Raw genomic sequence first — 139,977 nt, forward strand, 5'->3', positions numbered from 1 at the left:
GACATGACTAGCTGCAGGCATAGGCGTAGGCATGGAGATGGGCATCTGGGAGGTGACAGAGTTGTTGCCGGAGATGGAGTGCGAAGCGCTTGTGGATCGTGGAGGCTTTGATACCATGAAAGAATGCCAGAATGCACTAATCCTCTTGGGATCAGGTTCTATTTATATGACAAGATTGTTACAAGGATTACAAGGATCCGTGATCCGATCTCTCAAACGCACGACGCTCTCATGCCCGATGCTAGCGCTCACGAAGGACGTGGTCACCAAAGCTACGTGTGCCAACTAACCGCACTACACAATGTTACAAACACAACATGATTACATCTTTAACATAGATAAGGAAGCAGAACGCAAGTTGCACTGGCTTTGATACTGAGCTGTTAATGAGCTAGTGCTGCTCCTGAGCTTTGTAGACCAAGGAGGCCATCCTCATGGCCACTAGGGTAGCCAAAGCTTGATCCGGACAAGACTTTCATGGGAATAGGTGTGTTCCCAAGGCCAAGGCTCGTCAACTCAGGCGTCCAGTTGCCCTAATGATGCAGCTATCAACCCTGAAACAAGTACACCAAGCTCATCACACTACAATCGGTTCTAAGCTAAGTAAGTATTATCTCTGATTGTATGTTGAGAATTGATGTAGATATTGGTTCGGGCCACTCAATTTTACCCATAAATAATGGAGAAGGTTTGCCTAGCCTGGACTTGAATTCCGGATGGAACTGAACTCCCACAAAATATGGGTGTGAAGGCAGCTCCACTATCTGCATCCATGCGGATATATGCAATGAGATTTCTTGTTTGGCCTGCGGTTCTCTGAACAACAAATTATCATAAGCTCAATATGCTTTTTTTTGAAAGATCCAGTTATACCGGCTTGTATTAATAAGTAGAAGATAGAGTTCAACATACATGCGCGAGCTACGCCATCCCAAGTGGCAGACCACCACCTGGGATGTTAAGGTTCTATGCTAATTACTCATTGAATTCATCCCAATCCTGAGGAAGTGGAAGGTCCTCCCCCCTACTAATGCCCAATTGGAGTACTCATCCTTGATCTTGGCGAACAGTGCCTGTATAGTGCTATGGTTTTGTTGGAAAACAATAGCATTTCTTTCCTTCCAAATATGCCAGGTAGTCAGCATTGCTAGTGAGTGCGCTGCTTTCGTTCCGATACTTCTGATTGCAAAGAACCACTCTTCCATGTCGTTGTAGTCATTCCAACCCTCCGGCTGAAGGTTAAGGCAACTGCTCCATGTTGCTACCATCGTCCAGACTTCTCTCGCAAACGAGCATTCCGTGAATAGATGGACGGCAATCTCCAAATTCCTTTCACACAGAGCACAAAAATAGTTGTTTTCCCATCCCCTCAACTGCAGCCTGGCTGCTGTCTAGACTCGATCTTGTAGGAGCAACCATAAGAAAAATTTGATGCGGGGTGTCGCCCATGCCTTCCAGATTAGTTTTGGAAAATTGGAGAAAGTCTGACTGCAGAACTGAATTTCATAGGCCGACTTGGCACTGTACTCGCCTGAGCTCTCAAGAGTCCAAACAATAGTGTCCTCTTGCTCACATGATTGGTCCAGATGCAAGGTGTGTATAAGTTTCCACAGCTCGACAAAGTCTCTCAATATCTCTGCATTCAGATTGTGTGCAATGTCCTGAATGAGCTTACCATCAAAAACAGCCTCACGCACTGTCCTTTTCTTCCGCTTTACATGCGTGTACAGGCTCGGGAAAAGGGAGGCCGGTGACCGCCCCCTGATCCAGCATGAGGCCCAGAAAGGCGCTCTCCTGCCATTGCCTATGGTTACTTTGGTTGCCGCCGAGAAAAGGGCGATGTCCTTCTCATCCATAGGTAGCTGCATCGCAACCCACGGTCTATCTGTACTGCTCCACGTTAGCCATATCCAGCACAGTCTTAATGCTCTACTGAACCTTTCCATATCTATGATTCCGAGGCCTCCATGGCGGATAGGTCTTGCAACCAACGGCCAAGCCACCTTGCATTTCCCACCTGTGATTTCTCCATCTCCAGCCCACATGAATCGTCTTCTTAGCTTGTCGAGATCTTGCAGTAGTTGTTTTGGTTCCTTGAGAGAGGTTAGCATATAAATTGGAATCGCACTTAGGACTGAGCGCACAAGCTCTCTTCTCCCTACCGGATTCAGTAAGCGTCCTTGCCAGCCAGCTAGCTTCTTTCTTGCCTTGTCTAAAATTCCTTAGAGATGAACAATCTTTAGCCTTCCCAAGGTCAATGGTAGTCCCAGGTAAGTGATTAGAAAATGCACCTTCAGGCCTGCAAATGGTTCTAAAACTTGATCCAGATTTATACCGGCACATCTTATGGGAGCTACTGAGCATTTTGTCCAGTTTAATCTCAGCCCAGTCGTCGCCCCAAAATGAGTGAGGATATTTAGTAAGGATGCGACTTCTTCTCTGTTTGGGTTCAGGAAGATGACTGTGTCATCCGCATATAGAGAAAGTCTAATTTTAGCACATCTTCCACGCAGGGGGAGAGGACACCATCATTTGTCGCTAGCTCCAGGACCTTTTGAAGCGCATCAATTGCTAGGATGAACAGGTATGGGGATAGGGGGTCACCCTGCCTCAGACCCCTAGCATGTTTAATTTCTTCCCCTTCAGTGCCATTAACCAGGATGGACGAGTGTGAAGAGCACAACAGCAAGGATATCCAATCCCTCCATCTCAGGCTGAAACCACGGTGTTCCATCATCTCTATCAAATAATCCCAAGAGACCGTGTCGAAGGCTTTTGAGATGTCTAGCTTGAAAAGCAACGCTGGCGTCTTAGTTCGGTGATATGCTCGCGCCAGGTTCCTCACGTACATGTAGTTGTCATGTATGCAGCGTCCTTTGATGAAAGCACTCTGTGAAGCTGAGATCAAATGGTCCATGTGCCTTGATAGCCTGATGGCCGGAGTCTTTGTTATCAGCTTTCCAAAGGAGTGCACTAGGCTAATGGGTCTAAAGTCCTTCGCATACTCAGGTGTTTTAGTTTTAGGGATGAGGACAATATTGGCTCCATTGAGATGTTCCAGAGGTCCTGCCCATAGATTGTAAAAGGAGCTCATTGCTGCCATTATGTCATCCTTGATCGTCTACCAGCATTTTTTGTAAAAAAATCCAGTGAAACCATCGGGTCCCGGAGCCTTTTCTGCAGGGAGCATCTTGATGGTATGTTCCACTTCTTCCTCAGTGAAAGGCATGTCTAAATCATTGTCCTCAATCCTGCATAGCTGTAGGTTGTTCCAATCTATGCTTTGCGTGCGCTCAACCCTAGTACCCAAAAGGTCATTGTAGAAACGGTACAATATCTCTTCCTTTTCCTCATGGCTCCAGACGATTACATTTTCCTAGTTTTTGAGGTAAGCAATGAGGTTTCGCTTTCGCCTTCCGTTAGCACGTTGATGGAAGAATTTTGTGCACGCATCTCCCTCTCTTATTTGGGTCAGCCGCGAACACTGTCGTCGTCTTGACCTTTCAATCGCCGCCCACCCCAGCACTTGGTGTTTTAGGTCCTTCAAAAGATTCAGTTCTGTCTCTGGGAGTTGTCTAGTTTCCTGAGCGGTTTCCAGGCGAAGAATTGCTTCGTTTGCCAAGTTGAGTTGCAATCGTGCGTTGCTGAAAAGAGATTTGCTCCAAGCTTTCAGATCAAAAGTGGTTAGCCTCAGGCGATTGTGTAGTCTCATCATTGGGTTGATGCCAGCAACAGGTTTGGCCCAGGCTTGCGAGACCACTTCATTAAAATCTTGGATCCTTATCCAAAAATGTTCAAATCTGAAAGTAGCTTTCCTCGGTTGTTGTTTTTGGCTACATAAGAATAGCGGACAGTGATCGGAGAGGGAACTCGGGAGAGCTTGTAGGCCAATCTCCGGGAAAAGGTTGGACCAGTCATGGTTGCAAAATACTCAGTCTAGGTGAACCAGCGTTGGTGAGGCTCTCCCATTACTCCAGGTGTATCGTCGATTCAACAATCTAAGCTCAAACAACTCGCTTGCGTCTAGCGCCCTCCTAAACTTTCTCATGTGAGTACGATTTATATTACCATTATTCTTGTCACTAGCATCACAGATCAAATTGAAATCCCCAAGGCAGATCCATGGAGTACTTTGCGTAGGTTGATAGCTGATCAGTTCTGATAGGAAGCCATTCTTTACGTTGCGTTCAGTCGGACCATATACAGTTGTCAATATAAAAGAGGTGTTGGTTAATTTCATAGTCAATCTCAAAGTCAGGCTATGAGGTTTCTTGACCGGCGGGGTTGCCACAATGAAGTCATCATTCCAAGCAACAATAATACCCCCCTTGTTTCATCAGCCTCGATGTATTCCAAACCCCATCCATGCTGTCCCAGGAATTCAGCTTGCAAAAAAAAGTTTATGTTGCTTAATTTACTCTCCTGGAGGTAGACAATGTGTGGCCTTGCTTGCTGGATTAGTAGCTTGACTGCCTCTCTTCTTGCAGCACTGTTGAGCCCCCTCACATTCCAATTTAGAAATTTTAGTTCATTGTTATTCATTGACATATGAAGAGCAAAATATGTTCTGGTTCAGTCAACCCCCAAAGACCACCCCAGGCAAAATGCACACAGTAGCCAGCAAACAAAAACTTTCTTGCTATAGACTTAACATAGAAGCTTACACCACCACTCATCAGATCATTATGGAGCGCTCCTCCTACAGTACCACCTAGGAGCTTGAACCCCAGCCCACCATCAGTTCTAACACGAAATAGCATTTCTTGAAAGGAAACTAACTCTACCAGCTTAAGGCCGGTTGCTGCTGGCACTAACACAAAGCTACACAACATTGGAAACAACAGGAACTCTCATCTTCTTCTTCTCCTTGTTGTACTGGCTCCTCATGGGACCTCCATCTCTGCAGCACCTGCCTCAGCCGCCAGTGCCGCAAGGACTTTGGCCAGCTTCTTGTTGCCCAGCCTAGCAGCAGCTCTGATGGTGTCAACAGCCTAGTCTGGTAGGTCCTGCCCATACAGATCAATGTACTCCATGGCCGCTGAATCAGGAGGTGCTATAGGTGTGTCTATGAACTAGAGCTCCCTCATGAGCTTCCGCTGCGCCCTCTGCGAGACCGGTACCGGTGAAGGTCGGGCAGCCTGCCTAAGACTGGTGCGGGTGGCCACTATCAACTGCTTGCGGCTCCTGGTCGCCCTCGACAGCTTGCGGGGTGTCTGGCCTCGAAAGGAGCAGTGCAGTAGTGAAAGCTCTAGTTTGGTTTTGGTTAATTGATGAAACCCTAAGTGCTAACCTAGTTTATCAAGATGATTATGAGATAGGTAGCACTACTCCAAGTGATGATGCAATGGCGAAGATCATGACAATGGTGATGGCATAGTGATGGTCAAATGCAACTTGGAAAAGAAGAAAGAGAAAAACAAAAGGCTCAAGGCAAAGGTATAAAATGTAGGAGCCATTTTGTTTTAGTGATCAAGACACTTAGTGAGTGTGATCACATTTAGGATAGATAGCCGTACTATTAAGAGGAGTGAAACTCGTATCGAAATGCGGTTATCAAAATGCCACTAGATGCTCTAACTCATTGCATATGCATTTAGGATCTAGTGGAGTGCTAACACCCTTGAAAATATTTGTGAAGGCGGGATTCGGCGCTTTCGGGAAAATGAAATGTCTATTTTCTATTGCGCCGGATGCAAAATTCTTGGTGGTTGGCACACTTAAGCAAGGGTGAAGAAGTTAGAGTTGAAATGGAGTTGGTCAAAATGATGCTGGCGTCGGTCTACTGACCGGACGCTGGGTCACTCAGCGACCGGACGCTGAAAGGCTGCGTCCGGTCGAGCTGGCAGAGAGGTCGCCAGTTTCGGTGTTGCACCGGACGCTGGACATGAGATGCACCGGACGCTGGTTTCTGCGTCCGGTCAAACTGACGTGTCTGCACAGTGGCTAAGGGTTGAGCACCGGACACTGGCTGCGTCCGGTCAAGGTGGACCAGACACGTCCGGTCGAAAAAACATGCCTCGGGGAGCTTACTGGAAACGACCGGACGCTGGGGCTTCAGCGTCCGGTCAGTTTTGACCGGAGCGTCCGGTCAGCTTCGTAGCCGTTGAAATCTGACGAACAGCGTTTGAAGCTGGTGACGCGTGGCGTCCATCGGGCGACCGGACGCTGAGGGCCAGCGTTCGGTCGTTATGACCGGAGCATCCGGTCAGAGCGTGTTTTGCCCAGTGAAGGGGTACAACGGCTCTATTTGATGGGGGCTCTATTTATAGCCCCATGACCGGCTCAAGGGATAACTCTTGCACATTTTCATTGACATAACAACCTTGTGAGCTTAGCCAAAGCCCTCCCACTCATCTCCATCATTGATCCATCATCATTGTGAGATTGGGAGAGAATCCAAGTGCATTGCTTGAGTGATTGCATCTAGAGGCACTTGGTATTCGTGTTGCGCTGCGGATTTCGCTTGTTTCTCTTGGTGGTTGCCACCACCTAGACGGTTGGAGCAGCGGTGGAGGATCGGCACGAGTTGGTGATTGTTCGTGGCCGTCTCCGGTGATTGTGAGGGGAGTTGTACCTTACCCGGCGGAGCGCCGAAAGGTAACTCTAGTAAATTGCTCGTGTCATTGAGTTACCTCACTTGTGGGTCGGTTCTTGCGGTGTCAAATCGTGTGGACGAGGTTTGTGAAACACCTCTTAGCCGCCGAACCACCAAGTGTTGGTCGACACAACGGGGACGTAGCGTGTTGGCAAGCACGTGAACCTCGGGAGAAAATCGATTGTCTCTTGTCTTTGGCATTCTCCCGGTGATTGGCTATATATTCATCTTGTGATTGGTTCATCCCCTACACGTCGGTATAATCACTCTACTCACTCATTTACATTCTTGCAAACTAGTTGATACAAGCTCTTTAGTGTAATTAGAATTGAGAGCTTGCTTTATTATTTACATTCATCTAGTTGAGCTCTTTAGAGTAGCAAGGTTGAGAGCTCTTAGTGAGTAATTACATAGCTAGTTTGTGTGCCTAAGTATTCATTACAACTAGAATTGTTGGATAGGTGGCTTGCAACCTGTAGAGCTAGAGCAAGTTTGCATTACGCTATTTGTCATACTAATCAAATTGCTCTAGTTGATTTGTAGATTTTTAAATAGGCTATTCACCCCCCCTCTAGCCATATTAGGACCTTTCAAGTAGTGTCCTTGAAGATCGCCTTGCAAAAAGTCGCACAGCCGATGGACGCCGCAGCGCCCGATGCCCCAGCCATAGCCTGCCCACCATCCTCCACCGTGGCCTCATCAGTGCCCAGTCCTCCTGCAATAGCAATCTCTGCTGCCCCACCAGCAGCCTCGAGTATCATACCTGACCAAGGGGTGCCGTCGATGTCCATCCTGGTCACCCTATCAGAGATCTCCTCCACCTAGGACTTCGCCACCAACTGAGTCACCGGCGACACCTAGACACCCGAGCCAAAGACAATGTCATCTCCCCCCTGGCCTAGTGTTGATAGTGGTCCACCAGGGGCAAAGGGGCCTGAGGTAGGCACGTACACTGGGGACTCAGCTCCGCGATCGTCACCATCGGGGTAGTAGCAAATGGCCGGGTGGTTGTACACCGGCGCCGCCAAAGACTCCTGCACCATGGGGTCAAAATCCCACTCACGGCCACCATAGGCCGTCATTACCGGCTCAGTAATCAGTGGGTCGAAGAAGTGCTGCTCCACTATAGCCGTGCCCCTGGTAGCCGCCCTTCTTGGAGGGGAGCGTGAGCGACGTCGCTCCCACTCGTACGCCATGTGCTCTAGGGTGTCGCGTTCCTGCCCGGACCACGACGGAGAGCGGGCCATCGTGCGCCCGCGCTCCACATACTCCACCGACTCCAGCTCCCCCATCAGCGCCTGACGATATGTCGGTGGCGAGCACGTGCGAACACGCACGGACCTCTCCGAGGAGCAGCCCAGGAACAGCTGGCGGACCCTGGAGGACTTCTGCAGCTCCTCCCTAGGGCAGGGGCCCCTGTTGTAGTCGTCATGGTCGTTCCTATGCACGTAGGTGGAGGGAGGCGGCCGGCATCCACCAGGTTGGGCACGCCTGCCCTTGGCCGCCCTCACGTCCAGGACGTCGTGCGTCCACTCGAAGGGGATGAACCGCGTCCCCGAGCTGCCATGCTCCGAGGACGTACCAGAGCCCGAGTCTGTGGAGGACGGGCTCCAGTCCTGATAGCCCGCCAGATGTACTAGTATCAGGCTGTCACCCTCCCGCCCAATTGGCGGTGTGGCCGGGATGCGGGTTGGCACCGGCCCAAGCCCATTGATCTGCATTGCCTGGCCGGCCCTGGCAGCGAAGAAGGTGTAGGAGATGGACCTCGGTAGCTCGTCAGTCCTCCATCTAGACCCAAGAGGTCAGGAGGTCCGGCGTCTCCCTGGCCTCTGGGCTGGTGTCAATGTTGTCGAAGATGCAGGGGTCGCCGAGAATGAGCTTGACCCCCTCCTCGTTCCCAGCTTCCCTGGGCACGTTCTCCATGACGACCTTCATGTGGTACCACCATGTCATCTCCATCGGTCCACCAGCTGCGCGCCAGGGCGTGATCGGGAAGGCAGAACCCCCGATCTCCACGAAGCCCTGCATCATGGCGCGTTCACGCTCCGTCGGCGCACCGAACACCATGATGAACTGACCTGGTCGAAGGCGGGACACCCGGATGTTGTGCCGCGGGATGCGCAGCTGTGCCCAGAGGGCATAGCCCACCTCTAGAGCATTGGAGCGATAGCCCTCCTGTGGCGCCGAGATGATGACGGCGTGCGTGCGTAGCCTGTTGGCCTCACGCAGCACACCCTCCGTCGCGACGATGTTGACGTGGTTGCAGGCAAGGCGCTAGAGGGCCTGTCCAGGGACGAACACCATGGTTGTCGGCACGGGCTGTGGTGGCGACGATGGGTGGGTGAGCGGCGGAAACTTGACGCGGCTGTGGATGTTGTTCGGAGGAAACACTAGCCTGGACCGGAGGTTGGTCGAGACTGCTTGACGACGGGAGGGGCAGGATCTAGCGAAGTGACCCACTCCACGGCACTCCAAACAGCGGACCGGTTCCTGGCACTAAGCGAGGCGATGGTCTATGGCGAGGCAGCGGTAGCAACGGCCATTGGCTCTCCTCTTAAAGCCCTCCCACGCCGCGTCCCTTCCCTTCTTTTGTGTGTTGGAGGTGGCCTGAAATGGCATGGAGTCATGGCGACCTCAACGCCTCGTCTTCGCTGCATGCCAAGACGGTGAAACCTGTCCGCTCTGGAGCTCGCCCAGGCGTTCATTAACACGGGAGCACTCCCCAGTCTTCCAGAGCTTGGCAGGGTTGGAGTTAAGGTTCGCCCAAAGGAGATCGGGCAGTGGCTTGGATCCACACGCCGCCAGTGAAGGGAGCCCCTCCGCCGAGAGGTTCGTCAGATCCAGACGTCGCCAAATCTTCTTGCGTGGGTGCGGCAGTGGGGTGTGCTGGCGCTCAGGCACGACCAGGACGGACTTGAGCTTGGCCATGGACACCTTTCCGGTGGCCGCAGCCCCGCCAGGTCCTGAATCGGGCGCCGGGTGAGGTGATGCTGCTGCCCTTGCAGATGAAAGCGAGGTGACGGAGCGGCCCGACGCAGTGCAGTCTTTAGCAGGGGAAACAGCAGTGGCCCGTTCGGCCCGTGCTTCCCCCGCACGTCCCAGAACGGGCGGCCGAGAAGCACCAGGAGGCTTCGGATGCTCCACAGGGGCGGATCTCACCGGATCAGGTGGCATCGTCTTCAATGCTGAGATCATCGTCGGCTTTGGATGCTCCACGGGGACAGAACCCGTCGGATCCATGGCAGGTGGCGCCGTCTTCGAGGCTGAGCTCATCGTTGTCAGGTGGGCAGCCATCGCGTTAGCAGCCTCCGCATCAGCTACGTCCATGCCCGGCGCGGCACCATCAATGTCTTCCTCATCCCAATCCACAAGCTCCACTTCAAAAGGATCCTCCAGATCTAACGCCGATGGTGAATTACTGGAGGCAGGGGAGGTTGGTGGTGCCAGATCCGTGGGTGGGACCTCTGGATCCAGAGGCACAGGCTCAGAGGTGGGCTTTTTGGTGGGCGCCGGCGATGCTGGGTGGGGGGGCTCTCGGTCGCTAAAGGCCATCGTCTAGATTCTGAACATAACGTGCATTAGTGCATTACCTCCATTCTCTGTCCAGTTTCATCCATACCGACAAAACTTACACCGGCGCACTCAAGTTTGTCAACCATCTCAGGGTTCACCTGGAAATTTGGCAGGTTCCATATTTGGGACAGTAGTAAGTGTAATTTTCAAGTGATTTTTCATGTGTAATGCCATGTATATTGGTCAATGATTCTCACCATATATCTATGTCTTTGGCGTTCATCCACGTACTTTGCATTGCCGTATCTGTTGTGAGAACACAGAAACCAAGTCCCAATTACTACAGTGTAGACAGAACCTAATTAACACAAAGCATCTACCTGATACATACAGCCTAGCAGCTTTACAGTCCATTGTTCTGAAGAAAGTCCTCTTTGTTCCCACACGCATAAGTGTCTCCGAACTCTTCCATACTCATTCAGGCAGTAACATCATGAAATGGATGTAAAAAAAATGCAAGCCCATAGAAATTCTGCAACAACTGTTACCTCGGGCATTAGGATTAGACAAGGATGCCTCGTGCCAGCATCTAACTCTCCGCTGTTTGCATCCTTCAGGCCAAGATTAGATCGTGCAAACTCTATGACGGCAACCTGCATGCCCAAGCATATGCCTAGGTATGGGACATTGTTTTCTCTGGCATATTTAGCAGCAAGAATTTTGCCTTCAACATGACCAAAGCCTCCTGGAACTAGGACTCCATCTGCACACTGAAAGATTTTTTGCATCTCAGTTATTGCGTATCATATTGGACGAACAATGATATCTGATACTTATCTTTTAATAGTATACAAGTATGTCACCTTGAGTAGGCTCCATGCCTTATCATGGAGGTCTGGTGACTATCAGAAGAATTGGCAGAATGATTAATAAACTATGACAGCAACTGCAGTGATGTTGAACGCAAGAGTATGATGGAACTTTTGAAACCTTATCTGCAGTCTCTTGTTCTACGTCTGAAGCAGGGAACCAATTGACAACAAGCCTTCTCTGGCAAGCAACCGACGCATGGCGGATGGCCTGGACGCATAAATATCTTGATGAATGTACACTTATTTTAACTTTGGTGGAGAAAGGAGATGGGAGAGAACTATAATCAGTAAACGTCAAGGATCCTATCCTCAAAAATAATAGAATAAAATAAAGTCAAGGATCATCATTCACCTCGAAGACGGAGTGGTATGCATTGGCATGATAAGGATGTTCTACAACTACTGCGATTGTGACCTGCAAAAAAATTGTGCTCCATTGAAATGCAAAAGGAAGAGAGAAACATGAGATATAGCTTGTTATATATTTAATGTGATAAACTAAAGAATACGACAGTACTATAGGAAATGGAAGATACAGTGTATGGGAATATACCGCTGGATCATGGAGATGCTCACATATAGTCCTTTTCATCCATTCATCCAACTTAGGTTCTATAGCTAAGCTGCATATTACAAATGGGGTAACAGAAAGGAAACAAAATAAGATAAGTGACACATTCGATTTACGAGTTGTGTTTTAATCCAGAAAATTCAAAGGGCTAACCATGCAAGTCCTAGCATTTTTAAAATAGCTTTATGACCCTTCTGATCCAGACATCAGAAGTGGAGATTATATTTGCAACAACTGGTGTTTAAAGACCAGTGTTTTCCCAATTTTGGTAAAAACATATGGAATACATAACGCACTTTAAGAAGCGAAGGGAGATGCCAAATATTTGGAACATCATGTAGAGTAATAATGCATTCAACCTGTAAATGTTGTTTAAGGATTCAATTCAAAGCACATATATATAAAATATGAATGCTGAATAAGAGCTTCATAACAGATAAAATAGTGCTTGATATGACCTCCTCCATAGTCTCATACCGGAACATTGCAAAACTGTGAAAGCTTCTCTTTGACATTTTTGTCCAGAGGCTACAAAACATATAATAAAAGCAGCGTATTGATACCATTATTAGAATAAGATGATCATATGTCGGGTGTGACTGCAACTAGAGAACAAAAAGCTGTGTACTGTTGTGCTACGACAGGCCAGTAGATCTGGTGTCAATCCAAGGTCTTGAAGGCACCTAACACTGTATTGGGTAGGCTTAGTTTTCTGTATTTTTCAGATAGACCAAAACAAAATTTAGCGAATCACATAATTGATATTTTATAAAATGAATCACATAAAAAATTGTAAACCAAACAATAGATGTCTTTGATATTTTACCTGTTCTCCTACCACGTTTATAACAGGAACAAGACTGACATGTACCAGACAAAAGTTTTTTGGACCTAAAGTACATAAGTAGACAATTAGCCCAAGCAATTAGATGAAAAATACCAGGCAGCCAATTTATTGGGTAAAATAGATACAGGAATATCACCAGCTCGGCATGAGAACTGGCTCAAAGCTTCAGTAAATGGTCTCAACTCAATATCGCCTGAACGGTTAAGGATAAAAAGATTTTACAAGATTTTAGGTGAGCATATCATCCGAAAATTGGTCTGTATAATTCCCAAACCTATTGTCCCTCCCAGCTCAATGATACAAACATCCGGTGGCCCTTCTCTCCCGTCAACAGGAATCATTGCGACACGCTTGATCCATTCTTGTATTGCATCCGTAATGTGAGGTACAATCTTAGAATGTTGAGAAAAATACAGCATTTTAAATAGACGAGAGCACATAAACTATGATAGGCAAAACATTTTAAATAGATGCGATCAGCACAAAAACTATGTAGCAAACATAGGCTCTATGCCATGTTGCTCAATGGTTTTGGTGATTAAAATAACAATACAATCAACCAGGACCAACATTTCTGCTAAAATATGATTCGTAGATTATTTTGGATCCTAGGATGTGAGGGGAAAAATTGATGCGAAGTCCAGAAAAGAATTAACCAAGTCAAAATCAGCAAAACCAGAAAAATATAGAGCACAAGATGGTCCACATCTCTGGAATATTTTTTGGCGGGTAAACACATCTCTGGAATATGAAGGTATCAGACTATTGAATGGTTCGGTGATGACAAACGGTAAAGTTACTGTGCAAGTGTGAAGACCGGATGGTCCGATGAAGGTGACGAGAGGCCCCGGACAGTCGCTGGACGAACGATAGAAGCTAGGTGTTTTGGACTGGAGTAAAGCACAACTGAACAGTTCGATGGTGAAGATATGAAGGCACAGGACAATTGAAGATGCACCCTGAGCGTAAAATTTGTCAGCTGATTTGCGACAGCTAGTTTTCAGTGTAGGAACTGTATATACCTGTATAACCAGTCATTTTGGGGCGTGTTGGGAGTCCACTGAAGCCCAAAAAACTATTGCATGTGTAGAACACACTATCCACCATATGATAGCTTAAAGATTACCTCTAGGCCTTAACTCTATGCTTAGTGCTAGATCTAGAGCTTCTTTGAGTCTTAGTTTGAGAGAGTGAGATAAATGCTATTGCAATCTTGGTGTGCTGGATCCTTGGAGCCTTGATGGCTCACCGGTAATGTTAACGACCCTCTGAGCTTGGTGCGGCGCGGCAGTGACACCGTGAGTGGAGAAAAAGAAGCTCCGTAGTGGATGGTGCCAAGGTGACCGGAAAAGTCGGGCAGCAAGTGATGAGCCAAGATGGTTTATGACATTTGTTTTGGTTGGCGGGAGCCTTGGTGGCGATCCCACCACCAAAATCGGGGGAGGCTTGGTAACAGGAAGCATATCCTTTGTGGAGCTCCAATATGGACTAGGAGTTACATTTTGGCAACCGATACCATGGGATACATCGCCGCGCCTTGGAAGTTTGCACACTTCAGCTTTACTTACCGCGTTTATGATTCCACTTGTGTGCCTTTATCTTTTCTAGAGTAGCTTAGACTAGTGTAGCATCAAGTTAGAGCGCTAAGTTAGAAAAGTTTGTATTGATCCAATTTACCCCTCCCATCTTAAATCATATACCTACGGCATGGAGTTCATTTCAAATGATGATAGGCACTTTGGGACTACACTGACAAACCTGAACTGTTTTCCCTAGATAATCTCCTCTTCTCTCCTTATCTATCACAGACTGCAAAGAATCAAGAGGCACCACGTCAGAGGAAACAGACAACAAATCTGTCCACATCGACAAATAATTGCATAGGAATATGATAAGGTCAGTGCCAGCTAGATACAAATTGCATAGAATATGATATCGTCAGTGCCTTATAGATCTTGCCAGATGTTATGTTGTTGTCTCCCGTCAATTCGACATCCAGGAATCTCTCGTAGTCTCCAAGATCCATGTGGACCTAATCATATCATATCATCATGATTTTAATCAGCCTGGAATAAAAACAAAATGTCGTTTTCATCCAAGTTTTAATTTGTGGATTAGGTAGCATCAATCAAGTAAGCACTCATAAAATTAAAATAATATTCTCCTTCCATTTGAAATTGCAAGTCGTTTAACTTTGTCTTAGGTCAAACTTCTCTATCTTTCACCAAATTTATAGAAAAATACATAAACATCTACCACATCAAATAAGATTCATTAAGTACTACACCATGAAATTTATTTTGATAGTGAGTTTACTTGATATTGTAGATGTTAATATATTTTTTTTCTATAAATTTGGTCAAAGTTAGACAATTGTGACTTAAAATAAAACAACTTGCATATTGAAACGGGGGAGTATTACCGTCACACTATATAGTTACTTTTATCCGATCCGACTGATGCGATGACACAGGTAAGGATGGGAACTAGAATAGAAGATTGGTGTTGCTCTTACCTCGCTGCCATCGTTCAAAAGAAAAACCTCCCCACGCTCAGCAGGAGATATCGTTCCAGCATCAGTATTCAAATATGGATCTGAATGAATCAATGTGGTTGCGGCATGTGAGTATGCAAGTAATATAAAGAGAGCCATGCATGTGAACAAATCACATATTTCACCAAAGTACAAGTACAGAGGAAAGTTAAAATGGGGATTCTAGAATAAGTATACCTATATGGTACAGACAATTTTTAGTTACTAGCTACATCAAACTGGTTTTCAACAAAAATAGAGAAATGTTTCCATATATAGGGGAAAATATATAGTACAGAAGATGAACTATATATCCTTACTAAAAAATTATTAGGAATATTTCAAAACCCAACTCCCGGCTCCTTCCCTGGAGACGGACATAGAGCGGCAACTTCTCCCCAACTCCCGGCGATATGCCTCTGGGCCAAAGCCCACTACCCCTCCCCTCCATCGAACGTGCCCCGCCGCGCCGCATCAACCGGGCGTAGCCACCGCCGCCCGATCCCCTCGATCGTGGCCCCCGAGGTTCCCCGCGCCCGCCCCTATAAACAGTATGCCCAAAGCACCGCGACGCCACCTTAGAACCCTAAAGGGGCCGCTCGGAGCCGTAGCCTTAGCCCTAGCCCTAGCCCGCCGCCGGCCGGAGCTCGACGCGCCGCCGCCGCTGATCTCCGCCTTCACCGCGTCGCCGGCCACATCCACGCCGTCTAGAGATGAATCCAGGAAAATCATCGACTGAGAAGAAGATGAAGACGGGAAAATCCACGGCTCTGAAGAAGAGCGTCGAAAGGTGCTTGGCCCCTGACTGCGTGAACGGAGTCTCTCCATGCCCCTCCCCGAGAGGGAGAGACGGCTTCAGCTGCTGCAACTGCTGGAACTGGAATCGCGGTCGTCGCAATGCTTGCGTGAATGGAGGATGTGATCTTCCTATCAAAAGGCCCAGGTCACCCAACGAGGTATGTCTGTGGAACGACGAATTTTTAGAGATCTGTTTGTAGTTGAATTGGAAACACCTATGCCTGTTTGTTTCTATGCAATCGAGTCCATAGCTCATGCATGCATATTTCTATGCAATTTTTTTCAAGTGCCAATGAGTGTTTGGTCTGGTTCCACGAGGGATAGATGCATTGGCTCTTTTATATGATCCATTATATTTCAGGTGTGCAATCATGAATTCTGCCCTGATGGCCGATGCAATAAGTATCTGTGCCACAACTGCAAGAACAATGTCTCTCCGTGCCTAAATCCTGTTGGTGGCATTGACGACTTGTTGGCGTGGTGCTGCAACTGCTGGAGCCATGAGATCCGTAGATGCTTGAATGGGTGTCAGGACTGGAGTGATGAGGAGGACGTGTCAGACCACCAGGTATCTTCTTGCACGGCTGCATGTAATTTGTACTACACAACCCACTTCATTTGACATGTATTATTTTTTACATGTATTATTTTTGACAGATTCCATACTTACACGATGACACAGCCCTTAATTGAAAATCAGTCTTACTGAATATGGGCTGTCAATAGACAAAAGAAGGTCGATGCCATGAAAAACAGCCTCGAGCACCAAGGAAAGATGAGAGACGACATGTCTAAGATTATCGGGGATCTCAGAAGGAAGGTCGAAGCTAAACTTGGCAAGATTTAAAAACCATGCCAATATATTGTAGTTTTATCGTACGCCCGCATGAGAGCGTTAGCGTTCTCTTTTCCTAGTCTAAATTTCTGATTCTGAACACATGTATTTCCGCTTGCTTAACAGAAATGGTTGATCTCGTGTCAAAAGAAAATGTCTGTCTGATTCCATGTTCAAATCGGCGACTGTTAGTGCGAAAAGTTGGAGCTACGAGTTTACATTATTTATCCAACAGGCCGTCAAGCTTAGTTGCGACATGATTAGCTTTCAGACCATGCCGATGAGCTTGATTGACTTCATCAGCCAGCTTTATGGATTCATGTCTATGACCTTATGGAGAGTCCATATGTGACTTCCAGAATGAAACATAGCCTATGATGTATATTATACTATACATGCTTGCAGAAATAAACATAGGGTAATACACAGAAACTAACGCAGCAGCGCACAAGCAAATCATCGCATTGAACCTCCTTCCAGTGTTTTCCCACGAAAAATGCTAGATACAGCAAAAAAGTGGACTGTAACATGGGGCGACTTTGTTCATCCGGATTCTGTATCTGATAAAACCATCGACTGAAACTATATTGAAGACAGTGTTTCTCTTAAACTACTCTCGTCCACGGTGGCGTGGGACTGGGCTGGACGATCACTTCACTTCTTTTGTTTGCCCCACAGGTTCAGTTGCTGGAGTCCAAGCAAAAGGTCCCTGGAATCAAGAAACACCTTGTTGCTTGAGGCCGCCATGGTGTGGGAGATCTCCCTGGCAGCTTCAATCTGTCTCAGAGCCAGGAAAGCGGGGTTGTTCGCAATGGCTTGACCAATCAGCTCAGCACTCTTAGCCTCACCCTGTTCAAACACAAGTCACAAACAGACAGCGATTCAGAATCATCAGTGTAAAAAGGGAATAATGCAATGGTACATACACAACTGCATACAGAGACATAAAGAACACTGTTTTCAGCGTGAGAAACTGAAACTACAGGCATATTTCAGCGTGAGAAACTGAAATTACAGGCATATATTTAACATCTCGAAGGAAGTAGATTAAAGTCATTGCATTTTTTTCTTTCTTGTAATTACTTGTTTCAAGCCAGACAAAGGACACGCTTATACAAGAAGGGTAGCTACTGACCTGTGCCCTGATGATTGCACTGCGCTTGTCCTGCTCGGCCTTCTCAACAATGAACTTGGCACGCTCAGCTTCTTGTGCAGCAACCTGTTTGGCTTCAATGGCATGAGTAAACTCTTTTCCAAAGCTGAGGCTTGTGATGGACACATCATCCAGAGCGATATTGAAGTTGTTGGCCCTCTCAGTCAGAATCTTCCTAATCTCCCTGCTCACAGCCTGCATTGGAATTGAATGCATGAATTGTTAACATATCCTAATCTACTGCAATCCTAGCAAGACAGTTGTTATCTAGGGAACATGTCTCAACACATGAAGCAGTACCTCTCTCTGTGTGATCAGCTGACTGGCATTGTATTGAGCAACCACAGCTTTGAGTGTTTCATGAATGATTGAAGGCAGAACTCTCTCATTGAAGTTCTCCCCCAGGTTCCTGTAGATTTTAGGTAGCTGATCTGGCATGGGTCGAGTAAGAACACGAAGACCAATTCTCACCTGACCAAGTTACCAACTCAAAATCAAATACATACATAAAAGAACAGTGTTGATGTGCTTTTCAGCAGAAGTGAATAACAAGAAAATTGCAAGTACGTACACATGAAGAAATGGTTATATGCTTTTCACAATCAATTAGGCATAGAACAGTTTAGAAAACAGAAAGGTGGGTTGTTTACCTGATATACAACCCCAAAAGAACCGGTTCCAACCACATGTTCAGCGATGTATGTGACAGACTGTTTCACAGCACATATCATCATTTGTCGGATAGTTTTTTTTTACCTCCAAACGATCATATATATCAAGAATCAAAGTAAAATTACCCTCACCTGTTTAGGCAGGCCGTTGCGCCCACGAATTGTAGTTGCTATTACATGACCAGCTTCATTACTAGAACTATCAGTCGCATCTGAACTTGACCCCATCTCCTGAAAAAAAAAATTAAAAAAAAATAAAAAGAAGAAGAAGAAGAGAAGAAAGAAAGATCAGTCGCATCTGAACTTCACATCTTCTGCCTCATCACTTTCCAAACCCTGTAGTAGCAAGAGACAGTCAGGCAGTGCTGTCAGCACAAATCAAATATCAGCAGAGATGTTGCAATCCTAAAGAAACAAGATCAGTAAGATCAGTTTAAATAAGTCGACATGCAGTCGCACATATCCACGATCAGTAAGATGTTGCAATCCTAAAGAAACAAAGTGTGACCTCAATCACAGTACCAGCTCATGGCCATGATCAACCATGTTGCAATCCAAAACATGACTCAACTACTAGGCAAAGATTTAGAATAATTCATTCTGTGAGCGTTTAGCATTCCCTTCATCAGCTATCATCTGCTGGTTCAGACTAGCAGCCATGTTGTTGGCAGCCATGGCCTCAAGCCCTTGAAAGTGGCACTAGTACCTGTTGGTTCAGATGACCTGAAAAATAAACAAACATTAGCAGATGTCACTTAATTCTCTGTTTTATCCATGTGCAAGCTATAATGCAGTATCCCAAAAAAGAGATAGAAAATGGTGTAGAAATGTTGTGCTTAGCTTTTAATGTTGTACAAGTGTTACCAGACAAAACAAGACTAAAACCGGCCTCACTTTATAGTTTTATAATCGCTATCACCACCGATCATTTAAGCAAAGGCAACTAGCTCTGAAATGCCAAAGTAACTACTCCTATGTCCTTGACACTAAATGATAAAATATCAGCCCCTTCTGCAAGGGAAAACTTCTCTTAAAATTTGCAATGATTAAAAAGAAGCCGACTGCTCCTTCCATTGAAGCAGATATGGTGGATGTGAGTTCTGTCAGGACACAAATAATAGACATCATGTACCAGAAAGGAAAATCTAACCGAGACAATTGCTGCACTAAACCATTTGCCTATCCAAAGAAATGCATGTTGCAGATCTGAACAGGTATTCATCCTTACAAATAAAAATCATCAATGCATATACTCACACTAGCTTTGCCGCTATACCATCAGGTTAGTTAAGTTAAATATAAGCGAAGCCTTCTTAAACAGGTAGTGCTCCAAAGCTTTTGAAGCTAATATAGAGAAAAACTTGCCTAGAAGAACAGAAATGCAAGCACTAATGCGTTGAATGACATGTCAATCCTGCCCAATGTTACAAATGCTCCAACCAAGCCACCAGAAATTCTGCAAACTATGAAAGTCAAAGTTGAACCGGCTGACAGAACTATAGTTGTATTAGTAGCTCTTCATACTTCTTTTCACAAAACTCAAAATTACACATGATGGCTGTGTCAAACTAAAAACCTAAGTCCAAGAACATTTAATTCAAGCTCATATCTGCAAATGAGATTTGTCAATAAATAATTCACTAACTAAAGAGAGCATACTTGACAGTTTCTAACCTAGTATACGAAAACCATCAATCCTGTAAGACAATACCCCTTTTGCCAATTGGAAACAAGCACTGTATGCTAGGATGAACACACAATTGCAAGTGATTTGTATGAACTATTACGATATTCTCTGAACTAAGAATCAAAAGACATGAACTTGCAGCAGCGAGAAACCAACCTGGGTAACGCCTATGCCGGGTAAAGTGCGCGAGAAGCGCGCAATGAGGTCAGCCGCGAGGGGCGCGCAGCCGCAGTTCACCGCCAAGAGCGTGGCCACGTGGGCGGCAGCGCCCGCGTCCGCTTCCTCGGCGGTGCGCACGATGGCCAGCAGCGCCAGCGCGAGGCGCGTGACGCCGAACCTGCCCATCGCAGATAGCACCGCGGCGGTGTCGAACCTGCCCCTGGTCGTGTGCAGCACACCAGCACTAGCGTCGGTGTCGGCGCCGGCGCCTCCTCCTCATGGCACACTTGGATCTAGGTTTCATGGCCCCCATCCTCTCCTGCCTCCTCTTGCTCCACCATGGACGAACGCCGAGGGCAGCACCCGAGCGGAGTACGGCAAGGAGGAGGGCGACGCCCGAGCGGATGACGGCGAGGAGGAACGAGGGGTAGGGGTGGCCCGTTGCCCTGCGCCCGGCCTCCTCCCATCGGCGGCGGCGGCGGTGGAACCCTAGAAGAAGTAAACGACATATTCATTTAACTAACTATACTAATTGTATTATCCATCCTAACTATATTACTCAAAACATTATTTTTGCATTTATAGAGTTACCGTTTTACCCTTTATCAAAAAAAACTACGAGAATGGAATTACCGCCCAGTCCTAATCCCCACATTTGCAGAGGCAATGGAAGGCGATTTTTGCGCATATGGCCCACCGATCATAGACACAGCAATCGCCTCCCGTTGCCTCCGTCCCATTGCCTCCCGTTGCCTCCTACCTTTGTTGCCGTCGGATTGGCCGCTCTCGGTCGATGTCAGCCATCGAATTTTTCCCCAATTATTGTAAAAAATTTCTTACCATATATAGCATATCTCAAAAAGTCAAAACAGCTTATATTTTGGAACGGGGGAGTAGGACATAAACCAAACAAATTCACCGTGGAATATATTTTCGGTCACGAGCTTATATAAAACATAGATGGTCAACAAAATGGAAGATGCAGCGTGAATATCTAGAACTCGTTTGCTAGACTGGTAGGGATTCTGGCGACGAACACGAAAATCCTCTACTAAACAATTCAGGAATCCAGACCAAAAAAGGAAGGAAAAAAGTTTCTAACATTCTACAAACTAATTCCATAAACCAGAAAAAACAATTTAGCAAAAGAATGAAAATTAGTTTCTCTCTTCCGTACGTACCATCTCATTTGATGGAATAAAATGATTCACTTCCGCTTGACATTTTCTTGCGTTCTCTTCTTTCTGCGATATTCCTCTTGTATTCCTCGTCATCTTCTCGTCTTCATCTTTGCAGGAAAACAAAAGTAAGAACAGGAAAACATAAACGAGTTCCAATTGGCAAACAGATCCTTTCAGACTTGCAACATTATTACAACGTCTGCATGACTACTATATCCAGTCTAAGTACATTCTTAGCGGCCAGGGGCAGAACAGAGAACAAATTGAAAGCTGAAATGTGCATGATCAAAACAATGAAGCTATGTACCTACCTGGGGACTTCAGAACAAGTGTGCATGAAAGGAATACGGCTCCTTGGTGTAGTCCATATAGCCCTTCAACCCATCTCCCGGTGCTTCCATGGCATACGCCTTCATGCGCTGGACATGCTGGACCTTCCCCCATTCAGGGGTGTCATACTGCAACGATATCAGCTTGAACAGGCTGGACCTGCAATATACATTCAATTTGCTTAGCTCTGCCTCTTGCAAGTAGGTTGGCAGCGTCTCAGCGGAGTCAGCGCACAAATCCATCCACATGGCTGTTCCAAGCGCCGGCAGATTCTCCAGTAGCTTCAGCGTTGGGCAACTGCAGATGGTGATCTTGTGCAGCCTTGGGCAGCTGCTGACGCTCTCTAGCCTTGGGTTGTCCCATAACTTGAGCTCAGTGAGGGAAGGGAAGCTCTCTACGGTGACCAGGTTCAGCACATTTCTTAGGTCCAAGAGCGTCAGCTGAGTTGCATGGCGTGAGAGTCCAGGAGGAAGACGATGCAGTTTGCAGCCGTCGATAGTAAGCCCCTCCAGAGCGGGCATTGCCGGTATCTGCTGCTCCCAGTCCCACTCTGTCCATCCTGACATGCCCTCGAAACCCAGTGCAGTCAGCTTGGGGAATGCAAAGCCAGCACCATGAGAGATAAGACTAGCAGGCGATTGCCTACTCATGATCAAGTCTGTCGCTGTTCCCAATGTTGCATTGTCCTGGCCATCACTCGAGGGAGCGAGAAGGAAACCATGCCCAATACACTGGATGGCTGGAGCTTGATCGATCCAGAGGTAGTCCAAGAAGGGGAGCTGGCCGAGTCCGTTTGGCAGTTGCTCACAACACGCGTAGCCCACCAGGACCAACCGCCTTAAGCCGCGGAATAAGGCTGTCATCATCCTGGCCCACTGTGGTAAGCCCGACCCATAGTAACCTTTGATGACAAGTTCTTCTATGCAGGTAGGAGGACATAGGTTACCCAACACTTGCTCAGCTTGGTCTTGCTCCTCCTTGCTGATGTTGCTTCTGAGCTCTCCATTGTCTCCGAGCTGACTTGTGAATTTCATGTTCAGCTCTTTTAGGTGCTCTTTGTTGCAGAGCTTTGCTCTAGCAGCCACTGAACCTGAAGGTGCCTTCTCCAGACCTATAACATCTAGGACTCTGAGCTTCGTCAGAGACCCTAACTCTTCCAAGCTGCACCAACCTTCCGCGCCATCCTCCGAGTGGGTTGGAAAGCCCCCCATTATGACCAGATCTCTCAGCTTTCCAAAACCACGAGGAACTGAGGTTATCTTGGTTTCTCTAATGTTGAGTAGCCTTAGCTTCCGTAGCTTCAAGATGCTATTAGGAAGCTGTGAGATATTGCTACACTTCACAAGCTCAATGCCTTGCAAAAACTGAAGATCTCCTATGACTTCAGGGATCGTGGATATGCTTGTAGCGCAAAGGCTCAAGCACCTCAGATGTTTGAGGTGGCATATGGAGTCCGGCAGCTCATCAAGATTTACATTATCTAGATACAGTACTCTTAGGCATGACGAAAGGTTGCTCCATAACTCCTTTGAATTAACCACAGTGCTTCCGAATAACATCAGTGTTCTAAGGGATACCTGTTTCCGCAGAATGTCGGGCTCTACCACCTTGTTTGATATAGATAGGCGACGGATCTTTGGAGCAGCAGCAAGAGCGATATTGGCATCCTGGCCCTCACCAACAAGGACCCCTTCATGTTTTGTTATGTACTGGGCAAAGGAGCGGATGACATCATGCATGGTGCATGCTGAATGACCATAGGACCCTTTCTTCAGTTCTAAGAAGTTCCTTGAGACCAACTCTCTGTAGTGCTTGAGCCCCACATCTTCAAAAAGCTCTGACAACGCTGTCGTTTTGTTGTTCACGTAGCCTTCTGAGATCCAGAGATTGACTATATCTTCACGCCTGATCGGTTCATTGTTAGGGAAAAGTGAGCAGTATACAAAGCATTGTTTCAAGTCTGAAGGCAGCTCTTCGTAGCTCAAGTAGACAGCCTTGTTGATATCATCATCGATTCCTGATATCGACCATGCGAAGTGGTCACAGACACGCGCCCAAGCATCTCTTGTTTTGCTGATATGGAACAAGTGTCCTCCAAGCACCTTAATTGCCAGCGGCAATCCCTCACATTTTTCCACAATCTTCATCCCAATATCCTTTAATAATCCATCGACCTCAACTTCATCAATCTCATCGGAGACTACCTGTCATAAAAATGAGTCACGTTAGAGGCTGCATGGGAGGAGAGTGCCCAGGAATATAAAGAGTTTTTAGTTTGTCCCAAAATAAACTATTTTAAGTTTAACCAAACTTTTCAAAGAATAATACCTTTTACAATACCAAATGAGTATAAGTATATCTATAAAGAAATTTTATATTGGACATCAAAAAATATTATATTGGCCGGTTCACACCACAAACACCGAAATTTGCTAGTTACCATTATAAAATTACAGTCAATTGTATGGTATGATAAAAATATTTTATTATCTTTTTAAACCCTGTGGAGAGAAAAATGGTAGTAAATGATATTTTTTGCCCTACGAGAAAAACAAATCCCGTGTTCCAAACGGTGCCTTATATTAACCTCGAGTCACTACAAAATACATTTGTGCAACTGAATTTATTTTTTATAGAAAAATAAATAGGTAAAACTTACTGACCTGCTTTTTTAGTAGGACCCAAGCATCGTCGCCTTCTAGCTTGCCAACTCTATGGACATAGCGCGCCTTCATCTTGCGAGCGACTTCATCGTTTCTAGTTGTCACCAACACTCGACTCCCCGGAGCAGCAGCATCGGCAAGCGGTGCGCTGAGAAGGCCACTCCACACGTCCTCGCTCCACACATTATCCATCACCACCAGCAGCTTCTTTTGCCACACCGCCTGCTTCAGAGCACATTCGAGCAGGGCCCTGCTGTCTCCTGCGGCGCCACCGCCACAAAGTGCAGCAATGACGCTCCGTAGGACACTAAGCTGGTCGACTTCCTTATTGATGCTCAGCCATATCCTCTCGTCGAAGCTCTGCTCCACCTTGTCGTCATTGAACACCATCCTGGCAAGGGTGGTCTTGCCGATGCCGCCAGCACCTGTGATAGCGGCAGAGACAATGACATTGCCGCCGCTGGTTCGGTGAGCATCAGCATCTACCTCATCCTGCAGAAGCAGGGTGACAAGGTCCTGCGCGTCTCTCTAGATCTTGTCACCCACGACACCAGACCGGACGATGCTGTCCGACGAGCCCAACAAAGAGTCTGCAGCAGCTCTGTTGGTGGAGTGAAGAATGGAGGAGTGGAGCTCCCGGACGATGAACCTGAAGCGGGAGCTCCTCTCCGCGATGTCGCGCAGCCGTTTGTTGAGTGCCTTGATCTTCCTCCCGATCTCGTGTGCGGCGACGGGGTTGCAGGAAGCAGAAGATGTTGAAGCACCTTGAAGATGCGGTTCTGCTTGGAGCTGCCATGGGATCGTCCTCTCCACCACCAGGACCCTCCATGATCTGGCAGAGGTCGAGGATGTCATCGATGTCGTACATGGCATCCTTGAGCTCCCTGACCCACCTCTCCACAGCATTGCTTCGGATGCGCGCCATCTCAGCGTCCTCCATTATGGCACTCAGGTCGCCGATCGTCGTCTCGAGCTTGGTGATCTCGCCAGGGATGCCGAGGAGCATCTCCACCTCCTCCTTCGCTATGCCCATCAGGATGCCAGGCCAGCTTGGACGCGAATGCGGCCAGCACCACCGCCATAGCCAGGAGGAAGTGGTAGCTTGTTACTTAGCTAGCAGCAGCGAAACAAGAGGAGGAGCGGGTTTCAGATTCGGAATGTGTGCGCTCCAGCTCCAGCTCCAGCTCCACTCTCTGCTGACTTGGGAGGGAGACGACGTTCTATATACAAGCAAGGGTGGACCGCTGGATGCAAGGTTACAATACGCACACATACACGAGACGGTGAGAGTGATGTTCAACGCATAGGGGCACGCAACAGCCATGTTCACCCCGGAAGAGCGGAAGAGCACGTGGACTGCCAGTGCTCTCCTCTCCAGCGATGTCAACAGAAAATTTCCCGTAAGGGGACACCACCCCATCCCCGTCCCCGAGGATTCTATACGGGTCCCCGTCCCCGACGAAGGCATGGTATGCTCAACTGAAGGAGGAAGACGGCGGCCAAAGAAAAACGAAATAAATAAATAAATAAATAAATAACTAGAATCGGAGGTGGTAGCGGGACTACAGGAGTATCACCTTCTCTGTATAGGGAATCAGCTCGCCGGAAGCTCATTTGCTCGGTGGCGTTGAGGATTCCCGAGCACCCACCGTCCGCCGACCAATCCTGCATCTGCATCCAACTGGCGGACGTCGGTGGTTGGATGGGAGACAGTAGGGACGGGCGGCGGCCGCACTTGAGCAGTTGGGATCTGGCAGAGGTGGCGCTTGGGCGGGGGACTGGGGAGTGACGGAGGGATGACCAGTGGAGATTGAGACGGAATGGACGGATGGATGGAGTTCTACCTCAAATTGACGGTTGGATACATCGACGTGCTAAACGAGTTCGGGCTATGCTTCCCCGTCCCGGCACTGTCAAACGCGATTGGGGTGGTTTTGCCCCGTTTAGTTTTGCAGCTAGCATTGCTAGCGTACCAACGTTCGGACACATGCTCCATGCTGGCTCGCGTCGTCCGAGCGATAAGAGAAAAAGGTGCGGCGTCTCTAATTTGTAAGGACTCGGCGGCAGCGTCATATCGATACCGGTGCCGCAAGAAGAACACACCGACACAATGCAGCAGCAGACGTGCTTTTAAAACATCAAGATACAATAGTTACAATATGTATCTAAAGGTAAATGAAATACTTGAAACATGTTTCTCAAAAAACACACCTGAAAACACTTGAAAATCATTGCAACCATACGCAACATCTAGATAAAATACATACAACGTAGGTATAAAACATATGCAGCATCTAGATAAACACACTTACAACATACATCCAGAAAACACAGATAAAACATTGGTAATAGACATTTACAACATATATATACTAACGTTGCAACATATGTAATATTCTGATCTACTTTTACGACGTCCATCTGAAACACGTCTGTGCCGCCCGCAAGGCCACCACAGCTATTCGTGCCGCTCTCGCCACCGCTGTCGCAGCCATCCGTGCCGCCCACGAGGACACCGCCACAGGCATCCGTGCGGCCCGCCACCATCTGCACGTCGAACATGAGGAGGAGAAGAGGCCACCAAGCGGCGCTGCCTCCACACCAGCGAAGGAGAAGCGGATGAGGGAGGGGCCGGACCTCGGCCCGTAGCCTCGCCGACGGAGGAACAGAGGAGGGATGGGCTAGATCTCAGCCACCCTGGCCATTCCGTCGTGGAGGAGAAAGTGGAGGTGGACGTTGGCCTTCGTTCGACATAGGAGGAAGAGGAGGTGGACGCCGGTATATGCAGGAGAAGAGGAGGGCGGGGCTAGCGAAGAGAACGAGCGGCGCGCCAGAGCGGAGTCGCGGAGAAGATGCGATGCGTCGCGAGAGGAGTGGGCTACGGGGAGAAGATGTTGCTCGTCAATTAGGACTGGGTTAGGATCCCACATTATTGGCGGGATATTGTGGAAGATGAAATAGCAAAAGACTACTTACGCCGAGGCCCATTCATATAGACTGGTTTGGCATGTACCTTGAGCTTGCTCTGAAATGGATAGATCTAGATGAATATAAGCGTGGCAACCGAGGTCTGGTAATCTTTCCGTCGACTGGATTGCTATGGATAGGTGGGTTGGTTCTGTTGAGTTGCTCAACCCATGAACACCCTGCCACTGATCCTCGACGCCAGCTTACGTGGCGTCCGGGCCACTGCTGCTAGCCTACCAAGGTGTGCGGTGTGCCCTCCTCGTGCTTGCCCACGCGTCCGCGGTCCGGCCGTGTTGCTGTCGCCACTCGCCAGTCGCTGCACACAATTTACTATAGACTATAGAGCAACTAACCTATTAGGTAGCTAGACAGCAGTGGTAAAGCAAGGCCTTGTTTAGATGCAAAAAATTTTGCAAAATGACTACCGTAGCGTTTTCGTTGTTATTTGGCAAATAGTGTCCAATTATAGTCTAATTAGGCTTAAAAGATTCGTCTCGTGGATTTCGTCTAAACTGTGTAATTAGTTTTATTTTTTATTTATATTTAATGCTTCATACATGCGTCCAAAGATTCAATGTGACGGGAAATATGACAAATTTTGCAAAATTTTTTGCAAACTAAACTGGACCCAACTAAGGTAGGCCTTTCTGTTGTTGGCACGTCTCTGTACACGCAGATGGCACAGACGACTGACTATACTATTAGTCTATACTCTATAGCCAGTTTACCCGCGACAGTCCGGCCTTCGGGCTCGGCGGGTGTAGAGTGTAGGTAAACCCCATCGCACTCCATCGACCGCCCCTTTCGTCATTCAACCAAGTGCGTGCGTGCGGGAGTAGTACAAAAATCTCATATAACTAAAAAAAATAAAACGTAGATATTTTTTTATGTGATATTTGTTTCGATTCGTGCCTATGATACCCGTCTGCTTCAAAGGAAACAAATCGATCACCTGAGACCACATGTATAGAAAGAAACAATAATAATGCATCAAAATTATGCTGCTCTGGAAGGGAGGTATGTTGATGCTCTTCAAAGGATCCCCGCATGCTTTGAAAAAAACAAATCGATCACCTGAGGCTACATACATGGAAGGAAATAATAATCATGCATCGAAATCATGCTGCTCTGAAAGGGAGGTATGTTGATGTTCTTCAAAGGATCCCCGACTGCTTTGAAGGAAACAAATCGATCACCCGATGCCACATGCATGAAAGAAAACAATAATCATGCATCGACCCATTCAATATTTGTTTTAGTTCGTTCGTCTGCCCACCCCGACCCCTGCGATACCGCGGCTAATAAAAAGAAAGAAAATCTGTAACAGAACCGACCAATTATACGAGATTAAGTAAGGAAATCTTCCGCCGAAGCAGATAATTTGGCAAACTTAAGCCCGTATAACCCGGTAGTCCGTGAAACCACGAAGGATTTCAAACCAATCGACATACAAACCAAGATCATACAAGTTTAGCAATTACCGTCACATGTTACATAAAGTTCGCAATGACAATTGGATACATCAGAGTTTAGAACATAAAGTTATAACAACCCAAGTTCAAACTGAAATAGCGGAAGCAAATAGTTTTAAAGCCACAAACACACTTTTGGTTCAGATACAGTGCTAGTAGGTAGTCATCTCCAACAAAAACATCAGATGAGAGATATGGAGCGACCATTGCCCTTGGTCCTAGTTGTCACCCATCGTTGGATACAGACAGTTAATGCAATAGCCGTAGTACATTTGACCATCTGTAACAACAATGGGAACAACGCCCTGAGTACGAGAAGGTACTCAGCTAGACTTATCCGTCTTAAACCAAAATAAAGCGACACCAAGGATTATGCAAGGCTTTCTTTAGTGGGCTAGCTGACTTGTTTGTGAAAAGCATAAGCTATCATGAAGAAACCATTTTAAATACTTTGCATCATCTTTATTATGACATATCCATCTAGATAAGCACCTATACTATAGCAATCACTTGATTAACCAATAACATCCTGTTACCAATTTAGATTTAGCATATCCCATAACATCCAGATAACCATCAGTGTTCCATCATAATTACTATGATGCTGTAGCTCGAGTCAAGTGCTCACTATCCAGGAGCGATGGTGTTTCGAATCGATTCCTAACCAGCTGGTGATTTATTCCTCACACAAACCACACTCACCAATCAAGTGAGCTACAGATCACCAATGACACTTTCCAAGTAGCCGCGGGATAACAGTCATGGACCGCACTACCTAGGGACCGCTCGATAGCCAGGACGCACCTTGGGCTCACTCTTCATGTCCCCGTCATACCCCCTTCAGCACCAGTCTGCCAATCCGAGTTTATCCCGACTCGAATAGTATCACTAGCTTCGCGGTCGAAATGTACTTTATTCGGCTAGCTAAATGTGAGGCATGCGTTCAACATGACAAGAGGGACGAACAACGATCGGGCCTTAGTCGACACAGACGGAAAACTAATAGCACCCCAGAACCCTGTCTGGTTGCCTCCAACTTTTTCGTCTGGTCTCCAATTATCCATCACACATGGTTAATTCTAGGATATCATTCTTTCCATAACTAAATTCTTTAAGTAACCACCTATAAATGTAGATGACCGGAAATCACCGATCACTACCGGTCTAAGCAAGGCTAAGCAGTTATTCAATCCCGACCTAACAGGGTAAAAAGATAATAAGGTAGGCAAGGATAGTAATAAATGCATCAACGGTTTCAATCAACTCCTACAACTTAATGCAACAATATATAAACTCATATATAGAAAGAATTGCTTTTATAAAATAGGAGACTTAGAATGCTCCGGGGCTTGCCTCATTCGAACGAACTAGGTTGATGATCCACGCACTCGGGCAAGTCCTCTCCTTGCTCCTCATCCTCTGGCACCTCCTGTGCCTGGATTTCTTATGGATCTGTCTCGATTTGCTCTTCCTAAACTGCTACTAGCAACTCCTCCTGTGATCCTATATGATGCAGATGTATAAGTGCTCATACATAGATGCATCAGAGAAATGACATATAATGATCATGATGCATGGAATGTAGATGAACATGTTTAACTTTATTAGACATAATAGAAGTAAAGCTCTTCTACAAGGTAGCCAACATCATCCAAGAACATGTACTACTATACTACTACAACCACTGTACTAACATGCCAAGTCACCACAGCAAGCTAAGATGCTTCAAAGCAAACATTATTAACTAAACATGCATTAAAGAAGATTATTTTATTTTATTTTAAACTAGGGCTACAACAGCAACATATATTTTTGATGCTCATAAAAATCTGAAAACATTACACTAGTATAGTACTACTCTAAGTAGACTACCATAAAATTTTCATGGCATTTGGATAAGCAAAATAGCCTACACAAAAATGACAAGCTATGGCATAAATATGAGCATGAAAATACTTTGTATTATAAAAAGTATCAAACAACAGATTTAATATTTTTCCTATGTTCTACACAGTAAACAATCACTGCACAAAAATTATCATACATATGTTTTATACAATTTTTGCTCTCTATTAAAATAACAAAAATCATCAATTAAAGGCACTTGAACTACACATCAATATTTTTCTACAGAACATGCATGACATATATTTTTACTACAAAGTACATCACTTAAGGAGATTAACAAAACTGGAACCATATTTTTCTGATAATTATTCTATTTACTAGACATTTTCTAAGATAACAACAAATACAAGAATTAAATAAAACCCTATACAAAAGTATCACAAAAACCACATGCAATATTTTTAACAGATAGATCTAGTCATAAGAAACCTAGCAAAATTTGTTTCATCAAATTTGGAGCAATATTTTTTAATTTATAAATTTCCAAAGCATTTAAACAAAATTTGTAAATCATTTCTTTTATTCCTTCTGAAAATCCTGGTTCAAAATTGCTAGATCCACCCGGATCTACACATAGACACACACACTGAGCGATAGACAGGTGGGACCCAGCGAGTCAATTGACCCCACCGGTCATTCAACCCGAGCAGGGCTCGCGATTGACCAGCGAGATCTCGCTATCGGCGAGGTTGCCGGCGACGAGGTCACCACCATCGTGACCACCATGCTAAGGCGAACACGGCAGTGCAACGGGCATGGCCAGAGGTGCATGGAGGCGACCTCGCCGGTGTGCATGGCATCACGACGGCTCGGCTCTCCGGCCATGGGGTGGTGAGGGGAGCGGCGTGGGAGCTCCACCGAGCTCGGGCGGTGCTCGTGCGTGAGAAAAGAGAGCGAGAAGGAGGATGGAGGGGCGAGGTCCATGGAGCGGAGCACTCCGGCGAGGAGGAGCTCACTTCGGCGAGCGCCGGGCGGTGAAGGCTTACCACGGCAAACCGACGCGAGCACGGGGTGCGCGAGGTGGAGGCGGAGCTGCTGGCGAGATGGAGCGGTCGACGGCGAGCTGGGGTGGCCGGGCGAGCCAACTCCGGTGAGGCAGCGCGGCGATGGCGGAGGCGAGCGCGTGCTCTACTGTTGGCACGTGAGAGGAAAATGGGAGAGAGCGCGAGAAAGGAGAGGGAGGCTCAGACAGGGGGACTTGAAGGCAGGGCGGACCGGTCGAAACGGGGTAGGCCGGTGGTGCCGTGCGGCGAGCTCGCCGGCGCATGGCCGCCACGCGGCTCGCGCGTTCTAGCGCGATCGGAGTGCAGGCGCGTCACGCGCGACGCACGTGAGCGGGGAGCACGCGACGTGGGCCTAGGCCGGCGAAGCGGCTGCTGAGCCAGGGCGAAGCGCATGGCGCTGTGGGCCAAAACTGCAAGTAGGCCAGAAGGGAGGCGGCGGCCCAGTAAGAAGCAAATCGAATTTTTTTCAATTTATTTTCTTCTCCAAATTCATTCAAATGAAATTTTGAACATTTTCAAAGTAATTTCAAAAGTTGGACCCAAAATAAAAGTTGCTCAGAAAAATGTACTCTACAACTTTGCCAAAAAGAGTAAGGCCAAAATCCAATTAGATTTTGAACTATAGATTTAAAGTTAATTTAAATAAAAAACCCTATTTTAGAAGATTATTTTTAAAAGCAAAATTTGAGAAAACTTTGAATATACACCTCCAAAATGTATGTGAAACATTTCTAAGTCATTTGTACTCCCAAACAATCATGTTAAACATCATTACAAGCACAAACATGACATAGGTTCATTTAAACAGTAATGCAACATACATGTTTCATTAGTATGTTTCAATTCTATATTTCATGTCATGCTTATGACTGCATGATGGTGAGTATGCTCATGATTTGCAAAATGTTAATGCATGCTTAACACCAAGGTGTTACAGCCCTCCCCCTTATAAGAATCTCATCCCGAGATTTTGAGTTATGAATCATTTGTTATAAAAATCCTTATAAGCGTTTTGCAGATATTCTCCTGTTTCCCACATCGCATCACCATCATCGTGATGACTCCACTGTATCTTATATGTTCTCACCACTTTATTCCGAGTGACTCGGTCCTTAGTGTCCAAAACTCAAACCAGTTCCTTACAGTATTCTAAGTCTGATTTGAGCCGAATGCTCTGAGGTTCTATTCTCTCTTCCAGAACACGCAAGCACTTCTTCAACTATGATACATGGAAGACTGGAAAGATCGAACCCATCGCTTCTGGTAACTGTAACTTATAAGCCACTGGACCCTTCTTTTCTAGTATTTTATATGGTCTGACAAATCTAGGAGCAAGCTTTCCTTTTACTCCAAACCGTTGTACTTTCTTCATTGGAGTAACCTTCAGATAAACGTAGTCACCTACCTCAAACTCAAGCGGTCTCCTTCTGTTATTGGCATAACTCTTCTGGTGTGACTGTGCCGCTTTCATGTTTTGTTAGATAATACGGACCTTTTTCTCAGCCTCGTCAACAAAATCAATTCCGTAAAACCTTCTCTCTCTAGGCTCAACCCAATTCAACGTTGTCCTACATTTTCTGCCATACAATGCTTCAAATGGAGCCATCTTGATACTCTCTTGGTAACTATTATTGTAAGCGAACTCTACCAAAGGTATCCATGATTCCCATGAACCCCTAGACGATAACACACAAGCTCTAAGCATATCTTCAAGAACAGCATTAACTCGCTCTATCTGTCCATCTATCTGTGGGTGGTAAGCTGTACTATGAATCAAGCTAGTACCCAAACCTTTATGAAGATGCTCCCAAAAATGAGCGGTAAACTGTGACCCACGGTCAGACACGATAGTCTTTGGTATACCATGTAATCGGACAATCTCTATAATGTACTTCTTAGCATACTGAGGGGGTCGAAAAGCGTTCTTGACTGGTAAAAGTGAGCTAATTTGGTAAGGCAATATACAATCACCCAAATTGAATCATTCCCCCTTGGTGTGGTGGAAAGACCGATGATAAAATCCATACTTATATCATCCTATTTCTAATTTGGTACTGACAAAGGTTGCAATATTCCTGCGGGTCTCATGTGAAGAGCTTTCACTCTACAACACATGTCGCAACGAGCAACATACGCTACAATCTCCTTCTTCATCTTTGTCCACCAATAACGAGGTCTCAATTCTTGGTACATTTTGCTACTTCCAGGATGGATAGACAACTTAGAGTGATGAGCTTCATCCATCAATTTGTTCCTGAGCTCTCGATCTTTAGGTACAACCAGACGGTCCTTAAACCATAATATTCTTTGTTCATCCACTCTAAAGTGCTTGGTCGGTTCTTTCTCCATTTTCTCCTTGATATAGAATATTCCCTTATCTGTTTTCTGACCCTCAATGATCTTGCTCTCCAAGGTACAACTAACCTGGATATTATGCAACACAGCAGGATGCAACAAATTGAACCCATCTTCAAACAACAGTTGCACAGCAAGAGAATGTGACTTCCTACTTAAGGTATCTGCTACTACATTTGCCTTTCCCAGATGATAGTGCACATTCAGATTATAATCCTTTATCAGCTCTAACCATCTTCTCTATCACATATTCAACTCTGACTGAGTAAATATGTACTTAAGACTCTTATGATCTGTAAAGATATTGTACACATTCCCAAGCAAATAGTGTCTCCAAATCTTTAGAGCATGCACAACAGCCGCAAGCTCTAAATCATGCGTAGGATAGTTAACCTCATGCTTCCTCAACTGACATGAGGCATAAGCAATGACCCTTCCATCTTGCATCAGAACACATCCTAAACCACTCTTTGATGCATCGCAAAACACATCAAATGGCTTTTCTATATCCGGTTGTGCCAGAACAGGAGCAGTGGTTAGCAAATTCTGCAAGGTGCAGAAAGCTGCCTCACACTCCTTTGTCCAAACGAACTTATGATCCTTCTATAGCAAACTTGTCATTGGCTTGGCAATCTTTGAGAAGTTCAGTATAAAATGACGATAGTAACCGGCTAATCTAAGAAAACTCTGAACCTCATGAACTATGCTTGGTGCCTTCCAATCTATAACCTCTTGTATCTTACTAGAATCCACTGAGATTCCATTCTCAGATAACACATGACCGAGAAAAGGAACTATCTTCAGCCAGAACTCATATTTACTAAACTTAGCATACAGCTGGTGATCTCTGAGTCTAGTCAAGACAATTCTTAGATGCTCTACATGATCCTGTTCGTTCTCTGAGTATACTAGAATGTCATCAATGAACACGATCATGAACTTATCCAACTCTGGCATAAAGACCGAATTCATTAGATACATAAAGTATGCAGGAGCATTTGTCAAATCAAAGGACATGACAAGATACTCGTATAAACCATATCTGGTGGAGAACATGGTCTTGGGTATATCTTGTGGTCTAATCTTGATCTGATGGTACCCTTATCTCAAATCTATCTTGAAGAACACCTTGGCTTTTGACAATTGATCAAACAAGATATCAATCCGAGGTAGAGGATACTTGTCTTTAATTGTCACCGCATTCAGTGGTCGGTAGTCCATGCACATCCATAAGGAGTTATCCTTCTTCTTTACGAATAGTGTGGGACATCCCCATTTTGATGAACTTGGACGAATTAAACCCTTAGTCAACAGATCTTGGAGTTATTTCTTCAACTCGGCTAATTCATTTGGAGGCATCCGATAAGGCCTTCTTGAGATCGGTGGTGTTCCAGGGATTAACTCAATGGTAAACTCAACATCTCTGTTCGATGGAAGACCAGGTAACTCATCTGGAAACATGTTCGGAAACTCAAACACTACTAGAATCTTGGCTAGAAGAGTAGTTTGGACTACACAAGTTGTACTGGCCAGATCTATTCTCTGAGGTAAGGTTACTTGAAATGTACCTTCTCCAACAGGTTCCTTGAGAGAAATGCTTCTTCCTCCAACATCAATTACTACTCCCATCTTATTCATCCAGTTCATTCCTATAATCACATCCAGAACTAGCCCTGACATTACTATCAAGTTAAGCTTATACTACCTGTCTACTATACTTAAGGTTACCCCCTAGATTATCTGATTAGTTAATAGATCGGCCCCAGCTGAACTTATCCGATAAGCACATTCCAATTCAACTATCTTTTGCTCATATTTTCTTGCAAATGCTTGACTTATGAATGAATGAGATGATCTAGAATCAAACAAAATGACTGCAGGATGATTGTTGATAGAAAACATACCAGCTGTCATAGGCTCTCATTCCAGGATGTCATCAATGGTAGTGTGGTGCACACGAGCTTGGTACTGATTCTGCTACTTCTTGGGATATGGGCAAAACTTCACAAAGTGCCCAAGTTGATTTTAGTATAAAGACAGTCCTCTTACTTGAGTAGTAGCTCTAGATGAACTACCTTGTCCGGTCTTGGCTTGTGGCACCGTCATCTTGAATGGCTTTTGATTCCTCTAAGGTTGTTGGGCATTCTGATTCCTCTGCTGGGGTGGCCTAAACCTTGCACCAGGGGCAGGTGGATGATACGCAGAACGATTTGCCATCGGGGCCCTTGGCTAGGATGGACCTGACTCAAAAGCCCTCTTGCGAGTCTTGGATGTAGCATATACATTGTTGTTCTTTTCTTGTTTTAAGCAGTCACTAACAAAGTCATTGAAACCAGTTCTCATGTTGGTACCCACATGCTTCATCATCTTGGGATTCAGACCTCTCTTGAAACTAGCGATCTTTTTGGCATCGGTATTCACCATGTCAGAGGCATAGTGACTTAGATTGTTGAATGCATGTAGATACTATGTCATAGTCTTGGTGCCTTGATTTAGTGCTAGAAATTCTCCAAACTTCATTTCTATCAAACCAGGTAGAATGTAAACTCCATGAAAAGCCTCAGTGAATTCCCTCCAAGTAATGTGGGCATTGGGAGGAAAAGTGGTGCGGTGGTGCTTCCACCACATTCCTACAAGGCCTTGTAGCTAATGAGCTACATACTCTGTCTTCAACACTTCTATCATCCTTAGAACATGAAACTTATCTTCCATGGTGTTTATCCACTCTTCTGCATCCAATGGCTCTGCCGCTTCTTTGAAAATTGGTGGTCTGGTGTCCATAAAGTCCTTGAAACTACTATACTAATTCGCTTCATGTCCACCTAGGTTTAACCCATGGCGGGTGTTGTCAGCAATGTGGCGCAATGCGGCTTCCATGTTCTGCTGCATGCCCTCCATGTTGCATTGACTTCCAAGGAACTATGCGAAGAACTGTTCCGCGGTGTACGGTGGAGGAGGAGGAGGTGGTGGTGGATCACGGTTCTCATTCCCAGCGGCACTACCACCTACCTCAGTAGCGTCATACACGGTATGGCGAGTGTTCGGCATTTGCATATTTCAGCAATAGTAATTATTAGGCGATGTTGTAGAAATTGTAGGTGAATAAAAAATTATGTCATACTGAATTCACTAGAGAGAATAAATTCATACAATAAAACAGGGGCACAATAAGTTATTCCAATTAATACAACATCACTAATTAGATTACTTAAGCAAACACATCACGTCCATTACAACCAAATTGCCAGCATACATACACTGGACTTTTGACGTTCAGATATCGCCACAAACACATCCAAGTTTTCCAACATTACATCAAGGTCTTAGTCTTTCACAAAAGGTCATCGCAAACAAACCCCTAGTAGCTAGCGCAACAACTACTAGCCTACTCATCATGGTCGCTGTCTAAGTCGGAGATGTCAACATTGTCACTATCCACATCATCGTTGTCATCATCAACTGGTGCCTTAGGCTCTTCGGGATCCTCGTCCTCATCTAGATCCATCTCTGTTGCTCTAGGAGGAACGTAAGGGTGGAGCTAGTTATTCAGCTGATGAACCTCCTCATGTAGGTTGTCGTTGTACTCTTCTGCATTGGCCAGCTGCTGCTCTAGCTCAACCTGTTGAGCTCTCAGAACATCTTCTGTAGACTAGGCTTCATTCCTCTAGTGGAGCACATGGATCAACATGCGCTCAGCATTCCTGTTGGTGGTGGTTAGACGCTCAACCTGCTCTCTCAGTGCACGTATGTCTCCCTCATAGACTCTAGTCCTTTGGGTCGCCTGATCCCTCTGACGAGTCAACTGAGCCATCTCTGCATTGAGCCTCTCAATCTCAGCATTGTGATCACTCTGACGCTGACGTCGGTCATCGCGGGCCTAACCAAGAGCACCAGACACACGTCTCAGGCTACCTTCTACTCCATCAAAAGCCTTCATCACTGCGAACATGGCGCTCATAGCAGGGTTATCACTGTTCCGTCCTTCTGCTGCACCAATCTCCAGAGATCTTCCTCTTGCTTGTTGCCACGAGTCAATGGAGGGGTTGCCCCTCAGAAAGACTCCAACTATAGTGGCTGCCAACTCCTGAGGAAAACAATCCATGATATCCCTTAGTATCCCAAAGGCTGCCCTATCAGCTGCTTCTTCAGTGGTCCTGCTAGTTGACTCATAACGCCATTCAGTCCACTCAGAATCGTCACCTCAAGGACGAACAACGGCCTCCATAGTAACCAAGAGACCTTCCCCCAACTGCTTATTTGTCTAGAAATAGCGGGGCTCCATTCCATCAGGATAGCCTACATAGCTGAGCACTCTCCACAAGAGTGTGGCATCCCAAACTCTCCAAGGAACGTGTGGTGCTGATGGGTATGTGGAGCAAGCTGATGGCAGGGAGCTCTAACTCTGGTGGACTTGTGAGCGGTCTGCTTTGTGCGTGCCATCTGGTTAAGTTGTCATTTTTATCAAAATGAGATAATCAACTTATAAGGGGAGGAATAATGCCATGAATGATATGTAACAACATGATGCATGCATGTTCCGTATGTTCTCACAAACTTAGGAAAAATAACAATTGCTAGCGGCATAGACGGTGGCATACAATGGTCTCTCATATACGTAGCTAATACGCACTACACGATAGCGCTGTTATGTACCTGTAAAAGATCCACTTCAGCCCAAACCCTGACAGTATGAAAAATATACACGAAAGCAGTAAAGTAATCTACTCGCTCTACACGCATCCCCAGATACGCGTACAACGGTAGCAACTACCCAAACCATCGTCCTATCGGTGGCATCGTCACCACAGGACGGAATTCCCCATACATTGGATACCTTCATACAAACACGCGTATGTCATGTAAATAATTTGGCATCATATAACCACTTCCCTAGATCAACAGCGTATCCAATCATGCTATCACAACTCTCACTTACCGAGGCATAGAGGCAATGGACCCATACATTACCACTCAAGTGAATGGCATTCATACAATAGCACGCCGTCTGAGCAACGAAATAGAAATATGATGCAAAGACCCCCTAAGTTAGTACTTAAATAAGCCACCTAGAGTCCTTAACTAGGCATACAGGATATGACCACTAGCACACTATTAAGTTTTAAAACTCAGTTTTAAACAAAATTTTGGGTTTAAATACTCATGGGAATAGTAACCTGCTAAACCTTGCTCTAATAACAGCTATAACAGAACCGACCAATTATACGAGATTAAGTAAGGAAATCTTCCGCCGAAGCAGATAATTTGGTAAACTTAAGTTCGTATAACCCGGTAGTCCGTGAAACCATGAAGGATTTCAAACCAATCGACATACAAACCAAGATCGTATAAGTTTAGCAATTACCGTCACATGTTACATAAAGTTCGCAATGACAATTGGATACATCAGAGTTTAGAACATAAAGTTATAACAACCCAAGTTCAAACTGAAATAGCGGAAGTAAATAGTTTTAAAGCCACAAACACACTTTTGGTTTAGATACAGTGCTAATAGGTAGTCATCTCCAACAAAAACATCAGATGAGAGATATGGAGTGACCATTGCCCTTGGTCCTAGTTGTCACCCATCGCCGGGTACAGACAGTTAATGCAATAGCCGTAGTACATTTGACCATCTGTAACAACAATGGGAACAACGCCCTGAGTACGAGAAGGTACTCAGCTAGACTTATCCATCTTAAACCAAAATAAAGCGACACCAAGGATTATGCAAGGCTTTCTTTAGTGAGCTAGCTGACTCGTTTGTGAAAAGCATAAGCTATCATGAAGAAACTATTTTAAGTACTTTGCATCATCTTTATTATGATATATCCATCTAGATAAGCACCTATACTATAGCAATCACTTGATTAACCAATAACATCCAGTTACCAATTTAGATTTAGCATATCCCATAACATCCAGATAACCATCAGTGTTCCATCATAATTACTATGATGTTGTAGCTTGAGTCAAGTGCTCACTATCCAAGAGCGATGGTGTTTCGAATCGATTCCTAACCAGCTGGTGATTTATTCCTCACACAAACCACACTCACCGATCAAGTGAGCTACAGATCACCAATGACACTTTCCAAGTAGCCGTGGGATAACAGTCATGGACCGCACTACCCAGGGACCGCCCGATAGCCAGGATGCACCTTGGGCTCACTCTTAGTGTCCCCGTCATACCCCCTTCAACACTAGTCTGCCAAAATAAGTTTATCCCGGCTCGAATAGTGTCTCTAGCTTTGCGGTCGAAAGGTACTTTATTCGGCCAGCTAAATGTGAGGCATGCGTTCAACATGACAAGAGGGATGAGCAACAATCGGTCCTTAATCGACACAGACGGAAAACTAACAGCACCCCAGAACCCTGTCTGGTTGCCTCCAACTTTTCCGTCTGGTCTCCAATTATCCATCACACATGGTTAATTACAGGATATCATTCTTTCCGTAGCTAAATTCTTCTAGTAACCACCTATAAATGTAGGTGACCGGAAATCACCGATCGCTATCGATCTAAGCAAGGCTAAGCAGTTATTCGATCCTGACCTAACAGGGTAAAAAGGTAATAAGGTAGGCAAGGATAGTAATAAATGCATCAATGGTTTCAATCAACTCCTACAACTTAATGCAACAATATATAAACTCATATATAGAAAGAATTGCTTTTATAAAGTAGGAGACTTAGAATGCTCCGGAGCTTGCCTCGTTCGAACAAACTAGGTTGATGATCCACACACTCGGGCAAGTCCTCTCCTTGCTCCTCTTTCTCTGGCACCTCCTGTGCCTGGATTTCTTATGGATCTATCTCGGTTTGCTCTTCTTGAACTGCTACTAGCAACTCCTCCTACGATCCTATATGATGCAGATGTATAAGTGCTCATGCATAGGTGCATCAGAGAGATGACATGTAATGATCAAGATGCATGGAATATAGATGAACATGTTTAACTTTATTGGACATAGTAGAAGTAAAGCTCTTCTACAAGGTAGCCAACATTATCCAAGAACATATACTACTATACTACTACAACCACTGTACTAACATTGCAAGTCACCACAGCAAGCTAAGATGCTTCAAAGATACACCAAAGCAAACATTATTAACTAAACATGCATTAAAGAAGATTATTTTATTTCATTTTAAACTAGGGCTACAACAGCAACATATATTTTTAGTGCTCATAAAAATCTGAAAAAATTACACTAGCATAGTACTACTCTAAGTAGACTACCATAAAATTTTCATGGCATTTGGATAAGCAAAATAGCCTACACAAAAATGACAAGCTATGGCATAAATATGAGCATGAAAATACTTTGTATTATGAAAAGTATCAAACAGCAGATTTAATATTTTTCCTATGTTCTACATAGTAAACAATCACTGCACAAAAATTATCATACATATGTTTTATACAATTTTTTCTCTCTATTAAAATAAAAAAAATCATCAATTAAAGGCACTCTAACTACACATCAATATTTTTCTACAGAACATGCATGATATATATTTTTCCTACAAAGTACATCACTAAAGGAGATTAACAAAACTAGAACCATATTTTTCTGATAATTATTCTATTTACTAGACATTTTCTAAGATAATAGCAAATACAAGAATTAAATAAAACCCTATACAAAAGTATCACAAAAACCACATGCAATATTTTTAACAGATAGATCTAGTCACAAGAAACCTAGCAAAATTTGTTTCATCAAATTTGGAGCAATATTTTTCAATTTATAAATTTCTAAAGCATTTAAACAAAATTTGTAAATCATTTCTTTTATTCCTTCTGAAAATCATGGTTCAAAACTGCTAGATCCACCCGGATCTGCACATAGACACACACACACCGAGCGACAGACAGGTGGGACCCAGCGGGTCAATTGACCCCACCGGTTAGTCAACCCGAGCAGGGCTCGCGGTTGACCGGTGAGATCTCGCTGTCGACGAGGTTGCCGGCGACGAGGTCACCACCATCGTGACCACCGTGCCAAGGCGGAGACGACAGTGTAATGGGCATGGCCAGAGGTGCACGGAGGCAACCTCACCGGTGTGCATGGCAGCACGGCGGCTCGGCTCTCCGCATGGGAGCGCGTCTCCGGCCATGGGGTGGCGAGGGGAGCGGCATGGGAGCTCCACCGAGCTCGGGCGGTGCTCGTGCACGAGAAAAGAGAGCGAGAAGGAGGACAGAGTGGCGAGGTCCACGGAGCGAAGCACTTCGGTGAGCGATTCCCAAGCGGTGAAGGCTTACCACGGCAAATCGACGCGAGCACGGGGTGCACGAGGTGGAGGCAGAGCTGCTAGCAAGATGGAGTGGTCAACAACGAGCTAGGGTGGCTAGGCGAGCCAACTCTGGTGAGGCAGCGCGGCGGAGGCGAGCGCGTGCTCTGCTGCTGGCGCGTGAGAGGAAAATGGGAGAGAGCGCGAGAAAGGGAGGGAGGCTCGGACAGGGGGACTTGAAGGCAGGGCAGACCGGTCGAAACAGGGCAGGCCGGTGGTGCTGCGCGACGAGCTCACCGACGCATGGCCGCCACATGGCTCGTGCGTTCTGGCGCGGTCGGAGCGCAGGCGCGTCACGCGCGACGCACGTGAGCAGGGAGCGTGCGGCGTGGGCCTAGGCCGACGAAGCGGCTGCTGCGCTAGGGCGAAGCGCGTGGCGCTGCGGGCCAAAACTGCAAGCGGGCCAGAAGGGAGACGGCGGCCCAGTAAGAGGCAAATTGAATTTTTTTTCAATTTATTTTCTTCTCCAAATTCATTCAAATGAAATTTTGAACCTTTTCAAAGTAATTTCAAAAGTTGGACCCAAAATAAAAGTTGCTCAGAAAAATATACTCTACAACTTTGCCAAAAAGAGTAAGGCCAAAATCCAATTAGATTTTGAACTATAGATTTAAAGTTAATTTAAATCAAAAACCCTATTTTAGAAGATTATTTTTAAAAGCAAAATTTGAGAAAACTTTGAATATACACCTTGCTCCAAAATGCATGTGAAACATTTCTAAGTCATTTGTACTCCCAAACAATCATGTTAAACATCATTACAAGCACAAACATGACATAGGTTCATTTAAACAGTAATGCAACATACATGTTTCATTAGTATGTTTCAATTCTATATTTCATGTCATGGTTATGAATGCATGATGGTGATTATGCTCATGATTTGCAAAATGTTAATGCATGCTTAACACCGAGGTGTTACAAAATCCTCCCTCGTCTCTCTCGTGACCCGACGCCCGACGACGCTCCCTCCCCCCGATGGCCGACGGCGCTCGTCCCTCCTGGCCGTGGCAACGCTCCTCCCTCACCGACGGTGGTGGCACTCCTTCCTCGCCGGTGGAGGAGGTGGGGGTGCATGGATCTAGGCCCCGCCGCTGCTCACCCTGCCTGGCGAGGTGAGCTAGCCCCAGAGCCCGCCTTAGCATGGCGTCCTGCCTCCCCGCCACCATGAGCCTCCTCGGCACGACAGGGAGGCGTGGGATCTGCAGCCAGCGAGGAGCGAGGAAGAGAGAGAGAGGGCAAGGGGAGATCGGGAGGAAGAGGGATGGAGGGGAAGAGAAGTGACGAGAGGGGAGAGAGAAAGAGAGGAGAGGAGATATATTTTACTGATGTACAGTGATTTGGGTCGTCCGTTGGAGAAGATAAATTTTAGGTGCGGATCCTTTTTATTGTGCAGCACCCAAATCAGAGAAATAGGTGTTGTGTTTAGATTGTATTGTTGAAGACAGTCTTACTGCCCATTCAGACGGTCCAACACCCTCGCAGCTTTCCTGTCCCACTAGTTAATTAATTTTGACCCTCGCAACTTTCCCGTCCCACCAGTTGTATTTAATTCTCGACAATTAATTTAATTAATTTTTGTGCTCGTAACTTTTTCTTGTGCGCTTCTTTCCCTGGCTAAAGAAAATAAGAAACATTCACAAAATCACAAATAAAAAATAGTGCATTTACCTTGAATTGAACCCAAGACCCATGGTCCAAGACATCATTCTCCTACCATTAAAGCACATTAGTCTTTGCAATAAATATGAAATATTTTTGCTACTAAATCATATCAAACTAGAAAAATATATCACACACCATCTCATAAAATAATCATGGAATATTAAACTTATACTATGCGCACATCCAAAAATATATCGTAGTGGTTGTCTTTGACCTCGCTTTTGCTTGCTGATGACCTGGCCTTCTGAAAGGTCCTAGTATGGCTAGAGGGGGGTGAATAGCCTATTTAAAAATCTATAAATCAACTAGAGCAATTTGATTAGTATGACAAATAGCGTAATGCAAACTTGCTCTAGCTCTACAAGGGTTGCAAGCCACCTATCCAATAATTCTAGTTACAATGATTACTTAGGCACACAAACTTGCTACTCTCAAGAGCTCACCTAGATGAATGTAAACAATAAAGCAAGCTCTCAATTCTAATTACTCTAAAGAGCTTGTATCAACTAGTTTGCAAGAATGTAATCAAGTAAGTAGGGTGATTATACCGCCGTGTAGGGGATGAACCAATCATAAGATGAAGATCAAACCAATCACCGGGAGAATGCAAATGATAAGAGACAATTGATTTTCTCTCGAGGTTCATGTGCTTGCCAACACGCTACGTCCCCGTTGTGTCGACCAACACTTGGTGGTTCGACGGCTAAGAGGTGTTTCACAAACCTTGTCCACACGACAGGACACAGCAAGAACCGACCCACAAGTGAGGTAACTCAATGACACAAGCAATTTACAAGAGTTACCTTTTGGCACTCCACCGAGGAAGGTACAACTCCCCTCACAATCACCAAAGGCGACCATGAACAATCACCAACTCGTGCCGATCCTTCACCGCTGCTCCAACCATCTAGGTGGTGGCAACCACCAAGAGAAATAAGCGAAATTCGCAGCGCAACATGAATACCAAGTGCCACTAGATGCAATCACTCAAGCAATACACTTGGATTCTCTCCGAATCTCACAATAATGATCGATCAATGATGGAGATGAGTGGGAGGGCATTGGCTAAGCTCACAAGGTTGCTATGTCAATGAAAATGTGCAAGGCCTATCCCTTGAGCTGGCCATGGGGCTATAAATAGAGCCCTAATCAAATAGAGCCGTTATACCTCTTCACTGGGCAAAACACGCTCTGACCGGATGCTCCGGTCATACTGACCGCACTCTGAACTCAGTGTCCGGTCGCCCGATGGACACCACGCATCACTTGCTTCAAACGCTGTTCGTCAGATTCCAACGGCTATGAAACTGACCGAACGCACAGGCAAAACTGACCGGACGCTGAAGCCCCAGCGTCCGGTTGTTTCCAATAAGCTCCCCGAGGCGTATTTCTTCGACCGGACGCGTCCAGTCTACCTTGACTAGACCCAGACCAGTATCCGGTGCAATACCCTAGGTACTGTGCCGACCGACCAGTTCGACCGGATGCACGCTGCCAGCGTCCGGTGCTTTTAGACCCAGCATCCGGTCAGTTGTCCAACGCCAGCGTCTTCGTGACCAACACGTTTTCACTTCTAACTTCTTCACCCTTGCTCCAATGTGCCAACCACCAAGTGTATCATCTTGTGCACATGTGTTAGCATATTTTCACAAATGTTTTCAAGAGTGTTAGCACTCCACTAGATCCTAAATACATATGCAATGAGTTAGAGCATCTAGTGGCACTTTGATAACCGCATTTTGATACGAGTTTCACCCCTCTTAATAGTACGGCTATCTATCCAAAATGTGATCACACTCACTAAGTGTCTTGATCACTAAAACAAAATGGCTCCTACATTTTATACCTTTGCCTTGAGCCTTTTGTTTTTCTCTTTCTTCTTTTCCAAGTTTAAGCATTTGTCCATCACCATGCCATCACAATTGTCATGATCTTTGCCATTGCTTCATCACTTGGAGTAGTGCTACCTATCTCATAATCATCTTGATAAACTAGGTTAGCACTTAGGGTTTCATCAATTATCCAAAACCAAACTAGAGCTTTCAATCTCCCCCTTTTTGGTAATTGATGACAACCCTTATACAAAGATATGAATTAAAGTTCATTTGAGTCCATATTGCTTGCCCAAGCATATTTACCATGTGTAAAGGATATGGACAAGTTTCATGAACTCCAAATGGTAGTAATTGCTCCCCTACATATGTGCTAAGAGTTTGGATTGAAGCTTGCACATATGCTTAAATAGGAAATATATGAGTCAATTTCTACCAAATGATGCTAAGGTATAAGAGATGGACCTTTGAAATGTGATACCAATCGGAGTGCACCAATATACCATCCTTAGCATCATTAGTAACTAGTCATACACAAAAACTAGAATACCCCATGAGATCAATATTAAAAGCAAGGGTCTAGTTTTCATTAATGTGAGCATGAGTCTAGTTACTTTAGCCTATGCATACTAGTTTTTTATTTCATCATTCAAACCTATAACTAGCATACACCACACAAGCATAGATATTGAAATTAAGAACTTGTAACATGCAAGCAAATATATGAAATGTTCATTCAAATGTATCATACAAGTTTATGAGCTTGCTCCCCCTACTTGTGTGCTCAAAATTTTAATTGATCCCTTTCTTTTATTATATCTCTTACCTAACACTAATATCTTTGATTCTCTCTCCCTTTATCAACAATTAGCACAAAAGGTGAGCTCAAATTATGGATAGGTTAGGGTGACACTATGTGAAATAAGGATCATTTTCCCAATTTGGTTCAATCTAGATTACTTGCAAAAGATATTTAACTCGGTTTGATCCAAGGACAAGCTTCTTCACACCTCCAAATAAGCGTTATCTTATACCATGTTGAGTTAAACACTTATAGCTCATTTTCTAAATTAAACACTAGGTTTACAAGCCCACAAACATGTCATATGCTACCACTAGATCATTTTAAACATACAAGCAATAGTGGTACTATATAAGCATCAAATTCATTTGATTTTCATGAATAAGCCTAGGACATGATAAGAATGACTAGATGCACTAAACAAGTCCTTAGTAATGGATGGATGACATGTCAATCAACTTTACCTTGCTTTGTTCGAAGGAGAGGCATGTCATATAATGGGGGTGCATCAACACATATTGGAGAAGTCAAGTATGTTCAATTCATTCCTTAGCTTGCAAAACCTCTTTTCATCAAGTGGCTTGGTGAATATGTCGGCAAGTTGATCTTCGGTGTCCACACTCTCTATGCAAATGTCCCCTTTTTGTTGGTGATCTCTTATGAAATGATGACGGATATCTATATGCTTTGTTCTTGAGTGTTGAAATGGATTGTTGGTGAGCTTTACGACACTTTCATTGTCACATAGCAATGGCACTTGCTTAAACTTGATTCCAAAATCACTCAAAGTAGCCTTCATCCAAAGTAATTGAGCACAACAACTACCGGTCGAAATGTACTCTGCTTTGGCGGTTAAAAGTGCTACACTATTTTGCTTCTTTGATGACCAAGACACAAGTGATCTTCCCAATAGTTGACATGTGCCCGATGTGCTCTTTCTCTCAACTTTGCATCCCACATAATTGGAATCCGAATATCCAATCAACTCAAATCTTGCTCCTTTAGGATACCATAATCCAACATGTTGTGTATGCTTCAAGTACCTCAATATTCTCTTTGTTGCCTTCAAATGACTTTCTTTTGGTGAGGCTTGAAATCTTGCACATATACATACACTAAACATCACATCCGGTCTTGATGCGGTCACATAGAGTAGACTTCCAATCATAGACCGATACATCTTTTGATCCACCATGTTGCCACTAGCATCACTATCTAAGCTTCCACTTATCCCCATTGGTGTACTAATAGCTTTACTCTCATCCATTTCAAACTTCTTGAGCATGTCCTTGATATACTTGCCTTGACTCACAAATGTGCCATTTTTCATTTGCTTGATTTGAATACCAAGGAAGTAACTAAGTTCTCCAATCATAGACATCTCAAACTCACTTGCCATCATCTTGCCAAACTCCTCATAAAATTCTTGATTTGTTGATCCAAAAATAATATCATCAACATAGATTTGCATTACAAACAAGTCATTTCCAAGCTTTTTGGTGAAGAGAGTGGTGTCAACCTTTCCCATCTTAAATCCCTTAGAGAGTAGGAAATCTCTCAATCTCGTATACCATGCTCTAGGTGCTTGTTTCAATCCATACAAAGCCTTTCTCAATTTGAACACATGGTTGGGTTTCTTTTCATATTCAAAATCAGGAGGTTGCTCAACATACACAAGCTCATTGATGTACCCATTGAGAAATGCACTTTTCACATTCATTTGGTACAACTTGATGTTGTGGGCACAAGCATAAGCTAGTAAGATCCTAATTGCTTCTAATCTTACAATTGGGGCATATGTTTCTCCAAAGTCAAGACCTTCAACTTGAGTGTAATCTTAAGCCACTAATCTTGCTTTATTCCTTATTACTATCCCATTTTGATCTTGCTTGTTCCGAAAGACCCACTTAGTTCCAATCACATTATGACCCTTAGGCCTCTCAACTAAATCCCATACATGATTTCTTGTGAAGTTGTTTAGCTTTTCATGCATAGCATTGATCTAATCAATATCCCTCAAAGCTTCATCTATCTTCTTAGGTTCAATGGATGACACAAATGAGAAATGCTCACAAAATGAAGCCAATCTTGATCTTGTTTGCACATCTCTTAAAATATCATCAATGATAGTGTCCAATGGATGATCTCTTGTAACATTGGTTGGTTGAAGCACTTGCACTTGATTGCTAGTATTTGATTGATCACTTGGTTGAGATAATAAACTATCCATTTGTTGATCTTGCATATTGCCATCACTAGTGCTTGCTTGAATTTGATCATGAGAACCATTAGCTTGCACATTTGAGTTAGAGAGCACTTGATTCTTGTCATCTTCAACATCAATCACCTCTCTAGGCCTTAACTCATCAATGTCCATGTTCTTCATTGCATTGACCAATTAAGTGCCTCTTAGATCATCTAGATTCTCATCTTCCTCTTGGGAACCATTTGTTTCATCAAACTCCACATCATAAACCTCCTTAAGAGTATCACTAGCCAAATTCCAAACTCTATAAGCCTTGCTAGTAGTGGAGTAACCAAGCAAGAAACCTTCATCATATTTCTTTTCAAACTTGCTCAATCTAGTACCTTTCTTCAATATATAGCATTTACAACCAAAAACCCGAAAGTATGCTATGTTGGGCTTTCTTCCATTCAATAGCTCATAAGGTGTCTTCTCCATCATAGGGTGATAATAGAGTCAGTTGCTATAGTAGTAAGCCGTGTTGATTGCTTTGGCCCAAAATGAATGACTCACATTGTACTCACTCAACATTGATCTTGCCATATCAATCAAGGTTCTATTCTTTCTTTCAACTAGCCCATTTGATTGAGGAGTATACTTGGCTGAGAATTGATGTCTAATTTCAAATTCATCACATAACTCATCAACTCTAGTGTTCTTGAATTTACTACCACTGTTACTTCTAACTTTCTTGATTGTTGTTTCAAACTCATTGTGAATGCCTTTGACAAATGATTTGAATGTTACAAACACATCACTCTTATCAATAAGAAAGAACACCCATGTGTATCTAGTGAAATCATCCACAATCACAAATCTATATTTGTTTTCACCAATGCTAGTGTATGTCATTGGTCCAAACAAGTCCATGTGCATCAACTCAAATGCCTTAGATGTGCTCATTATGTTCTTCTTAGGATGTGTATTACCAACTTGCTTTCCGGCTTGACATGCACTACATAGTTTATCCTTCTCAAATATGACATCTTTCAAGCCTCTAACTAAGTCATGCTTAATCAATTTGTTCAATTGTTTCATTCCAACATGACCAAGCCTTCTATGCCATAACCAACCCATGCTAGACTTAGCGATCAAACATGTTGACAATTGAGCTTCTCTAGTATTGAAATCAACTAAGTATAGATTCTCATATCTAAATCCTTTGAATATCAAGTTAGAGCCATCTACACTTATGATCTCTATATCATCCACACCAAATATGCACTTGAATCCAAGATCATACAATTGAGCTACCGACAATAAGTTAAAGTTCAAGCTCTCTACTAGTAGCACATTGAAAATACTCAAGTCATTGGATATTGCAATCTTACCAAGCCCTTTGACCTTGCCTTTGCCATTGTCACCAAATGTGATACTATCAATCTCATTGCTCTTGCTTTCATTGATTGAATTGAACATTCTTGAATCATCGGTCATGTGTTGTGTGCACCCACTATCAAGCACCTAATGCCTTCCTCCGACTTTATAATTTACCTACAAAAGAAGATCAATTCTTTTTAGGTACCCAAACTTGCTTGGGTCCTTGTAGGTTAATCACCAAGGTCTTTGGTACCCAAATAGCCTTCTTCTTTGGGCCCACTATTGATGTACCAATAAACTTAGCCTTCACACCATTGGCACCCTTATAAAAGCATGTAACAAGAATCAAATTTGATTGAGGATACATTAGGTAGCTTATTCTTATTAGTCTTGTAATTTTGCTATATATGCCCAACTTGCTTGCATCTATTGCAAAACTAACCATTGCCCTTCACAAAGCTAGCTTTCGGAGTGACAAAGGCTGCCTTGTCTTTCTTGGGGGTATAGCCTAATCCCTTTTTATTGAGAGAAAACTTTTGGCTACCCAAGCACTTTAGCAAGCGGGCATCTCCACCATAGGCATTGCCTAAGGCATGAGTGAGCTCATTCACCTCCTTCTTGAGGGTTTTATTTTCCACCATTAGTGATATATCATTCATAGGTGGAGTGGTAATGGTTGTGCTATAAGAAGTGTTAGTGGGAGCAATAATAATGAGTTCATGAAAAGATTCATCAATAAGATCACATGTTAGTCCCACATCACATGTTACTATCACTTGCTCCTTCTTGGCTTCTTCCTTCTTGACTTGCTTAATGAGAGAGGAGTGAGCCTTTTCAAGCTTAGAGTGAGCTTTGCCAATCTTCTCATGGGCATCCATTAGCCCCTCATGAGTGGTATTGAGCTCATCAAAGGATTGCTCAAGAAATTTTACTTTCTTACATAATTCTTTGCACTCCTTTCTCTTCATCTTATTGCAAGCATGCACTTGCTCACACATGTCTAAGAGCTCCTCCTTGGAGTACTCATCATCATCATCATCATTATCATTCCTACAAGAGTCACTTTCACATTCATCATCATCACTCTCATCATATTTTACCTTGGTAGGCTTTGCCATGAGGCATGTTGATGGAGTGTCGAAGATGGAGGGCTTGTCGTTGTTGATGATGCTTGCTAGTGCTCTCTTGATAGACTTCTTGCCATCATCACTAGAGTCATCACTATCTGATGAGCCATCACTATCCCAAGTGACTACATAGCCTCCACCCTTCTTCTTCTTTTGGAAGGTCATTCTCTTCTCCTTCTTCTCCTTCTTATCCTCCTTGTGCTTCTTCTTCTCATCCTCATCATTGTCACTATTGTATGGACAATTTGCTACTATATGATCGGGGCTCTTGCAATTGTAGCATCTTCTCACATACTCTTTTTTCTTGGTGTGATCTCTTCTCTTTCTTGCACCATAGCCCTTCTTCTTCATGAACTTGCTCATCTTGCATACAAAGAGAGCCATAGCCTCATCATCAATATCACTTAGATCTTCATCATCACTTGATTTTTTCTTAGACTTGCCCTTGTTCTTATATGATGATGAACTAGCCTTGAATGCTATGCTTTTCTTCTTTTTATCCTCTTCTTCCTTCTTGTCCTCCTTGTCACCCTCTCCCTTTCCACACGGTATGTCTCTTGTGTCATGATATCACCTAGTACTTGGTTGGGGGTAATGTCCTTCAATCCTCCTCTTATGATGAGTAATCTTAACATCTCAAATCTTAGAGGTAAGCACATCAAGAATCGGTGGGAGACATCATCATCCTTGATCTTCTCTCCCAATACCTTCAAGTCGTTGACAATGACTTGCAATCGATGGAACATCTCCGGAATGCTCTCATCTTCCTTCATCTTGAAACTTGTCAACTTGTCCTTGAGAATGTATAACTTTGCACTCTTCACCACCGGTGTGCCCTCATATGTTTCCTCCAATCTCTTCCATACCTCATTTGCTCTATCATAATCCTTGATTTGCTCAAACACCTTAGAATCAATGGCATTGTATATGGTGTTGAGAGCCATTGTGTTGCATTGCTTGTTGATCTTATCTTGATTGGTTGGATCATCGGGATCAATGATAGCATAGTCATTCTCGGTCACTTCCCATACTTGATCATTGATTGAACTAAGATACATCCTCATCTTCCTCTTCCAATAACCATAGCATATGCCATCAAAGAATGGTGGTTTGCCCCCCACATGGTTAAACACAACTTGAGCCATAATTTGACACCTAGGTTGTTAAGCCTTTAATCAAATGGTGACCATGGCTCTGATACCACTTGAAAGGTCCTAGTATGGCTAGAGGGGGGGTGAATAGCCTATTTAAAAATCTACAAATCAACTAGATCAATTTGATTAGTATGACAAATAGCGTAATGCAAACTTGCTCTAGCTTTACAAGGGTTGCCAACCACCTATCCAACAATTCTAGTTGCAATGATTACTTAGGCACATAAACTTGCTACTCTCAAGAGCTCACCTAGATGAATGTAAACAATAAAGCAAGCTCTCAATTCTAATTACTCTAAAGAGCTTGTATCAACTAATTTGCAAGAATGTAATCAAGTAAGTAGGGTGATTATATCGCCATGTAGGGGATGAACCAATCACAAGATGAAGATCAAGCCAATCATTGGGAGAATGCAAATGACAAGAGACAATCGATTTTCTCCCGAGGTTCACGTGCTTGCCAACACGCTATGTCCCCGTTATGTCGACCAACACTTGGTGGTTCAGCGGCTAAGAGGTGTTTCACAAACCTCATCCACACAACAGGACACCATAAGAACCGACCCATAAGTGAGGTAACTCAATGTCATGAGCAATTTACTAGAGTTACCTTTCAGCACTCCGTCGGAGAAGGTACAACTCCCCTCACAATCACCGAAGGCGGCCACGAACAATCACCAACTCGTGCTGATCCTTCACCGCTGCTCCAACCGTCTAGGTGGTGGCAACCACCAAGAGAAACAAGCGAAATTCACAGCGCAACACGAATACCAAGTGCCACTAGATGCAATCACTCAAGCAATGCACCTGGATTCTCTCCCAATCTCACAATGATGACCGATCAATGATGGAGATGAGTAGGAGGGCTTTGGCTAAGCTCACAAGGTTGTTATATCAATGAAAATGTGCAAGGCCTATCCTTTGAGCTGGCCATGGGGCTATAAATAGAGCCCTAATCAAATAGAGCCGTTATACCCTTTCACTAGGCAAAACACGCTCTGACCGGACGCTCCGATCATACTGACCGGACTCTGAACTTGGTGTTCAGTCGCCCAATGGACGCCACGTGTCACTTGCTTCAAACGTTGTTCGTCAGATTCCAACGGCTATGAAACTGACCGGACGCACCGACAAAACTGACCGGACGCTGAAGCCCCAGCGTCCGGTCATTTCCAGTAAGCTCCCCGAGGCGTATTTCTTCGACCAGACGCGTTCGGTCCACCTTGACCGGACCCAGACCAGCGTCCGGTGCAATACCCTAGGTACTGTGCCGATCGACCAGTTCGACCGGACGCACGCTGCCAGCGTCCGGTGCTTTCAGACCCAGCGTCTGGTCAGTTGTCCGACGCCAGCGTCTTCACGACCAACTCGTTTTCACTTCTAACTTCTTCACCCTTGCTCCAATGTGCCAACCACTAAGTGTATCACCTTGTGCACATGTGTTAGCATATTTTCACAAATGTTTTCAAGGCTGTTAGCACTCCACTAGATCCTAAATGCATATATAATGAGTTAGAGCATCTAGTGGCACTTTGATAACTGCATTTCGATACGAGTTTCACTCCTCTTAATAGTACGGCTATCTATCTAAAATGTGATCACACTCACTAAGTGTCTTGATCACTAAAACAAAATAGCTCCTATATTTTATACCTTTGCCTTGAGCCTTTTGTTTTTCTCTTTCTTCTTTTCTAAGTTTAAGCATTTGTCCATCACCATGCCATCACAATTGTCATGATCTTTGCCATTGCTTCATCACTTGGAGTAGTGCTACCTATCTCATAATCATCTTGATAAACTAGGTTAGCACTTAGGGTTTCATCAATTATCCAAAACCAAACTAGAGCTTTCACCTTCACGCCACCGTGCCCCACGACTATGCCCGTGGCTTCATGGCCATCGCTTTGGAAGAAGATCCAGTGGATCCGGAAGCGCAGCAGGTACAGGCGTGGGAGCACGGACGAGGACGGCAGCTTCGCCGTGCGCACGCACAGCGGGACAAGGTCGTCGGTGATCTATAGCGGATCGATGTCTCCGATGTGTTGATGACGTTGTTGCAAACTCTGCTATTTTCTTGGCTCGATTTGGTTGTGGGCGACACCATGCAGCCCACGGAGTCTTGGAGCAAGCCAGGAAAGAAGCACAGGAGAAAAGGGCTTTATTGTAGTACTCACTCCGATGCTTCGAGGGAACCTCCCTCCGACCACCATGGCCGCGAGAATGTTGCCTATCCCCAAGAAGATGAAGGTGAGGAGGATAGTAGTCCTCGTTTCACCCATCTGGATGCCATATTCCAGTAAAAGGACACTACTGGGGGAGAAGGAGACCACCCACCTACCCTCGTCGCCGGCGAGCTCGCCGGAGAAGAAGGGTAGAGGGCTGGAGGAAAGCCACTAGGGGCACTCGCTTACTCGGAGACTCTGGCCCTGTTTAGTTCCTAAAGTTTACTTCACGTCACATCGAATGTTTAGACACATACATTTAGTATTAAATATAGACTAAAAAATTACTAATTGCATAGATTGTAACTATTTTACGAGATGAATTTTTAAGCCTAGTTAGTCAATGATTTAGCAATATGGTGCTATAGTAAGCATATGCTAACTTTAGATTAATTAGGCTTAATAAATTTCTTTCGAAAATTACTAAGAATTTTTTATTATTACTGGCTAAATACTTCTATATAATACCCTGATATAATACACCATGCAGTCCACGGTGTCTTGGAGCAAGCTAGGAAAGAAGCACAGGAGAAAAGGGTTTTATTGTAGTACTCACTCCGATGATTCGAGGGACCGGCTGCCATGGCCGCGAGAATGTTGCCCATCCCCAAGAAGACGAAGGTGAGGAGGATAGTAGTCCTCGTTTTAGCCATCTGGATGCCATATTCCAGTAAAGGACACTACTGGGGGAGAGGGAGACCGGCCCACTTACCCTTGTTGCCAGCGAGCTCGCCGGAGAAGAAGGGTAGAGGGCCGGAGGAAAGCCACTACGGGCACTCGCTCACTCGAAGACTCTGGCCTTGTTTAGTTTTTAGAGTTTACTCTACGTCACATCCCAAGAATTTAAACATGCGGAGGAGAGCAGGGCGTACGGGTCATTACTAGACATGCATCAAGTATGGAGCATTATACTATTGAACTTTGACCGTCCAGTGACTCAGGCGGAAAGCAGAGAAGAGCATGCATCCCTCGTGCCGCCCGTGGCTAGTGGGGTGGGCCCGTCTACTTCCGACGCAGAAAGCCCGGCCCATCACGACTCGAGGCTGGGCCGGCTGGAGGCAGAAGAAGGAGACGAGGGCAGCGTAAGTCATTTCGCGTGTCTAAGTTAGGGCTCCCAGGCTTCCTACCATGTTGACGTGCCCATATGATGTGTCACCTTAGCAAAAACGATAAAAACATAAGATGGTTATTGTTTACAATGACAAATGTGTATGGACGTGCACAAATATGGTAAATGAACGAGTGCCATCCGTAAGGATGAAAAATAAAAATAAAAATCCTGAGATTAGGTAGAATTCCTCTTTGAGGGCCTGTTTGGAACGTAGAAATTTCTTAGAAATCAAATAGGAATCAATTCAATTAGACGTAAAAAACGTAGGAATGGAAAAAAAAAATCCCGATTCCAAACAGGCCCTCAACGTCGCCTTCTCCACGGCTGCTGCGAAACTGCAGCCAGCCAAGGAGTGGAGGAGAAGACCAATGGAGTAGTAGTAGCGAGCAGTCAAAGCGTGGCGGGCGGGCAAGCTGGAATCCATTGGATTGGAGCTGTCAAGGAATCGGAAGAGGAACCCGGCTCTCCCCTCTCTCTCCACCCCGCGTCCTGCGTCGGTTCCCCTAATCCGCGTCCGCGGCGTGAGTTGAGACGGTGAGATTTCCTTTCCCCCTCGCCCTTTCCCTGTGAGTTCCCGGCTCGCTTTTGGTCGTCCGTCGTCGACGTGGCGGTCGGATCTCTGCGTCACTCTTGTTCTCTTGTGGAACCGGTACATTCGTTTCGGTTTGTGGTAGGTTTTTACTCCTGGATGAATGATCTGGCGCGCTGTGAAGTTAGGGTTTCTTATTTATGTATGCTGTTCCCTGCTGATTTAATTAATGATCTCACCATTTATGTCGTGCTTGTCTTGCCGTGGATTTTGTTGGTATATATGTAAGTTACGGTGTTGGAGTAGTAGTATATGTTAGATCATAACGGGAATTCACAACCTTAATCATGATTACTTGAAGCAGCAACACTGATTTACCCCAAATATGTTGTCACAGAGTTCCGGTTATATCTAGTAGTACTTCTCTACCTGTGGGTGTTTCAGTGATTGACTGAAGTAGTTATGACGATAAGTGATCTTTAGAATGATAGATAGTTCGACAGTTATAGTAACATTATTAGCCCTTACTAAGATCTAATATCATCCTTTTAACGAGAATATTTCCTATTAATTGGAACTCTGTGAACACTTAATGTAAAGACAGCGTCATTGTTAATTATCTTTAAAACTGCTACGAGTAAACCCTACGTTGTCTGGCATTTATTTCTTTCCCTTTTTTAACTGAACTCTGGTGTTTTTTCTTCGAAGGATAATTAATGTGATGTTGGATTTGTTGTTTTTAGCTACCACAGATTCTCTAATTAGCTTACTGGGGGGAAAGGAAAAACCGAGGCAAGCCTTCCCCCCGCAAATCTGCGGAGAGGCTGCTTTGAACCCACGACCTGGTGACTCAGTGAGACAGCTCTCACCACTGCACCAGACCTGTCTAATTAGCTTACTATGGCATATTTATAGGTTCTGTGATTGCTGATCGGCGTGATGAATTCGAGGCCAATAATTCTTATCTTCCTCCTGCTCGTGCTCATTATCACATCACAGTTTGAGTGGAAGCAGCAGATTGGTGAGGCTGAGGCGAATCCGACAGCTACACGGAGGAGGCAACAGGCGCTTCAAAGGGAAGATGCTGTTAAAGAGAAAGTGAGCACCTGCATTCTTATTTAGCTTTTCTTCACTTTTAGCTGAGTTTGGGCGTTTCCAGTTTCCCGCTTGGAAACGAGTTGCCATTTTTCCAGCAGAAGCCCAGTAATTTGTCCACAGCATTGTTGCGTTGATGTTATTTTGTTTATCCGTTTATCATGTTCTGACTTCTGAATAAATTGATTTAGTTGTATTGTACCTGCATACTGTTAGAGCTGTGAGCACAGATATTAAAACCATCATCAAGTGTAGTTTGCAGTGGTTGATTAAAATCTCTGGCTTTTTAGGTCTGATGGCTTTGTTTGTCAGGCAGTTGACTTAAAGACTTAGCTTTTCTGAAATGGTTACTGCATCACTCCTTTATGAATCTTTTTTGCTTACAGCTTTTCTTCTTGTGTAAATCCTAACTGTATAGATCTAAATTTGTAACTGACTGAAGTTTTTGCCAAAGGCTGAACATCTTTTAGTTGGAGCAATTGTAGGGTATGACATGGCATTTATGTGTCCTGAAAATACTAAGTGCTTGTGGCTCAGAATGTACTATAATCCTTTAACTCACATTCTTCACCTGCTTTTGAGTTATTACAGTAGGCCCCAAATTTGATAGTTTGGACGGTACAGTATGAAAGGTTGCTTGTAGTTAAAGGATCTGTGGTTCTTTTTATGTTATAACGATTTGTTTTCATATAATATAAATAATTAGAGTATGTTGATTTTAGTGGCCGTTTTCTAGCTTGTTCGATAACCTTGCAGTTGACCTTAATATCATGACTAGAGTGGACCACTTTGTTTTACATACTTTTGCTGGCAATACCTCTGTCCTGTGATGATAGAAGGTAACAACCAATGGCTTTGTAGTTCTCGGATAAAATGAAATGAAGAACAATAGATGTTTGTTTGATAGCCCTAGGGTTTGAGCACTTTAAAAGCTGTACACCAGCTTTGTCATTTCCGCAGAACATCAAGTAGCTGGCTTCATCTGTCAAGTGATTCCTACACTGTTATTATTAGGAAGTTTTCACTGTTCCATGTTAGTAGCTGTGAAAAGCACATTTCATCATCAGTAGCTATTCTTTGGCAATTACTTTCATATGGATTCAAAAAAAGATCTCACTCTCAGGTCATTATGTTAAAAAAATATTTCAGGTCATAATTCAATGTATTACTTACAGGTAATATTGGTGCAAGAGAAAAACATTCAGCAACTTAACGAGCTTATCCAGAGCCTTCAGCTGCAGCTATTGCATTGCCGGGGCAGTAACAGTACTGCTCGCACCACCTCAAGTCAGTCGGCTAGCAACAGTGAAGTGGAGGGACAGGAAATGATTGGTGATTGATAACCCCTCGCCCCCTCCCCTCTGCTGACATAGGTAGTTTGCTTCAGAGTATAACCAAGACAAGAACAAAAGCTCTTCAGGCAATGGAAACTCTTGCTGTCGCCGTCCGGTGGGCAATGTTGATGTACTGGTATTGTGTGCTTTACATTGTCACCTCCTTTTGCGTTCTCACCCAGCTTGTACAGGGTTTTAGTATGTTGGTCTAGGTTACTTTCCTGATCAAGGTTCGAATGTGCGTGGCAGTACTTTTTGTGGTTGTTGGTTCTTTTACCCTCTATAAACAAATGAGCTCCAATCTGTATATGATGGATCATTTCTTTGTGTTTCTGACGGCGGTTTTCATGCTCGGCATGTTGCAGAGCTCTTGATTCTATGCAAGTTGTGGATTCAAATTTTTTCCCAGCAAATTTTGTTCTTTGCTGTACTCATGCACTGACTCCCTTTGTCCTTCGTGCGCGTTGGACAGCGAAGCGAAGAGGAGAGTGCAAGAAAGAGATAAAGCAGCATTCTCCGATCTGAAGCAAGGGATCGAGTTCCATTTTGCAGCAATGAAGAGATGTGTAGTGTACCAAGCATTCTCACCTTGATGCGCTTTGTGTGTTGCTTTTGTAAATGCATTTGAACGACAATGCCGTGCTGGTTTTTGAACACGTGAAAAAACTAGCTCTGTTTTAATTCGACGATAATTGAAACGGTTGCTGCGAAATTCGTTTGAAATTTAATTTGATTTCCGGGTCTCAAACAAGCCAAGCACACCCTAAACTTTGCATTACGCATGCATGGCATGCAATACGAAGCAATGATGATCACTCCAAACTCTCACGAAGAAAGGGAGAAAAAGAAAAAGAAGTAAATCACACTGTTTAACGATCCATCCAATGCATGCAGAATTGCAGATGCAGCAAGCGACGAACAGTTCAGCATCCCTTCTGCGATGACCGGAGCACCTCGCAGGTGGTCTTCTGGAAGACGACGGCGCCGCCACCGTCCGGCGACCCGAGCTGCAGGTTGAGCGGGCACTTGGCCTCCAGCCTGCACCACGTGCTGTGCAGCTGGTACTTGACCTGGCCGGAGAGCTTCACCTCGATGTCGAACACCCCCTTGGCGCTCTGCTTCCGGTACGCCCTGACGCCGGCGCTGCCGAGCATGACGTTCACGGCGTCGGCGCCGCTGGCGAGGCGGAACACGGCGGTCTTCCTGGCGGGCAGGACGTAGGTCGGCGAGGCGACGACGTCGACGCGGTCGAAGCTCTGGTCCTCGAAGCGGTAGTCGGCCTCGAGGGACCGGAAGGTAGCGCCCATGGCCCAGTTCCGGTTGCGCGCGGCGAGCGTGAGCGTGAGGTTGTAGGAGATGGTGGTGGCCGGCGAGGTGGCCACGGTGAAGCGCGTGAGCGAGGCGTCGTCGACCTCGAACCTCGGCTGCGCCACGTGGCCGTAGCCGAGGACGAGGACGACGATGACGGCCACCGCGGCGATGATGGCGAGGCCGATGCAGAAGCCGCACGCGAAGCGTTGGTACGGGGCGAAGCACGCGCAGCAGCACTCGCAGTCGTCGCACATGATGGAGATGGAGACGGAGATGGTCAAATGGAACGGTCGGTACCGGGCGCACTGCACGAACGAAGGTAGCTTGCTTGCTGGCTATGGCGAAGTGTACGTCGTGTGTGACGGTTAGACAGTTTGTTGTAATAACTTGTCAGGCACAGGCCTGTGTATGGTGTCTCTTCCCATCTTATATAGGTGCAGCTATGAAACGTGAAATGTACGTCCGTACAACGCGTTAGAGCTTTTTCGGAGCGGACTCTGTGAAGCTCTACCAAATGGTTAAAAAAAAAAACTCATTCCTTACCACTATCAATCAATTTCTCCAGACTCTCCTATCCTATCACACTCTCTCTTGAGAAGCCCCTTATCAGTTGATCTGAAAGGAAATTTTAATACTTGTGCCCATCTATTAATCTCCAAGCTTTCCTATCCCATCAATCTTCTCTTGAGAAGCCAGAAGGATAACTTTACTTCTACTATAGTCACCCCCCTGATTTTACCTCACCCTCCGCCATTGCCTACCAGCATCATTTTTCACCTGCTCTCCACCAGAATCACTCCACTAGATAATCAAATAAAAGAGTGGAGCTAAAGAATCAGGGAGTGAAGTTCAATCTCTCTTGAGAAACCCCTTGATCAGTTGATCTGAAAGGACATTTTAATATTTGTGCCCAAATACTCCACTGTCTACAAATGGAAGCATGTTTAGCATGATCCAAAGTTTGTATGTAGATGAAATAAACAGTGGTTATCACATTTGAGTTAGTCACGTTGAGGCCACATATTAAGGAAACTATTTTTTTTTTGATAAGGAACGTGATATATTAATATTAAGAACAGTTTCCACGAATAAGGGAGAAAGGCTCCCAGCCAGACAGAGATAGTAAATTACAAGGGCACATAGATACATGTGCTGAATTTGAACAGGAAAACCTGAGATGTAAAACAGGGGCGAATCTTGCTCTTGAGGCTAGGTTGTGAGCTGTAACATTAACACCCCTGATAATCTTGAGCACCTGATGGGAGAAGCTTTGAGTTTGCAGTCTGAATTCAGCTGTAAAAGGTTTGATACTCCAAGGCTCAGCTCGATTGTGGCCGCCATTTAGATAGTTGACTAGCATCTCGTTGTCGGAGAGGAAACTTACTTCCTGTAAATTAAGTTGCTTTGAAATTCTTGCAGCCAGGGTAAGTGCAGCAGCTTCGGCCATAATCACTGAGGAGATCTGCTGAATTTGAGCCTGAATATACAAAGAGAACTTTTGAGAAGGAGAGAAGAGGAAAATTCCAATGCCTGCTGATCTTAAACAATTTGTACCATCATCTGGACTAGTGGCTGCGTCAACAAAGCATCTAGTACCTGGAAGAAGAGCAGGTATGGTGCAGAATCTGTGCCCCCCATGTAAATTCGTTTTTGTTGTTGGAGTGTCTGTCGAAGCATACAAAGGGTTAGTGGCCGCTGAAATGTCTGCATTTGTTTCATAATGTACTTTAGCTATGAACCATTTTTTGTCATTGAATCTTAGATCATTCCTTGCTTTCCATAAGTACCAAAGAGAGGTGAAAGTTTTTTGTACCCTTTACGGAGATGATCCTTGTGGCAGGATGGCTGCAATTGCTTCCTGTACACCATCTTGGTCTTGAGGTAGCAGGTGAGTTCTAAGAGGGGGGTCTGCAGAGAACCAAAAAGCTCGAGCAAATTCACAATCAAAGAAGAGGTGCCTATCTGTTTCTGTGATGCCGCATAGGCTGCACTCTTTGTTGATATGGGTGGAGTAGCGAGCTGCTCTTTCCACTGAAGCTAGAGATTGTCGAAGAAGGCTCCAAGCAAAAGTTTTAATTCTTGGTGGCATATTCTTATGTTTCCAGGTGGTTTTCAGAAGTATCTGTGTACTATTTGTGAGAGATCTTGGACCTGAATTCAAGTTGGGGAGCATCCTTTGAGTGCTCAGGAGATTGTAGGCTTCCTTGGTGGTGCATTGCCCTTGTTGGGAAGGCCTCCGAATAAGTTTGTCTTCTTCATGAGATCTGACAATAGGTATTTGAAGAATTTTTCTTGTTATTTCTCCAGAGAAAACTCTGTTGATGAGTGGAGCATTCCACGTTGAGGTGTTTGGATCCATGAGGTCCTGTACATTGTTGGGAAGGGGTTGAACTGTGGGAGGAAGAGTAAGATGGTGGTGAATGAGGTCCCAGTCCTGACACCAAGGTTCTGTCCATATATTGCAATTACCTTTGTGAATTTGAAAGGAGCAGTTTTCATGAAGGAGGTGCTTGATCTTTAGAACGGAACCCCAAAAGACTGATCTAGGACCATGGGATGGCGCTCTCCAAAAAGAAGATCGAGGAAAGTATTTGGCTTTCAAAATACTGAACAGGAGAGGGTCAGATTGTGAAGCGATCATCCAAGCTGAGTGAAGAACGAGACTCTTTGTTAACTGTTTGAAGATCTCTGATTCCCAGCCCACCAAGAGTTTTAGGTTTACAAATTTCTGACCAAGCTCTGAAATGAATAGGATTTGAAGGGTTTTCTTCCTGAACACCAGCCCACCAGAATCTTTTGAGAATAGTATTGATCTTTTGGAAAAAAGTTCCAGGGAAGAGAATATTGGTCATGTAGTAGATGGGAATGGAGGCTAGGACAGAATTTATATAGGTGAGCCGACCAGCGTGGTTGAGCTTATTAGCTTTAATTGTAGTGAGCTTGCCAAGAAAGGATTGGTATAAGAAGCTATAGGCAGCAGCTCGGTCTTTATAGGAGAGGAGGAGAGGATGGCCCAAATGCCGGGTGTTTTTGTCGAGGTCCGAAGCAGGGAAGATCTGCTTGATGGCATGTTTGATTGCATTAGGAACGTTTTTGCTAAAGAAGATGGAGGATTTGGACCAGTTAGGAGTTTGACCCGAGGAAGCGCAGAAATTGCTGAGGATAGTATTGATGGTGTGAGCTTCCTGAATGGTTGCTTCCCCACAGATAATGAGATCATCGGCGAAAAGAAGGGAGTGAATGGGAGGGCAAAGAGGGTGCAAACTTGGTATTGGGAAGTGTTAGTTGATCTCCACCAATAGGCCCAACGGTCTATTGGGCCCTTGTCTCTGCTTCCTGATCGGGGGAGCCCAATCCTAATATGGTTAGTGGGCCCCTGTCGCACAACACATAAAAGAGAGGTGGGGATCACGGCTCGCACTACGAGGTTCAACGGAGCAGCCGTCATCCCACCCACAGTAAACCTAAACCGATCTAAAGCGTGCTGCTAGCGACGGGATGCCCCACCACCGCCGTCGCCTCTGCAGGGCCACCACGGTCGCCATTGGACTTCACGGCATCGCCACCTCGACGCCTACAACGCCGCGGTACCGGCGTCCTACGCTGCTGCGGTGCTACTGTCCAAGGGCGAGTAGAGAAACCCTAAAGGAGATGTCTACCCGGATCTACGGTTACACACAGAGGTACACTCCCACGATCCTAACATTTAGTACCAGAGCCAGGTTGCCACTGTGTAACCCTAACCCTAACTGGGTAAAAGCAAAGAGAAAGAGAGACCGGGGTGGCGGACGTCACTGTCTACCGGTAACCACCGCCACCGCGCGGGGGAAAAGTGCCACACCGCCGTCCTCACCAGCGCGCGGCAAGAAAATAAGAGAAGAACATCCGTGTTCGGATCAGAGAAGAGAAAGTGGAAAGGATCTCAAGAACCTAACCCGCGCAAACAACTCGGGGAAAAAGAATAGGAAGGGTTAAAGAAAGGAGGAAAAGAAAATGTTTCGGCCTTAAGATGAACAGAGCCGAACCCTAAATTCGAAAAGAAAAGAAATCAATTGAAAAGCAAAACCCTAACCCTAGAACGAATCCCCATCCCTAATCGGTTGAATCCGAGAAGAAAGAAAGGAAAACTAAAGAAAGAAGAACAGGGTCGGAACCCGAACCCTAACCCTAGATCTTGATTCGGATGAACTCCAAAAAGAAAAGAAATCAAAGAAGAGGAAAACCGAATCGGTCGAATCGAATTAGAAAAGGAACCCTAAACCCTAGATCTAAACCCTAATGCCCACCTCAGGTTCGGATAAGAGAAGAGAAATCCAAATCGGAGAAGGGGAAAAAAGGGGAATGGGTCTACCTCGCCGTGCGTCAGGATGGCCCTTCGACGGCGCGGGAGAAGAAGAGGCGAGCCAGGGGCAACTGCTCGCCGGGCTCGGCCAAGGGGGCGCCATGGCCATGCCGCTCGACGGCGACGTGCTCACCCGTTGGGGAGCACGCGCGCCGGCGAAGGGGCCGGCGCCGGTGCCATGGTCGCTCCATTGCCTTGCTCGCTCTCGGTTCGTCGCTCGGTGCTCGCTGCGCTGAGAAGAAAGAACGAGGCGAAGAGAGAGAGAAGAGGGAGGGGCAAATAAGATAGGGTTTCAGGAGAGCGGCGCCGGTCGCCGTTTTTGTTCGCCCGAGAACCACGAGCAGCCGTCGGATCTGATCCAACGACACCGGTTGATTAGACCACCGTTTGGCCCAGGCGGGCGAGCGCGCCGCCGCACTTTACCGGTCCAGGCCCAGGTTGCGGCCTGGGTGCGGCCTGCGCGCGCGCGGAGAGGTGGGCCGAGCCGACCTTTTGCCGTTTTTGGGCCGAGAGTAAAGAATGAACCCGTTTCGCATTTTTCTTTTTCCTGGGAAATTGAAAATGCAAAATGGCTCAAAAGAAAAAAAGAAAAGTAATTTTTCCCTGTGGGTAAAATTCAAGAAATTAAGTGAAAGTTTTTCTGCTGCTAAAGAAGTTGTTTATTCTCCAGTTATTTTGAATCAATGTGATATTTAATTGGAGAAAAAGAGAGTTTTTCGCTGCTAAAGAAATAGTTGATTCTCCAGTTATTTTGAACCAATGTGGTATTTAATTGGAGAAAAAGAGTTTTGACATAGATTATGATGTTGTTATTTTCTGACCAACGTTGTTAATAACAATATCATAATTTTAATGATTTAAGAAAAGTTGTTATTTTTAATGATTTATGCATTAATTCTATTTCTGTCCAACGGTGATATAGAATTAGTGTATAAGAACAGATGTAAATTTTAATAATTTATGCATTAATTCTATTTCTGCCCAACGGTGATGTAGAATTAGTGTGTAAGAACAGTTGTGAAAGTTAATGTTTTATGCATTAATTCTATTTCTGCCCAACGGTGATGTAGAATTAGTGTATAAGAATAGTTGTATGTTTTGATTTTGACCAACGTTGAAATCAAGGCATGCAAATGGTGTTATTTCTATGTTAAGAAAAAGTTTTGACCTGGTTGTCATCTTGTCTAAGGTGGACTGGGTAGTCACCTCACCGTGTTCCACTGATCATGTGGCACCGGTGAGGGAGACAAACGAGAATAATGCCACTTGGGCAATTAAAGAGAGGGATTTTGAATCCTGAAAGATATCTTATGCCCTTGAGCATAGGAAGTGTGTCACTGCCAACAAGAAATATTTGGCTGTGATAAAGAATACGATTGAGTCTGCAATTATGGACTCAATCCCAGAGTGTGATATGGTTACCGAGTACCTCGATAGAATAAATAGTCAGTTCACTGACTCTTCAAAGATATATGCTACCTAGCTGATAAAGTAGCTGGTGATAGAGAGTTACTCTAGAAATGATGGCATAAGAGAGCTCAAGATGCGTCGTTGAAATTATGGCACTGTCATTCAGGCCATATTTCGAGGGGAAGAATAGAAAGACTAGTTAAGAATAATATTCTTCCTCCATTAGAGCTCTTGATTTAGAGATTTAGAACAATGCAGAGAATGCATAAAAGGAAAGTATGTAAAGAAAGATGACAAACGAAGCGCAGGAATTTTATAGATTATTCACACAGACATCTGTGGTCATTTTCCTGTAAAGAGTGTGGATGGTTATGATTCGTTCATAATATTCACAAATGATTACTCCCATTATGGCTATATTTATCCAATCAAAGAAAGAATAGAAGCATTGGATACATATAGATATTTAAGGCAAAAGTTGAAATCCAAAACAATTTAAAGATAAAGATAGTCAGGTCTGACCGTGGGGGAGTACTACGGTCGGCATACCCCATATGGCCAAGTTCCTGGATCTTATGCAAGGTTCTTACAGGAGAATGGCAAAGTAGCCTAGTATTCTATACCAGGTGAACCTCAGCAGAATAGAGTAGCTGAAAGACATAATCGTAAAATAAATGGATATGATACGCAGTATGATAAGTTACTCCACCTTACAGTTGAGCATGTGAATGGAGGCGTTAAAACCCCCATTCATATTCTCAATAGAGTATCAAGAAAGTTAGTGTCTAAAACACCGTATGAGTTGTGGACAGAAAGAGTACCCTCACTAAACCACTTGCATGTGTGTGGGAGAGCTCTGCTGAGGCTAAAGTATTTAACCTAAACATTGGAAAGCTAGATCCCAAAATAGTAAGTTGCAATTTCATTGGCTACCCAGAAAAATCAAAAGGTTTTCGTTTCTACTGTCTAGAGAGACATACAAAATTTATGAAAATGAGACACGCTGTCTTCCTAGAGGATGAATTGATGAGGGGGAGCATAGTAGCTCGAGAAATTGACCTTGAATAGAAACGGGTGTATGCGCACACTCCAATGATTCATGAGCCATTTTTCTCACTACTTGCTGTCGCTGCACCGATAGTGTCAGATACTGTGGTGCCAGCACCTATTGTTATTCCGCCTGTGGCAACAATGAATGATGATAAGGAACTTGTTCTTCAGGATCCTATAGAACCAATTGCCACAAATGAGGGGGAGCAACAACAGCCTCAAATAGAAGATGTGCCAAATGTGAAGGCCCCTAGAAGATCTCAAAGAGTTAGAAAATCAGTTATTCCTGCTGACAATGAAGTATACAACATTGAAAAATTTCAAATAGAGGATGATCCCACCTCATTTGAATAAGCCAAGAAAAGTGATCATTCATCAAAGTGGCTTGAGGCCACGGAAGATGAAATAAAATCTATGAATGCCAATAAAGTTTGGGACTCAAAGATAAATCCTAAAGGAGCCAAAACAGTAGGCTGTAAATGGTTCTACAAAACAAAACTTGACTCCCAAGGAAATATAGAGAGATATAAAGTGTAACTTGTGGCAAAAGGCTTTAAGCAAAGAGAAGGAATTGATTACAATGAGCCTTTTCTCCAGTCTCATATAAGGATTTCTTCATAATCATAATGACATTAGTGGCACATTACGATTTAGAATTACATTAGATGGATGTAAAGATGGCATTTCTCAACAGGGACTTGGAGGAAAATGTTTACATGGCACAACCGAAGGGTTTTGTCATGGAAGGAAAAGAACGAATGGGATGCCGCCTAAAGAAATCCATTTATGGATTAAAATAAGCTTCAAGACAGTGGTAATTGAAGTTTGATCAGACAATAAAGAATTTTGGGTTTAAAGATAATATAGAGGACAATTGTGTCTATGCAAAGTTTAAGAATGGGAAGTTCATCTTCTTTGTCCTGTATGTGGATGATATCTTACTTGCTAGTAGTGATGTCAGTCTACTACTGGAGACAAAGAAGTTTTTGTCCTCAAAATTTGATATGAAAGATCTTGGTGAAGCTTCGTTCGTTCTAGAGATCGAGATTCACCGAGATAGAAGTAAATGGGTATTAGGACTGTCACAAAAGGCATACATAGAGAAAATCTTAAAGAAATTCTATATGCACAAATATAGTCCCTCACCTGCTCCTATAGTCAAGGGCGACATATATGGAGATTTTAAATGCCACAGGAACCAATATGAGCTCAATCAAATGAAAGTGGTTCCATATGCTTCAGCTGTCGGAAGCTTACAATATGCTCAAGTATGTACGTGCCCTGACTTGGCATTTGTTACCGGGTTACTTGGCAGATTCCAGAGCAGTTCTGGAACAGAACAATGAAATTAGTAAAGAAAGTATTGCATTATTTGTAAGGAACGAAAGGCCTTATGATGACGTATAAAAGATCTGATTCACTCCACATAGTGGGAAATTCAGATTCTGATTATGCGAGAGATGATAGAAAATCCACGACGGGATAGTATTCACTCTAAAAAGGGGAGCTATTTCATGGAAAAGCTCAAATGCAAACCATCACTACATCGTCCACAATGTATGACAGTTTGTAGTATGATATGAGGCAACGGGGCAAGTGAACTGACTAAAGAAGACATACCCGGTTTGAAGGTGGTTGACGACATCTATAGACCACTTAAGTGATACTATGATAATAATCAGGCAGTACATTATACTCACAACATAAGTCAAGTGGTGCTGCCAAACACATTGACATAAAGTATTATGTTGTGAAAGATAAAGTCTGGGATCAAGTCATAAGTCTTGAGCATATAAGTACAGAAAAGATGCTCGCGGATCCGCCAACGTGTTCAGAGAACATGGTGTTCAGAGAACATGTAGCTAGCATGGGTTTAAGGGAAAGCCTAAAATTCTTGGACAAAAGAAGACCCAAAGATAAGTATCTATTTCAGAACATAGTAGTGTGTTGTAGCTGTTAAATCTATCGGCAATGGACCATGACGATGAGACATGCTCTATGTGCTAATCTGTAATGGAATGAACAAAAGTAAATGAAATTGAAAGATGGTAGTGAGATCAAGGAAGAGAATGTTAGTTGATCTCCACGGCCCCTTATCTCTGCTCCCTGATCGGGGGAGCCCAACCCTAATATGGTTGGTGGGCCCCTGTCGCATAGCACATATAAAAGGGAGGTGGGGATCACGGCTCGCACTACGAGGTTCAACGGAGCAGCCGCTATCCCACCCACAGTAAACCTAAACCGATCTAAAGCGTGCTGCCAGCGACGGGATGCCCCACCACCGCCGTCGCCTCTGCAGGGTCACCACGGTCGCCACCACGACGCCTACAACGCCGTGGTACCGGGGTCCTACGCTGCTGCGGTGCTACTGTCTAAGGGGGAGTAGAGAAACCCTAAAGGAAAGGTCTACCCGGATCTATGGTTATACACAGAGGTACACTCATTCGATTCTAACAGGAAGCACAAATCTGATTATGTCGTTATGTCTTCCTTTTTAACTTTGGTTGCACTATTAAAAGTTAGTCAAGACGAAAGTGTGAGTTGAGAGTGTTTGGATGCACACATTGGAGGAACTCCCACTAAGTCAGCTCACAAGAAGTCGAATTGGACGAGACCCAACTTAAAACGAAGTTAAACACACCGGAGCTCACGAGAGGAATTTTTAGCTACTTAAATATTTATTACAATCAGGAACAGTGAAACTATGTATGTGGTACATCTAGGACCAGAAACTCCGAGGTGATTTATGGTACGCCATAATGTTTGCCCTTACAAGAAAGATATCTGAAATGTCCATGTGTAGCTAGGATGCTGATGCTAATCCTCGGAACATGGGCGCTCTCCAGGAAAACATTACTGCAAAGTTGGGATGCCTTCCTGCAATGACTAGAGCAATCGCATAAAGATCAGCTCTTGTTTTCAGTATTTTCTGCTGAAGTAGAGGATGTTGTCGACGCTGTGAGGTCCCTGGCACATTGTGACACGTATGGCTTCAACTGCAATCATCCACACATGACATCTGATCCATGAGCAAATGCAGGAAAAGATTGTAACTCAACTAATATCCATCTTCAGGCCATCTCATTCCCACCAGTCCTAAACTCAACTTTGCCATGGTAATAAATTAACTCGAAATTTTAGAAATAACTATTTTGTGTTGGCTTTGTCATTTGCAACTACTTTCTTATTATCACAAATTCACATTCTTAACCTAAATTGGGGGCACTGGTGCTTCAAGTTCCTAGTGCTGAAAGTAAATTGAATGTCTTCCAATTTCGTCCAGCAAATTAAAGTGCAATCCCCCATCTCACCCCCCCCCCCCCCCCCCCCCCCCACACACACACACACACACACACACACACACAACACACACACACACCCCAAAATAAGAAAGAGAAAAAAAGGCAATTACCTTGAAATCAGTCAAGTCAGGGACCACAAATCTTGGTAATTTTTCATCAACAATCACATATCCACCTACAAAAGCAGGTAAGCTTTTAAGATAACTTATAAAAGGAACAAGTAGAAATATTTACTCATGCCAATGAGAAAGGATTGAATGGAACTAAAATTACGGCAACTACCGCTTGATAACAGTTATAGTATGAAAGTGTTGACTCGAGAACTAGGATATAAGTAAGATAAGAGTGTCAGTGGTGTAAAGAATGACTTCCTACAGGTGCTCTAAAGACTACAGGTACACGTACAATCACCCTATTCGCTTGTTGGTTTCAGCCAGCCCAAACCAGCCAGTCAACAGTGTTTTTCTCTCACAATAAACCAGCACCAGCCAGCCCAAAGCAGCCTAGAAACCAACCAGCGAACATGCCGATTGTGGTGGTACAAACTAGGCATGATCTGAGGCTGAAACCAGCAAAGACATTAACATCTATGCGACTACGCCACATATGCTGATCCACATATAAAAAGAGACTGCTCTTCTCTGGTTACCACAAATGCGACATGGCACCAACTTGTAGCTGGAAAGTCAAAGAATTTACTTGAATTTCGACTTCGACGGGCTCAAATGGGTCTTACTTTGCTAGTCGCTGAATTCTTACTCTCATCGAGAGAGGATGATACTAGGAGTTGGAGCAATTTTCTGGTTTATTTCTCAATGCCATACCAACCTGAGGGGTTGGAGATATAGATTTATAGGCTGCTAGCCAGCCAAGCATATGCCAAGATGCTAGTCCTAGATGCTGCCCTAGATGCTAGTCCTAGATGCTAAGATGCTAGTAAAGGGTGCTGTGTTGTCCTTGGGTAGCAAGACCACAAGGACCAGTCAAGGATGCTGCAGCCACAAGGAGTACAGCTGCAGCCCCACAAAAAAACCACAGAGACTTATCCATCATTCTCTCCCTAAGTCTTGTGCGTCGTCTTGTGGGAAAGTTGAACCATCCCGGTACTGGAACAGAGCTCAAGGAACTTGATCCTCCCAAGAGGCTTGGTAAGCAGGTCCGCAAGTTGGTCGTTGGTGTTGATGTAGCTCGCCTTGATGCTCCCTTCCTCCAAACAGCCTCGGATGAAGTGGTACCTCACCCGGATGTGCTTACTCCGTTCATGGAAAACGGGGTTCTTTGCCAGGGCCAGAGCGGACTTGCTGTCCACCCTGAGCTCCACCGCTCTAGTGTCTCTGCCGAGGAGATCACCAAACAGTCGAGCAAGCCAGAGCGCCCGAGTCGAAGCAGTGGAGGCCGCTATGTACTCGGCCTCGCAGTTGGACAGGGCCACCACCTGCTGCTTGACCGACTGTCAGCTAACGAGGCACTTACCGAGGAAGAAGAGGATCCTGCTCATGCTCTTGCTGGTGTCGATGTCGCCGGCGTGGTCGCTGTCGCTGTACCCGACGAAGTGTGCCGCCCCAAGGCACCTAGGGTAGTAGAGGTCGTGGTCGAGAGTCCCCGCAACGTAGCGGATGATCCTCTTCACAGTCTGCTGGTGCTCTGTCGTCGGTCGCTGCATGAACCGACTGACGTAGCCGACGGAGAATGCCAAGTCCGACCGTGTGTGGGCGAGGTAGCGAAGGCTCCCCACAAGACGCCGGTACTGTGTAGCGTCCACCTCCTCTGTCGTGCTGTCGCGGCTCAGCTTCAGCCTCTCCTCCATCGGAGTGAGAGCTGGGTTGCAGTCGGTGAGCCCAGCTAGCTCAACGACGCGTTTGGCGTAGGCAGTCTGTCGAAGCGTGATCCTGGAGTCATCCTGGTGCACCTCGATTCCCAGGTAGGAGAGAGGCCCCAGGTCACTCATCTGGAAGGTGGCCTTCATCACTTCCTTGAATGCCGCCACCTCCGCATCCTTAGCGCCGGTGATCACCAAGTCGTCGACGTAGACACCCACCAGCAGAGCATTTCCTCCACTGCCCCGTCGGTAGATGGCCGCCTCGTGCGGGCTTTGCTCGAAGCCCATCCCCTTTAGCGTAGAATCCAACTTGGCATTCCACGCCCTCGGTGCCTGCCGCAAGCCATAGAAGGCCTTGCGCAGGCGGAGCACCTTGCCCTCCTTGCCGGGGATCGCAAATCCCGGCGGCTGGTGCACGTAGACCTCCTCCTTCAAGTCGTCGTTAAGAAACGCCGACTTGACGTCCATGTGATGAACACGCCAGCCCTCCTGGGCAGCTAGCGCAAGGAGGAGTCGCACGGACTCTATCCGTGCCACGGGAGCAAAGGCGTCGTCGAAGTCGACCCCCTCCTACTGCACGAAACCTCGTGCCACCAAGCGAGCCTTGTGTTTGACAATGGCGCCGACTTCATCCCTCTTCAGCTTGTACACCCACTTAAGGGTGATCGCGCGGTGACCACGAGGAAGGTCAGCAAGCTCCCAAGTGCGGTTCTTCTCAACCGCATCCATCTCCAGCTGCATCGCGGCGCGCCATGCCGCGTGTCTCTCGGCCTCTGCAAACGACCGAGGCTCGCCGTCGTCACACGCAAGGTGCAACTGCGCCTCCAGGTCGTGAGGCACCGGTCCCGGCACCGGTTGGTCGCCGAGAAGGTTCTCCATTGTACGGTACCGCAACGGCTCGCCGTCGTGGTACGCGTCGATGCGCTCCTCGTCGTGAGCGAGCGGAGTAGCGAGCTCAACCGGGCTGTGCTCGACACGAGGTGGTGTTGGAGTAGACGTGCCCGGAGAGGTGCCTGTCGGTGCTGGAGTGCGTGGCGGTGCCAGCTGTGGTGGAGCCGGCGAAGAACTCATCGCAGCCGAGGTCCTGGCTGGAGAGCGTGGTGCTGTCGGAGTAGCAGACGTCGGGGTCGGTGGAGGCTCGGGGACTGGGGTAAGCGCGCTCGTCGAAGAAGAGCTGCCTACTCCCCCAGCTCCCTCGAAGTGGACGTACTCGACAGTGAAGTCGTCGTACGTCGGAGCCGAGCCGTCGTCCACCGCCTTGTCCCACGCCCATCCTCGCCCTTCGTTGAACACAACGTCACGCGCCGTGCGCACACGCTGTGTCTTCGGGTCGAGGATGCGGTAGGCCTTCGAGCCCTCCGCGTAGCCGATGAACACTTCCGGAGTGCTCCTGTCGTCGAGCTTGCTGATGTGGCCAAGCTCCTTGACGAACGCGAGGCAGCCAAAGACCCGCAAGTGGGAGACCGCCGGCTTGCGCCCATGCCAGGCCTCGTACGGCGTCCTGCCGTCAAGCGCCTTGGTAGGCGAGCGGTTGAGGATGTAGACAGCCGACACCACCGCCTCTCCCCAGAAGACAACCGGCATCCCCCTCTGCTTGAGAAGGGCCCGAACCATCCCCACAACCGTCTGGTTGCGCCGCTCGATGATGCCGTTCTGCTGCGGGCTATACGGCGCGGACTAGTGGCGCTGAATGCCCTCATCCGCGCAATACGACGCGAATTCAGCCGCCGTGAATTCGCCGCCGTTGTCGGTGCGCAGCACGCGCAGCTTGCGGCCGCACTCCGCCTCCGCAGCAGCCTGCGCGCGCCTGATGGCGTCCGCAGCCTCTCCCTTGCTACCGAGGACCATCACCCACATGTAGCGGGAGAAGTCGTCGACGAGCAACAGGAAGTAGCGTCGTCCTCCCGGTGTGGCCGGTGTCACCGAGCCACACAAGTCCCCGTGCACAAGCTCGAGCCTCTCCTTGGCTCGAAAGCTCGCCCGCTGGGGAAAGGGGAGTCGCCTCTGCTTCGTCAACACGCAGACGTCGCAGAGCCGCTCCACATGGTCGAGGCACGGCATGCCTTGCACCATCTCCGTGGCACTGAGCCGCTTTAGGGCCTTGAAGTGAAGCTGCCCGAAGCGCTCGTGCCACTGCCACGCCTCGTCATCCTGACGAGCAGCGAGACAGAGGGGTTGTGCCACCTGCACGTTAAGGACGTAGAGTCAATTTGCGCTTCTGGATACCTTGGCAAGAAGGCGGCGACGGCGATCCCAAATCCTCATGACTCCATCCTCAACCACCACGCGCGAACTGTTCTCATCCAGCTGTCCCAAGCTGATGATGGAGTTCCTCAACGCGGGGATGTAGTAGATTCCGGTGAGCAGCCTGTGCTCACCAGACACGGCGGTGAAGATGACGGAGCCGACGCCCTTGATCTCCATGCCGGAGGCATCCCCAAACTTGACGGAGCCTCGGACGCTAGAGTCAAGCTCGGTGAAGAACTCCCGTCGACCGGTCATGTGATGGGTGGCGCCGGTGTCGAGGCACCACCCGTCAGTCTTGTCGTCGCCGGAGCCGCCGTCGAGGAGGGCGTGTGCTTTTGGCTCGTCAAGGTGGAGGAGAGCCGCCGCGGCCGGTGCCGCTGGAGGTAGCTCGATGCTGGCATGTGCCATGAACAGAGCCGGCTCCTCCTCTTCCGCCTGTGCGACGTGGGCTTGGCCGCGTCGTGGCTGTCGACAGTCCTTGGCCCAATGGCCAAGCTGGCCGCAGTTGCGGCAGGTGTCGTCTTGTGCCGGCTTGTGCCTGCCGGCGGCGCCGCCCTGGGCGCCTCCACGGGCATCACCCTCGGCACGTCCTCGCGCCCTGGCCTGCGCGCCTTGCGCGGCTTGCCACGCTTGCGGCCGCCTGTCGCGGAAGAAGGCTCCCTCTTCCTCCGGTCACCTTGGCTGGCAAGCCACTGCTCCCGAGTGAGAAGGAGCTTCCCGCCAGTGGTGATGGGCCCCGAGAGAGACTGTGGCTCATCGCTGTCGACGACCTTGAGGCGACCTATCGCCTCCTCGATTGACATCGTGGAGAGATCCAGCAGAGACTCGATCGATCGAGCCATCTGCTTATACTTCTCGGGGACACACCGGAAGAGCTTTTCGACAGCTCTCTCCTCGCCGTAGGTGTCATCGTCGAACTACACCATCTTCTGCGACAGAGTGTTGAGACGGAGAGCGAAGTCATCAACGTCCTCACCTGGCTTGAAGGCCAGGTTCTCCCACTCCTTGCGAAGTGCTTGCAGTGTGGACTTGCGGGCGCGGTCTTTGCCGATGCGTGCCGCCGCGATGGCGTCCCAAGCCTCCTTGGCAGTCCGCTTGTTGGTAAGCGAGAACTGTATCTCGGGCAGGACTGCAGCGATGAGGGCATCCAGCGCCCGTCGATCTAGGTCGTAGTCGACGTCGTCGTACCGGACTGCCTCCCACATGTGCCGCACCTGGAGCTTTACCCTCATCACCGCAGCCCACTCGACGTAGTTGGTCTTGGTGAGGGTAGGCCACCCACCGCCGGGGCCGACGTCCCTGACGACAGCCTAGAGCCCGTGGTAACCACGGTACCGATCCGGGGAGAGAGAGCCACGCTGCTTGTGAAGGCCGCGCTCTCCATCGACCCGTCCGCCACCGTCGCCGTGCGCGGTACCGATCCGGGGAGAGAGAGCCACGCTGCTTGTGAAGGCCGCGCTCTCCATCGACCCGTCCGCCACCGTCGCCGTGCGCGCCTCCTCCAGGAGCGCCGCCGCCGTGCGCGCCTCCTCCAGGAGCGCCACCGGCGTGTCCGCGCCTGTCGGGGCTGCCGCCGCGCTCGTGAGCGTGCGCGGCTGCCCACTGCGCCGCCCGCGCTCGTCCTGCCTCCCTCCCCAGCAACTCGAGGTCCGCGTCGGCGCTGTCGTCAGCAGAAACGGAGCTGCTGATGCTGCCGCGCAGGGCCTCAACCTCTGCTGCCGCCGCACGCGTTGCATCCGCCGCCGCCGCTGCTTCCGCCTCCGCTCTGGCTACTGCCAGCTCCGCCGCTGCCAGCCTCGACGCCCTTGCCGCCGCTCGCTCGCGTTCCTCTGCCGCGGCAAGTTCGGCCTCCTGCCGACGCCGCGTGCTCGAGGCGACCGAGCGCTGAGAGTGCCCTGCGAACATGACGCGCTACCGGAGGGCTGCTGCGTGGGGAGAGGGCTGCTTCAGATGAGCTGCTGCTCGTCTGCGCAGAGGGAGAGGAGTGAGCAGGAGCGGCCGGAGCTGCTGCTGCTCCTAGCTGGGGCTGTTGTGCGGCTGGGAAAGGAGATGAGCAGGAGATGCTCAGGCTACAGGATAGTACGACTCCGATACCAGTTGTTAGTCGCTGAATTCTTACTCTTGGTAGTAGCAGAATTCTTACTCTCATCGAGAGAGGATGACACTAGGAGTTAGGGCAATTTTCTGGATTATTTCTCAATGCCATACCAATCTGAGGGGTTGGGGATACATATTTATAGGCTGCTAGCCAGCCAAGCATATGCCAAGATGCTAGTCTAAGATGCTGTCCTAGATGCTAAGATGCTAGTCAAGGGTGTTGTGCTGTCCTTGGGCAGCAAGACCACAAGGACCAGTCAAGGATGCTGCAGCCACAAGGAGTACAGATGCAGCCCCACAAAAAAACCACAGAGACTTATCCATCATACTTTTCATACTGTTTTGCTTGCTCATCCACTAACCTTTGTATGCTAGACCTATAAATACTCATCTATCAGGAGCCTGATGGAGGAATCAGTGAATCAAGATATTGTCCACCTAAATTGGCTATTTTCTGCACTCTTCTGGGTATTTGTCTGCCTAGCTTTGACTCTTTATGCTATTGATGCAATCTAAATGAATCATCTAGAGTAGTAACATGTAGCATATCGTCCATATATATGATGTCATAATGAGGTGATACCCTTTGTAGTTAGATCCAATGCTTCTTTAGTAATGTACAGAATTGTTTATCAGGTTCAGATAGTGCAATCATGCTTTATTCCATAGTTCCTCTGTTTCTCCTTTGCGCAATTATAGGATTAACCTACTATTTCATAGTTTGAGAAAGGATGAATCTGTTAGTTTGCATATTGAGCCATAATTTTTCTAGTTAGCTTGCATTTCATAACCCAGATGGTTTGTCAGGTGCCACTTGCTCTCTTGGCTCTTTGCTTTAGGAATTCGCTGCCCTAAGTGCATCATTTTTCAGTTATTCTACAAATGCATCTCATGTGTATTGCTGAGATTTAGGAGACTCCAGGTTTGCACGTGAATATTAGTTGCTTTGATATTTCACTATTAGCAACAAATGATTCTAAAAATTCTTTATTGTAATTGATAGGTCTGACTAAAAATTCGATCTGCCACTAATAAAAACTCAAATTATAAATTTACGACTGGAAGTCCCAGTCTACCGGCAAGGCGTCGTCCACTGCCACTGGATTGCCCGATTCACTTAACGCTGTTCAAGTCACCCAAGTATCCAGGGACTTGTCTGAATCTGTTTGGGCAATGGAAATGTTTTTCCATTTCAAAAGAAAAAAAAAAGAATCTAAAGCATACAATCATCAGTCTGTTTGGCTCAAAACAATGCTAAGTTTCAACTAACGTCATTACGTTTTTCCAGCTCAAAACAATGCTTTATCTCCATGATCACCTAATCTTGCAAGCGGGGGTAAAGCATGGGCGACCTGGAAGGCTGGACCAGTGGAAGGCAAGATGGTACCTTTGCGGGTGTGGAACCCGGTGGGCTTGCAGTTCTTGCCCTTGTAGTAATCCCGCGGCGCCCGCTTGGAGGAGAGGATGTCGAGCGAGGACAGCCGCTTCCGCCGCATCGCCCGCCCCAGCGAGCCCAGCGTCAGCCCCAGAGGCATCCTCCGACGTCGCGTCGAGCAAGAAAGCGAGCGACCGCCTTCCCCGCAGGTTCCTGCACAGTTGAGGGCCAAAAGAAGGATGAGCGCGTCCCGGGGGAGATCGGCGACGGCGGCGCGAGGAGGGAGACGGTGAAGGGGATGGAGGCGGAGGCCGGAGGCGGTGGCCCAATGGGCCTCAGTCGCGCGTGGAAGCCGAGCAACACCGGCCCAGCAAGCCTTCCAGCCGTCAAACTGGATCGAGCTGCCAATTTTAGAGGCATAAGCAAATGCAATATGTTGATGTTTCATTGTTCTGTAAATACAAGCTGCATTTTATAAAATTGTGTTTAGTTTCTTACATTGTGTTACATGTATATAGTCACCTAACTCCATGTTCTCGTAGATGTGGGGGATTGAGGAGATCCTCCTTTTGTATGCCATATTTGCCTGTGCAAATCAGTATTGTCTAATACTAAATACGGCCAAATCTAAAGTACTAGCTAATACAATATTGAACCTGTTTTGCGAACTGTACAAGCCTTCAAATGGTCTCTGCACAAGTCTGGATACATACTAATGCAGCCAATCGAACGCAACCATACGTGCTCCAATTCGTAAACCGTGCATGATTTCTTTGTGATGTTAGCTTAAATTTGTGCTCAGCATTCTTCACACCTCTTTACAAGTTGTAAATTCAAAATTCCTCGAGCATTTTGTTCTTTGCGGCTTTGCCAACGTTGCAGTCGTGCACCTGATTCCATTTCGGGTATTGAAGCAAGGCAACCGGCATGCTTGCACTAGTTCTCCTATTTATTCGATCGATTATATGCTTCTCAAATGCATTTGTGTATACGACACAGATTCCGCGGTTGGGAACAAGTGAAGTTTACTCGATGCTGCCAATAATTGAACCGATTCCTATGAACTTCATTTGAAATTTCACGTTTCAAATAAAGCCAAGTAGAGTACACCCCAGATGTTGCATGGCACATGCCATGCAAACTGAAGCAATATAATGATCACTTGATCACAGATCACTTCAAACTCACTCCTTAATTAAACAATGGTAATGACACGCGACAGCTCAAACTCGCGGATGAAAACGAGAAGCGGAAAATCAAGAAGCAAAACCAGGCAAATTTAAAAAGAAGTCGGTAGAAGTTTGTAATAATGCACGTGTTAATTTGCGATGTGCAGCACTGGACGTGTGGACGATGGCTCAGCACCCGCTCTGCGGCGAAAGCACCTTGCAGGCGGTGGCGTTCTTGTCGTCGACGGCGGCGGCGCCGTCGTCGGCGTCACGAGCTGGGAGCTTCAGCTTGAGCGGGCAGCTGACCTCCAGCCTGCACCACATAGCGTGCGGCTTGAACGTCACCTGGCCGCAGAAGCCCACCAAGACGTCGAACGCCCCCGCCATGCTCTGGTTCCTGTACGCCACAACGCTGCCGTTCCCGTTCATGAGGTTCATCACCCGCTCGCCGCCGGCGCCAGTGGCGACGGGGAACACGGCGGTATCCCCAGCGCGCAGGACGACGGATCCCGGTGCCGCGACGACGGCGACGCGGCCGAAGCGCTGGCCGTCGAAGAGGTAGTCGACCTCGAGGGACCGGAAGGTGGCGCCCATGGCCCAGTTCGGGTTGCGCACGGTGACCGTCAGCGTGAGGTTGTAGGAGATGTTGGTGGGGCCGTCCGCCGACGTGCTGAGCGTGAAGTGCGTGAGCGAGGCGTCGCTGACGTCGAAGCTGGGTGGCTGCGCGGCGCGGCCGTAGGCGAGGACGAGGACCACGGTGACGGCGACCGCGGCTATGGTGGCGACGCCGATGCAGACGACGCAGGCGAAGCGCCGCCAGTAATCGCGGCCGTCGCGCATGACGACGGATCGATGGTGTCGGGTGTGCACGTGCGCACGAAAGGTATAAGTGTAGCTAGCTACTGTCGTGTCTCGTGTGTGACGGTGATGGCAGTTTGTATAACTTGCCACTTTGCCAGGCAGGTGGAGCATGTCTGTCCCATCTTATTATGCTGGTGGTGCGGCTAGATATGAAACATCAATTGCGTGTACAACACACCAAACCAGGGTCTCAGCCCTTGTTTAGTTCCACCCTAATATCCCAAAAAATGCTACGGTACCTGTTACATCGAATGTTTACGACCCATACAAGGAGCATTAAATATAGACGAAAAAAAACTAATTGCACAGTTTGGTGAGAAATTACGAGACGAACGTTTTGAGTCTAATTAATCCATGTTTGAATACTATTTGCCAAATAAAAACGAACATGCTACAGTAGTCCCAAATTCCAACATCCTGGAACTAAACACATGCGTGCATAGAGTTATTGCTACGAGAGATGTATATACAGTGAACTTTTAATCAAAATCACTAACTCCACACATTTTTAGGGGTGCATTTGCATCCGCTACCCATTACCCTCTGGCTACCACATGTACATTTTACCTATGGCCCTTAAAAACACAACCAAAATTCTGAATTACTTTGAGGGCTAGAAATTTTCTTTAGTGCCAAAATAAAACCACCAAGCTAATTACTCATTTTCTTAGGTATTATTTGAAACCACCAAGATAATTCAGTTTTCCTTGAGTGCCATTCAAAACCGGCAATGAAGTTCTCAGATCTCTAAAATTGAAATTTTTGAATTTCCCAAATGACCTAAGATAATGACCTAATATAATCCAAAATTATAGTACTTGACAAGATGTAAAACTTTTCAGTTCAAGCCTTTTACATTGGAAATTGTTTAGGATCTCAAATATTCATTACAAGATTCAGTAAAGTGAATACAAAAGAAAAGAATAATTCACTTAATCATAAGTTAATCCTAAGGCGTAGTGGTAAGTGTGCTTTCTTTGAAGGTTGCTGGTCTTTGAGGAAACTAATTTTCTTGACGGTTAGGAGTATCCCCTAAAAGATTGCTGGTCTTTAAAGAAACAAATTTACTTGGTGGTAGGAACATTTTCGAACTGCACCTGATGCTGAATGCATGCATGCGTATATTACATCCTCTCGGATGGATCGTATGGATGGATTATATATTATTACGAGATTATTTCGACCGATGGAGGATCTCGCAGTCGTAAACGAATGAACCGCGCAAGAGCACGAGGTGCGCACAACACAACGCGTGAGCATCCTTATGAGAAATTAAAGTGCGTGCGTACCGTACCGTACGTGCTGGGAGACTAGAGGGACGCTAGTAAGGGGGCTCTCGCTAAAGTTTAGTTGGCTAAATTTAGTCTTATTTAATTATTTTTTACCCAAACACTATGATTAAGTGGGACTAAAAGAGACTTTAGCCAACTACTAGTCACCAGGATGTTGCTAAATGAGACTAAATCTCACCTTTTAGTCTCATTTAGTCACTTTAGAGCTAAACACCTTGACTAAAATGGACTAAAATACCTCTTTTAGTCACTCAAACTAAACACCCAATAACTAAAGTTTAATCCATGATTTAGTTACTGAAGTTTAGCATGAGTCAACCAAAAACCCCCTAAGTACGCACGCCAGAACAAGAAATGAAAAGAAAAGAGGCTGGACAGGATTACTGGAACAACAACCGCGTGTTCTTCTTCCCAAACTAAGCCCTCGTTTAGTTGCATCTGAATTCGGCGCCGCCGAGTCTACTGTAGCTACAAAACGTTGACTAATTAGGCTCAAAACGTTCGTTTCGCAAAGTACAACTAAACTGTATAATTAGTTTTTGATTTCGTCAACATTTAGTACTCCATGCATGTACTACAAATTTGATGTGACATGGAATCTTTTTTTTGTATAGTGCCAAATTCTGGAATTTAGGGTAACTAAACACCCCCTAAAGAAAGAAAGAAAATGTGTCTTTCCACGTCAAGCAACGCAGATGCTGCTAGGCCAAATGGATAGGGACAGATATTAATAATAGTCTAGTACGTGCTCCCTCCATCTAAAAAAAAACGTAATTATAAAATACGTGCCGATCAAATGACCTTAAGTTTGACTAATTTTATAAAAAATAATATTAGCATTTATATCTTCAACTAAGTTACTATAAAAATATATTTTATAACTAATCTAATGATACTTATTTTATTACATGAGTATTAGTACTTTTTTATAAAAGTTTGACTCCTCGGACCTAAGAAGGAAGGAGGGAGTAGCATCGGAGCTATGGTGCATCTATTCTCAGGGCCTGTTTAGATGCCGAAATTTTTGGCAAAATGACATTGTAGCATTTTTGTTGTTATTTGACAATTAGTGTCCAATCATAGTCTAATTAGGCTTAAAAGATTCGTCTCGTGGATTTCGTCTAAACTGTGTAATTAATTTTATTTTTTATTTATATTTAATACTTCATGCATGCGTCCAAAGATTCGATGTGACGAGAAATCTTAAAAAAATTGGCATTTTGGGAGAAAACTAAACTGGACCTCAGAGAAACGCGTTTTTTTTTTTTTAGCAAGGAACGCGTTTTTTTTACGCGTTATTTGACATCACTGACCGTGTTTTTGTGGGCAAAGCCCAAGAAAGATCCGGTGCACCAACCATGACCCACAACATATACGAGCAATACCAGCCCAGCAAGCCTTCCAGCCGTCAAACAGAGAGTCGAGCCGTGTTAGCTCGAGGCCCATTATCCTCGCCGGCTCGCCGCCGCTTGCTTTGTTTCCCCTTGGTGCTATGCAACTACCGCTCAGCTCAGTTGACTGCACGTCTGCTCATCCGATCTGACAGAGTCAACGCCTCTTGCTTGCCAAGGTTCCTTCCAACACAACACCCAGCTGGACTGGACTGGACCTCAAATCACAACCACCCAACAGGAATCTCAGAGGATGACAAATAACTGACAATGAATTGATCGTCGCAAATCTCCACAAATTTCTACACATCCAATTTCTCCACTCCTACAAATACTCTTCCAAGCACACACACAGACACACAGCAACAATCTCTTGCAACAACAAGAAGAAAAATCTGGTCTTGAAGAATTAATTTTACAGGAAGGAAGGAAAGGAAGCAAGAAACTAGAAAAGGCAGCCACCAAGCAGAAATGGAGCTAGCCAGGCCACCAATGGAGAGCTGGAGCAGAGTTAGCTAGCTAGCTAGCACCCGGACTTCTTGGCGCGGAGGATGGTGCACTTGGTCCGCTGGAACGCGGTGGCGGCGACGTCAGGGTCGACGAGCTGGAGCTGGAGCGGGCACACAACGACGAGCGGGCACTTGGCGGAGCGGCCCTTGTACTGGAGCACCGTGTCGAGCCGCATCTCCACGCCGAACTTCCCCGTGTCGTTCTCCGCGCGGAACTCGCCCACCCCGGGCTTGCTCAGCTTGATGGGCTTGTCCGCACCGCCGACCGTCACGCGCACCGTCGCCGTCTTCCGCGCCTTGTGCTCGAACCCTGGCACGGACGCGGAGTCGTCGAAGCGGGTGCCGTTGAAGGAGAAGGTCACGGCCAGCGCGCCGTACTCGATGGCGCGGTACATGTTGGGGTTCCGCAGCGACACCGTGGCGGTGAGGTTGTAGGAGACGGTGGAGTTGGACGCCGGGTCGGCGGGGGTCAGAGCGAACCGCTGCAGCACGGCGTCGTCGGCGGTGGCCTTGGGCGGGCGCACCACGCCGAAGGCGAGCACGAGGACGATGATGACGCCGCACACGACGAGGACGACGACGGTCCAGATGGCGATCTGCGTCCAGCTGCAGTCGGAGCAGCAGTCGTCGTCCTTGCCGCTGCACCAGCCCTCGTAGAACGCCATGGTCGGGTGGACGCGGATCTTGCCGGGCTGGCTCTCTGAGACTGAAGAGAGAATTTGGGGGAAAAGGCTTCTTCCAGCTAAAAGAACTCTCTCTGTTGAGAGAATCACTCGCCCCGCCCCTCACCGATGGTTGTTGTTAAAGAAAGAAGAAAGGAGGGAGGGCTAGGGGACGACGACGAAGACTTGGGCGTGCGGGGTCATCGCCGGACGCGGGACACGGAGGAAGGAGGTCCCGCTTGGAGAAGCCCACCCACCAATCGGAAATCTTGGAGAAATGAAATGGCAAGTGAAATGAAACAGGACAGGAAGGTGACCGTTGCGTTGTGGGGAAACTGGTTTTTTTTTTTGCTGGACGGAGATGCTGCTGTAATGCTGTTCACCGGCCGCCGGACGCCGGTTGGTGGTGCGCTTTACTAGAGGGCCGCGCCAGCGCCCGTGCTAGGCTCGTGCGGCTGTGTGGCCTGTGGGCGGACCACCCGAGGGCTTTATAAAAAAAAAAAAAGAGTCTGTTCGGCTGGGATTATTTTCTCGTAAATGATCATAAATTTTCAGTAGCACTTCTTCACGATCCAGCAACAAACAAGCCCAGCCAAACGAACAGGCTGAAGGTAAATGAAGAAGTAAATTCCATGTGGCCGGAAATCATGAATAAAACACTTTTTCTTGTTGGTTTCAGCTAGGATTTATCAGCCAGTCAACAATATTTTTCTTTTTCAACAAACCAGCACCAATTGGACTTATCAGTCCAGAAACCAACCAGCGAACATGCTCTTAAACCCAATCACCCAACCCTTGTTTAGCTGGACCCTAATCTACCTCATTGATAAATCAGTTAAATTTTACCTTCAATCCATCCAATATACATATAGATTGGAGTGGACTGAAGTGCAATCAAGCCTAATAGTGTGTTTCATTTGAGGTGGTTTATCAATGTATTGCGTCCTGTTCGCTTGGCTTATAAGCCGTACTTTTTTAGCCAACGAACAATATTTTTCTCTCACAATAAATCAGCCAACAGTACTTTCAACCATGGCTTATCAGCCAAGCGAACAGGGCAGTGATCACTGTTTTGCAGCACATTGATTGCAAAATGTGGAATCCATTATTATTGATTCAAGTGCTGAAACATCTATCAGGTTTTTGCTATGAATATCGGCTTCGACTCTGAGCCATAATACATCTCAATATATTATCAAATAATAAATGGCCACATCTATCAGCTAAAAAGGTTAGCAAATATAAAATCTGCTGTACTGAAACAAGCGCAAAAGGAAGGCTGCTGGTGCTTTCTTCACAGCCACATCTCTTCTTAACTAGAATGAAGGATCTATTGCTGAATCTTCAAAACAGGAAAGGCAATAACATCCCTTATGCTAGAAGAGTTTGTCAAAAGCATTACTAACCGGTCGATACCGAGGCCCTGAGGTATGGTTCCACAAAAATTAGTCACAGAATATATAGGTTTTCAATAAATAATTAGCAGTTCCAAGAACATTAGCAAATTAGCAGTTGTGAAAATAAACAATTTAATCAGTCATACCATTCCTGATGCTGGTGGCATTCCGTATTCTAATGAAGTCAAGAAGTCTTCATCTAAAGAAACTTCATAGGAATAATCATCATCTCCTTCACCTTCAGTAGATTTGACCTCCTTAGCCATTGCAGCACGCTTAGCATTGTGCTGTTTTATTTGATTTTCAAAACGGCTCCTCTGCAATAAAGATAAAATGCACATTTGAAATTAAAATGGCCAAGAAGCATGTATGTGATTTCCATCTATCTTAATATCACCTATAAATAACAAGAGAATTTTGAGCTACAATATGGTGCTACATCACGGACAGACTGTTGGAAGTTAACCAAACCACCTTGGTTTGCCTTTGTTTTCATTTCAAGTACACCACATTAGATGCCAGCGGAACAAAGAGAATTTTGAAGAAACAGAAAATGTTCGTAATGGTAGACCATTCTATACCACACAATGTAGTTTTACAGATTGTCAACTGAAATAGTGCCAAATGCGTAAAATTCCAACAACAACAACAACAACTTAGCCTTTCAGTCCCAAGCAAATTGGGGTACGCTAGAATTGAAACCCACCGAGAGTCTCAAGTCACGGTTCAGGCACTTCAATAGCTGCTTTCCAAATACTCCTAATCAAACATAGATCTCTAGGTGTATCCCAAGCTTTCAAATCTCTTTTTATTGTTTCTCCCATGTCAATTTCGGTCTTCCTCTACCTCTCCTCATATTATTAGCTTGGCTTAGGACTCCACAATGCACTGGTGCCTTTAGAGGTCTTCTTTGGACATGACCAAACCACCTCAACCGATGTTGGACAAGCTTTTCTTCAATTGGTGCTACCTCTAGGCGATCACGTATAACATCGTTCCGAACTCGGTCCATTCTTGTGTGACCACAAATCCATCGCAACATACGCATTTCTGCAACACTCAGTTGGTGAACATGTCGAATCTTTGTAGGCCAACATTCTGCTCCATACAACATAGCCGGTCTAATCGCCGTTCTATAGAACTTGCCTTTTAACTTTTGTGGTACCCTCTTGTCACAGAGAATGCTAGAAGCTTGTCGCCACTTGATCCACCCTGCTTTGATTTTATGGTTAACGTCCGCATCAATATCTCCATCCCTCTGTAGCATAGATCCCAGATACCAAAAGGTATCCTTCTTAGGCACTACTTGACCTTCCAAACTCACATCTCCCTCCTCCTGTACAACTCCGCCAAAGTCGCATCTCATATATTCGGTTTTTAGTTCTGCTCAATCTAAAACCTTTAGACTCAAGGGTCTGCCGCCATAACTCTAGTTTCCTATTTACTCCCACCTGGGTTTCATCCACTAACACTACATCATCAGCGAACAACATACACTAAGGGATATCCCCTATGTTCCTGGTAACCTCATCCATTACCAAGGTACGGGCTTAAGGCTGACCCTTGATGAAGTCCAATTTTAATCGAGAAGTAATCTGTGTTACCATCGTTTGTTTGAATACTAGTCACAACATTGTTGTACATGTCCTTGATGAGGGTCACGTACTTTGACGGGACTTTATGTTTGTCCAAAGACCACCACGTAATATTTCTTGGTATCTTGTCAAAATGCGTAAAATTCCAAGTACTCAATATTTGATACTCTTTACAGAACTTCACAAAGAAATGCTGCAAATGATGGCACTTAGGCATACAGTAAGAAACCAGAACATTCTTACCTGATCAATTGGGTCTGTGAGCTCAGAAAACGCATTGCCAATCTCACGACCAGAAATGAAAAGTTCGAATCGCTCAGTAAGGCCAACATGACTACAGCAAGAGGAAAAAATTACTGAGGTGAATACAAAAGGTCATAACATAATGACACGCACCAAAACTCTAATTAAAGAATCAAAATAGACAAAACAGTTCATTTGTACTGAAAGATTCCTAGCATCCAGTAAGATATATTACATAATAAACAGTGTAGCATGTGTCAGAAACCAAAACATTTTTTATCTTGTGGCCTTTAGCAGAGTTTGCAGAATAAAAAACAACTGTTTTAAAATGTGTGTTTGTGCACACAATTTTCCATTCATAGAGTTGCTTGTACAAAAAAAAAAGGGTTGAAATAATGAACTTTTGACTTCAAAGTGTCCTCAATAAAAAATATTTCAACATTAACTGTCGATTTCTTTTTTGGCATGGTATCATTAGCCACAAAAATGGCATAAAATATTGTCACTAAACCTATATCATTTGAATCTCAAAATATGAGGGTGCCATGCAAAATGAAATAGAAGTGTTTACCTCCGATGTGGTTTTGCCAATGGTGATATCTCAACTGGGTAGTCAAGGACAAATGTTGGTTGTACAAGAGTAGATTCAACAAAAGTCTCAAAAACCTGGCCATGAGATGTAAAACTGTTAAATGAGGTTCATGAGCTAAAACAACCAAGTTTCAACCAACCGAATAAAACTTAGAACACTAAGAACAATTAGATCTTGCAGTTCAAGATTTTGAGTAGATAATACAAAATGATAGGATTTTCAATGCAATAGATCCAACTATGACGTCGAATAGAGCTAAATTCAAGCATCACTGTGCCTTGGTTGTCCATAGAACAAAGAGTAGTTATCTCTCTCTCATGAACCAATGGCTAGAATCCTTGTAATTCTTTGTATTGTTTCTTTGCTTTCCTGTTCCCTAATATTGTAGTAGTAGTAATAATAAAAAAAGTGAAAAACAAGGTAGAAAAACAACAATCAGGGGTTTTTGAACCCTTGACCCTACCCTTAGAAAGGAGATTCCCACCACCAAGTTGTTGCGGTTTCAATTAGAAACAAAACTTATTCTAAATTATTATTGTAGAACCCGGTTGAGCCAATAGTTCAACTAATCAAAACGCGAACTGAAAGTCTGAAGGGTTTTTTCTCCCGTTGCAATGCATGGGCATATTTGCTAGTATACAATAAATAGGGAACCATCATACTGTTTCATAAGAAAACAGCGACCAAGGACACAACATTTCATTGATACTCTAATCTGAATAAAGTTCTCGGGACATAGCCACATACATGTTTATAAGCTGGTGAGGTAAACCAAGAAAACACAATTCTCATGTAGTTTAAGGTGTACATATTCACTAAACTACACAATCCATAAATCATTAGTAAACTCATTATGTCAAATCAATAGAAACTTTCCATAAGATCCATGAACTGGAAACAACATATTCATACTCACAAGAAAGTCAATTGTGGCAGCCAAATATGTGAGCCACTAGTCCGTCCACATAATTAAAAATTCAAAACAATGTATCCATAATTAAACAGACACATTAACTAATAGCATGTTTACTCAGCATAATAGTGGCTCTGGTTTCCTTAACCAGGAATGGAACAACCCACAAAATAGGAGATAAAAAGCTACAACATTCGTTGCCAAATTCCATCAGTGTGGTCTTTGCAGAATATACTTCACTCTTTTTTTGGCTGGCTTCTGTTTCTCTAACAAAAACTTCACTTTCTTTATAGGCAATCTATTTAATCCCACTTGTTAAGTGATCAGGAGAAGATTCATTACTGTCAATAAAAAATAAAACAACAACAACAAAACTTTGTAGTCCCAAGCAAGTTGGGGTAGGCTAGAGTTGAAAGCCAACATGAGCCACCAACAAAAAAGAGAATGAAAATGAACACCATCAATAATAAAATAAGTACAAAATGAAAGCCTCAAGTTACCTCATTGAGAACATGTCCAACAGATGAACAGGCTTGCAACGAAGTACTTTCATTGTTTCCTACTTCGAAACCTGGCAGCCCCCTCACAGCTCTTTTTGCAGATTCAACGTCTCCGAAGCTGTTAAAGTCAATTCCAGTTGCTTCTTTGACAAGAGAATGCATGGTCTCCCTCCTCCATGGTCTTTCAAGCGAGATTTCAGTTCCCTGTTTGATATTAAGCAGCACAATGTTAACTAATGGTAGAAAGACAGAAATGTACAGCTCTATGTACTACAAGTTCAGGAAGTAATAGTTGATAAGTAATTTGTTGAAATGGCACCGAAAAAGGTTACACAGTAATCTAGCAAATTGGGGATATATACGTAAGCGACAAATCACAGCATGATGTTTGTGTGATAAGGCATTGGTGTCCAAACAATTCAAACAGAATAGCGTGAAAGATATGCTCAAACTGATATTAGAATGAAGACCATGATTACCTCATAATCAACCTTAAGCTTGCCATGAGTAACCATAGCACATCGAGTAACAATTTCTTCAGCCATATTCATCATGCTTTCATAGTCTGAATATGCTTCATACATCTAGTTTGCAAAGATAAATAAAGTCAGACCTTATTTAAAGTATAAAACATTGTGCAATGCAAAAAGGAGGCAGACAAAGGAACGTAGAATATACACTATGCACTTATGCTGGCAAGGATAAAAGTAATCCATTGATACAAGCATATTTGAAGAAGGAAAATAAACTCCTACCTCAATAGTGGTAAATTCAGGATTATGACGAGTAGAAATGCCTTCATTCCGGAATATTCTTCCAATCTCATAGACCTTCTCAAGCCCTCCAACCTGCACTATATCAATGGTGCTCAGGAGTAAGAAAAAGATTGCCGCTGAAAAAAGTTGTAGAAACAAAATAGACCATTGGCATAGTGCATACTGCATAGTCACATTGTTACCCTTCAAATGCTTAAGTACAACTGAATAAAGGCATGAATACAAGTGCTATAGCATATTAGCATGGAATATTAAAGTGATAAATTCACCCCAAAAGAGAAATATATATTAGTATTGGGGGACATATTTGACATCCTACCACTGGAGGCACACAGGATTAATCTGGAAAACAAATTTCAAAGCTTATATTCATTAATAGCTGTACTAACATGCTAGATTAAGATCATACTGACGAAATTAAGATATGTTGATTAATAATTGTATGAACATGCTAAATTCAGCAGACTGACATAATTACAATACAGTAGTGTCTGTTATATAAGATTCTGCAGTATGCATGTAGTATACCGGTATTCAGCATAAAGAAAAAGCAATTGATGCTGCCATGAACTGTTTAAAGAATCAACTATGAAGCTCAAAATAAAAAGAACGAGGAACTGAAATGTAACCTTACCAACATCCTTTTCAAATGCAGCTCTGTTGCAATCCTCAAGTAAAGATCTCTTTGAAGTGAGTTATGGTAGGTTATAAAAGGTCTAGCTTCAGCACCACCTGCTGCTCCCTGTTTTTAACATTTTTATTATGTGTAATGTTGTAAATGAAGATAAGGACAACCAGAGAAGACAAACTAGTGTTTATTATAGACATATTATCAGTTTAATGGTTACATATTATATAGCTGACTGATCCTGCTGAATAACAACCTAAAAGGTATGCAAAAAGAATACCTGTAGAACTGGAGTTTCAACTTCAATAAAACCAAATGATTCCATTGTCTTGCGAATCTCAGAAACCACCTGTCAATATGCAAATATCTAAGTTCAAAGTATAAAAGAAGCTACAACAAATTCTGTTAGTGCAGTAACTATTCATTAAGCTAGTTATTTTTGGAGGACCTAAGGACATGCTCTTACAATATGACAACATATGCATTAATTTCTTTTTTCCTACCACACCTCCCTTTAACCCATTAAGAAAAAAATATGTTCCTGTGCTACATAATATTTAAAATGATATAAGAGTTTCCAAACTAAATTATAATAGTAAATTAGTAATCAGTTTCATAATAAAGATTTAGCATCACATGTAGTCAATACCTTTGCCCTAGTTCGGAATACATCAGAAACCTTAGGATTTGCAATCATGTCAACATACCTGTCATTAATCAACGATAGCACACATGGTCAGTGCACTGTACAGAACAATCTTGCAATCATTTAAACTAGGACTAGGAATGAAGGAATAACAACAAAGATGCTAAAATAATAATCCTGAAGGGGGAAAATGATACCTTTTAAACCATTAGTCAAGCTGAAAGATACTAGAATTTTTTTTTTCTCGAAAAACGAAAGATACTAGAAATTAAACGCATTGGTAGTACAATTAATGGTTCACACATCGAAACCATAAATTGAGGTATTAAATGGGTACTGATTTTGAACAGATGAGATATGACTTAGAAGGTGCAAGAAGCAAGATCAAAGCCAACCTTTGACGATAACGTTTGTCCACATCAGTTAATCCATGATATTTGTCTGGTAGTGGGAGTAAGGATTTAGTGAGAATTTCAAAAAATTTCACATAAACAGATAGCTCCCCTGCAATGAAAACCACCATGTCAAGAATATCTTGGCAAATAACAAATTGACAGTATAGTAAGATATAGCGCGAGACTCAAGCAGTCCAGTTTTTTTAAAATTTGGAGCAGGCTGTTGTTTAGCTGATTTTCTTATTTATTTGTCTGCATGATGGAAGTAGGTTGCTTAGCTCTGACTTTCAGTATTCAAAATAATTTATAATCAGATAGCTTGTACTAGGAACTCACTTAGATACATACGAAAGCGAAATCCTTTGAATCTAATCAACAAATGGTGAAAAGAATGAGAATCTCAATAGCAAAGTCGAGGTTTGGAAGCTTGCTCTGCAGAATTAAGAAAAATGCTATATACTGATTCTAAGGAAATCACTGTACAAATATATTTCTGGAAATTGTTATCTCATGCTTCAAATTTTAAATGAGTACAGACCAATGAAACTACTGACATATAGAATAGAAGTTATAATGAACCTTTCTCTGTCTTTTTAATGGATCCACTTGCACCTAATATATCACCAATATCAATAAATGCCTTCAGCTGCTCAAATTGGTCCTCTGTAAGGCTGTCTTTCTCGCAATAAAGCTACCCATAGCCAAAAGAAAGAAAGGCCCATAAACACATAATCAGTGCCAAATAAATCATCATACTTCTGTAGCTAGTAGCTACTAATAACAACAACAAATGCAACTGAAAACTGCTGATAGCTCGGCTGCTATGTGCAGATGGCTTACAAGTGCAACATTATCATGTAGCATATGCATATCCCACGTCAAAACGAATTCTAAGGAGAGAACAAAATAAGGCAAGTCGGTTGCAAGATCAGACCTGCATAGTCCCCGCATCGTCTCTTACAGTCATAAAAACAAGCTTTCCAAATGCCCTTCGGGCAACAATCCTGCCAGCTACGGACACAGACACGTCCTCGCACACTTCACCATTCACAAGATGAGCGTACTGTTCCTGAAGCTCCTTGGTAGTGTGAGTCCTGTCCCACTTGTACGCGTACGGCTCATGCCCCTTCGCTCTGAGCTCCTCAACCTTGCAACCAGAAAACCAACGATCCCAAGCTCGTCAGTAACAGCAGCACGGACCAAACAATGTAGAACTGAAGACGCGACCAAGAACGAAGAGCTGACTTTTTTCAGGCGGATGGCGCGGATGGAATCGCGGTCAGAGGTGGAGGCGGATGAGGATGCGCTACGGCGTCGGCGATCCTGAGGCTGCGCCGGCGGGTTCGTGGTGGCGGCGGCCGCGGAGCAGCAGCGGATGCGGAGGCCAAGGGTCCTTGAAGCGGCGGCGCGGGAGGCCGCGAAGCCGATGAGATTGGAGGAGGCCCTCCACGCCCGCAGCGCCTCCATTGATCCGGGCAGGGCTCAACGAATGAGCGGAGTTTTCTGGTGGCGCCTCCAGGCCGATCTGCAGTGAGCTCCTCGCCGCGGTAGCCTCGCACGTGCTCGCCGCCGCCGCGTCCCGAGCGTGCGTGCGAGTGCGACTAGCCGCGGCGGGAGAGGGAGCAACGCAACGGACGGCAGCCGCGGGAGCGAGGATAGGGTCTACCTGCTGGGTGCTGGCTGCTGAGAGGGGCCCGAAACCCGCCCACGGCAGCCACGGCCCACGGGGAAGCGTCGGCGGCCCTGGCCCAACCCAGCCCTCCCCGCGGCCCATTCTGGCTGGGTTGACGCGTCCAAGTCGGGGCCGCAGCCCGCAGCAAGAACTAGCCGCCAACGGGCAACGGCATATGCCGTGCGCGGTGCGACCGGACCCACATGTCCCGGGCGGGCCCTAGCTGTCGTGCAAATATCTCTCCTCTGCTCCGCCGCCGGGATTTTAGGGTTCTAGGCCGACTCCACTCCACTCCAATCCAATCCAATCCAATCCTGGGGCGGGCGACCACCTCCTTGCCTCGATTATTCCCCATCTTCTCCCTCCCTATAAGTTAGCCTTTCCTCCCTTTGCTAAAAATAACGAGGCAGAGGCATCTTCGATTCGACGTGCGCTTCCTCTTCATCGCTCGCTCCCAGTCGCAGGTACCTACGACCTGGCCCCTCTCTCTCTTACCTATGTATGTACGGATTTCTTGCCGGCTAGATCTCTCTTTGCTCGATCTGCTTTTCGTTCACATCTATGCTGCGGCTCTAGTCAGATTTGGTCGGGATTTGCTAAGTTTGACCAGCGTATGCACAGGCCCCGATCTGGATTATGGAGCTTGACTATCTCTCCTTTTTTTATGTTGTAGTATCTAACAATCTCCATGTGTTCCATCGTGAAGTTACACGCTGACATGGATTTTGTATCTAATAATCGTTAAGTTACACGCACACATGATTTGAAGTTTAACCTTGCTGTGTTGTAGTTCGGTGCGCTTCCTGAGCACACCATGTACTGATTTCTGCAAATTAGTAAAGGATTATAAACTGTAAGCCGCTTCTTCTGCTTTTATTAAGAGGAAGTTGTTCTTCTGCTTATAAAATACGCTTTGTTTCTCGGAAAAATTAAAACGGGGAAAACCTTTTCTTCTAAAATAAATATCACAGTGAAGGCTTTTGTTGGTCGATTTTTTTATCTTCTGCCTTAGTATAATCAGTAAGGATGACTTAAAAAGTTTACTGTACAGGGTACCTGTAACCTTCACAGAATCTTCAGTGATCTCTCCTGGTAGCGCTAGCTTCCTACTTATATGTGTACATATTTGTTTATCTGTTCTAGTGATGGCTGATGTTGACGAGTACCGTTGCTTCATCGGGAATCTGTCCTGGTCGACAACTGATGAAAGCCTCAAGGACGCATTCAGCAAATTCGGCAACCTCACTGAGGCAAAGGTTACGTGAATAACCTCTCGTCTTTAGTTTTGCCTGAGTAATCCTTTTTACGAGCATGATAATTCCGAAGGTTGTGTTGGTAACTGTTGCTTAGGATAGTTTTCTCTCTCTCTTTTAACTAGTCAATAATTTTCTTTTGCACTGCAGTAAACATTGGTATACTATTAGTTTGTCTCTAAAGAATCTTAAATCTAACTGATTTGCTCAAACGCATCTTTTTTTCTCGCTCTATATCCAAAAAAAATCGCCATTTAGTTATGTATGCTGTTTTGTTCCTACGAATGCTCTAGGAAATATTTTTGCCTCTGAATGGTCAAATAATTTTTAACTCACGTAAAGCGTACATCCATTGTGTGTATTGCTTTGTGCTTTATTTGTTATCTAGCATGGTCTCTTATTTATGGTTTATTTAATTTTGTTTTGCTGGTAATATGCAGGTGGTTCTTGACAAATTTTCTGGCCGTTCTCGTGGTTTCGGCTTTGTCACTTTTGATGAGAAGCAAGCCATGGAGGATGCTATTGAGGGAATGAATGGACTGGACTTGGACGGGAGGAACATCACTGTTGATAAAGCTCAGCCACAAGGACCTGGTAGAGACCGTAATGGTGACCGTGATTATGACCGTGAGCGTGGATCTCGTTATGATCGTGGTCGTGACTATGGTGGTGGGCGTGCACCACGAGGTGGTGGTGGTGGTGGTGGTGGTGGTGGGGACTGCTTCAAGTGTGGGAAACCTGGTCATTTTGCTAGAGAGTGCCCATCTGGGGATGGTGGGAGAGGGGACAGATATGGTGGCAGAGATGACAAGTATGGTGGTGGTGGTGGCGGGCGTTATGGATCTGACCGTGGTGGTGACCGATACTCTGGCCGTAGCCGAGATGGTGGCAGCTATGGGGGCGACCGCTACAGCCGTGACCGATCAGGTCCTTACTGATGGCCTAGTTCTTGAGAAGTATGTGCCATCCAGGTATGGAAGTCTATCTACTATTATAAGGCTTGTTATTGTGTCTGGAACTTTGTTATCCTGTAGTCGGAGTCGCCATGTACCGTGAGAAATCAGTTGCTTTGTTATAGACCATATTACTGACCGGTTTATTATCGTTTCCTGCTTGCCAGGCATATGACTTGGTCATAGTGCTTGGCGCTTGGACCCTGCATGTTTGCTTGATATGCTATTTGGCTATTAAAAGATGGATTTTGTCGCTGTGTTGATGATCCTGGTCCTAATTAAGCTTATGTGGATATGCCTGTGATATGGGGGATTGGATGGCAAGTTAGTGTCTGCATTTGTGTTCTTTTCGGGGAAGCAAGGGGTTGACTATAATCTGCTTGAACACACCTACAACTACAAGAAAAATCTATGTTCTTGTCACCTCTTCTGAAAGCAAGTGACGAATCATCCATTAGGGAAAATTAACTGGTAATGTTTTCAATCTTATACATCTAAAGTATTGTCTTACAACGTCATTCTCAAATGACTTTTGTTTTGGCAGGCTTCTTTTTGGTTATTTGTTCTTGTTCTGGATTGGTTGCTACCATCGTTCTGGATTGGTTACTTACGTCCTAAGATCATTTCAGTCGTCTCATTTTAGTCAGGCCAGTTGATATCCATGAGTGCAAAGAGATTATTCTTTGGTTCCATTCTATGTGCCTTTAGCATTGGAGGACCACTGTTACACTCACCATCGGGTGTCTTGACAAACTGGTTATGTTTGCTTCGCCATGCTGGGGTGTTCCTTGAGATGTCCCCTGTTCCTGTTCCTTGTGGGACCAGAGATTATGCTTAATCAGCCTGAGTGGATGTGATTCTATCTGGTTGCTGTTCCTTTGACACTGCACCACTGGCCTATTGCAGCTTATACGCTGCTTCCAGAGTAGTTACTGGTTCCCTTTTTGAGAGGAGTTACGGGGATGTTATGATTCATCTGCAGCATACTAATTGTCCTTTGGCATCTACATGTGTCTTGTCTTTGATTTAGAATAGCCTTTTCTTAGTCCACCTATTCTCAGGATGCAAATGTTAGGGTCGTTTGATGTTCGTACTAGCCAATTGAGTTTTTGTACTCGAGTATGTTACATTAGCTGCTCAATATTCTTTTCCCCGGTTTTAAACATGTTGATTTGTACTGAAAGTGCTTCTTTATCACTATCATGAGTACAGCTGATCTAACTTGTTTCTCTAAACCATTTGCCGTATGTTTTTATGTGTTGCAATTAGAGCCATTTCCTTTCAGACTATTTTGAGTCTATTGGCGCCTGAGCCGGCAAAACATTCAGTCATCAACAACAGTAGCATCATTTTACCATGATCCAGTGGATCTAGCTTGCTTGTTTCTCAGTGTTGTCTGCTGTTTCGTGTATATGCAAAACATTCGTAAGGGCGTAGACACAGACAGATAATGCTATCTGCATCGTTTGTATCGTTGATGCTGTGGTAGCAACGTGCATCTTTCTCTCTCTCTCTCTCTCTCTCTCTATATATATATATATATATATATATATATAGGGAGAGGCTATTCAGTAGCCGGCTACAAAATAAGTTATTCTGTAGCCACCTCCATTTACTATAATTTTATATACTAATTTACCATAATATAAATACATATTTACGATAGTTGGGTTACTATAACACATGGGGATATTTACCATAACGTTATATTAAACCACTTAGTAAGGAGTTACTATAATCTCGTAAAATAACATAGTAATTATCGTAATTCAAAGTGGCTACAGAATAAGTTATTCTGTAGCCAGCTATAGGATAGTAGTTATATATATATATATATATATATATATATATATATATATATATATATATATATATATATATATATATATATAGCTGGCTACAGAATAACTTATTCTGTAGCCACTTTGAATTACGATAATTACTATGTTATTTTACGAGATTATAGTAACTCCTTACTAAGTGGTTTAATATAACGTTATGGTAAATATCCCCATGTGTTATAGTAACCCAACTATCGTAAATATGTATTTATATTATGGTAAATTAGTATATAAAATTATAGTAAATGGAGGTGGCTACAGAATAACTTATTTTGTAGCCGGCTACTGAATAGCCTCTCCCTATATATATATATATATATATATATATATATATATATATATATATATATATATATATATATATATATACTATAATAATACTATAATATATCTGTAATCCTGTTCGTTCATCTTGCACTGTACATTAGTTTCTCGGATCTTAGGCCATGTACAACGGACAGACAGCTGTTGTCCGTAAGTTTTTGGGATTTACAACATAGATGGCTAAACAAACAGTTTATACAATCCACATATAACTGCTGTCTATTTAGCTATTTACAAATCGTTTAAATGCTTGCATGTAGTTGTGATTAATCATGAATATTATTTCTATGTACCATTGTGTGTAACATTGTGTTGCTAATTGATACAAAACAAATCCTTCAAAGTAAATCATATATATTATATATATAATGTAATATAATATATTTCATAACTCAAATATAACATATGATCTTCTTCCCCATAAATCAAATATGATTTAAACATTTATGTCTAATTTTTTTTGTTTCCATAGCGTTTCCATATATGCTTGACAAGATCATTCCTAAGTTGTCTATGTGTTGGCCGTGCTTGATAGCGGAATTCCTTCTAAGCACCTCCGCGAAGCATGGATTGAACGTAGCTGACCAAGGCCACCCATCTTCTGTTCCTGCTCGTATGCTCAGAACTAGAGCGACTGAGGCCATGAATCCAAGCTTGTAGATGTCATTGGTTTTGGGCCCGGAGGTACAAGTGCACGGTGGATCGGCGGTGCCATCCAGTGGATTGCACAACACATGGTCGGGCGTTGATTTTGCTTTGGAGCACGAGCCTGTGCCGTCGACGAACGAGACGACGCCGCCGTTCTCTTTCTTCATTTATTACGGTAAAAGGACTTATCTGAAAAATAACACCATACAGACGGCTGCGCAACGGGCGTTGTACGTGCCCTTAGAGTGCGGTTGCGACGATGGGGTACTTGTTCTTGGGCATCCGCACCAGTGTTGGCTGCACCGTGTCGTCGTCCTCCAGCGGTTTCCAGCTGCAGCCAAATCGAAACCAAGCGAGCTCAGCTGCTGCTGATGGATGTATGGGAAAGCACTCGCCAGCCATGGCTGCTACTTCTGCTGCTTACAGCTTACCTGTATCGGCAGACGAGGTGGTGGACGAAGACGCAGATCTCCAGCTTTGCCAGGCTCATCCCGGGGCACATCCGCGGCCCGCTCCCGAACCCCAGGAAGCTGTAAGGCTTGAGCGTCTCCTGCGTGAAAGAACATGGCAACACACTCTGTCAGTCAGCTCGCTTCCGGCGACAGGCGTAGCCGTCGAGCCAGAGCTCGCCGGAAACTTACGTCGAATCTGTTGGGGTTGAAGCGCTCGGGGTCGGCGAAGACGGACGGGTCGTGGTGGATGGACACCACGTCCAGGTTCACCGACGTCCCCTTCTTTATCCCGTAACCTGCGTGTCATAGATTCTACTGCATCAGTCCATGCTGCTCTATCCAGTGTCGTAGCCAGGTTGCGATGACGATGTCACTGCCACTCACCGTCGATGCTGAAGTCCTGCGCCGCTTTCCTCGAGAACCATGGCAGGATGGTTGCTCTCCGCAGGGTCTCGTTCATCACCTGCAGCAGTTCAGTTTCCTAGTGATGAGACCTATGTCTATCTATGAGAGACCGAGGCGAAGAGGAAGACGCATCAGAACGGCATGGCGCTGCTAGGTTTGAGATGATCTTTGTCTCACCTTGTTTGTGTAAGGCATGTTATTGACATCAGACCACCTGAGACGCGACGAGCCGTCAAGCTTCTCCTTGATCTCCAAGTGCTCCTCCTGCAACCAAACAACTGAACTCAGTGACAAGAAGCCTGACAAGCAGGAACGCTGGCAACGCAGGCTCTGCGGAGGCTCACCCGTAGCTTTTCCAGGACGTCGGGGTTCTCCCCGAGGAACTTGACGAGCCAGGTGAGGCCCGCCGTGGTGGTGTCGTGGCCGGCGACCAGCAGGGTGAGGATGTTGTCCTTGAGCTGCGCGTCCGTCAGCTTGTCCGCCTCGTCGCCGGCGTGCTTCCGCAGCAGCATCTGCAGGAAGTCGCTCGGGGCCTCGCCGCCGTCCCTCCGCCGCCTCGCGATCACCGAGTCCAGCATAGCGTACATCCGGTTCCTGGCCTTGAGGCCCCGGTGGAACGCCGTGCCGGGAAGCTTGAGCGGCAGCGACGCGAACGACGACGAGATCACCTTGAAGTTTGCCCGGAACTTCTCCTGCTCCTCGCCCTCCGGCTCCAAGCTCACCAGCATGTTGGCGATCACCTTCAGCGTGAACTGCACGGCGAGGTCGATCCATCGGACAAACAAACAAATCCCAGTCAAAATCTCAAGAGAATGACTCAGTTAAATCCCGTGCGCGTCGACGAGGACGGCGACGGTAGCTGCCGGCGGCGGCTTACCGACGAGGCCTCCTCCAGCACGAGCACCCTGCTGCGTCCGTGCCACGTGTCCAGCGTCTGCACGGCGAGATCGTTGATGAACCCCAGATACTTCTTGAGCGCGTCGACGGAGAGCGGCTCGCCGATGAGCCGGCGCAGCTTCTTGTGCTCCTCGCCGTTGGTGGTGAGCAGGCTGGTGGGGCCCAGTACCTGCTTGCCCGTGTAGAAGAGGTTGAGGCTCACGACGCCGTCCTTGCCCGACAGCAGGATCTTGGCGGCGTCCCTCCCCGTCATGAACACTGTGATCCGCCCCAACACGTACGTCTTGAACACCTTGCCGAACCGCCGCTGCCGGTCGCGCATGAAGCTCAGGATCCCCGCGGGGCTCGAGAAGTCGGAGATGAAAGAGAACGTCTCGCCGATCACCGGCCACCCCATCGTGCCCGGGATGTCCCTCATCTCCTTGGACGAGCTCCGCGACCGAAGCCAGAGGAGGCCCGCGAGTGCCAGGGCGACGGCGACAAGCACGGGAGCTCCAAACACAGCCATCGTCGCGTCGTCTTCGTAGAGCTGCACTACTGCATACCATCGATCGGTGTCAGCTGTCAGATGCTCATATATATATATATATATATATATATATATATATATATATATATATATATATATATATATATATATATATATATATATATATAGGGAGAGGCTATTCAGTAGCCGGCTACAAAATAAGTTATTCTGTAGCCACCTCCATTTACTATAATTTTATATACTAATTTACCATAATGTCAATACATATTTACGATAGTTGGGTTACTATAACACATGGGGATATTTACCATAACGTTATATTAAACCACTTAGTAAGGAGTTACTATAATCTCGTAAATTAACATAGTAATTATCATAACTCAAAGTGGCTACAGAATAAGTTATTCTGTAGCCAGCTACAGGATAGTAGTTCTATATATATATATATATATATATATATATATATATATATATATATATATATATATATATATATATATATATATATATATATATATATATATATAGCGACGATGCATCGAAATCTCTGATTCCTCGGGAACATCTTTATCTTTGTTATCATCTTCTCTTGACATCGTTGCATGCGAGGGGGACCATTTGGAGGTTCTTTGGTATCCCTTCTGTCCTGTTTTGTCATCGTTAGAAACTTTGTTCCAATCTGCTTGTTTTTTGCCTATGTACTTGTCGTGGACACAGGTATTCCGATGCCTAGATCGTACTTTGGATCAAAGACTGCGTCATTGCTGCCGATGGCTCTAAAAATTTGTAGTTGTTTTGCAAGTTGATGAGAGGTACAGAGCACTGCCATTTGCAGTGACGCAACGCAATACGCAAGCTTTGTTTTGTGCGACAGATCCACTGTACAGCAGAGACGCTGAGACCGGCCTTGATAAGGACCTGGTGTTAATTGTTGTCTCTTCTTGAATAAAAAAAATTATGAGTTCAAGAGAAAGGAGCTTTGGACACTAAGCTGTTATCCTGGGAATAAACATGTATTATTGTCTGCCTTGTTCACCCGAATATAAGGTCCTGTTTGGTAGGGTTCTGGCTCCTACAAAAAAAAAAGCTCTGGCTCTGGATCTTGTGCTGGAGCAGATTCTCTAGTGTAGCTGAAGCTGTTTTGGGTGAACAGCTCCTCATGTCGGTTATGAATGGCTAAGATAGGGACAATGTCCAAAATGCCCCTGACTAAATAGCTCCTCGTGTCTGTTATATGGTTGCAGATGTATTTATATTTCAATGTTTTCAAAATTAAAAAAAATACAAATTATTGACAAGCAATAAATAATTAGTGGCTTGTTTATATTGCAAAGTCATGGCCTAACTATTACAGGCATGTTAACAAAAGTACACATATGTACACCACAATTCTTGGTACAACCAAACACATGCTCATGTAAATCTAGATAGGTAGATTGCCCTTGCAAGGTCATCTCGAAATTTATCCATGTTCCGGTCACTAGATTCTGAAGTTGATGTATCACCAATATTTCTAGTAGGAACATGCTTGCTATAGCGTGAAGGTATAGTGGGCACATAATAAGGATTACGGTCACATTTACTAAAATGTTTGTATTGCGCATTGTTCTCACGAATGAAGTTATATAGACACATGGTTGCAGCAACAATAATCTTTTGCTTCTCTATTGGGTAACTCGGCATTTTGAGAAGGATTCTCCACTTCATTTTCCACACACCAAATGAGCGCTCCACCACATTTCGAATACTTGAATGCAAATTGTTAAACAATTCTTGTTCACCACTTGGAGCAGGACCCCTCCTCCATTCTGGCACATGATACCTTTGACCCTTATATGGTGCTAAGTATCCAGGTCTATTTGGGTATCTGGCATCAACATGATAATATTTCCCTGAGTACAAATATGAAAATTTGAAGATATTACGAGGTGCGTGTAAAATAATTTGAAAACAGTATGAAAAAAATAAGATCCATCCATGCATACCTTTGGGAGGGTGTGGAAATTTGTCATGATATTCTTAAGTGCATGAAATAGCACATTGTGTCATGCATTGACCCTAGCTTCCCGATAGATGCATATGTGAACCGCATGTCAAAATCAACAATAGCAAAGAACAATTTGTGTCGGTTTGCCACTTTGACCAATGTATCTAATAAGGTAATTCGGAGGAGGTGTTGCTGAGATGTGAGTACCATCTAGTGCTCCAATGCAATCTTTAAAATGTGGCATCATCCTTCAATCATTACTGATCCTAGAGTGAGTGGTTGAGAAATTAGGATCGATCAGCCTGATGTAGTGTTCACACATGGACACCAAACAAACCAACACATCCTCAAATTTTTGACTAATTGTCTCTCAAAAATGCTTGAATATACCATGTAGAGCACTATTGGACATACCATGCCCACAAACTACAAGAAACATAGCAAGTGATTCTATGGAATTCATGTGAAGAGATGATTGGAGACCATATGTACTCACTAACAAGTCATGCAGCTGATACAACAATGTTGCACTCATTCTGAACATTTTTTTCGCTGGCACCTGGAGTGTTCAACATCTCCATAGTCCATGCAAATCCAGACTGTGCGGGAGTTCTAACTTCATTTTTGTCAACATAAGTCATGCAGTACATGGAAGCAACAAGGGCGCTAGCAAATAGATTATTTTGATTGGTACGCAACAATACCATAGCTTTTGAAATTCACTCATAATCATCAGAACCACTGTCATCCATGTCAGAACCAGAAGAACCAGATCTGTACACACAAATAAAAAGGACACTAATGAATATAAGCCAAAACATGCACAAATAAAACATGGTCTTATTACTCAAATCATTACAATTGTACGAAACAAATAAAACATCACAATTTAGTCTAAAATCTAAATAGAAGGATACATGGTCATGCAACATAAATGGAACGCTATGCTCTACTTGGGTACATCATTTCTAGTCATCCACTCATGTTTCCTCCTCAACCAATCAAACCTATCCTCGTGAATCCACAAAGTCATGAACATCTCTCTCTCTTTGCCTTCTTGGTAAAAAGTACGGTAGCAATGAAATGCTCATCTGTTCTTGGAGCAGCACCACACTCCTCAACTAAGGCCATGACATCCTGTATGGAATATTCAGGTTGTTCCTCTCTCCTTGCAATAGACTCACAAGAAACAGTTGTCCTCTCATTCATCTCAACAATTTTACCCACCTGTTCTTGGAACCAATGACCTGTACTTGTCTTAGGTTTCTTTCCTTTGTTGGTAATTGTCCCTCCGCTTCTCTTTCCTGGCGCACTAGTTAGTGTCACCGCCTCTGGTTCACTATCATCATCGATGTTGTCTTCACCTTCTTCATCAACATTGATGGGCGAATTGTCACATGACGGGCTCGCTTGGGAAGGTGGTACACCACTAGAGGCACACCATGCATCATCACCAGTGTTACGAAGATCTTCAAACATAATTTCCAACTTGTCTTTATTTTGAAGGCCTCTGTGCCTACCGCATGCATCCCTTGATTTCCTAAATTCCAAAAAGAAAATAATTATTGGGTGAATTCCAAAAACAAAAAATTGCAACCCTAGTGATGATGCTTACTTTTGATGTCTGCTTCCACCAACTCTCTGGCATGTCAATATTCTTTCTCCCTGCATCCCATCCAATGCCTGTCTGCTTGTTGGTAAGCTTCTTCCAAACAACATATTCACCTTTCAATTTGTCCCATTTATTCTTGAATTGCCTTCTACTATACTCAAGCCCAGTCCGTTCTTTGAACCTTTGAATTACATTCTTATAGCTGGTCTTACTCAAATGAGTGTTCGCACGGTTCCCTTTCTGAACTTCATCGACAAAAATGTCACATAATATATGTCGACAGAATATCGTCGACAGTCCACCGAGGGGTATCCCGCGATGGTAGATTGATCGGTAGAGGAGCGTGTAATCAAGAACAAGAAGGCAACAAAGACACACGAGTTATATAGGTTCAGGCCGTCAGTATGACGTAATACCTTACTCCTGTGGTCTGTTGGTTTATATTAGCTATCGTATGATTTGCCGTGATTTCGTAGGGGGTCCCTGCCCGCCTTATATAGTCCGGGGGCAAGGTTACAAGACGGTTAGATCTGAGAGATAACCAGAAAGTAATAAGAGATTACAAGAAACACGGGATCGTGCATATCCTATCAGACTACGTGACATCTTTCGGATATCCTTCCCATGCCTTGCGAGAGGCGCCGAGCAGAATCGTGCCCCGCAAGGCTCCTTCTCATGGGCTGGACCGCCCCTGGAGGCGTAGCCTATGTGGCCTGCCATGGGTATCCGAGGTCATACCCCCCACAGCTAGGCCCCAAGCGCCTTATAATCGTTGAGCAACGCCGTCTTGAACTTTCCTGAGCAAGTGCGAACAAAAACCGAGCTGTCCAGATCATGGTCCGACCACCATAACGAATCGCCGATCAGTTGTGAGCAGTTGCCGAGCAGCGTGCACCATCGCCGACCAGTGTGTTCCGAGCACGGCTTGTCATAAGGGTGTAAGGAGCTCAATTTCAGAATTGAAAATTCCCGCGTGGTAAAATGAAGTGTGCCCACTTAGAGTCCGACCACGAGGTTAAAGAAACCTTGGTTTAACTTTTAGAGGCTCGGAGTCTTTCGGAAAAAACAAACACATTTGCCGCGAGGTGAAGTGTGCCCACTTAGTCCCTGAGCCTGACAGTAGGTGACGTAGTCAGGTGGTGCCAGGCTCAGAAAATATTGAACCAGCCGAGCAGGTTACCAGTCCCCGAGCGTAGCCTCGAGATGAAAAACAAACACATTCACCGCAGGTGAAGTGTGCCCACTTAGTCCCCGAGCCTGACAGTAGGTGACGTAGTCACATGGTGCCAGGCTCAGAAAAAAGTAATCCATCCAAGCAAGTAGCCAGTCCCCATGTGTCGGGCGTAGATATCGGATAAATCAAACCATGGAGAAAAAATCGGAGTAATGGCTGTGCAGCATCGGGTGCTGAGCCTCATTAAATTGCGAAGAAATTGGTGAATATTTGTCGGCGATAAATGAGCGACATGGGCTACTGTTGCGTGATAGCCCAACTTGCGGCCCATTAAACCGCTTTGGTGGAGTCAAAATAGCGCTAATGGTGAGAATGGTTTCCCAAAAACCCTCAGGTGCAATGAAAGCTGGAGGAAGTGCTTTATAACCGCGCCGCCACATACATTGCCTCCTACCTCACTCAGTTTGCCTTTCTTCCTCCCTTCGCAAACCCTACGCTCCACATTCCGCACCATCACGAGCACTCGCCTCCAACCCAGTTCCAATCCAGAGAAAATGGCACCGAAAAAAGGAGCCGCAAAGCCAAAGAAAGTGGCCACTAGAGCCAGCCGCGACGAGGAGTGGGTGCCGTCGAAGATGTCGGCGGCGAATCTCGATAGGATGGTGGCGGCAGGCATTCTCCTAGACCGCCTCACTGCTGGATGGCGGCCGGCTAGTGGTGAGCCCTTCCCGACACCACATACTGATGAGGCTGTAGTATTTGAAGATTATTTCTGGCGAGGATTAGGGTTTCCTGTCCACCCCTTTCTAAGGGATCTTATGGAGTTTTGGGCGATTAGCCTCTGTAATCTGCATCCCAACACCATTCTGCATGTTTCTATCTTTATCCATTTCTGCGAGGCGTTTCTCGGTGTTCTTCCGCACTTCAACCTCTTCAGGCACCTATTCTGTCTGAAGAAGAAGGGGGGTAACGGTTACAAGGTGGTTGGCGGCGTGTACCTACAACTCAGGGATGGGATGGCCAGCGAATATATCAGCATACTGCTAAATACCTCCCTTAAAGGCTGGAATGTCAGATGGTTCTATATCAAACAAAGTCACCCAATGATTTGATGCGACGTCCACCACATCCCAGTTAATCATATTAACTGGTCGAAGAGACCCAACAATGCTGAGATGGAGCAGGTAATGGAACTGCTGGACTTGATTAAGGGCATTGAGCTTAGGGGTGAACTAGTGGCGGCTAGCTTCATAGTGCGGCGTGTTCAGCCCTACAAAGAGAGGGCCCACCCAGCATTTGACTATAAAGGTGACAACGACGGTACCCGGGAAAACACAAACCGTTTGACGAAGAAGGAAGTGATAGACCGTGCCATGGATCTATTTACTTCCAATGTCTCATTCAGCTGGCCAAAAGGAACGAAGGCTTTCAACTGCACCAATCCACCTCCTCAGGTAACCATTTCGCTTCGCGTCGATCAGGCATTAATTGCCGAGCATAGGACTGACTTACTTATGAAAAGATCCATTCGCAGGATAGGGCAATATACTTTCAGACGTGCCGAGAGCCGATTGGCCGAAAGGGGTGGACATTCAACGGCCGCTACAGCCCGAAGAGGAGGAGCCGAGCTCCTCGTCAGATAGTCCATCCCTAGTATCAGAGAAGATTCGTAGGAAAAGGCTGGTAGTAGACGAGCCAGTCCAAAAGAGGTGGAAAACCACAAGCTCTCATGCACACAAAGCAGGCAACATCTCTCTTGGTGAAGACCGAACAGTTCAACCATGAAGAACCGCTGTGCTAGAGTGGTCGGACGATGATGAGGACCAGTCAGTGCTTCTGTCGAGCATGAAGGAGGCATCGGCAGACGCTGAAGCTCTCAAGTAGCAAGCAAGGGAAAGTTATGTTTGGGCAACGACGGAAATCCCGGCGACGCAAACTACCGGAGTGCCTGAGCAACAAGAGGGGATAACCACAGAACCACGCACAGAAGGTGGGGCCCTCGGGTGCTGTGAAGAGCAGCAGCCCGCTGCAGAGGCGCAGGGGTCCTCCCATCGAGCTGACCAGGCAGTCGCGCTAGGGGGATCAAGCAAGCATCGCTGATTCAAGAAAATCAATCGGAAGACCAAATCGTAAGTATATTTGCCTTGGAGTAATAATATTGTTCTTTGATTTCTCTTGGTTACTGACAAGCCGACATTACGCAGAGCAATGCCGAGGCCCGTGACCTCAGAAGAAAAAATGACAACTGCTCCCGGCCGGGAGTCCCCGAGTGCTCGACGAACAGAGGACGGGCCAGCCACTGCTGCCAGCATTCCTGGCGATGGTGAATCGTTGGCGCACACAATAGGCGCGTCGGCAACCGCGACCGAGACTACGACTAAAAAACTCGATACTTTGGTAGCGGGAACTGCAGCTGTTGTTGATGCATCGGAGGCTATGGATGCAACTCCGCCAACGGCCGAGGAGCAAACGTCGTCACCTGCGGGGATGCCGGGAGTGGTCGGCGTAGCGGGCCGACCATGGAGCCCCCCAGTGGTGCCTCAAGCGACGGCGGAAGAGGACGAGGTTGTGGAGATCGAGCGTGCCACACCTAAACCCCAGTCCGTCCGGATTCTCTGAAAACACAGGGAAGAGGTAGTAGTTGTTGAGGAGGAAGACACCACCAGGGAAATAAAGAGGTTGAAAACCGCCGTTGCTGGAGTAATGACTCAAATCGAGGTTAGTACCTCACCTAGAACACTGATATATGTTGTTGGAGATCAAGGTTTATCTTTTGTCATGTTAATCCGTAGGGGATAGCTCGAATAGCCGATCAACGGCACCAACTGATGAAGAGGATGGAGCCCCTCGCCGAGGAGAACAAGATACTCCAGGAAGCATTAAGTCTTTTGGAGAAGAGTATTTAGAGGGCCCAGCGCGAGCGGGACCTTGCAGAGTGGAACTCGCAGGACCTTAAACATCAGAAGGAGGTTCTGTCCAAGTGACTAACGGCTACATCCGAGCAGCTGAAGAAGACGTCCGAACAACTAGCGACTGTATCCGAGGAACTAAAAAATATGTCCGAGCAGTTGGGCAAGAAAAACGGAGAACTAAAAAATGAAACCGAGCAGCTCGACCAGAAGTGCCAGCAGTTCAAGGATGTATCCAAGCTGAAATTCGGTATTCCTTTTCACATAATGTACTTTGCAGTAGTTGGCCGTTCATTTTTTTAAACAATTGATTTTGCAGAGCAAGATGCAGAACTCAACCAGCTTCGCCAAACCGTCGAGCAAATCCGACAAGAGAAAACGAAAGAGTCAGAGCGAGCAGATAAACTGGCCGAAGAATTGAAAGGTAGGTACCCCCTGATCGGAAGTAATGTCATAATACTTTGTTGTCATGACGAACCGTTGTAATTCTTGTAGATTATCGACATAAAACCAAGGCGCGGTTCGATGTGCTGGTGCAGGAAGCCAAAGTCCAGAAAGACAACTTCAACACTATAACCACCGCAATAAAACCAGTACTCGACTGCATCGACGTTGAACCGACGCCCTGTCCTGACAGCAGGCAGCAAGGGCCAGACACCATCATTTAGAGATGCAAGGCAACGTGGGAGAACTTCAAAAACTTCAACCGCGATGCTGTTTTGACCGCCGCTACTCATGCCCTTGCAGTGGTTCGGTCCTATTATCCGTCCGTCGACATCCAGTCGATAGGTGGTGGGTTCGCCGATGGGCTTAGCGACGCGCAAACCCAGCAGCTGGAGGATGACATTGAGGATGTAGCAAAAATTCTTGTCGGTGATATAGACCTGTTTGGCGAAATAGAAACTGCTGGCGAAGCTTAAGAAACTGCCCGGATATTATCGTCTGTAACACTTTAATTAACCTGGCGATGAAGAATCGTTGTATTTACTTCTCGATGCAGTTGTGCATAAGTAGTGTTTGATCAGTTAGTTTTCACTAAACTTGATGCCTTAGCTAGGCCATAATCCGTAACGCGTAACGCGGAGCTCATGCGTATGTTGGAAAAACAAGCGTTATCACAAGACCGTAGCCTACCGTCCAACATGCAGAGCACGGAGCTCATAGCACGTTTGGTGGGATGTTGGACCCTTGGTGTCCTCCGGAGTTCTCATTGCAAAAAACATGCTGTTCAGTAGCCAACTTGAGTAACTTAGCGAGAAAAATAGTTCAAGTGGCGTCCGAGCAGTTAGTTCATGCCTACAATCTAGGCCTTGACTAGCCTGTAGTCCATAACATCTAGCGCAGAGACCCTGACACGTGTAGGATGAACAGGCATGACCAAGGAACCACAGCCGACCAACCGTAACGCAGAGCGCGGAAGCCCCTAAGCGCGCGTAGGATGTAGTCAGAGACTGGGTCTTCTCCATAGAAAACAGAAAGAAAAAACGTGTGCTGCTCGAATATTGGCGAGCTATGTTTTGAAATTTGGAGCAAAAAATCGTCGTCGTTTTTGGTAGAAAAACCTGTGTGATCCGGAGAAAACATAGTAGGCGATTTATGGAGAAATCGTACTCGGCGAATTGGAGAAATCATGTTCAGCGATTTTTGGAGTTAACGTGTTCGATGAATTGGAGAAATCGTGCTCGGTGATTTGGAGAGATCATGCTCGGCGATTTGGAGAGATCGTGCTCGGCGATTTGGAGAGATCGTGCTCGGCGATTTGGAGAGATCATGCTTGGCGATTTGGAGAGATCGTGCTCAGCGATTTGGAGAGATCGTGCTCGGCGATTTGGAGAGATCGTGCTTGACGATTTGGACGTACTTGGCGAGCGTATTGGAGGCCATCACGGAGTGGCATATAGCCCGCTAACGGTAAGTGAAGCTTATGATGAAGGAAAAAATGGAGAAAAATTATGGAGACCAGAACTTTATTAATATTAAAGTAAAGAATACATATCTATGTTATTTCAGGGGTAGAAACATATAAGGTGCTCTATGTGCCAGGAGTTGGGAACATCGAGTCCATCTAAGTCACATAAGCGATAAGACCCTGGTCGAGTAACACCTTTTACGATGTAAGGGCCCTCCCATGGTGAAGACAGCTTGTGAATCCCTTCGATTTTTTGTTTCCGACGTAAGACGAGGTCGCCGATCGCGAACGAACGACCTTTGACGTTACGGTTGTAATACCTCCGCAGACCTTCGAGGTACTTGGATGTGCGAACACAAGTAATCAGACGTTCTTCCTCGGCCTGATCAATGTCTTCTGTCCGAACAACTACGGCTTGGTCTTCATCATAGTTTTCTACTCTGGGTGCTCGGAATGCAATATCCGCTAGAAGTATGGCCTCTGAGCCATAGACCATAAAATATAGAGATACGCCGGTACTACGACTAGCTTAAGTGCGTAGTCCCTAGACCACAGCTGGTAGTTCTTTGAGCCATCTGCCCGGATGCTTTTCTTCTTTTTGATAGAGCCTTTTTTAGGGCATCGAGGATCATACCATTGGCTCGTTCGACCTGGCCGTTAGCTCTAGGATGAGCAACGGAAATGTATTTAACAGAGATGCACCGTTCTTCGTAGAAGTCCCAAAAATGATGGCCGGTAAAAGTTGTCCCAAGGTCAGTGATGTTGCTATTCGAGAGACCAAATCTATGTACACTGTCTTCAAAGAGCTCGACTGCTTTCTTAGCAGTAGCTGCGACGAGTGGTTTGTACTCAATCCACTTGGAGAACTTATCAATGGCGATGTACACATACCGGAAACCTCCTGGCTTTGGTTTGAAAGGTTCGATCATATCTAGTCCCCAGCATAAGAATGGTCAGGAAGCTGGGATGGTCTGTAGTTCCTGTGCCGGTACATGTATTTGCTTGGCAAAAAACTAACAACCCTCACATCGTTGAACGAGATTTTCCACATCGGAGATGGCCGTGGGCCAGTAAAAACCTGCTCGGAAAGCTTTGCCGACCAGTGTTCTCGAAGCCGCATGATTGCCACAGGAGCCAGAGTGAATTTCGGAGAGTAGCTTCACACCGTCGTCTTGGATGATGCACTTCTGTAGTATCCCTTCCTTGGTACTTTTCCTCATCAGGCAACCGTCTACCAACACGTAATGCTTACTTCGGCGAATTAGTTGTTCGGTTTCGATTTTGTCGGCGGGTACTTCGCTGTTGGAGAGGTATTTGATGAACTGTTCCCTCCAATCGGTGACCTGTGAAGGTATCATGAGTACCAACTGCTCGGCAGGGGGTACCTCTACAACTTCCTTATCTTCTTTAATGGATGGTGTCAAGAGGTCCTGAATGAAAACCCCTGGTGGAGCCGTGGTGCGAGAAGATCCTATCTTTGATAGCTGGTCGGCTATTTGGTTTTGATCCCGTACCACATGGTGGTACTCAATGCCATAGAATTTCCCTTCAAGCTTCCTGATTTCGGCACAGTATGCATCTATCTTCTCACTAGAACAGGACCAATCTTTATTGAGCTGATTGATAACCAGCGTAGAATCCCCGTATACCATGAGGCGTTTGACGCCGAGCTTGATGGCTATATGGAGGCCATGAAGACATGCTTCGTATTCCGCGACGTTGTTGGAGACCGAGAAATGTATGCGAAGAACATATCGGAGTTTATCCTTTGTCGGTGTGATGAACAGAATGCCCGCACCGGCACCATTGATATTAAGGGCGCCGTCGAAGTACATCACCCAGTGCTCAGGGCAAGTGGCGGCGATGGGTTCTTGGATTTTGGTCCACTCAGCGATGAAATCGGCAAGCGCCTGTGACTTTATGATCGGTCTGCTTCTGAAGTCAATGGAGTAGGTGCCGAGCTCAACAGCCCACTTGATGATACGACCATTGGCCTCTTTATTGCAGAGAATATCCCCCAGAGGGAACTCAGTGACCACGGCGATCTTGTAGTATTCGAAGTAATGTCAGAGCTTGCGTGAGGTGATCAAAATTGCATATAACAGCTTTTGCACCTGAGGATAATGAGTTTTGGGCTCATTAAGTACCTCGCTGATAAAATAGACCGGACGTTGTACCTTGTAGGCGTGTCTAGTTTCCTCGCATTCGACGACAATAGCCGTACTGACAACTCAAGAAGTGACGGCGATGTAAACCAGCAGAGTTTCATCTGGTCATGGCGCTATCATGATTGGAGGTTTTGTTAAAAACAATTTGAGCTACTCGGAAGCTGTGTCTGCCTCCTCCGACCAAGAAAAAAGCTCGGAGGCCTTGAGTAGCTTGAAGAAGGGTAGCCCTTTTTCACCAAGGCACGAGATAAATCGGCTTAACACAGCCATGCAGCCTGTAAGCTTCTGTATATCCTTGACACACGTCGGTCGTTTCATATTGATGATGGCGGAGACCTTATCAGGGTTCGATTCAATGCCCCGAGCGCTGATGATGTAGCCTAGCAAGATACCGGATGGAACTCCAAAGATGCACTTTGAAGGGTTTAGCTTTCATCGGTATTTGCTCAAGTTTGTGAAAGTTTCTTCAAGGTCGGCGATGAGTTTGTTGGTGGTTTTAGTCTTGATGACCACGTCGTCGATGTAGGCCTCGATGTTACGGCCGATCTATTGGTCGAGGCACGTCTGGATAGCCCTTTAGTAGGTTGCTCCTGCATTCTTTAGTCCAAAGGACATAGTAGTGTAGCAGTATGCACCGAAAGGTGTAATGAAAGACGTTTTGACCTAGTCTTCCTTCTTGAGGGAGATCTGATGGTAGCCAGAGTAACAGTCAAGAAAGGAGAGCAATTCGCAACCAGCGGTGGAGTCTACAACCTCGTCTATCTGAGGTAGGCCGAAGGGGTCTTTAGGGCAGTGTTTGTTAAGATCAGTGTAATCAACACACATTCTCCATTCTTTATTCTTTTTCTTAACAAGAATAGGATTAGCTAACCAATCTGGATGATACACTTCTTTTATAAATCTGGCAGCCAAGAGCCGTTTTATTTCTACCCTAATAGCCTCCTTTTTGTCTGGCGCGAATCGACGAAGTTTTTGCTTGATCGGTTTAGCGGTCGGTGAGACATTCAAGGAGTGCTTGATCTTCTCCCGTGGTACCCCTGGCATGTCTGCAGGTTTCCAAGCAAACACATCGGCATTGGCACGTAGGAAGGAGACGAGCGCGCTTTCCTATTTTGGTCAAGGTGAGCCCCAATTTTCACCATCTTGGAAGGGTCATCGAGGCCGAGGCTGATCTCCTTGACTTCCTTGGACTTGGCGGAGGCACGAGGAGGTTCTAGGATCTCCATGTCGTCAGCAGATGGCATCTTGGCTTCGGCGATCATGCTAGCCATCTAGATGGAGAGGTCGGTGGCTTTGGTGAGGGCGAGACTTTCTGTCTCGTAGGCGTAGGCGATGGAGAGGTTGGCCCGCAAAGACAGGACCCCTATGGGCAAAGGCATCTTTAACACCAAATACGCATAGTGCGGAATGGCCATGAACTTGGCCAGAGCCGGTCGCCCTAGTATGGCATGATAGGCGGTGTCGAAGTCTGCGACGTAGAAGTTGATATGCTCCACTCGGTAGTTGGTTGTCGTGCCAAACTGTACTGGTAGGGTAATCTGCCCAAGCGGTCTAGATACCCTGCCAGGTACCACACCCTAGAAGGAGGAGTCTAAAGGCGTGAGATCTGTTGGACTGAGGCCGAACTCCCTTAGGGCCCCGGCGAAGAGTAGATTCAAAGCGCTCCCACCATCGATGAGGACTTTTCTGAAGAGCACCTTCTGGACAGTCGCATCAAAGACAAGGGGAAAACACCCTGTGTAGGGTATGTCCGCCCACTGGTTGACCCTACTGAAGGTGATGGAGATTTCGTACCATGGGCGATAGCTGGGGTTGGCGGTAGTTTCTTCTGAAATGACGGTGAGCACTCGCCGGGCAGCGAGCTTCCGTTCCCTTCTGCTCTCATTGGAGGCAAAACCCCCAAAGATGGTGGCGACCACCTTGTCGTGGTCCTGGAAGGCATTATTATTATCCCCAGGAGGTCGGCGTACTCCGTTCCCACCATTGTCGTCGTTGTACTTTTTCTCCTGGAACTCCTTAGCCAAACCAAGGTAGTCCTTCATCTTGTGTTTGGCATTCTTGTGCAGGGGGCATGGTCTGTCAAGGATCTTCTTGTACTGCTCATCGTAGTTACGCTTTGCGCACGGCTCATTGACGTTGGCAACAAAGTGATCTGGTCGGCGGCGGCGATTCTGACCAGCTTTATATCCATCTGGCCGATCTCATCCGCTGTCCTGATGGAAACTGCGGTCATCGTAGCGGCGACTGTTGTGCTATCGGTCATCGTTGTGGTCGTCGTGGTGGTGATCGTTGTGCTATCGGTCGTCATTGCGGTCGTCGTGGCGACGAGGCGGGCGATTAGTGCCCGTATCTTCATTAAAACGCACCTCCGCTTCCTCGGCGTCGGTGTACTGGTTGGCAGTTGTGATCATCTCGCCGATTCTGGTAGGTGGCTTCCTGTTGAACTTAGAATGGAGTTCTTGGTGATGAAGTCCTCGGACAAGGCGGTGATGACTTGGGCTTCCATGATGTTGGGAATAGAATTCCTCATCTTGGAGAAGCGTCTGATGTAGCTACGGAGTAGTTCGGACGGCTTTTGGGTGATGCTGTTGAGATCGTGCTTGGTACCCGGCCACCTACATGTGGCCATGTAGTTGTCAGTGAAAACTCTTTTTAGATCTTCCCAAGATTCGATGGAGTCTGGGGCAAGGCTTGTGAACTAGCTCATGGCGGCTGGCATGAGCATGATGGGGAGATAATTTCCCATGATGTTGGTGTCTCCTCTGGCGGCACGGACGGTGGTGGCGTAAGCCTACAGCCACTGAGTTGGATTCATCCTCCCTTCATAGGGCTCGACCCCAGTGATTTTGAAGCCACGGGGCCACTGGAGCGTTCGGAGTGCCCTGGTGAAAGCTGGGGCCCTTCCGGGCTGTCGGGGCTAACATCGGCAGTATTGCCAGTGGCGATCGGCTCCAGAGCTGAGTCTAGGTTGCCGTACTCTTGCTCATACTCCTGGCGACGTCGTACTTCATCTTTATGGCGCCCGAAACATCGTTGATCAATACACCGTCGTGCATCCCAAAGGTTACTGAGGTGCACTCGGGCGTCCTGTTCGACCTCTTGGTCATGCTGGCGATGATGCCCGGTGTGGTGGCCTCCAACTCCCCCCTGGGGAGGTAGTGACTGGTCGGCGAAGCGGCTTTGACTAGGGCGGTGATTAGATCTAGGATCGGCTGATCGGTGAATCACGCTCGTGGAGCATGAAGGTCTCTGAACTTCTCGAATCTCATTAACTTGACAGTGTGCCGCTTTAAGCATAGCGGCGACCTTGGCGAGCTCGAGCGTCTGCGGTAGGTGAGCAAGTTCATTGGCGGCCACGGCCAGATTGGTGCTTAGAGTCTTGAAAACGTCGTGGCCGTCAACACGGAGGAATTCTTCGTTGAGGTTGCGATGGAGGGGCCTTCCTTGTGAATCGAACTGGTTATCATAAGCGGCCTCGGCCATCGCAATGGCACATTCATTATCATGTCGTTGCGCACGGTTGGCGTTCCTATTTTGATGGGCAGCGCGTTCCTCATCTGTTTCACCATTCTGAGGGGGGCTGTCGATACTGACGTTGAAGATTGCGCCACCCTAGAAAGGCAGGAGAGGAGGTTGCTTGGTGAAGGTCTCGGCAAGGGGCTCGGTGGAGCCTTGAGACTCGGAGTTCGGATTTTCCTCAAGGATAGTTTGGAGGGATGCTCCAGGACCCCGGCTGGCGTGTAGCATGTTGACGGTTGGTGGAAGCTGGTCGGCGAGCTGGTCAGCGAATTTGCCCCTCAGGGTGTCTTGATATGTAGCGGCAGTGTTGGCGAGCCCGAAGGGTAGGGCGGCGAGCCCTGAGGTTTCCCGAGCACTAAACACCGACAGATCGGGATCGGAAGGTGGTCGGTGCTGAACAAGGGTGTCTAGAGCCGACTCAGCAATGGAGAGGCAATCGGTGAGTTTCAGGCCGACCCGATCGATAGACTTGATCAGATTGTCATTGTTGACGTGCCTCCTGAGATAGCGAGGAAGCGAGCGGCGAGTGGCTGATGAAGTCGACCCCAGAAGTGGCTCTGAGATTGGATCTACAGTCACAGGTGTGAGGGTGGTCGGCGCAGAATGGATCTGCACCGGCTCGAGAAGCTCTCCAACTCTATCGGCGTTGATGAGCCATGTGATGGATCTGACTGTGAAGATCTGGCCAGGCTGCGGGAGGAACGAAGAGCCTGTGAAAAAAGCCATCTTGTTCGACAAGGAAACAGCACGCACACCCCTACCTAGTGTGCCAACTGTCGACAAAATATCATCGGTAGTCCACCGAGGGGTATCCCGTGATGGTAGATTGATCGGCAGAGGAGCGTGTAATCAAGAACAAGAAGGCAACAGAGACACATGAGTTATACAGGTTCAGGCCGTCAGTATGACATAATACCTTACTCCTGTGGTCTGTTGGTTTGTATTAGCTATTGTATAATTTGTCGTGATTTCGTAGGGGGTCCCTGCCCGCCTTATATAGTCCAGGGGGCAAGGTTACAAGACGGTTAGATCTAAGAGATAACCAGAAAGTAATAACAGATTACAAGAAACACGGGATCGTGCATATCCTATCAGACTATGTGACATCTTTTGGATATCCTTCCCATGCCTTGCGGGAGGCGCCGAGCAGAATCATGCCCCGCAAGGCTCCTTCTTGTGGACTAGACCGCCCCTGGAGGCATAGCCCATGTGGCCTGCTAGGGGTATCCAGGGTCATACCCCCACAATATACTAGTATTCTCATCATCCCAAACGACCTCGCTGTTGTGTGCAAATTCATGTTCATAAGATGGTGGCAAGCTACATATTATGACTATTCAAATATTTTCATTAAGCAAATCTCAAAGTTCCAGAATATGACTACTACTAAACATGCATAAATGATCTCTACAAAAGGAATACGACTACTACTACACGATGCATGTGTATACCTTGAATCAGTGAGATCAATGGTGTCAGATGCAGGGGTAGCGGGAATTGGCGGCCTCTGTGCATGGCTACTTCTAGCACCTCGTCGCCAAGCAGAGGCACCACGACCCTGAGCAGATGATGAGCCACCAATCTCCCCATGAATACCCCAAGATCTTCAGTTGTCCTCCAATCTAGCCCAAAAGCTGTGGCACCCGATGCATAAAAATCCGGCCAATCCCAGCTCCCACTGCCATGAACACCGGTCGACGCACCTGCACACGAAGGGCGCAGGCTGGCTTGTTCACCACCGCTTGGGGTCACGCCGTTGCCTTTGGGCGCGCTAGGCCACGGGCTGCCTCCAGCGCCCACGCTCGCCCAGGCACCGCCAACTGGGGGCGGTCCCAGCCATGCGCCACCTCCTAGGGCCACGCCTGGCCAAGGGGCACCGCCTCAGGCTATGCCCGGCGGCCAGCCGATGGGGCCGGTGCGCACGTGAAAGGTCCTAATATGGCTAGAGGGGGGTGAATAGCCTATTTAAAAATCTACAAATCAACTAGAGCAATTTGATTAGTATAACAAATAGCGAAAAGCAAACTTGCTCTAGCTCTACAAGGGTTGCAAGTCACATATCCAATAATTCTAGTTGCAATGATTCCTAGGCACACAACTTGCAAAGTTACTACTCACTAAGAGCTCTCAATCTTGCTACTCTAAAGAGCTCCACTAGATGAACTTAAAATAACAAAGCAAGCTCTCAATTCTAATTACACTAAAGAGCTTGCCACAACTAGTTTGCAAGAATATAAATGAGTGAGTAGGGTGATTATACTGCCGTGTAGAGGAGTGAACCAATCAAAATGTGAATATTAAATCAATCACCAGGAGAATACCAAATGGCAAGAGACAACCGATTTTCTCCCGAGGTTTATGTGCTTGCCAACACATTACGTCCCCGTTGTGTCAACCAACACTTGGTGGTTCGGTGGCTAAGAGGTGTTGCACAAACCTCGTCCACACAATTGGACACCGCAAGAACCTACCCACAAGTGAGGTAACTCAATGACACGAGCAATCCACTAGAGTTACCTTTCGGCGCACCATCGGGGAAGGTACAAATCCCCTCACAATCATCGGAGATGGCCACGAACAATCACCAACTCGTGCCAATCCTCTACCGCTGCACCAAGCCATCTAGGTGGTGGCAACCACCAAGAGCAACAAGCGAAATTCGCAGCAAAACACGAATATCAAGTGCCTCTAGATGCAATCACTCAAGCAATGCACTTGGATCCTCTCCCAATCTCACAAAGATGATGAATCAATGATGAAGATGTGTGGGAGGGCTTTGGCTAAGCTCACAAGGTTGCTATGTCAATGCAAATGGCCAAGAGAGTGAGCTTAAACCGGCCATGGGGCTTAAATAGAAGCCCCTATGAAATAGAGCCGGTGTACCCCTTCACTAGGTACAACACGGGCTGACCGGACGCTGCTCCTCAGCGTCTAGACGCCTGATGGTGGCCACGTGTCTCCTACATTCAACGGTGACTGTTTGATCTCAACGGTCGGAATGTTGACCGGATGCTCCGACAAAGCTGACCGGACGCTGGACCCTTAGCGTCCAGTTGTTTACAGTAAGGGTCCAAAACGTGTTTTTGCCGACCGAACATGTCCGGTCATGCTTGACCGGACCCTGCCAGCGTCTGGTCACACTATGACTTCTTACAGTGCTGATCGACAACATGACCAGATGCAGCCCTTCAGCGTCCGGTCGCTGAGCGACCCAACGTCCGGTCCTTTGACCGACGCTAGCATCTTTGCAACTAACTCCATTTCACCTCTAACTTCTTCACCCTTGCTCAAATGTGTCAACCACCAAGTATATCACCTTGTGCACATGTGTTAGCATATTTTTCACAAACATTTTCAAGGGTGTTTGTTCTCCACTAGATCCTAAATGCATATGCAATGAGTTAGAGCATCTAGTGGCACTTTGATAACTGCATTCCGATACGAGTTTCACCCCTCTTAATAGTACGGCTATCAATCCTAAATGTGATCACACTCGCTAAGTGTCTTGATCACCAAAATAAAATGACTCCTATGGTTTATACCTTTGCCTTGAGCCTTTTGTTTTTCTCTTTCTTCTTTTCCAAGTTCAAACATTTGATCATCACCATGCCATCACCATCGTCATGATCTTCGCCATTGCTTCATCACTTGGAGTAGTGCTACCTATCTCATAGTCACTTTGATAAACTAGGTTAGCACGTAGGGTTTCATCAATTAACCAAAACCAAACTAGAGCTTTCAATCTCCCCCTTTTTGGTAATTGATGACAACCCTTTCACAAAGATATGAGTTGAAATTTAATTAAATCCATGTTGCTTGCTCAAGCATTTTTACCATGTGTAAAGGAATATGGACAAGTTTCATGAACTCTAAATAGTAGCAATTGCTCCCCCTACATATGTGCTAAGAGTTTGGATTGTAGCTTGCACATATGCTTAGATAGGAAATATAGGAGTCAATTTCTACCAAATGATGCTAAGGTATAAGAGATGGACCTTTAAAGCGTGATACCAATCAGAGTGCACCAATATACCATCCTTAGCACCATTAGTAACTAGACATACACAAAAACTAGAATACCCCACGAGATCAATATTACAAATAAGGGTCTAGTTTTCATAGAATGAACATAGGTCTAGTTACTTTAGCCTATGCATGCTAGTTTTTCATTTCAACATTCAAACCTACAACTAGCATACACCACACAAGCATGGATATTGAAATTAAGAACTTGTACCATGCAAGCAAATATATGAAATGCACTTTCAAATGCATCATACAAGTTTATGAGCTTGCTCCCCCTACTTGTGTACTCAAAATTTTAATTGATCCCTTTTTTATCATATCTCTCCCCCTATGTCAAATACTCCCCTATCACTCATATCTTTGTTTTTCTCCCCCTTTGTCAACAATTAGCACAAAAGGTGAGCTCAAATTATAGATAGGTTAGGGTGAAATCATGTGAAATGAGGATCATTTTCCCAATTTAGTTCAATCTAGATCACTTGTAAAAGATATTTAACTCGGTTTGATCCAAGGACAAGCTTCTTCACACCTCCAAATAAGGGTTATCTTATACCATGTTGAGTTAAACACTTATAGCTCATTTTATAGATCAAACACTAGGTTTACAAGCCCACAAACATGTCATATGCTACCACTAGATCATTTCAAACATACAAGCAATAGTGGTACCATACAAGCATCACATTCATTTGATTTTCATGAATGAGCCTATTCAAATGTGAAATATGTCTAGATGCACTAATCATGTCCTTAGCAAGGATGTATGCCATGCCAATCAACTTTTACATTGGATTGCTCGAAGGAGAGGCATGTCATATAAATTGGGGGGGGGGGGTGCATCAACACATATTGGAGAAGTCAAGTATGTTCAATTCATTCCTTAGCTTGCAAAATCTCTTCTCATCAAGTGGCTTGGTGAAGATATCGGCAAGTTGATCTTCGGTGCCCATACTCTCAATGCAAATGTCCTCTTTTTGTTGGTGATCTCTTATGAAGTGATGACAGACATCTATATGCTTTGTTCTTGAGTGTTGAACCGGGTTGTTGATGAGCTTTATGGCATTTTCATTGTCACATAGCAATGGCACTTGATTGAACTTGATTACAAAATCACTCAAAGTGGCCTTCATCCAAAGTAATTGTGCACAACAACTACTAGCCGAAATGTACTCCACTTCGGCAGTTGAAAGTGCTATACTATTTTGCTTCTTTGATGACCAAGACACAAGTGATCTTCCCAATAGTTGGCATGTGTCCGATGTGCTCTTTCTCTCAACTTTGCATTCCGCATAATCAGAGTTCGAATATCCAATCAACTCAAATCTTGCTCCTTTGGGATACCATAATCCAACATATCGTGTATGCTTCAAGTACCTCAATATTCTCTTAGTTGCCTTCAAATGACTTTCTCTTGGTGAGGCTTGAAATCTAGCACACATGCATACACTAAACATCACATCTGGCCTTGATGCGATCACATAGAGTAGACTTCCAATCATGGACCGATACATCTTTTGATTCACTATGTTGCCACTAGCATCACTATCTAAGCTTCCACTTGTCCCCATTGGTGTACTAATAACTTTAGCATCATCCATTCCAAACTTCTTGAGCATGTTCTTGATATATTTGCCTTGACTCACAAATGTGCCATACTTCATTTGCTTGATTTGAAGACTAAGGAAGTAGCTAAGCTCTCCAATCATGGATATTTCAAACTCATTAGCCATCATTTTGCCAAACTCCTTACAAAATTCTTGATTTGTTGACCCAGAAATAATATCATCAACATAGATTTGCATCACAAACAAATCCTTTCCAAGCTTCTTGGTGAAGAGAGTGGTGTCAACCTTTCCCATCTTGAATCCCTTAGAGAGTAGGAAGTCCCTCAATCTCTCATACCATACTCTAGGTGCTTGCTTCAATCCATACAAAACCTTTCTCAACTTGTACACATGGTTGGGTTTCTTTTCATCCTCAAAACCAGGAGGTTGCTCAACATACACAAGCTCATTGATGTACCCATTTAGAAATGCACTTTTCACATCTATTTGGTACAACTTGATGTTGTGGGCACAAGCATAAGCTAGCAAGATCCTAATTGCTTCTAATCTTGCAATCGGGGCATATGTTTCTCCAAAGTCAAGACCTTCAACTTGAGTGTAACCTTGAGCCATTAATCTTGCTTTGCTCCTTATTACTATCGCATCTTGATCTTGCTTGTTCCAAAAGACCCACTTGGTTCCAATCACATTATGATCCTTAGGCCTCTCAACGAACTCCCATACTTAGTTTCTTATGAAGTTGTTTAGCTCTTTATGCATAACATTGACCCAATCAATATCCTTCAAAGCTTCATCTATCTTCTTAGGTTCAATGGATGACACAAATGAGAAATGCTCATAAAATGAAGCCAATCTTGATCTTATTTGCACACCTCTTAAAATATCACCAATGATAGTGTCTAATGGATGATCTCTTGCAACATTGGTTGGTTGAAGCACTTGCACTTGATTGCTAGCATTTGATTGATCACTTGGTTGAGATGATGAACTAGCCATTTGTTGATCTTGCACATTGCCATCACTAGTGCTTGCTTGGATTTGATCATGAGAACCACTAGCTTGCACATTTGAGTTAGAGAGTACTTGATTCTTGTCATCTTCAACATCAATCACCACTCTAGGCCTTAACTCACCAATGTCCATGTTTCTCATTGCCTTGACCAATTGAGTGTCTTTCACATCATTTAGATTCTCATCTTCCTCTTAGAAACCATTTGTTTCATCAAACTCCACATCATGAACCTCTTCAAGAGTACCACTAACCAAATTCCAAACTCTATAAGCCTTGCTAGTAGTGGAGTAACCAAGCAAGAAACCTTCATCACATTTCTTTTCAAACTTGCTCAATCTAGTGCCTTTCTTCAATGAGAGAATTCCTTATTTGACACTGGAAAAATGAGTCGTTCCTTTCTTGGCCCTGAAATTTTCTTCATTCCCTATTTAACACTCACTTCAACTTTCATCCCTAATTTGACACTACCGTCAAATCTGTTAACTAACAGTGTTAACTGGTTGTTAAAAAGACATTTTTGCCCCTAGAAAAAAGTGGTGAAGCAAATTTGAGAGAGAAAAAAAACTTGCGCCCGCCTCTGATGCATGCGCCCAGCTGCAAAAAAAGACGCAGGTTTTTTTCCTCTCAAATTTGCTTCGCCGCTTTTTTCCTAGGGGCGAAAATGTCTTTTTAACAGCCAGTTAACACCGTTAGCTAACGGATTTGATGGTAGTGTCAAATTAGGGATAAAAGTTGAAGTGAGTGTCAAATAGGGAACGAAGAAAATTTTAGGGCCAAGAAAGGAATGACTCATTTTTCTAGTGTCAAATAAGGAATTCTCTCTTCTTCAATATATAGCATTTACAACTAAATACCCGAAAGTATGCTATGTTGGGCTTTCTTCCATTCAAAAGCTCATAAGGTGTCTTCTCCATCATGGGGTGACAATAGAGTCGGTTGCTATAATAGCAAGCCGTGTTGATTGCTTCGGCCCAAAATGAATGACTCGCATTGTACTCACTCAACATTGATCTTGCTATGTCAATTAAAGTTCTATTCTTTCTTTCAACTAAGCCATTTGATTGAGGAGTGTACTTGGCCGAGAATTGATGTCTAATTCCAAATTCATCACACAACTCATCAATTCTAGTGTTCTTGAACTCACTTCCATTGTCACTTTTAACTTTTTTTATTGTTGTTTCAAACTCATTGTGAATACCCTTGACAAAAGATTTGAATGCTGCAAACACATCACTCTTGTCACCAAGAAAGAAAACCCATGTATATCTAGTGAAATCATCCACAATCACAAATCCATATTTGTTTCCACCAATACTAGTGTATGTGGTTGGTCCAAACAAGTCCATGTGCATCAACTCAAATGCCTTGGATGTGCTCATCATGCTCTTCTTAGGGTGTGTGTTACCAACTTGCTTTCTGGCTTGACATGCACTACATAGCTTATCCTTCTCAAATGTGACATCTTTCAAGCCTCTAACTAAGTCATGCTTAATCAACTTGTTCAATTGTTTCATTCCAACATGACCAAGTCTTTTATGCCATAACCAACCCATGCTAGACTTAGTGATCAAACATGTTATCAATTGAGCTTCTCTAGCATTGAAATCAACTAAGTATAGATTCTCATATCTAAATTCTTTGAATATCAAGTTAAAGCCATCTACACTTATGATCTCTACATCATCCACACCAAATATGCACTTGAAATCAAGATCACACAATTGAGCTACCGATAATAGGTTGAAGTTTAAGCTCTCTACTAGTAGCACATTGGAAATGCTCAAGTCATTGGATATTGCAATCTTACCAAGCCCTTTGACCTTGCCTTTGCCATTGTCACCAAATGTGATACTATCAATCCCATTACTCTTGTTTTTATTGATTGAATTGAACATTCTTGGATCACCGATCATGTGTTGTGTGCACCCACTATCAAGCACCCAATGCCTTTCTCCGGCTTTATAATTTACCTACAAAAGAAGATCAATTCTTTTTAGGTACCCAAACTTGCTTGGGTCCTTGTAGGTTAGTTACCAAGGTCTTTGGTACCCAAATGGCATTTTTCTTTGGGTCCACAATTGGTGTACCAATGAACTTAGCCTTTATACCGTTGGCACCCTTATAAAGCATGTAACAAGAATCAAATTTGATTGAGGATATATTAGGTAGCTTGTTCTTGTTAGTCTTGCAATTTTGCTCTATATGCCCAACTTGCTTGCATCTATTGCAAAACCGACCATTGCCCTTCACAAAGCTAGCTTTGGGAGTGACAAAGGTTGCCTTGCCTTTCTTGAGGGTATAGCCTAATCCCTCTTTGTTGAGAGAAAACCTTTGGCTACCCAAGCATTTTAGCAAGCGGGCATCTCCACCATAGGCATTGCCTAAGGAACGAGTGAGCTCATTCACCTCCTTCTTGAGGGTCTCATTTTCCACTTTTAGTGAGTTTTCACAAGTGAGACCATTACTCAAGGGTGAAGTGGAAGTGGTAGTGCTACAAGAAGTATTAGTGGGAGCAATAAAAATAGATTCATCAATAAGATCACATGTTAGTCCCACATCATATGATATGATCACTTGCTCCTTCTTGGCTTCCTCCACTTTGACTTGCTCAATGAGAGACGAGTGAGCCTTTTCAAGCTTAGAGTGAGCTTTGCCAAGCTTCTCATGGGCTTCCATTAGCCTCTCATGAGTAGCATTGAGCTCATCAAAGGATTGCTCAAGAAATTTTACTTTATTGCACAATTCTTTGCACTCCTTTCTCTTCATCTCATTGCAAGCGTGCACTTGCTCACACATGTCCAAGAGCTCCTCCTTGGTGTACTCATCATCATCATCATTATCATTCCTACAAGAGTCACTTTCACATTCATCATCATCACTCTCATCATATTTTACCTTGGTAGGCTTTGCCATGAGACATGTCGATGGAGTGTCGAAGATGGAGAGCTTCTTGTTGATGGCGATGCTTGCTAGTGCTCTCTTGGTAGATTTCTTATCATCATCACTAGAGCTATCACCATCCGAGGAACCATCACTATCCCAAGTGACTACATAGCCTCCACCCTTCTTCTTCTTTTGTAAGGTCATTCTCTTCTCCTTCTTTTCATTCTTATCTTTCTTGTGCTTCTTCTTCTCATCTTCATCATTATCACTATTGTAGGGATAATTTGCTACAACATGATCGGGGCTCTTGCAATTGTAGCATCTTCTCACATACTCTTTGCTCTTGGTGTGATCTCTTCTCTTTCTTGCACTATAGCCCTTCTTCTTCATGAATTTGCCCATCTTACGTACAAATAGAGCCATGGCTTCATCATCAATGTCACTAAGATTATCATCATCACTTGATTCTTTCTTGGACTTGCCCTTGTTCTTAGATGATGATGAGCTAGCCTTAAATGCTACACTCTTCTTCTTCTTGTCTTCTTCTTCCTTCTTGTCCTCCTTGTCATCCCTCTCCCTTTCCACACGGTATGTCTCTTGGGTCATGACATCACCTAGTACTTGGTTGGGGGTAATCTCTTTTAATCCTCCTCTTATGATGAGCAATCTCAACATCTCAAATCTTGGAGATAGGCACATCAAGAACCGATGAGAGACATCATCATCCTTGATCTTCTCTCCCAATGCCTTCAAATCATTGACAATCACTTGCAAATGATGGAACATCTCCGAAATGCTCTCATCTTCCTTTATCTTGAAGCTTGTCAATTTATCCTTAAGGATATACAATTTGGCACTCTTCACCACTGGTGTGCCCTCATATTTTTCCTCCAATCTCTTCCACACCTCATTTGCTCTTTCACAATCCTTTATTTGCTCAAACACCTTGGAATCAATGGCATTGTATATTGTGTTGAGAGCCATTGTATTGCATTGCTTGTTGATCTTATCTTGGTTGGTGGGATCATCGGGATCAATGATAGCATAGTCATTCTTGGTCACTTCCCATACTTGATCATTGATTGAACCAAGATACATCCTCATCTTTCTCTTCCAATAATCATAGCATGTGCCATCAAAGAATGGTGGTTTGCCCCCCACATGGTTGAACACAACTTGAGACATAATTTAACACCGAGGTTGTTAAGCCTTGAATTAAATGGTGACCACAGCTCTGATGCCACTTGAAAAGTCCTAATATGGCTAGAGGGGGGGTGAATAGCCTATTTAAAAATCTACAAATCAACTAGAGCAATTTGATTAGTATAACAAATAGCGAAAAGCAAACTTGCTCTAGCTCTACAAGGGTTGCAAGCCACCTATCCAATAATTTTAGTTGCAATGATTCCTAGGCACACAACTTGCAAAGTTACTACTCACTAAGAGCTCTCAATCTTGCTACTCTAAAGAGCTCCACTAGATGAACTTAAAATAACAAAGCAAGCACTCAATTCTAATTATACTAAAGTGCTTGCCACAACTAGTTTGCAAGAATATAAATGAGTGAGTAGGGTGATTATATCACCGTGTAGAGGAGTGAACCAATCACAATGTGAATATTAAATCAATCACCGGGAGAATACCAAATGGCAAGAGGCAACCAATTTTCTCCTGAGGTTCACATGCTTGCCAACACGCTACATCCCTGTTGTGTCAAACAACACTTGGTGGTTCGGCGGCTAAGAGGTGTTGCATAAACCTCGTCCACACAATTGGACACCACAAGAACCTACTCATAAGTGAGGTAACTCAATGACACGAGCAATCCACTAGAGTTACATTTCGGCGCTCCACCGGAGAAGGTACAAATCCCCTCACAATCACCGGAGATGGCCATGAACAATCACCAACTCATGCCAATCCTCTACCGCTGCACCAAGCCATCTAGGTGGTGGCAACCACCAAGAGCAACAAGCAAAATCCGTAGCAAAACACAAATACCAAGTGCCTCTAGATGTAATCACTCAAGCAATGCACTTGGATCCTCTCCCAATCTCACAAAGATGATGAATCAATGATGAAGATGTGTGGGAGGGCTTTGGCTAAGCTCACAAGGTTGCTATGTCAATGCAAATGGCCAAGAGAGTGAGCTTGAACTGGCCATGGGGCTTAAATAGAAGCCCCTACGAAATAGAGCCGTTGTACCTCTTCACTAGGCACAACACGGGCTGACCGGATGCTCTGGTCATGTTGACCGGACGCTACTCCTCAGCGTTCGGACGCCCGATGGCGGCCACATGTCTCCTACGTTCAACGGTGACCGTTTGATCTCAACGGTCGGAATGTTGACCAGACGCTCCGACAAAGCTGACCGGACGCTGGACCCTCAGCGTTCGGTCGTTTACAGTAAGGGTCAAAAACATGTTTTTGCCGACCGGACGCGTTCGGTCATGCTTGACCAGACCCTGCCAGCGTCTGGTCACACTATGACTTCTTACAGTGCTGACCGACAACACGACCGGATGCAGCCCTTCAGCGTCCGGTCGCTGAGCGACCCAATGTCCGGTCCTTTGACCGACACCAGCATCTTTGCGACTAACTCCATTTCACCTCTAACTTCTTCACCCTTGCTCAAATGTGCCGACCACCAAGTGTATCACCTTGTGCACATGTGTTAGCATATTTTTCATAAACATTTTCAAGGGTGTTAGTTCTCCACTAGATCCTAAATGCATATGCAATGAGTTAGAGCATCTAGTGGCACTTTGATAACCGCATTCCGATACGAGTTTCACCCCTCTTAATAGTATGGCTATCAATCCTAAATGTGATCACACTCGCTAAGTGTCTTGATCACCAAAACAAAATGGCTCCTATGGTTTATACCTTTGCCTTGAGCCTTTTATTTTTCTCTTTCTTCTTTTCCAAGTTCAAGCATTTGATCATCACCATGCCATCACCATCGTCATGATCTTCGCCATTGCTTCATCACTTGGAGGAGTGCTACCTATCTCATAGTCACTTTGATAAACTAGGTTAGCACGTAGGGTTTCATCAATTAACCAAAACCAAACTAGAGCTTTTAGCACGGCGTCGCCTGTAGCTCCCTCGAGGAGGGCGCGGAAGCCTCCCGACGTCGCTCCTTCCGAGCCCACGACACCCATGGATCCATCTTTAGCACCGCCGGATCTATCGGTCTCCAGAACCCCCTTGCCATCTTGCCTCTCGGGCTACCGTGCATCCATGGAGGGAGGATGGAGCTTCTTCTCTCTACACCGTGCGGCTTCAGCCTACGAACGAGCAAATAAGGTTGGTTGGGGAGACAATGGCAGATGCTGTAATTTGTTGTGAACTTTAGGGGCAAAGAGATACCATGGCTGCTGGGTCTAACACAGGAGCCAGTGGAAGCTCGATTTTGGCTCCAGCGGACCGCAGCGGCATGTGAGAGCGCATAAACCGGGAATCCTCCACGGGAGCCGCTCGCTTAAGACTGTTTGGTTGGTGGAGCCATAAAATGACTTCAGAAGCCGTGTGAGGAGCGGTACCAAACGGGCCCTAAGATGTTAAATGTCTTCCATTTGTCTTGCGCAACTGCACTGCTGCAGTGCAAAGCCTTTGAATTCCAAGGATAGTCCACAGCCACTGTTCACCTAAACGGCTATTTAGCCTGTTTAAACACCATGTAAACGCTACACGGTGGTGCACCGTTTCCGTTTAATCACCCGTTTACCCCGTTTAATTGGCTGTTTAGCCCGTTTAATGGGACATTTTGCCCGAATAATGGCTAAACGGTAGGTGACCGACTATTTACCGTTTAGCGTTTAGGAAAACACTGTCCACAGCTCATACAATTTGGCAACTGGATCTACTCCCTCCGTTCCAAAAAAAAGTAATTCAAACAATATCAAATTTAACTAAATTTATATATTTTAAAACTTACCATACTAAACATTTATCATTAGATTAGTTATGAAATATATTTCCATAGTAAACCTATTTCGAGACATAAATGTGTTGATGCTATTTTAAAAACTTATTTAAACTTAAGTGAGTTTAACTTATCTCAAACTTAGAATGGTATTCTTTTAAGACATGGAATTTCATTCACCCACGACAAGGATAGATGTTGCCTGTATATCATAGTATACTTATGCTCCTGAAGCTGCAATTTGTGACAGCACTGTCATTTTTTAGAGGGTAATAGCACCATCGTTCATGGATACTATGTCAAGGGCGTCGAACCCCCAACTGGCCGGACCGCGGCTACGTAGTTCGTAGCCATCGGTCGTCTTCTCCGGTGAGGTTATTCCCCTCCACCGCAGGCTTAACAGAGAGAGAGAGAGAGATTAGGGATATAATTCTTCTTATTCTTCATTGTCAAGCGATTACAAATATATATGGCCAATGGCCCAACCAAATGGAGAAAGCTCTTCTTGATTTTAGGAATTTCCAAAACAACTTACTAATCTAAGTTTCTATCTTTAGCCCATAGAGGGCAACCCATGCAGCGCCTGCCCAGTGCGCTCAGCCACACGGCGCATGTCACGGGCACGCCTGCACCTGGCATATGTGCGCCCACACATGACATCTCTCCCCGCCTCGACGGCCATCTCGTCCTCGAGCTAAAAGGAAGGGAACCAAGCATGGAGGTCGTCTAGATCCTCCCATGTAGCCGAGACAGGTGGTTCTCCCTGCCATTCAATGAGCACCTGGCGCACTCCCTAGGCCAGCCGAGCTCAAGTCACCTAGGCGGGAGCAGGCACAACAGCACCGTGCAGGAGCGGAGGCAGCAACAGTGGAACGGCCGGCGGGGTACTGACAAACTTCTTGAGGACGCCGATGTGGAACACATCATGAAGACGAGCGCCGGGAGGAAGCTGTAGCTGCACAGCCACCTCGTTGATGAGCTCCGCCACCTGGTACGGCCCAATGTATCGTGGCTTGAGCTTCCCTATTGCCGAGCGTGGGAGGGACGCTGCTGCCCGCTGCTGAAGGCGAAGAAGAGCCCAATCGCCGACCTAGAAAGACATCGGCCTGTGGTGCTGGTCGTAGACGCACTTCTGGATTGCCTGAGCCTGTTCAAGGCGATAGCGGATGTCGTTGAGGAAGGCAGCGCGCTCCTCCATCTCCTGGGCGACCGTTGCAACGCGGGTCTCGCCGGGCTCATAGGAGCGGATTGTCGGGGAGTCCTAGCCATAGACTACATGAAACGGAGTTTCACAGAGCAATAACTGATAGGCGGTGTTGTAGGTGTACTCCACCCATGGCAGCCAACGGAGCCACTGCCGGGGACAGTCGTCGGTGAAGCAGCGCAAGTACATGATGATGACCTGGTTGGCGGCCTTGGTCTGGCCGTCCGTCTACGGGTGAAGGTGGAGGACATGTAGAGCTTCATCCCAGTGAGCCGCATGAGCTCCTACCAAAACATCGAGGTGAACACTAGATCACGGTCCGAGACGATGGACTGCGGAACGCCATGGAGGCGAATGATGTTGGCGAAGAAGGCATGAGCGACGGACTCGGCGGTGTAAGGGTGCGCCAGGGGGATGAAATGGCAATACTTGCTGAAGTGATCCATGACGGAGAGGATGATTGTCTTGCCTTGCACCCTGGGCAATGCCTCGATGAAGTCGATGCCGATGTCCACCCACACAGCCGACGGAACCGGCAGTGGCTGCAGCAGACCGGCCGACCTAAGGTGGTCGGACTTGTACTGCTGACAGGTGACGCAGGCCTTCACGAAATCCTGCACCAAATGACGCATGTTGGGAAAATGAAAATCCTGCCAGAGCCTATGGAGGGTGCGGTGGATGCCCTCATGGCCGTCGTTGTGGATCGCGGCCAAGATCTCCTGTAGCAGCGGCGACGCTGGGGGAATGTACAGGCGGCCGTCGAAGGCGACCATGCCGTCCACCAGCGCCCATGGGGCGGTGCAAGTGCTAGCCTAGACCTCATCATGGATGGCAACTAGGGCCGGATCAGTGGCCTAGGCGTGGCAGAGGCGCTCGATGAAGTCAAAGCGGGGCGCCGAAATAGCCATCACCTCCCCTTCGTCATTGTCGCGATGGGAGAGGGCGTCAGCGACGATGTTCGTGGCGCCTGACCAGTACTCCACCGAGAAATCGAAGCCTAGGAGCTTGCCGACCTAGTGATGCTGAGGGATCATGGCGAGGCACTGATCGAGGAGAAACTTCAGGCTGTAGTGGTCGGTCTTGACGATGAAGCACCGCCCCTAGAGATATGGGCGCCAGTGCCGTACCGCCTGGACGAGGCCAATGAGCTCGCGCTCGTAGGTGGCTAGCGAGCGGTGGGGAGGTGCCACAGGCCTGCTGAAGAAGGCGACCGGATGGCCCTCCTGGACCAGGATCACGCCGAAGCCAAACATCGACGCATCACACTCGACGGTGAACAGCTTGGCGAAGTCAGGCATGGCGAGGACGGGGGCGGACGTGACGGCAGTCTTGAGCCCTGTGAATGCCATGGTCGCCGCGTTGTCCTAGGAGAAACCCTCCTTCTTGAGTAGGGTCGTCAGTGGTGCAGCGATCACCCTGAAGTTGTGGACGAACTTGCGGTAATACCCAGCAAGGCCGAGGAAACCGCGCACAGCCCGAGCCGAACATGGAGCCAGCCAATCGTGGATCGCCTGCACCTTGGCCGGGTCCATGGCCACACCCACTGCGGATATGACATGGCCGAGGTAGGCGACGGAGGAAGCACCAAAAGAACACTTGGTGCGCTTGACGAAGAGTTGGTGGCAGCGTAGTTCATCGAGGACGGCCCAAAGGTGGCGAAGATTATCAGCCCACGACTTGCTGTAAATCAAAATATCGTCAAAAAATACTAGGACGAAGCGGCGTAGGAACGGGTAGAGCATGTCGTTCATCAAGGCCTAGAATGTCGCCGGGGCGTTGCACAGCCCGAACGCCATCACCAGGAACTCGTACAGGCCATCGTGGGTGCGGAACGCCATCTTGTGCACGTCCTCCGGGCGCATGCGCACCTGGTGGTACCTAGACCGGAGGTCCAGCTTGGTGAAGAACTTGGCACCATGGAGCTCGTCTAGTAGCTCATCGACCATCGGGATCGGGAAAGCATCCTTGACGGTGAGCGCGTTCAGTGCCCGGTAGTCGACGCAGAAGCGCCCCGAACCATCGGGCTTCTTGACAAGGAGGACAGGCGATGAGAACGGCGAGTCGCTGTGGTGGACGATCCCTTGATCAATAATGGCGGCACACTGCCGCTCCAACTCGTCCTTGTGCGCCACGGGGTACCGGTAAGGGCGGACGGCGACTGGTTGGGCGTCGGGCTTGAGAATAATGCGGTGGTCGTGCGCACGCTTGGGGGGGCAGACCGACGGGGTCCGCAAAGAGCCCCCCAAACAAGAGCAACAGCGCCTCCAGGAGGGAACTGGCCTCTGTTGTGGCGCCCAGGGCCGGCACAGAGGGGCTAGCCATGCCGGTCTAGGAGACAGGGCGCCCCTAGCGCTGGAAGGACATGCGCCGGTGGCTGAGGTCCCAAACAATGGGCCCTAACTCGCTGAGCCCCCGGGTGTTGAGGACGATGTCGTACCTGGCCAGTGGCATGACGTAGAGGTCGGTCGGGAACGACTCGCCATCGATGAGCAGAGGCGCGTCGTGGATGACGCCGGCATAGGTGACCCGCTCGCCATTCGCGACCAAGGGTGTGAGGCAAGGGCGTTGACGGAGGGGTAGACCGGAGCGCCACGCCGCCTCCTCCGAGATGAAGTTGTGCGTGCTGCCGGAGTCGAGGAGGGCGATGAGGGACGCGGCGCCAAGTGCCACGGTGATCTACATGGTGCCTGCCATGGGAACCCCAGCCACGGCCTGCAGGGAAAAACAGGGTGCCTCGGCGTCGTGCTCCGCGTCTCCAGCGGCGTCCACGGCGTCCTCGATCTCCACGCCTTCAAGGAAGAAGATGCGCCGGCAAAATCTGTTATGGCCACGGGTATATTTTTCATTGCAATTAAAGCAGAGACCCAGACAGCACCATTCCGCCATCTCGTCCGGGGTGAGGCGCCTCTGGTTGCCCTCGCCGCGACCCTACTGGGCAGCCACCGGAGGGGCAGGGAGCGCCAGTGGCTAGTGGGGCGCCTGGAGCGCTGGCCGGGGCGTGGGAGCGAGAAGGAAGCCGCGCGGGGGAGCCCGAGGGGGAGGCTGCACCGGATGTTTGATCTCCATCAACTCCACTTGGCGCGCCAGGCTCATGGCGGTCGTGAGCGTCGCCGGGTTGTGGATGCGGACGGCGTGACTGAGCGGTGGCAGGAGTCCACCGGTGAAGAGCTGGACGCGCTGAGCCTCATCAAGACGACCCACGCGAGGCAGGAGGCCCTGGAAGCGATTGGAGTACTCCTCCATGGTCCCTGTACGCCAGCACTCAGCGAGCTCAAACAGCGGTGCCGAGCAGAGGGGAGGCCCAAACCGCAAGTTTAGGAGCTCCTTGAATCGCCCCCACGGCGGCGTGCCCTCGTCCTCCTGGAGTTGGATGTACCAGAGTTGCGCGACGTCCTCCAAATTGTACGAGGCCATCCACACACGCTCCTCCGCCATGGTGTGCTGTTGGTGAAAATAGGATTCACACTTGTTGATGAAGAGCATCAGATCGGTCTTGCCGTCGTAGCGGGGAAAATCCAATTTTTGGAATTTTGGGGGGCGATCAAGATCGCGCGGCCCTTCTAGGCGACCGCCGTTGCCGCTGTCCGACGACGAGGCCGACTTCTCCTTCATAGCCGCCATGTCGGCCTTCATGGTTGTCATCTCCGTGGTGATGGATTTCAACATCGCCATCACATCGGCGATGGTGGGATCGCTCATGGCTGCTGGCTGTGGTGCGGAAGCGGTGGAGGACTGCGGCGATGGAGGAGGGCTAGGGTAGTGGGCGGCGGCTATGGAAGAATGGGTGAAGCGGGTGGGAGAGGACCGATGTGACCGTGATACCTGGTTGTCAAGGGCGTTGAATCCCCGACTGGCCGGACCGCGGCTACGCAGTTCGTAGCCATAGACCGTCTTCTCCGGTGAGGTTATTCCCCTCCACCGTAGGCTTAACAGAGAGAGAGAGAGATTAGGGATATAATTCTTCTTATTCTTCATTGTCAAGTGATTACAAATATATATGGCCAATGGCCCAACCGAATGGAGAAAGCTCTCCTTGATTCTAGGAATTTCCAAAACAACTTACTAATCTAAGTTTCTATCTTTAGCCCTTAGAGGGCAACCCATGCAGCGCCTGCCTAGTGCGCTCAGCCGCGCGGCGCACGTCGCGGGCGCGCCTGTGCCTAGCATATGTGTGCCCGCACATGACATACTACCTGCTTACCAGATGGGGTTCTCAATCTCAACTATGCATCTCAATTTAACAGGATATTTGTTTCAAACATTGTTTTTGTTGTTTATCTCTTGAGTACTTTTTCTTCATTGAATATGTTCACATCTCCTATGAGCGCCTGAAATCGAGATCGGATCATGCACCACTCTCCTCGTGCCAATGAAGCATTCGAGGTCAAGGTCGGTTGTGCTTTGCTTAGAAAGGGGCTTGGGGGAGGCGGGCCAACCAAGCAGAGGAGATGTGCACGTGGGCTGAGCGATGAGATGGTAGGGCTGCTGCGGGCAGAGGAGGACAGTGGTTGGACCATGGAGGGGCAGAGGAAGGAGGCACAGAGACAGTCTGGCGAGGTCAGGTTAGCGAGACGGTGGGAGCGAGGCTAGTCACGGTGGCTGAGAGGTTGGTCAGCACCCGGCGGCATGCGAGGGCAAATGTGAACTGCGTGAGACACATGTTGAAGAACAACCAAGGTAGAAAATGAACATGAGTCACCCAATCTAAGGCCTCCTTTGGAACACAGGTTGCAAAAACCACAAAAATAGAAAAATCATAGGATAGGGGCATCCTGAGACCGGTGTTACCAAACGAGGCAAACCAACGTTGTTCAGATGACGTGGCAATTTTTACTTCCCCAAGTAATCTGGAAATTGAACACTTACATAGGATCCTTAACTTTTTTGGAGAATGTTCGGGCCTCAGAATTAATATCTCCAAAATAGAAATATACCCCATCAGGTTGGGCAACAATACAGTCACACAGCTACTTCAAAATTTCCCCGGAAAAGTTTGCAATTTCCCTGGCAAATATCTCGGTCTTCCTCTCCATGTGAGGAAGCCGCGGAAAATAGATGTGCAGCCTTTGTTGGATAAAATTGGGGCAAGACTGCCGGGGTGGAAAGGGAGATTCCTATCTACAGCGGGAGAGAAACTTTGGTCAAAATGGTGCTCTCATCTCAACCAATTTATCACATGACAGTTTTCCCAGAACTCAAATGGCTAATAAAAAAGATTGATCGTATGCGAACAAGCTTCCTTTGGAGGGGAGAAACGCCAGATAAGGTCTACGGGGACATTCAATCGTCAATTGGCCAACATCCTATCTACCCAAAGTCAAAGGAGGGCTAGGGATTTTAGACCTGGAGCGATTTGCACGGGCATTATGACTTCGCTGGCTATGGTTCCAATGGCGCCAAAAAGAAAGAGCGTGGAACAAATTGGAGCTACCGTGTGACAGCGGGGATAGGGACCTCTTCGCTGCATCGACGGTGGTAATGATTGCTGATGGCAAAACGGACAAATTATGGGCTTCATCTTGGGCGCATGGAAAGGCACCCAAGAGCTTTGCACCAACGTTATTAAAAAAAGGCTAAGATGAAAAATATCACGGTACAAAAGGCAGTGCAGGAAAATAAATGGATATCACACATCATCCTTATCCTGACAACGGTCGAAATTCAGGAATATGTCCTACTCTGGGAAGCTGTTCAGCAGGTAGAGCTTGATGTTGACAGGGAGGATAGCATTGTATGGCGTTGGACGAGAGACAGAGTATACATCCAAAAGCGCCTACCGCATCCAATTTGAAGGGACGTTCAGCAAACTCAAGATTATGCCGATTTGGAAAGCTTAAGCCGAACCTAAATGCAGATTCTTCACGTGGACTTTGTTACATAAGAAGATCCTCACAACTAATAATATGATGAAACGACATTGGCCAAATGACTCTATATGCAAGCTCTGCGGAAATGACCCAGAAACTCCCACACACTTGTGCAAGGATTGTACCTTCTCGAAGCAAGTTTGGTCGATACTGAAATCCTGGTCTGGGTTGTCAACTATTGACACAGTGGGATTTAATGGGTCATTGCATAACTACTGGCGCAGATGTCGAGCGAAGATAGATAGAGCTCACAGGAGAAAGTTTGATGGACTAATGATCTATTATTGGTGAAACATATGAAAAGAGAGAAATAGAAGAACATTTCAAAACAAAAGCCTGCAACCAAGGGAGGTGGCCTTCTTATGTAAGGAGGAGATCGACCAATTTCGGTTAGGCCACAAGACCAAATGTTGGAACTAATCAGTAGCAGTTTCTTCCTTTTGGTTTTCATGTTCTTATTTTCCAGGTGGCAGTTTGCGTTGTCGTTTCTTCGGCTTTTCTATTGTGGTAGTCTTCAGAGTAGAGTGGTCGCCCAGAGTGCCTTAGTGGTGTTGAGCTTAGGCTCGTTGTTGTAACTATGTAACCCCTTTTTATTTTTCTTTTCTCTCGTCTAGTAAAAATCTGACAAAAGCTTTTTGCCGCCTTTTGAAAAAAAGAAAAATCATAGGAATTTTGTAGCAGGAATGCAATTGCAAAAAAAAAGATTAAAAAGTACCAAAAAAACTATAGAAGATAGATGTTTGATACTCATAGGAAAGCGATAGGAATAGAAAATTGGGAAGTGCACAATCCCATTCACTGATTTAATTAATGGCGTGGCAGAGCGCCGACTTTACCCCTTTCCGAGCTGATTGTTTTATCCACTCAGGATCTGTTCGTTTCTCTTATAATCCGTCTTTTTTAGCTTGTTTTTTTAGCTGGAACAGTGTTTTTCTCTCCCAATAAATCAGCCGGAACAATATTTTGGCTTGTTTTTTCAGCGAAGCGAACGGGGCCTCATTCTCAAGTCCATCAGTACGTACTAAACATGATGATGTGCCTTGATCCTACACAAGGGAGATGGAAAAATGAGGCTGGAGTGGATGCTTCCATTCCTATGAAATATGTTCGAAAATCGTGAATGAAGGAAAATTTTCTTTACCTTTCCTATACATCAATCCTGCAAACCAAAAGGTTATACAGTAGCAATTCCTATGGATTGCTGATTCCTGAGCTTTTTATATATATTTGGAATATAATTTTCCGTTGCAAAGCAGACCCTAAATCGAACGGTCTTGTGTCTCACTTGAAAAAAGAAAGCGATTCCCTTGTAAACTGCCGCAGATTGCAGAACTTGTCGTATCGTTCACCAATGGCAATCGTATCCTACTCGGAATTGCAAAGATAGCGTGCAGTGCACACGATATACCCTGTCTTCTATCTATATCTCTTTTATACACCTAAAAAGATAAAGGGTTTCGTGCACAAACGGCTTATCACTCAGAATCAGCCATACTTTTCAGCAGTGAAATAGTATTTTTCTCTCGAATAAATCAGTCGAAACCGTGTTTTTAAAAACAGAAACCATCAACCCAACATGCCCTTCCCATGCCCGAATTTTTTATAGTTTGGCCCTTTTTTTAAAGTTTCTCACAAATGAACCCCTGGCGGAAAAAATTCAGGAAATTGACCCTTAGCTCGGCGCCAGAGTGACCGGCGCCGAGCTAGGCGCCAGCGTCTCGGCGCCGAGCTGGCGGGCACGGCAGGGTGGCCTACCAGGGAGCTCGGCGCCAGTCACTATGGCGCCGAGCTCGGCGCTATAGTGACTGGCGCCGAGCTCGGAAATATCTATCCGGCTCGCGCCTCGTCTTCCTTTCTCGCCCAAGCCGTCCCTGCCCACGCCGTCGCCGCCGCCCTTGCCTGCTCCACGGCCGCACCCGCGCCCGCCACCGCTGCTGCTCCGGCGGCCGAGCCCACGCCCTCACCGCGCAGCGCCATCGATGCTGCTCCGGCGGCCGAGCCCGCGCCCTCGCCGCGCCGCGTCTTCGCTGCTGCTCCGGCGGCCGAGCCCGTGCCCTCGCCGCGCCGCGCCGCAGCTGCTGCTCCCTCGCCCGAGCCCGCACCGCGCCGCCATGCCCTCGCGCCGTTGCCCGTAGTTGGCGGCAGCACCGCGTCGCCACGCCCTCCACCGCCGTCCTCGCCTTAGCCTCGCCTTGGTCTCCACCAGCGGCCTCGGCCTCGCCCCGCCTTGCCCCCCTCCACCGTCGGCCTCGCCCCGCCTTGCCGCCGTCCACCACCGGCATGCCTCCCGCGCCCGTCGAGCCGGACTCGCCGCGCGGAGCGCCGGACACCCCGCGCCCGCCGCACGCCACCTCTGTCGTCGGCCACACCACCACGGGCCCGGATCTTCGCCTTGACCTACGCCTGTCGTCCGCTGACCCGGAAAGGTAAAAATTATGAATATGCAATGTACATATTTAGTTGGTGTTTGTTATTTACTAGTTATTGTGATGACTCAGTTAGTTGATTTAGTGAGATATATATAGATAGATAGATAGAAACATAGATACATTGGTAAATAGATATAGTTAGATAGCTACTTAGATATGTAGTTATATTTGTAGTTAACTACATATGATCTAGCTATTTAGTGAGTACACTATAAATATATACGTAGTTATTATCTTGATTACTTAGTTTGTAGTTAGAAAGTACTTGTTAGGTACTATCTATCATCTAATTTGGACTAAAGGACATGTGTTTTGTTACATTTTTGAAATAGATGGACAACCTAGTGACCATATATCATGGAGGCATGGTTGAAAGCGATCGCTATGGATATATTGAGTTTCTTGATATGCAAAGCGTGCCTGTGCTATTCAATAATAAGCCTTCATTTAGTGAGATGGTTGCAAGGGCTCGGGAGGAGCTGCATTGTTTTGGAGATGATGACATTGCAGTTGATGGTGTACTGCACCTAGGTTGTCCTTCAAACATCTTCAGGCGAATGATCTCAATTGGTTGTGCGGATCAGTGGGAGAACTATGTGAGATCGGCTATGAAGAGCCAGCTACAATGTTTGGACATGGTTGTGCGTCAGGTGTTAGTTGATCCAATCCCTCATGGGTTTACTCTAGCAATGGATCATCAGGCACACATCGACCCTCCCGTTCTAGAACCTTACATGCATGTGCAGATTGTGCCTACAGTTCCTGATGCTCAATCTGCCCCCAATGCGGTATTGGAAGATGGTTGTCATACTCATGTTTTCATGGTAGATCCTCCTTATGAGATCTCTTTGACACAGAATCATCCGAGTAAGTGTCTTAACCGCATGGTTTTTTGGGAGCTTACCCCGTTCCTTACATCTATTTCTTTTATTCTTTCCTCATTTCTATAATGATGTTGCAGGAGACATTCCTAAGAATATGGATGTGCCCCATGTTGCTGCGCAAGTGCACTTTGGAGATGGATTCCATGGCTCCAATAGTGTTGAAATTATGCATGATTCGGAGCCATATGAGATGGCTAGGGCTCTTGATTCTGATGATGATCCTCCTGTTGGAGAGCTGACAGAGAGTGATGTTGAGATGATGAGGCGTATCTTTCCCGACCACCGTGATCCTAGAGTTCATGAGTTTAGTGATCTTGCTCATTCTGATCAGGCGTTTGTAGAAGGACATGATGATGAGCTCCTAGAAGCTCCTGAGGCCGGTCCTAACATGGTAATTGAGGAGGGGAGGGTGTTCAATGACCTCCCTGCTTTGAAGAGGTGGTTGCAGGCTTTTGCAGTGATACGAAAGAGGCCTTATAGGGTATTGCATTCATATGTGGAGCGCCGTTACACAGTTGTGTGTGACAAGGAACGCTGCCCATGGAGGGTTTGTGCAAGGAAGCAACAGGTGACCAGAAAATGGAAGATTACAAAAGTTGTTGG

The 139,977-nt window shown here is 46.0% G+C and overlaps 12 protein-coding genes across 21 annotated transcripts; 2 read left to right on the forward strand and 10 right to left on the reverse strand.

Moving 5' to 3' along the window:
* Positions 1-516: 516 nt before the first annotated feature.
* LOC136535972 (uncharacterized) lies at positions 517-15,663 on the reverse strand. Its single transcript, XM_066528417.1, has 21 exons — positions 15,498-15,663; positions 14,914-14,993; positions 14,344-14,430; positions 14,157-14,207; positions 12,673-12,790; positions 12,535-12,591; positions 12,378-12,442; positions 12,180-12,263; positions 12,029-12,079; positions 11,839-11,910; positions 11,705-11,742; positions 11,537-11,603; positions 11,333-11,395; positions 11,099-11,188; positions 10,972-11,010; positions 10,657-10,878; positions 10,500-10,573; positions 10,366-10,414; positions 10,186-10,266; positions 671-764; positions 517-554 (listed from the first exon to the last, which is right to left on the reverse strand). The coding sequence occupies exons 1-21, from the start codon at positions 15,661-15,663 to the stop codon at positions 517-519; spliced, it is 1,686 nt and encodes a 561-aa protein (XP_066384514.1).
* Positions 15,664-16,997: 1,334 nt separating this feature from the next.
* On the reverse strand, positions 16,998-26,322 carry LOC136515149 (prohibitin-2, mitochondrial-like). Of its 7 annotated transcripts, XM_066508840.1 has the most exons (10): positions 25,986-26,085; positions 21,727-21,904; positions 21,416-21,516; positions 20,232-20,723; positions 18,698-19,111; positions 18,521-18,619; positions 18,368-18,427; positions 18,018-18,188; positions 17,700-17,912; positions 16,998-17,413 (listed from the first exon to the last, which is right to left on the reverse strand). In XM_066508840.1, the coding sequence occupies exons 6-10, from the start codon at positions 18,614-18,616 to the stop codon at positions 17,219-17,221; spliced, it is 735 nt and encodes a 244-aa protein (XP_066364937.1). In that variant the 5' UTR covers positions 18,617-18,619; positions 18,698-19,111; positions 20,232-20,723; positions 21,416-21,516; positions 21,727-21,904; positions 25,986-26,085; the 3' UTR covers positions 16,998-17,218. The 7 variants fall into 7 exon arrangements, 4 of the variants coding, with proteins under 4 accessions (XP_066364937.1, XP_066364934.1, XP_066364946.1 ...); XM_066508837.1 differs by having other exon boundaries at positions 18,521-19,111; XM_066508849.1 differs by lacking the exon at positions 18,368-18,427 and having other exon boundaries at positions 18,521-19,111.
* A 29,871-nt stretch (positions 26,323-56,193) lies between these two features.
* Positions 56,194-59,241, forward strand: LOC136537665 (uncharacterized). Of its 2 annotated transcripts, none has more exons than XM_066529622.1 (3): positions 56,194-56,417; positions 57,328-57,510; positions 58,683-59,241. In XM_066529622.1, exons 2-3 carry the CDS (start codon positions 57,352-57,354, stop codon positions 58,845-58,847), a joined length of 324 nt encoding a protein of 107 aa, XP_066385719.1. In that variant the 5' UTR covers positions 56,194-56,417; positions 57,328-57,351; the 3' UTR covers positions 58,848-59,241. The 2 variants fall into 2 exon arrangements, with proteins under 2 accessions (XP_066385719.1, XP_066385720.1); XM_066529623.1 differs by lacking the exon at positions 56,194-56,417 and adding an exon at positions 56,424-57,265.
* Positions 59,242-59,318: 77 nt separating this feature from the next.
* LOC136537664 (NDR1/HIN1-like protein 10) lies at positions 59,319-60,675 on the reverse strand. The gene has a single exon (XM_066529621.1). The coding sequence runs from the start codon at positions 60,404-60,406 to the stop codon at positions 59,765-59,767; it is 642 nt and encodes a 213-aa protein (XP_066385718.1). The 5' UTR covers positions 60,407-60,675; the 3' UTR covers positions 59,319-59,764.
* Positions 60,676-69,601: 8,926 nt separating this feature from the next.
* Positions 69,602-78,155, reverse strand: LOC136537666 (uncharacterized). The gene is made up of 3 exons (XM_066529624.1): positions 77,807-78,155; positions 70,367-70,431; positions 69,602-69,950 (listed from the first exon to the last, which is right to left on the reverse strand). The coding sequence occupies exons 1-3, from the start codon at positions 77,952-77,954 to the stop codon at positions 69,861-69,863; spliced, it is 303 nt and encodes a 100-aa protein (XP_066385721.1). The 5' UTR covers positions 77,955-78,155; the 3' UTR covers positions 69,602-69,860.
* Positions 78,156-79,152: 997 nt separating this feature from the next.
* Positions 79,153-79,803, reverse strand: LOC136535974 (NDR1/HIN1-like protein 10). The gene has a single exon (XM_066528418.1). It carries the CDS (start codon positions 79,801-79,803, stop codon positions 79,153-79,155), a length of 651 nt encoding a protein of 216 aa, XP_066384515.1.
* A 2,959-nt stretch (positions 79,804-82,762) lies between these two features.
* LOC136515194 (NDR1/HIN1-like protein 10) lies at positions 82,763-84,157 on the reverse strand. Its single transcript, XM_066508864.1, has one exon. It carries the CDS (start codon positions 83,679-83,681, stop codon positions 83,031-83,033), a length of 651 nt encoding a protein of 216 aa, XP_066364961.1. The 5' UTR covers positions 83,682-84,157; the 3' UTR covers positions 82,763-83,030.
* A 603-nt stretch (positions 84,158-84,760) lies between these two features.
* Positions 84,761-93,018, reverse strand: LOC136515185 (lysine--tRNA ligase, chloroplastic/mitochondrial-like). Its single transcript, XM_066508856.1, has 14 exons — positions 92,609-93,018; positions 92,298-92,510; positions 91,943-92,054; positions 91,364-91,472; positions 90,972-91,029; positions 90,603-90,671; positions 90,329-90,436; positions 89,674-89,766; positions 89,398-89,502; positions 88,919-89,122; positions 87,485-87,579; positions 86,914-87,004; positions 85,222-85,392; positions 84,761-85,101 (listed from the first exon to the last, which is right to left on the reverse strand). The coding sequence occupies exons 1-14, from the start codon at positions 92,828-92,830 to the stop codon at positions 85,009-85,011; spliced, it is 1,743 nt and encodes a 580-aa protein (XP_066364953.1). The 5' UTR covers positions 92,831-93,018; the 3' UTR covers positions 84,761-85,008.
* Positions 93,019-93,261: 243 nt separating this feature from the next.
* LOC136515204 (glycine-rich RNA-binding protein RZ1A-like) lies at positions 93,262-96,462 on the forward strand. Of its 3 annotated transcripts, XR_010773947.1 has the most exons (5): positions 93,262-93,499; positions 94,179-94,291; positions 94,729-95,259; positions 95,409-95,712; positions 95,786-96,462. XR_010773947.1 is itself a non-coding variant. In XM_066508875.1 (4 exons), exons 2-3 carry the CDS (start codon positions 94,181-94,183, stop codon positions 95,224-95,226), a joined length of 609 nt encoding a protein of 202 aa, XP_066364972.1. In that variant the 5' UTR covers positions 93,262-93,499; positions 94,179-94,180; the 3' UTR covers positions 95,227-95,259; positions 95,786-96,462. The 3 variants fall into 3 exon arrangements, 2 of the variants coding, with proteins under 2 accessions (XP_066364972.1, XP_066364968.1); XM_066508875.1 differs by lacking the exon at positions 95,409-95,712; XM_066508871.1 differs by lacking the exons at positions 95,409-95,712; positions 95,786-96,462 and having other exon boundaries at positions 93,269-93,499; positions 94,729-95,387.
* Positions 96,463-97,903: 1,441 nt separating this feature from the next.
* Positions 97,904-100,363, reverse strand: LOC136537667 (abscisic acid 8'-hydroxylase 3-like). Its single transcript, XM_066529626.1, has 7 exons — positions 99,789-100,363; positions 99,256-99,663; positions 99,089-99,175; positions 98,891-98,969; positions 98,696-98,802; positions 98,486-98,604; positions 97,904-98,385 (listed from the first exon to the last, which is right to left on the reverse strand). Exons 1-7 carry the CDS (start codon positions 100,314-100,316, stop codon positions 98,295-98,297), a joined length of 1,419 nt encoding a protein of 472 aa, XP_066385723.1. The 5' UTR covers positions 100,317-100,363; the 3' UTR covers positions 97,904-98,294.
* A 29,444-nt stretch (positions 100,364-129,807) lies between these two features.
* LOC136535975 (uncharacterized) lies at positions 129,808-131,543 on the reverse strand. The gene is made up of 4 exons (XM_066528419.1): positions 131,322-131,543; positions 130,503-131,006; positions 130,132-130,251; positions 129,808-130,050 (listed from the first exon to the last, which is right to left on the reverse strand). Exons 1-4 carry the CDS (start codon positions 131,541-131,543, stop codon positions 129,808-129,810), a joined length of 1,089 nt encoding a protein of 362 aa, XP_066384516.1.
* Positions 131,544-131,558: 15 nt separating this feature from the next.
* LOC136535976 (uncharacterized mitochondrial protein AtMg00860-like) lies at positions 131,559-131,945 on the reverse strand. Its single transcript, XM_066528420.1, has one exon. It carries the CDS (start codon positions 131,943-131,945, stop codon positions 131,559-131,561), a length of 387 nt encoding a protein of 128 aa, XP_066384517.1.
* Between the last annotated feature and the right edge of the window lie 8,032 nt (positions 131,946-139,977).

Source organism: Miscanthus floridulus, chromosome 2, assembly GCF_019320115.1.
Source record: "Miscanthus floridulus cultivar M001 chromosome 2, ASM1932011v1, whole genome shotgun sequence".
NCBI lineage: Eukaryota > Viridiplantae > Streptophyta > Magnoliopsida > Poales > Poaceae > Miscanthus > Miscanthus floridulus.

Bases quoted from the DNA above. Each gene is read 5' to 3' on its own strand.
- LOC136535972 (XM_066528417.1), bottom strand. From the start codon at position 15,663: ATGATTTTCCTGGATTCATCTCTAGACGGCGTGGATGTGGCCGGCGAC. The intron at 11,743-11,838 runs GTATTCCATATG...CTGGATCAGAAG, and splicing joins CGCTTCTTAAAGTGCGTTAT to GGTCATAAAGCTATTTTAAA. The intron at 11,189-11,332 runs GTGAATGATGAT...TTATGCGTCCAG, and splicing joins CATACCACTCCGTCTTCGAG to GCCATCCGCCATGCGTCGGT.
- LOC136515149 (XM_066508840.1), bottom strand. From the start codon at position 18,616: ATGGGGTCAAGTTCAGATGCGACTGATAGTTCTAGTAATGAAGCTGGT. The intron at 18,428-18,520 runs GTGAGGGTAATT...GCTGTGAAACAG, and splicing joins GCAACGGCCTGCCTAAACAG to TCTGTCACATACATCGCTGA. The intron at 17,913-18,017 runs GTACTGCTTCAT...ATTCCAATGCAG, and splicing joins AGCTGATCACACAGAGAGAG to GCTGTGAGCAGGGAGATTAG.
- LOC136537665 (XM_066529622.1), top strand. From the start codon at position 57,352: ATGAATTCGAGGCCAATAATTCTTATCTTCCTCCTGCTCGTGCTCATT. The intron at 57,511-58,682 runs GTGAGCACCTGC...TATTACTTACAG, and splicing joins AAGATGCTGTTAAAGAGAAA to GTAATATTGGTGCAAGAGAA.
- LOC136537664 (XM_066529621.1), bottom strand. From the start codon at position 60,406: ATGTGCGACGACTGCGAGTGCTGCTGCGCGTGCTTCGCCCCGTACCAA.
- LOC136537666 (XM_066529624.1), bottom strand. From the start codon at position 77,954: ATGCCTCTGGGGCTGACGCTGGGCTCGCTGGGGCGGGCGATGCGGCGG. The intron at 70,432-77,806 runs GTACCATCTTGC...CTGCTTTTGTAG, and splicing joins CGGGTTCCACACCCGCAAAG to GTGGATATGTGATTGTTGAT. The intron at 69,951-70,366 runs GTAATTGCCTTT...GGATGATTGCAG, and splicing joins CTGACTTGACTGATTTCAAG to TTGAAGCCATACGTGTCACA.
- LOC136535974 (XM_066528418.1), bottom strand. From the start codon at position 79,803: ATGCGCGACGGCCGCGATTACTGGCGGCGCTTCGCCTGCGTCGTCTGC.
- LOC136515194 (XM_066508864.1), bottom strand. From the start codon at position 83,681: ATGGCGTTCTACGAGGGCTGGTGCAGCGGCAAGGACGACGACTGCTGC.
- LOC136515185 (XM_066508856.1), bottom strand. From the start codon at position 92,830: ATGGAGGCGCTGCGGGCGTGGAGGGCCTCCTCCAATCTCATCGGCTTC. The intron at 90,437-90,602 runs GTATTCTTTTTG...TGTTAAAAACAG, and splicing joins TTGAAACTCCAGTTCTACAG to GGAGCAGCAGGTGGTGCTGA. The intron at 85,393-86,913 runs GTAAGAATGTTC...TCTTTATTGCAG, and splicing joins TCACAGACCCAATTGATCAG to AGGAGCCGTTTTGAAAATCA.
- LOC136515204 (XM_066508875.1), top strand. From the start codon at position 94,181: ATGGCTGATGTTGACGAGTACCGTTGCTTCATCGGGAATCTGTCCTGG. The intron at 94,292-94,728 runs GTTACGTGAATA...GGTAATATGCAG, and splicing joins GCAACCTCACTGAGGCAAAG to GTGGTTCTTGACAAATTTTC.
- LOC136537667 (XM_066529626.1), bottom strand. From the start codon at position 100,316: ATGGCTGTGTTTGGAGCTCCCGTGCTTGTCGCCGTCGCCCTGGCACTC. The intron at 98,803-98,890 runs GTGAGTGGCAGT...TATGACACGCAG, and splicing joins GCAGGACTTCAGCATCGACG to GTTACGGGATAAAGAAGGGG. The intron at 98,386-98,485 runs GTAAGCTGTAAG...ATTTGGCTGCAG, and splicing joins CACCTCGTCTGCCGATACAG to CTGGAAACCGCTGGAGGACG.
- LOC136535975 (XM_066528419.1), bottom strand. From the start codon at position 131,543: ATGGCATTCACAGGGCTCAAGACTGCCGTCACGTCCGCCCCCGTCCTC. The intron at 131,007-131,321 runs GTACGGCACTGG...GATGAGGTCTAG, and splicing joins TCATTGGCCTCGTCCAGGCG to GCTAGCACTTGCACCGCCCC. The intron at 130,051-130,131 runs GCAATCCAGAAG...CTTCGCCTTCAG, and splicing joins ATCGCCTTGAACAGGCTCAG to CAGCGGGCAGCAGCGTCCCT.
- LOC136535976 (XM_066528420.1), bottom strand. From the start codon at position 131,945: ATGAACGACATGCTCTACCCGTTCCTACGCCGCTTCGTCCTAGTATTT.